Source organism: Dendrobates tinctorius, unplaced genomic scaffold, assembly GCF_039654945.1.
Source record: "Dendrobates tinctorius isolate UK_male_01 unplaced genomic scaffold, ASM3965494v1 ptg000177l, whole genome shotgun sequence".
NCBI lineage: Eukaryota > Metazoa > Chordata > Amphibia > Anura > Dendrobatidae > Dendrobates > Dendrobates tinctorius.
Window position 1 is genome coordinate 3,438,229 of NW_027361844.1, and position 144,179 is coordinate 3,582,407.

Sequence of the window (144,179 nt, forward strand, 5' to 3'; positions counted from 1 at the left end):
CAAGGTGTATATAGGACAAGGGAGACGTCGAATTTCTGAACACACTTGTGGACACTGTTGGATTGTGTGAGGCCCAGTTAATATCACGCCGCTATGTCACAGGCTCAATGTCGCAGGTGTGAAAAATGTCACAATAGGACAGGGGAGATGAAGAATTTCTGAACACACTTGTGGACACTGTTGTGTGAGGCCCAGTTAATATCACACCACTATGTCACAGGATCAATGTCGCAGGTGTGAAAAATGTCACTATAGGACAGGGGAGATGTAGAATTTCTGAACACACTTGTGGACACTGTTGGATTGTGTGAGGCCCAGTTAATATCACACCGCTATGTCACAGGCTCAATGTCGCAGGTGTGAAAAATGTCACTATAGGACAGGGGAGATGTAGAATTTCTGAACACACTTGTGGACACTGTTGTGTGAGGCCCAGTTAATATCACACCGCTATGTCACAGGCAGAAATTGGCTAGTGTATGACAAGCTGCAAGGTGTATATAGAATTGGGCAGAATAGGAATCTCCCTAGAGTGTAGGTCTGTAAGAATGGAACATGTCCTCGACATATTCTTACAGAATGACACACAGATAGCTTCGCTGTGGCCGTGATAACAGCCGTTACGCGGTACTGAGAGAGGAGCGTACACGTACACCGCTGTCCGGTGTCCGTAAAATTGTCAAGCTCCATGTTTTTTAAGTATACGGACTGACACACGCTGTCTCTCTATAGTTTTGAATGTGATCAAACAGCAAATATACTTAACTGTTTGAAAAGCAGACAAAACTAGAAGGTGTAGGTCTGTAAGAACGGAACATGTCCTCGACTTATTCTTACAGAGTGACACACAGATAGCTTCGCTGTGGCCGTGATAACAGCCGTTACACGGTACTGAGAGAGGAGCGTGCACGTACACCGCTGTCCGGTGTCCGTAAAATTGTCAAGCTCCGTGTTTTTTAAGTATACGGACTGACACACGCTGTCTCTCTATAGTTTTGAATGTGATCAAACAGCAAATATACTTAACTGTTTGAAAAGCAGACAAAACTAGAAGGTGGAGGTCTGTAAGAACGGAACATGTCCTCGACTTATTCTTACAGAGTGCAACACAGATAGCTTCACTGTGGCCATGATAACAGCCGTTACACGGTACTGTGTGAGGAGCGTACACCGCTGTATGGTGTGAAAAAATGCACTTTCAGTACCTCACCAGGACAAAAAAAAAATTTGGATTGCTTTTAAAAAAGCAGTTTGCAGAGCAGTGGGAAAACAGCAATGCAGCTATCAGGAAGCCTTATAAGGCAGCCTAGCAACCAACACAGCTGATACAGCACAATATAGCCTCCACTTGCACTGCACACACAGTGACTGGTGTGTTGTACAGGCAGAATCGCTAGCAGCAGAAGCAGTTTTTGGTGTCTTCTTCCCTGCCTAACGCTCTCCCTACAGAATCAGCAGCAGCAGCAGCAGCTCTCCCTATTCTGAGATCAGCATGAGTAACATGGCTGTCGGCGTGCACGCCCTTTTATACCCCCTGTGACGCCCCCCAAAGCAAGCCAATCACTTGCATGCCCTTCTCAAAGATGGTGGTGACCCCTGCCTATGTCATCACGTTGCCCACAGTGTCCGTGGATCCTGATTGGCTGAAAAAGGGCGGAAAACAAACTTTTGAAACGCGACTTTGGCGCTAAAGTCGCCGAGCTCATGGCCGACCTCACCCTAGGGTCGGGTTTCGTTTCATGAAACCCGACTTTACCAAAAGTCGGTGACTTTTGATATTTTTCGACCCGTTTCGCTCAACTCTAATCCCTGCCCAAAAATATAGGCACGTGTATAGTCTTAACGATATGAGTATATTTAGATCATGAAGTCATAGAACCTCTAGGGAACTATCTTTGTGAATTGCTCTTGTTTTGCATTTGGTTACCATTTTTCTTAGCCAAAGCTTTGAATAAAATAGCTAAATGAATATATATGGTATATTTGTACCAAAAAATTCCCAAATTTCATAACAAGAGTATACAGTATATAAACAACAGGCGGGTGTCGGTGCGTGTGCGCAAGCATATTTACTTGTATATTAGCGGGTATAAACCTTCCCCAGGAGCAGAGATTTTTTTTCACATCTTGCCGTGAATAAAAAGTTTACAATGTAGATTCCCCTTTCAATTTTTGGTCACCGGTGGCGGGGGCTACCACACTGGTGTCAGCTGTTCTTATATCTTTCATTACTTTATTTTCCTACGTGCTGTTCACTTTATTTTACTGTAGGAAGCCTTTGGAGATATTGTATCTTGAACTTCTTTAAAGATAGAACTGCTGGTTTCATCCTCAACTGGGGTTGCTGGGACAAATACAGCAAGTGACATCCTAAAATGATCAGGAAGTCAAATTTGTCAGTGAACCACACAGCTCTTCACCTTTGTAGATTTCTTTCCTCCTGCTGATACATTTACTTTTTCAGCTGCCGACTGTGCAGTGATCATAAACAGCACTGAAGAGCTATAGGAAGACTGGTCTGAGGCTAGGTTCACATTTGCAGTTGAGTCCGCAGCGTATAATCCGCAACCGCAAACGCATGCAAAAACGCATGCATGCGTTTGCGGATGATAGGCAAGTGCTATTTTCCCGGCAAATTTTTGAATTTACACAAGCCACGCCCAATGAGCGTGTCTTATGTAAATTCTTGTGTACGCAAACACAAAGCGTGCGCATGTCGTTGCGTACGCTTGTGTTTACATAGCCAGTAATGCAGTTTTTTTACGCACATCATCCACAAGCGGATGACTGTGGAAATTTGACGCCTCAAAAAATGCAACAAGATGCGTTTGGCGCGCCCCGCCGCATACCGCGAAAAGACGCAACCGTAGACAAACGCACCTGAACGCATACAAACGCATGTCCCTGCGTACCCCATGTGAAAGATAGGTATGCAGGACGTATGTGGATGTATGCGCATCAAACACAGTGCACTAAACCACACGAAACGCGTAGGCTTATTAAAGAAGTTTTTTACTATATCTACCACGGAAGGTGTGCTTCTGGTCAGTGCAGTTTTGAAAGCCTGGCTCTTTTTACTCTTTTGGATCTCCTTATTATTAGCAGGATACCAACGGCGACCGGATATTCTTGAGTGATTCCCAGTTTGTTGTGACTCGCACAACTCCAGCAGGTGAGTCTAACAAATTGGGCGTACCACTGCGGTTTTGAAATAGACGATACACCCTATGTGCGCTTGCTATTTTTGTTTTTTTCTAGATTTACGGAGGGCTTTCTACCTGACCCCCGTCTTGGGAAAGCAGCACTTAGGTGTTTATCATGGATTATTTCCAACATAGATTGTCTTCAAGGGAAAGACTTATTATACAGACTATTGGACTGGGCAGTCTATATGAAAATAAGGATGAGGAACGTGAATCAATTTTTTCCAAGGAAGAGACTATGGTTATGAAGAGGAAATTTAACAAGTTTGAGGACTTGTGAAAGGATGAATTACATTATCAACTTGATGCACAGTTTTTATCTATTTATATGGATGAAAAAATTTGCCCGAGGGGTTTGAGGGTTTACTGTAGATCCCCATTCCCTCAAGATGTTAGATTCACTGAAGAGTGGGAGGCTTCATTAAGAGAATGTATGTTTAATTTAATAGGGTGTTTATTCAAGAAGAGAATTGTCCTAGTAGATGCATTTGTTGAGAAAATTATGAATTTATCAAAGGAACTTCTGGTGTATAGTACGCATCCAGAATTCAATAGGTTAAATTCTGATATAGCAGCTCGAATACTCAAATTGGAATAAGATATAATTGTACGCAAGTCTAAGAAATTACAGCGGGATAGGGATTATTTTTAAAAATTAGGAAGGAGTTTAATAAGCCAGTGGGATCTTCTACACTACCGTTGAAAGATTTGGCATTAGCCCCACCTTTGATATTAGAGGGGAGGAATTATATAAAGATACAGGATAGAGTTGTTCCTGATACAATTAGGTCTGGAAGCACTCCAACTGCCACTATTGTTGGTAATAGTAGAATAGGAAAAAGTCTGATAAGCTTGTATCTGATAATTTTACTCGTTCAGTTATTAATATTGAGGATGAGCGGGTTACAAAGGAGTTTTTTTCTCAGGATACTACTCCTGGGAATGGTAAGGGAGATATCGTTTTGTCTCCTCCAGATATAGATAAACAATTGGAGCAAGTGAAACAGCAAATGGATAAAATCAAAAAAGATAGACTTTTAGATTTAAATACTGTTTGTCATTCTAGCCCCCTTGATATACTTATCTCTTTAGCAGCTGAAGAAATGGTGGGAGAGTCTAATATTCTGGATCTCCCCTTATTTGATGAAGGTGAGGTGGACAATATTCCACATTCTACTCTTGTTCCTATCTCAGATAGTAGTTCTGAAATTGTATCAAATACTAAGGTTGTGGATCCTAATAATGGATTTAGTGAAAATAATAAAAAAAGAAGGAGTGTTTGTGATTTGACATAAAAGGGGAATATAATAATAGATAACTCCGCCTCCGGATCAGCATCTGTGTCTTTTTTACCCAAGATCACGGAACAAAAAAACACAATGATAAGATATCTTACATCAAAACCACAAAAAAGAAAAAATGTAGGAGGGGAACTCGAGGAAAAAGTAAAAATAAAAAAAATCGAAAAACATAAAATTAGGACCGCTTTAAGGAAAAACAGGTGTTCTAAGATTACGAACATTGATGTGAGGCGTACTTTCGAACAGGGTGTTGTGAGAATTGGTAATATTTTTAATTCTTCTAAGCATATCCTCACAGAGGGAGAAATTTTGATTCTTAATAAGGGATTATCTTTTTGCCCAGAGAACACTTCTAGAGATATTGATTTATTTATAGATTTACAACATTTTGTGAGAAAATTAACTCTTAAGCATCAGTTCGCAATTAATCCCACTAAGGGAGAACTTATGGGGAGTAAAGGGGATGGGGTAGCTCACTCTCAACTCCGGGGTAAATCTAATATTTACCCTGTTCATAATAAGGGCCACCATTTAAAAACTTTTACTGATCTGGTTTTGAAGGATTTTGAATCCCTTAATTTGAAAAGGAGGAGCATGAGTAACCTTTCACCTGCAGAAGTAAGAGGTTTGATATAATTGAGAAATGATCCCAATATAGTGAATAGATCTGCTGATAAGGGGGATGGTGTTGTCATACAGGATATAAATGTGTATTTAATAGAAGCTAATCGAATCTTGTCGGATGGTAACACATATGCCGTCTCTAGTATAGATGAGTATGACAATGCAGTTAAGAATTATAGGGAACTGATTAGATATGCTGATAAAGCTGGGATTTTAAATAAGAATGAGAAAGATTATCTTGATATAAAGAATCCTTCTATGGCTATATATTACTGATGTAGAAATTTATATGGGTAGATATACCCATGTGCGTGCTGTGGCCTGTCCTAATTAGACAGAGTCTTATTTGAGCGCTCAAGGAAGAAAAGACGCCACACCTGGTTAGCAGCAATCCATTCCAGCAAAACTCTGCTGGTTTTATTGAATATACTTGATTTTATCAGTTCGTACAGAAAGGAATGGTTACTCATTAACATAAAGGCTGAACTTATCTAATTGGTCAGTTTAAATACATGGACATATATGGGTGTCCGGCATGGGGTTACTTGGAAATCAGATGATTTAATTGCAATGTCAGCAAGACTCCTGCATCGGCTTGGACCATCTGGCCTAACTTCCTCTTCTGTATGTCTGGGACAAATGTCACATGACAATGCTATCATAAGATACCATCTGCTTCCCAGACTGGCTTCATGGGGTTAGGTCATCTTTAGCCACTGATTATAAAGTTCAAACTGTGAGTATGTATCTGTGTGCTTATGACTTATATAACAGTACATAAGTATATAGCAGTATATAGCCTATAGCAGGCAAGTGAGATCTATATGAAATACATATACATATATATTTCCATAACATTACCATCTACTAAAATTATATAAGAATTTATTGAACCCCCCTGGGCGCCGCATTATTGCAGGGATTAATGTATTAACTTCTAATTTGGCTGCCTATGTTGATTCATTCATAAATAACTCTGTAAAAAGGTTGGGGAGTTATCTTAGAGATTCTTCCCATCTTATACAGGAAAGATGTATATCTTTGTACCGTGTTAGCCAGTGGATAGAAAAATATTCAGAATTGAGAGTAAAGATGAGCGACTTTGCCTTTTTTCGGGTCGAGTTGGGTTTCGCGAAACCCGACTTTCGCAAAAGTCGGGTCGAACGAAATCGGCCGACTATAGGGAAAAGTCGGGGGTCCGACTGAAACACGAAACCCAATGTAAGTCAATGGGGAAGAAAAGTCGGCAGTGAGAGGAGGACAGGAAACACACTTACAGTGCCCATTTGAATGCCAAAAGCATAAATTCTTATTACTGAAGCTTGTCAACCTTTATTTACTTCAGAATACTAGTTACGCACTGAAAAATGGGGGTTATTTGGCTAAAGTTGTGGGGGGTAGGGCTGGCTCCAGGTTTTCATGTGCCCTGGGCGAAAGAGCGCCCCTTTAACACATACCACAACTCATGATGCTCCGATACGGCAGAGAAATAGTGGTATACTACAAAGAAAAATACTTCACTTTTTACATCTCATGACGAGGCCCATCTATTTCTCCATGCAGAATCATTGGTCCCATATAATGTTTGAAACAGTATATGATGAGCTCCACATAATGCTACAGTATATGTTGGTCCCCATGGATGAAGCTCCACTGTCTTATGGGCCCAAATAATGCTCCATACATAAAGGGCCCCATTTCTAATGCTCTAATGTATAATGGGCCCTGTAAATGCTGCTCCAGTGTCTGATGTCCACCTTTGGAATGTTCCAGTGTATGGTGGGCCCCATCTTTCATTCTCCAGAGTATAGTGCTCCCCAAAAATTGCTGTCCCAACATTGAAAACAATGAAATAAGTCTCCTCGCTAGGGAATCCCTTTACTAGTCTGGACTCCTCGTCGTCCCCATCTTCCATCTCACTGCACAGTATTTCAACCTTGCAAGTGCTGTGATCCTGAGCAAGCAGGGGGGGCCCACTCGTTGGCGACAGCACTGGCACAGGGCCCCTGATAGTACAGTGGTTGGTGGTGTGTCTGACGGCGGATGGGCCGAACCTGCACTTTCATCTGCAGCTTCTTCTTTGTCACCGTGTAAGATGGAACAGTATATGGGAAGGGTAACCTGAGTTTCATCAGGGTCAGATTCAGGCCATGTAGAGTGCGAGGGGAATGTAGTGGTCTGGGTCAATGTACCAGCAGGTTCATCGAGCAGTGGCTGGGCATCAGTGCACTTGTGTCGCCCCCAGGAGTACGGTCGCCACAGTGGCATTACCTTCCTCCTAGGGAGTGTGATGTCATGCTTGGGAGCAACGAAGGATCTCTCTAGCAGGTTAACTGTTTGGGAGGCGTTATTCCCACGAATCACGACCCTCCAAACAGCGTTCATGAAGGCAAAGTGTTTGTTTTACGTGGGCAGTATGGTTGCAAAGCTGAACCTTAAAGGAATGTCCAGAAGGGCATCACCAGGAGTGGAGCCAGTCGCGTAATTTGACTCAACACGGTCAACCTCAACCATCCAGCAACAAAAAAGATGCACACATTGCAAGCTTAATTCCGTTAACGAACGAGACTCCATCATGCCCCGCGGTCCGAGTCCGGCTTACTAGAGGGACACGCGAGGCTCTGGCACATGAGATTGGCCAATAACTGGTGTGTCATGCCCTTACATGTCCGTGGCTGCATGTGCGCTACACTGAAAGGGCCAGCGTTTGTCGCTTACAGGTGCAGATAACCCGCTGAACACCGTTAGTGATGGGGATCTGGGATTACAATTATTACCCGCGAACGATGATTTCCCAGTAAGTGCAGGTCAACCGCAGTTCCGGAATTAGGCCTAACCGTCATTCCTGAAAAAATGAAAAACATACGTGTGCAAACCACAGGTGCTGTAGCTTGCTTAACAGCTCGCCAGCCGTTCTCAGGCCCAGTATGGATTACACGTGATTGCACAAAGGTGAGAAAGGGTACCGTATCACTGGATAACATGTATGGATAGCATAGTGTACACATTCAAAATATATGTCTATAGATCAGGAGGCAGGCTCAGACGGTGTCAGGCCCAGTATGGATTACACGTGATTGCACAAAGGTGAGAAAGGGAACCGTATCACCGGATAACATGTATGGATAGCATAGTGTACACATTCAAAATATATGTCTATAGATCAGGAGGCAGGCTCAGACGGTGTCAGGCCCAGTATGGATTACACGTGATTGCACAAAGGTGAGAAAGGGTACCGTATCACCGGATAACATGTATGGATAGCATAGTTTACACATTCAAAATATATGTCTATAGATCAGGAGGCAGGCTCAGACGCTGTCAGGCCCAGTATGGATTACACGTGATTGCACAAAGGTGAGAAAGGGTACCGTATCAGCGGATAACATGTATGGATAGCATAGTGTACACATTCAAAATATATGTCTATAGATCAGGAGGCAGGCTCAAACGGTGTCAGGCCCAGTATGGATTTGACGGCCCAGACTACACAGTGGAGGAGCAGGGAGAGGTAAAGATTGCAAATGCTGGGGCCCTGCCCAAGCAAGGGCGGCCCACTCATTGGCGTCGGTACTGGCACTGGGCCTCTCATAGTACGGCGGTGTGTTATGAATGAGTCACCGAAGGAGGAAAAAACAAAAATACAAGCTAAGTCCAGAAAACCGGAGAGGTTGGTAGCTATCGGATTGCAGACCCCTGATCCTATTCACACAACTAACAGTAGCCGTGGGGGGTTCCTACGGTGCCCTAGACCCCTCGTTCACAGCCGGAGAACTAAATAAGCCTAAAGAAAGAAAGGGGAAATCTAAACTGCCCCAGAGCAGACCCCAAAGCAATAGACAGCCCCCAACATGTATTGTCGGTGAAAAGCAGATGAAAACACAAACACAGGCAGAAAGACAGGTTGAGCAAACGATGGGGCCCAACTAACTAGATAGGACAGGACAGAAAAGATGCAGGCTGCAATCCGCAAAAAACCCTACAAAAATGTCCCAACCGTCTGATAGGAAAAAAGGCCCTGAAGTCGCTAGACTTCAAAATCACTTTATCAGCACTCAGGTATATTCTGAAGACTGAGCAAAAGATCAACTTGACCAGAGACAAAAATGGAGCTCAGCCTGAACCAACAAGGGCAGGCAGAACACAAACACTAAGCAAACAGACACAATCTCATGGAAAAATAAGAGAGCAAAAACTTAGCTTTCAGAAGACAGGTACTGAACTGGTTTGCAAGAGCTCAGAGCAGAAAGGATCACCAGCACCCCTGCAGGGCATCAGCTGCCTTATATCCACTCAGTGATTCCGGGTGTCCAATCACGCTCCGCCTGTTCAGATGACAGGTTTTTCCCATCCCAATCAATTTCACTTCCTCTCTTCACCAGCAGAGGGAGTTCATCAGACATCAATGGTGAAGGGGAAAATGAACTCACAACAGCGGTGTGTCTGAAAATGGTCTCACAACAGTACCTCCCCCTTGAGGAGGGGTCACCGAACCCTCATCCACGCCACCAGGGCGATCAGGATGGGCCTGATGAAAAGCACGAACCAATCTTTCGGCATGAATATCGGATGCAGGGACCCAAGAATTATCCTCCTGGCCATAACCCTTCCATTTAACCAAATACTGGAGTCTCCGTCTAGCCAGGCGAGAATCCAGTATCTTCTCAACCTCATATTCCACATTACCTTCCACCAATACAGGGTCAGGAGGTGCCACCACAGGAACTACTGGCTCAACAAGCCTCTTTAACAGAGACTTATGAAACACGTTATGGATTTTAAATGTAACAGAAAGAGCCAATCGAAAAGAGACAGGATTAAGAATCTCCAAAATCTTGTAAGGTCCGATAAATCTAGGTTTAAACTTTGGAGAGGCCACCTTCATAGAGATATTCTTTGATGACAACCAAACCATATCACCCACCTTAAACTGGGGACCAATGGTCCTATGACGGTTGGGAAACCGCTGGGCCTTTTCCTGGGAGAGAGACAACCTATCCACCACTTGGTCCCAGATCTGGTGCATTCTCTCCACCACAGTGTCAACACCTGGGCAGGCAGAAGACTCCACCTGCCCTGAAGAGAATCGAGGATGAAACCCAAAGTTACAAAAAAAGGGTGACATAAAAGTGGCAGAACTAGCTCTATTATTTAAAGCAAATTTGGCCAAGGGCAAAAATGAAACCCAATCATCCTGATCAGCAGAAATAAAACATCTCAAATACGACTCCAAAGTCTGGTTTGTTCTCTCCGTCTGCCCATTGGTCTGAGGGTGAAGCGCAGAGGAGAAGGACAACTGAATTCCCAGCTTGGAACAGAAAGTCCTCCAAAATCTAGAAATAAACTGAACTCCTCTGTCAGATACAATGTTCTCAGGAATCCCGTGCAAGCGAACCACTTGTTGCAAAAGCAAGGGCACCAACTCTGAGGAAGATGGCAACTTAGGGAGTGGTACAAGATGGACCATCTTAGAGAATCTATCACAAATCACGCAAATAACAGTCATTCTCTGAGAGACAGGCATATTAGAGATAAAATCCATTGAAATATGGGTCCATGGCCTCCTGGGCACCGGCATCAACAACCCACTAGAGCGAGAACAAGGTTTAGACCGGGAGCAAGTCCCACAGGACTGCACAAAACTCCTGACATCACGAGACAAGGCGGGCCACCAAAAAGACCGACTCACCAAATCTCTAGTACCAAAAATACCTGGATGACCAGCCAATGCAGAGCAATGAACTTCAGACATCACTCTCTTCCTCCACTGGTCAGGAACATACAACAATTTTCCAATGGGACAACGCTCAGGTTTGTCCTCCTGAAACTCTTCAAATCGGGCGAGATGGCAGAAAGAACTACCCCCTCACCTAAGATGGTAGCAGGCTTGGTCACAACAGGAGAATCAGCAAAGAAACTCCTAGAGAGGGCGTCTGCCTTGACATTCTTAGTGCCCGGAAGAAAAGAGACCACAAAATCAAAACGTGTGAAAAACAAGGCCCACCTAGCCTGTCTAGGATGCAAGCGTTTGGCCGACTCCAGGTAAATCAAATTCTTGTGGTCAGTAAGGACCACGACTTGATGTTTAGCTTCCTTCAACCAATGTCTCCACTCCTCAAATGCCCATTTCATGGCTAACAGTTCCCGATTCCCCACATCATAGTTACGTTCAGATGGGGAGAACTTTCGGGAAAAGAAAGCACAGGGATTCATTTTAGATGTTACCGGATCTTTTTGGGACAAAACAGCTCCTGCACCAATCTCAGAAGCGTCCACCTCTACCTGAAACGGGAGTGAGACATCAGGTTGCCGCAAAACCGGAGCAGAAGTGAACCTTCGCTTCAGCTCCTGAAAGGAAGAAACAGCCTCCGGAGACCAATTCAGCACATCAGCACCTTTCTTAGTCAAATCAGTCAATGGTTTGGCAATACCAGAGAATTTAGCTATCAATTTACGATAAAAATTAGCAAAACCAAAAAACTTCTGGAGGGCCTTCAAAGAAGTGGGCTGAACCCAATCATATATGGCCTGTACCTTGGCCGGATCCATTTCAATAGTTGACGGAGACAAAATAAATCCCAAAAATGAAATCCTCTGTACCCCAAAAAGGCATTTTGATCCCTTGACATACAGGGAATTCTCCCTCAAAATCCGGAACACAGTCCGAACATGTTCCACATGAGAGTCCCAATCCTTGGAAAAGATCAAAATATCATCCCGATAGATGATCAAAAATTTATCCACAAAGTCTCGGAAAATATCATTCATGAAGCACTGGAAGACAGAAGGGGCATTAGTGAGCCCAAAAGGCATCACCAGGTACTCAAAATGTCCCTCCGGAGTATTAAACGCCGTCTTCCATTCATCCCAATGCTTAATGCGAATAAGATTATACGCCCCCCTGAGGAAAAGCTTGGTAAACCAGCAAGCACCCTTAACTCTAGAGAATAGATCAATCAATCAATCAAATTTATTATCGCCAAGTACATATTACATATATACAAGGAATTCTTTGTGGCAAAGAGGCAACATAATATATAACAGATACAACAAGTAACATCTATCAAGACAGATACAGTATATAATCTACACATGACGATTTAATTGTTGAACAGAGAGTGGATAGAAGCTGTTCATATGGCAGTTGGTGCTGCATTTGGGGACTCTGAAGCGACGTCCTGAAGGGAGTAGTTGGAATGAGGAGTGTCCCGGGTGAGAGGGATCGGATGAAATTTTCAATGCGTGGGATCGAATACTCTTATCATAAAAATCCTGGATTTTAGGCAGGGGGGAACCTATCATTCTCTCTGCTGTTCTGAAAGTCCTTTGTAAGCGGAGTTTGTCATGCGCAGTGGCTCCCCCATACCAGACTATCAGAGAGGAACAAATCACAGATCTGATGACAGCATTAAAGAATAAGATCAGCAGATTCTTAGACAAACCATATCTTTTCAGCTGACGCAGGAAGAACATCCTCTGTTGTGCTTTTCTTATAACAGCATCCACGTTTTTCCCCCATTTAAGATAATGAGAGATGATAACACCAAGGAATTTGGTCTCTGTGACCCTAAGAACCACTTCGTCATGGATGTAGATTGGAAGTATCTCATGTTGATCTTTCCTAAAATCCACAACCATCTCAGCAGTTTTTTTAGTGTTGAGTACAAAATTATTGGCTTTACACCAGTCACATATTCTTTTCACCTCACTCCGATACAAGTCTTCAGCATTTCCCCTGATGAGACCAATCAGTGTCATATCATCGGCAAATTTCAAGATTTTTACTGAGTCTGCTGAAGAGATGCAATCATTCGTATAGAGAGAAAACAGTAACGGGGACAAAACACACCCCTGAGGTGCCCCGATGTTTGTGACCAAGGTGTCCGAAGTGAATGGTCCAACTTTTACACTCTGTATCCTGGCTGTCAGGAAGTTATAAATCCACAAGCATAAGTTGAGAGGGATTCCAAGAGCTACCATTTTCTTATGAAGTAAATTCGGATCAATGGTATTGAACGCTGAGCTAGAACGCTAGATCAGAAATCAGGGGTAACGGATACTGATATTTAACAGTAATTTTGTTGAGGGAACGATAGTCAATACAAGGCCTTAATGAACCATCCTTCTTGGCCACGAAAAAAAACCCAGCACCTAAGGGTGAAGAGGATGGTCTAATATGACCCTTCTCCAACGACTATTTAATACAGGATCGCATAGCCTCGTGCTCGGGTACAGATAAATTGAAAAGTCGACCCTTGGGAAACTTACACCCAGGACTCAGCTCAATTGCACAGTCATAACTCCTATGAGGAGGCAAAGACGCAGACTCATTCTCACTAAATACATCATAAAAATCAGCCAAATAGTCAGGAACATCATGCGACTGGGGAGAGGTGAGGAAAACAGGAGTGTCACTAAGGGCACACCGACAACCCCAACTCACCACAGACACAGATTTCCAATCCAAAACTGGATTATGGATTTGCAACCAGGGAAACCCCAGAACAATGGTATCATGCAAATTATGCAACACCAAAAATCTGCAATTTTCTTGATGATCTGGGGCGACCCGCATTACCACCTGGGTCCAAAACTGAGGTTTATTCTTCGCCAAAGGAGTAGCATCAATACCCCTCAAAGGGATAGGCGTCCGCAGAGGTGTCATAGGAAATCCACAACGTTTAGCAAAATCCAAGTCCATCAGGTTCAGAGCTGCTCCCGAATCCACGAAAGCCTTAGCAGAAAATGTGGACAGGGAGCTGATCAGAGTAATTGCCAGAAGAAACTTAGGTTGAACACCACCCACAGCAAATGTGTGTGCAAAACGTTTCTCTCGTTTAGGGCAGACAGAAATAATATGCGAGGCATCTCCACAGAAAAAACACAGCTTATTACGCCTTCTGAACTCCTGACCTTGCGCCCTAGACAAAACTCTTTCACATTGCATAGGTTCAGACATTTGTTCAACAGGTGGCAACACCTCTCGTGCAGTTTTGCGTTCGCGCAAACGCCGATCAACCTGAATGGCTAATGACATACAATCGTCAAGACCAGAGGGAACAGGAAATCCCACCATAGTATCTTTTACGGTTTCCGACAAACCCTTCCGAAAGAGAGCTGCCAAGGCACCATCATTCCAAGTAGTAAGGACAGCCCACTTTCGGAATTTTTGACAGTACATCTCTGCAGAATCCTGACCCTGGCTCAATGCCAACAGGGCCTTTTCAGCCTGATCAATAGCATTAGGTTCATCATACAACAGCCCTAAGGCTTGAAAAAATGCGTTCACATTAGCTAGAATAGGATCATCAGGTTTCAAAGAAAACGCCCAATCCTGAGGATCGCCGCGCAGCAAAGAGATGACAATTTTAACCTGCTGCGCGGAGCTCCCTGATGAGTTAGGCTTCAAGGCAAAAAATAATTTACAATTATTCTTAAAGTTCAAAAATTTAGACCGATCCCCAAAAAACACATCAGGAGTAGGGATCTTTGGCTCAGCAACATGTGAATGAGCAAGATAGGCGGAAATTCCCCGCACTTCAGCAGCGAGCTGCTCCACACGATCAAACAATTGCTTCATCTCCATTGAGAAGAAAAAAAAATTCACCCTATGGCCTCAAATACATAGAGGAAAAAATATACACAAAAAAAAAATTCTGACACTTTTTTTTTTTTTTTTACAATTCTTTCCTGCTATTGAGTACCCTAGAATCTGGGATATGGCTGGTGATTCTGTTATGAATGAGTCACCGAAGGAGGAAAAAACAAAAATACAAGCTAAGTCCAGAAAACCGGAGAGGTTGGTAGCTATCGGATTGCAGACCCCGATCCTATTCACACAACTAACAGTAGCCGTGGGGGGTTCCTACGGTGCCCTAGACCCCTCGTTCACAGCCGGAGAACTAAATAAGCCTAAAGAAAGAAAGGGGAAATCTAAACTGCCCCAGAGCAGACCCCAAAGCAATAGACAGCCCCCAACATGTATTGTCGGTGAAAAGCAGATGAAAACACAAACACAGACAGAAAGACAGGTTGAGCAAACGATTGGGCCCAACTAACTAGATAGGACAGGACAGAAAAGATACAGGCTGCAATCCGCAAAAAACCCTACAAAAATGTCCCAACCGTCTGATAGGAAAAAAGGCCCTGAAGTCGCTAGACTTCAAAATCACTATATCAGCACTCAGGTATATTCTGAAGACTGAGCAAAAGATCAACTTGACCAGAGACAAAAATGGAGCTCAGCCTGAACCAACAAGGGCAGGCAGAACACAAACACTAAGCAAACAGACACAATCTCATGGAAAAATAAGAGAGCAAAAACTTAGCTTTCAGAAGACAGGTACTGAACTGGTTTGCAAGAGCTCAGAGCAGAAAGGATCACCAGCACCTCTGCAGGGCATCAGCTGCCTTATATCCACTCAGTGATTCCGGGTGTCCAATCACGCTCCGCCTGTTCAGATGACAGGTTTTTCCCATCCCAATCAATTTCACTACCTCTCTTCACCAGCAGAGGGAGTTCATCAGACATCAACGGTGAAGGGGAAAATGAACTCACAACAGCAGTGTGTCTGACGGTGGGTGTGCACCACCACCATCAGAGACACTTGATTGCACTAGGAGGGACCGTGTGCCAGTGCCCACGCCCAAGAGTCGGCCTTCCCACATGTCCAGGGCAACAGCACTCGCACGGTTTCATGCGCTAGGTGGTGACCCCGGCCATGGGGGAGGCAGCACAGATAGGGAGTATTAGAAAGTGGCATATGTTGATGTTGGACATTCAGCTGATGCAAAAGGCAAAATTGTTCAAGTCCCAGGAAGAGAAGGACCAAAGCAAGCCATTTTTCTGTCAACCTATGTGCCATCAGGGGAAGGTGGGACAAAATCCTTGGAAACCCATGCATGGTTCATTTTAATGAAGGTTAGATCATCCACATTTTGGGTCGACAGACGGGTCCTTTTTTCTGTCAGGATTGATCCAGCAGCACTGAAGACTCTTTCCGAAAGCACACTTGCAGCTGGGCAAGCGAGCTCCTGTAAGGCATATTGTGCCAATTCAGGCCAGGTGTCCAGTTTAGCAGCCCAATAGTCAAAGGGGAATGACCTGTGAGGGAGAGCATCGACATGGGAGGAAAAGTAGTTTGTAACCATAGTTGACAAGTGCTGTCTCCTGTCACTTTCCAGCGATGCAGTACTACCAGTCGTGTGAGCAGGACTTGAAGAATCAGTCCACAACATGGTCATGAAACTCCTGTCTCCAACGCCACTTCTGATGTGTGTATCACGAACACCTCTTCCAAGCTGCCCCTGGCCCCTACGGCTCGTGTGAGAACCATCACCGCTGCTGTGTGCTGGGAATGCCTCAACCAACCGGTTTACCAGAGTAGCTTGTTGGTTAGCCAATATTAGGTCAAGGTTCTCCTGTGGCATGATGTTTTGGAATTTGCCTTTATAGCGTGGATCCAGGATGCTGGCCAACCAGTAGTCGTCATCGTTCATCATTTTGGCAATGCGGGGGTCCCTTTTTAGGATCTGCAAGGCATAATCTGACATATGGGCCAATGTTCCCGGTGTCAATGATGCAGTGCGACTGCTTGGTGGAGGAGCACTTTCTGGCAAATCCACATCCCTCCAGTCGCACACAAACCCTGTACCAGACCTTGCCACACCAACATTTTCCCTGGACACACGAGAAGCATCCTCCTCCCCTAAATAATCATCCCCATCATCACCCTCCTCCTCCTCTTCCTCTTCTTCCTCCACCTCGTCCAGGAGAGGTCCCGGAGCAGACAATGGCTGACTGTCATCAAGGATTTCCTCCTCCTCTTTCTCTTCGTCAACCTCGGCTGCAGACGCCTGCTCCTTAATGTGCGTCAAAGTTTGCATGAGCAGACGCATAAGTGGGATGCTCATGCTTATGATGGCGTCGTCTGCGCTTACCAGCCGTGTGCATTCCTCAAAACACTGAAGGACTTTACAGAGGTCTTTCAGCTTTGACCACTGCACACCTGTCAACTCCATGTCTGCCCTCAAAGTGCCTGTCCGGGTATCCTCCCACAAATGCATTACGGCCTGCCTCTGTTCGCACAGCCGCTCAACCATGTGCAGGGTGGAGTTCCACCTTGTTGCAACGTCGATAATTAGCCGGTGCTTGGGAAGGTGTAGCAATCGCTGCAGCTTCTGCATACGACTGGAGTGTACGGGCAACCGGCGGATGTGCGAGCACAGTTTTCGAACCTTCTGGAGCAGGCCTGTTAACTCTGGATAATTATTGAGGAAGCACTGCACCACCAGATTCAAGGTGTGAGCCAAGCAAGGTATGTGTCTGAGTTTTGAAAGGGCTATGGCAGCCACAAAATTACGGCCGTTATCGCTGACTACCTTGCCTGCCTCAAGATGTAGACTGCCCAGCCATGACTCAGTTTGGTGCTGAAAGTAGTCGGCCAGTACCTCCGCGGTGTGTCTGTCGCCCAAACACATCATCTTCAACACAGCCTGCTGACGCTTTCCACTAGCTGATCGATAGGGGGACACCTCGTGTGCAACACTGGCAGCTGCAGATGGAGTGGTGCTGCGACTGCGCTCTGGGGACGAGCTTTCGCTTCTAGAGGAGTAGGAGGAGGAGGGTCGAACGCCTACAGCCAACTGTTTCCTATACCGTGGGCTAGGCAGCACTGTCCCACCACCGCTGTCCCCTGTGGACCCTGCATCCACCACATTAACCCAGTGCGCAGTGATGGACACGTAACGGCCCTGGCCATGCCTACTGGACCATGCATCAGTTGGGAGGTGCACCTTTTCACTCACTGATTGCTTGAGTGCATGGACAATGCGGTCCTTCACATGAAGGTGGAGGGCTGGGATGGCTTTGCGAGAAAAGAAGTGGCGACTGGGTAGTTCATAGCGTGGTACTGCGTAGGCATGAGTTCGAGGAAAGCTGCGCTTTGCACAAACCGATAGGGCATCATCTCTAACGAGATTAGTTTGGCAATGTGAGCGTTCAAACCCAGTGTATGCGGATGAGAGGATGAGTACTTTCTTGTCCTACTCATAGTCTCTGGCAGGGTGAGCTGGACTTGAGAGATGCCTATGGTGGAACTAGCGGTGGACAGGGCGGACTGAGAGAGGGTTGATGATGGTGATGGAGTTGGTGTTCTTTCTGATGGCCTAGATTCAGTCTTTCGTTGATATAACATTGTGATTCCCTGACAGCTTTGGCCTTGCAACGACACCTCAACATTTGCTGCTGTGCTAACCGGTGGGCTTACAGTGGGGGAAACAATGTAGCATTGCTGACTACCTTCTTTGGGAGCATTTGCACATGTGGTACTTGAGGTTTGGTGTTCCGTCCACGCTTGCAAGTGCATGGTGGTTAAATGTCTAAGCATGCAACTGGTATTCAAATTTTTCATATTTTTCCCTCAGCTAAAGGTCTTTGCGCACTTCTTACAGATAACCTTGGCCTGATCATTAGGATTTTGTTCAAAAAAGTGCCACACTGCAGTCTTCCTACTATGGAAGACATTTTGCGTCTTTGCACGCTGTGCTATTTTGACCGTCTGGCCAAGCAGTCCAGCAACTTTTTGGCTTTTTGTAACCCGTTTTTGGACTGCTCCGTGCCTGTCAGATAACAGCTGTTGCAATGTCGATGCCTGCTGCGGATGCTCCTCCTTCTCTTCGGAGCTATTGGCAGCGGCACCCTCTTCCCCCAATGGATGCCAATCTGGGTCAACAACTGGGTCATCCATCACCTCCTCTTCAATGTCATGTGCACCTTCCTCTGTGTCACCGTGTACGGTGGTATAGTATGCGGGAAGGGGCACCTGAGTTTCATCAGGGTCAGAATCTGGCTGAGTACACTGCGAGAACAATGTCGTGCGCTGAGTGAATGTACCAGCAGAATCATGTATCAGTGGCTGTGCATCAGTGCACTCCATGTCAGATTCATCTTGGCCTGGGTAATTCACCATTTCACTTGTTAACCCAGGCATGGTATGTGAAAACAGCTCCATGGAGTAATCTGTTGTGTGGCCTGCCGCATCCTTCAATTTTGGTTGGGGTGAAGGACACAAAGAAAGGTGTGGTTCGTGACCATGAGCCTCCAAAGATGACTCAGTGCTTTTATTTTTTACAAGTTCAGAAGAGGAGGCGATAGAGCTGGAGGCCGAGTCAGCAATGTAGGCCAAAACTTGTTCCTGAAGCTCTGGCTTTAAAAGTGGTTTACCTACTCCCAGAAAAGGGAGCCTTCGAGGCCTTGTGGAGCCAGACGATGACGCAGGCTTAACACCTCCTGCATTAGGTGTTATTTTGCTTTTGCCACTACCAGCAGATCCAACACCAACATCATCATTAACAGCTGGCAACCCCCGCCCACTAACACGGCCTCTTACACCACACTAACTCATTTTTTTGAAAAATGTACCCACAATTCCACCAACGATATGGAACTGTAAAACAAGGTACAAGGTGTATATAGGACAGGGGAGAATTTAATTCTCCTACCACTTCTGGACACTGATGTATTGTGTCAGGCCAGTGTATATCACACCACTGTGTGACAGGCTGAATTTGGCTGGTGTGTAAAATGTGATATATGACGGGAGAAATGGAATGTCCTTACACACTTCTGGACACTGATGTATTGTGTGAGGCCCAATGTATATCACACCGCTATATGACAGGCTGAATTTGGCAGGTGTGAAAAATGTTATGTAGGACGGGAGAAATGGAATGTCCTTACACACTTCTGGACACTGATGTATTGTGTCAGGCCCAGTGTATATCACACCGCTGTATGACAGGATGAATTTGGCAGGTGTGAAAAATGTTAGATAGGATGGGAGAAATGGAATGTCCTTACACACTTCTGGACACTGATGTATTGTGTCAGGCCCAGTGTATATCACACCGCTGTATGACAGGATGAATTTGGCAGGTGTGAAAAATGTTATATAGGACAGGGCAGGATTGGAATCTCCCTAGAGTGTAGGTCTGTAAGAACGGAACAACTCCTCGACTTATCCTTACAGAGTCACACCCTTAGCTTCACTGTGGCCGTGATAACAGCCGTTACACGGTACTGACAGAGCAGCGTGCATGTACACCGCTGTCCGGTGTATGTTAAATTGTCAAGCTCCGTGTTTTTTTAGTATACGGACTGACAAACGCTGTCGCTCTATAGTTTTGAATGTAATCAAACAGCAAATAGACTAGACTGTTTGAAAAACAGACAAAACTATAAGGTGGAGGTCTGTAAGAACGGAACAACTCCTCGACTTATCCTTACAGAGTCACACCCTTAGCTTCACTGTGGCCGTGATAACTGCCGTTATACGGTACTGAGAGAGCAGCGTGCACGTACACCGCTGTCTGGTTTATGTTAAATTGTCAAGCTCCGTGTTTTTTTAGTATACGGACTGACACACGCTGTCTCTCTATAGTTTTGAATGTAATCAAACAGCAAATAGACTAGACTGTTTGAAAAACAGACAAAACTATAAGGTGGAGGTCTGTAAGAACGGAACAACTCCTCGACTTATCCTTACAGAGTCACACCCATAGCTTCACTGTGGCCGTGATAACAGCCGTAACACGGTACTGAGAGAGCAGCGTGCACGTACACCGCTGTCCGGTTTATGTTAAATTGTCAAGCTCCATGTTTTTTTAGTATACGGACTGACACACGCTGTCTCTCTATAGTTTTGAATGTAATCAAACAGCAAATAGACTACACTGTTTGAAAAACAGACAAAACTATAAAGTGGAGGTCTGTAAGAACGGAACAACTCCTCGACTTATCCTTACAGAGTCCCACCCTTAGCTTCACTGTGGCCTTGATAACAGCCGTTACACGGTACTGAGAGAGCAGCGTACACCGCTGTATGGTGTGAAAAAATGCATGCTCAGTATCTCACCAGGACAAAAAAAAAAAAAAGGATTGCTTTTAAAAAAGCAGTTTGCAAAGCAGTGTGAAACCGGCAATGCAGCTATCAGGTAGCCTTATAAAGCAGCCTAACAACCAACAGAGCTGACCCACCAAAATATAGCCTCCCCTTGCACTGCACAGTGACTGGTGTGTTGTACAGGCAAAATCGCTAGCAGCAGCAGCTGATTTTTTTCTTCTTCCCTGCCTAACGCTCTCCCTACAGAATCTGCAGCAGCAGAATCTCTCCCTATATTGAGATCAGCAGAAGTAAGATGGCGGGCGGCGTGCATGCCCTTTTATACCCCCTGTGATGCCCCCCAAAGCAAGCCAATCACTTGCATGCCCTTCTCAAAGATGGTGGGGACCGCTGCCTATGTCATCACGTTGCCCACAGTGTCCGTTCTTCCTCATTGGCTGAAAAAGGGCGCTGAAGCATGTTTTGAAACGCGACTTTGGCGCTAAAGTCGCCGACATCGTGGTCGACCTCACGCTGAAGTCGGGTTTCGTTTCATGAAACCCGACTTTGGCGAAAGTCGGCGACTTTTGAATTTTTTCGATCCGTTTCGCTCAACTCTAATTGAGAGTCCTCAGTGGTTGATACTTTTAATGGCTAACTGACAAGATGGTAACACATTGCAAGCTTTCGAGACTACTCAGGTCTCTTCATCAGGCTTTGACTAATACAACATCTAAAGAATCACATATATATGCACAAGACAGCACAGAAAAAAGCAATAGATAAGACAAGTGACGTGAAGCAGAATTATCATTATGGGATAGGGAGAAACATTAATATTGGACTAGTTCATAGATAAGGAGTCTGGATGTTTTATTGTCCTCTGATTGGGGTCTCCTAATGTGTTGTGATGCCCCCACAAGGTCCTAGGAGCAAATTCCTTAATTGATGTAAAAAGACATAAATCCATGCGACTCATTCATTCCAGCACTGAAAGTGTCAAAGGTCGTCATCAACTTATACTCACAGACTCTTCTCTCTCTCTGAGACTTGAAGTTACTTTTCAATACCAGTAATTTCATATCCATGGTGTTGTTGTGATCAGGCATACAAAAATGTTTTGCCACAGGTAGATCTATTCTTTTTTCTCTTATTTGCCTTGATAAATTGATGACGACCTTTGACACTCTCAGTGCTGGAATGAATGTGTCGCTTGGATTTATGTCTTTTTACATCAATTAAGGAATTTGCTCCTAGGACCTTGTGGGGGCATCACAACACATTAGGAGACCCCAATCAGAGGACAATAAAACATCCAGACTCCTTATCTATGAACTAGTCCAATATTAATGTTTCTCCCTATCCCATAATGAAAATTCTGCTTCACGTCACTTGTCTTATCTATTGCATTTTTTCTGTGCTGTCTTGTGCATATATATGTGATTCTTTAGATGTTGTAATAGTCAATGCCTGATGAAGAGACCTGAGTAGTCTCGAAAGCTTGCAATGTGTTACCATCTTTTCAGTTAGCCATTAAAAGGTATCAACCACTGAGGACTCTCAATTCTGAATATTTTTCTACCCATCTTATTCAAATTCTTCAAGATATTTAGTGGAAAGATGAATATGTGTTCATTACTATGGATGTTACAGGGCTATATTCTAACATTGAACATAATATTGGTCTGTCTTGCTTTGAAATGTATGTCAATAGGGAGTTGACCTTATCTATGGGGTCGCTGTCACTCGCACAGTGAGGATATGGACTAAGGAGAGTGATGATGCTCTGAGAGACTGCTTTGAAACAACCACTTGGGAAGTGCTGCAAGATTCCTATGGTGATGACATGGATGGTCTCACACACTGTATAACGGACTACATTAATTTCTGTGTAGACAACACAGTACCCACAAAAGTAGTGAGGTGCTTCTCTAACAACAAACCATGGATCAGCCCCGGAATAAAGGCACTTCTCAAAGAGAAGAAGTTGGCCTTCAGATCAGGTGACAAGGGCAGGCTGAGATGTGCAGAAAGATCTGAAGAATCTAATCAGGCAGGGAAAGGCTAATTATAAGAGAAAGATTGAACTGAAATTGTCACAGAAAAGGATCCATGAAGTCTGGGAGGGTCTAAAGTCTATATCTGGGCATAGACAGACTGTCTCCAGGATGGTTGTAGATAAAGAGGAGCTTAATAAACTTAATCTATTCTTTAACAGATTTAATCACACACTGGCTGCTCCTGCCCCTGCATACCATTCACACCTCTCTGCTACAATAACCTCACCCCCTGCTGCAACTTGTCAACTGAGCCAGGGTCTGTTCTTCACAAGTACCCAGGTTGCAAAAGAACTGAATAAGATCAAAGTTTTGAAGGCTGCAGGTCCTGATGGCATCAGTGCAAGGCTAATCAAAACCTGCGGGCACCAGCTGAGTGAGATCATTACATATCTGTTCAATATGAGCCTGAGAATGGGTATAGTACCACAACTGTGGAAATTATCGTGTGTGGTACCAGTTCCGAAGAAACCGTATCCAAAAGACCTTAATGACTATAGACCTGTCGCATTGACATCACACCTGATGAAGGTATTAGAGAGATTGGTTCTCACACGTCTCCATCCTCTAGTGAGCTCGCATATGGACCCTCTCCAGTTTGCCTACAGGCCGGGCATTGGTGTGGATGATGCCATTATCCACCTTCTAGATAGGACTCTCTCTCACCTGGAGAAGCCTGGGAACACTGTGAGAATAATGTTCTTTGATTTCTCTAGTGCTTTTAACACCATACAGCCAGGTCTACTGAGAGACAAGCTGGGCCTTGTTGGTGTGGACCTCCAACTCTCCACCTGGATCCTTAACTACCTCACGAACCGACCTCAGTTTGTAAAGGTTTGGGACAGTGTGTCAGACACGGTGGTGATCTGCAATACAGGGGCACCTCAAGATACAGTTCTTGCCCCTTTTCTCTTCACACTGTACACTTCGGATTTTAGGTGCAACTCATCTAGCTGCTACTTGCAGAAGTATTCTGATGACTCTGCAATAGTAGGCCTCATCACAGGAGGAGATGAAAGAGAGTACAGAGATACTAACCAAGTTTTTGTGGAGTGGTATCAGAGGAACCACCTTAGGATTAATTCTGGGAAGACCAAGGAATTGGTGGTGGACTTTCGCAAGGGCATAAATCCACCAGTAGTGGTGAGCATTCAGGGAAATGACATTGAGATAGTCGACACCTATAAGTACCTTGGTGTGATCCTCAATAATAAGCTTTGACTGGGCCCATCAAATGGATGCAGTGTACAGGAAGGGCCAAAGCAGGCTTTATCTGCTCAGAAGGCTGAGAGCCTTCAGAGTTAGAGGGGCACTCCTTGCATCCTTCCTCAACTCTGTTGTGGCATCAGTCATCTTCTTTGGGGTGGCGTGCTGGGGTAGTGGCATATCAACCAGGGATAGGAATAGGCTGGACAAACTGATTAGAAGGGCCAGCTCTGTCCTGGGATGCCCCCTTGACCCAGTTCAGGAAGTAGGCGACAGGAGGATACTGGCCAAGGTGAGCTACATGGTGCAGAATGATTCCCATCTCATGCATGAGACTGTGACAAAGATGTGCAGTACTGTCAGTGACCGGCTACTTCATCTTAAATGTGAGAGGGAGCGCCATCGAAAGTCCTTCCTTCCTGCTGCAGTTAGGCTGTATAACCAGCACTGTCCAAAACGGAGAACGACCCAAACAGAGAACTGATAGATCCAAAGTGGTGATAGTCCGGTTACATCTTTTTTTTTTTTTTTTTCGTATTTGTACCTACCTACTGTCAATGTAATGCCTTTATGCATCTGTATCTGTACTTGTTCCTGCCTTGCTGCTGTAATGCTCTGAATTTCCCAATGGTGGGACGATTAAAGGATTAACTTATCTTATCTTATCATAACACAAAAAAATTTTTTGGTTAGGAGTATGGCTTTCATATTACAGAATAATTATTTCCGTTTTGGAAATACTATATACCATCAGATGTGGGGGATTGCTATGGGCTCGAGGGCAGCACTTACTTATGCAAATTTGTTTATGGCTGTCTTCGAGTCCTGGCATATTCTCCATAGTGATTTTGGGGCTAAATAGTGTTGTATAAACGTTTTATAGATGACATTATTGTCATTTATAATAATGAAGGAAATGATGTTTATAAATTTTTGGATGGAGTGATCAGTAATTGTGGGGTAAAGAATTAATTCCACAGATTGATAGACAGAGCGTAATTTTTCTGGATTTAATTATTTATTTAGATGATTCTGGTTGGATTCTTACCAGTAATCATTTTAAGAAGGTTGATGTTCATTATGAGAGTGGTCATTATAGACCTTGGCTTAGAAACATTCCTCTGAACCAATATTCCAGGATTAGAAAAAATTGTTCCTCGGCTACAACCTTTCAAGAGGGGAGCAAAGTCTTACAAAATCGATTTAGGGAAAGAAATTATCCGTCTAGACTGATAAAAAGAGCATATAAATCAGTCAAAAATATGACTCAAAAGGACATAATTCATTCTTGTAAGGTACAGAATAATGTGGATGATTATAATAATACATTGCCTTATCTCCTGTATCCACCCTCCGCCTGATCCCTTCTCCCACCCAGGGAAAAGGGGAGCAGCCATGCACCGCAGTACAACAACCAGATGAACATGGTAAAACGAACAGGGGTAACTGAAAATACCAGGCATACAAATATTCACTCACATATAACAAGAATACATCGGGGAAATAACCAAAAGTAGGAGAAAGAAAGGGAATTATCACACTTACTAACCCAAGCAACAATCTTCTAATATATAAAGCTCAATGTGTGTGTGTGTATGTCCGGGATTGGCATCCGCACCGTCACAGCTACAGCCACAAAATTTGGCACAGTCACACGTCTGGACTCCGAGAGCATCATAGGCTATGTTGTGAGGCAAAATTTTAACCCCGCGCGTTCCAATTCACCAAACAATTTTGCCCCTATCTACATAATAGGGAAAAAGTGTATGTAATGGCATCTGCACCATCGTAGCTACAGCCACAAAATTTTGCACAGTCACACGTCTGGACCTCGACAGCGCCATAGGCTATGTTGTGAGGCAAAACTTTAACCCGCGCGTTCCAATTCACCAAACAATTTTGCCCCTATCTACATAATGGGGAAAAAGTGTATGTATGTATTGGCATCTGCACCGTCGTAGCTACAGCCACAACATTTTGTAAAGTCACATGTCTGGACCCCGACAGCGTCATAGGCTATGTTGTGAGGCAAAATTTTAACCCCGCGCATTCCAATTCACCAAATAAATTTGCCCCTATCTACATATTGGGGAAAAGTGTATGTATGTATTGACATCTGCATCGTCGCAGCTACAGCCACAAAATTTTGCACAGTCACACGTCTAGACCCCGAGAGCATCATAGGCTATGTTGTGAGGCAAAATTTTAACCCTGCGTGTTGCAGTTCACCAAACAATTTTGCTCCTATCTACATAATGGGGAAAAAGTGAAAGGAAAAGTGTTGGAGGCAAATTGACAGCTGCCAGATGTGAACAAGGGGGACTTTAAGAATGAGAGCGATGCCGCCAAACAGTATATACCGTACAGTTGCTAAGGTGGGGCCCTGACATGGGATACTCACCACACACAGGGATATGAACACACATACAAAATGCGCCACACACTACCACGTGCTTCAACACATATACCACCCTCAGCACACATTTCACCACACATACACCAGCCTCGCCACATAAAAGTCGAAGCACAAAAGTCGCCACTCAAAACTCACCACGCTGTCCCAGAGCTGTTTAAAAGATGAAAAATGAGCTGTGATTGGTTGCTATCAGCAACAGTTTTCTTTGTAGACAGTTGTGGTAACTGAGGCCTATTATTCTTATCATTTCTATGGTGTTATTGTCCTTCTGTAAAGCTGAAAATAACACAATTTATTACCGTGCCACCACAGACCACCCTCTGACACAGACTGCAGGGGGAGCCCAGTATCACACAGGATAGGATTAGATACACGGCTCAGCAGTCAGTCAGTATCACACAAGATAGGATTAGACACATGGCTCAGCAGTCAGTATCACACAGGATAGGATTAGACACACGGCTCAGCAGTCAGTATCACGCAGGATAGGAATAGATACACGGCTCAGCAGACAGTATCACACAGGATAGGATTAGATACGCAGCTCAGCACACAGTATCACACAGAATAGTATTAGATACACCGCTCAGCAGACAGTATCACACAGAATAGGATTAGATACACGGCTCAGCAGTCAGTGTCACACAGGATAGGATTAGATGCACGGTTTTTATGTGCAATATAATCATTATAATTTGTTATAACTAACCACGGTTGGTTACTATGCCCAGGCAACGCCGGGCTCTTCAGCTAGTCACTGATAAACCTGTAAGAGGAGCGCAGGACGGTAGTCGCAGCCAAGGACACCGGGGCTCTGGTGTCCTGACCTCCTCCCACTGAAATACCTTCAGCAACTACCGGTGTACCTGTTCTAGTTGCTGTTCCATGGTCATGGATTCCACTGCGGTGCGACCCAGCTTCTGCACACTTGCTTTCAGTGCATAAGGATGAAATAACGGACAGATACCGGTTCTGATGCAGAATCAACGCTATTACTTTCTTCTTCAACGGTCCCGGACACTAGTTACATCACAGTCCACTCAGCATTCCTCCTGCACTTTCCCTTTTTTTCTTTGCCTTCACGTACATTACGGGGTAATACCGCCCTTTGGCAGTACCGCAGCTTCACTACTATAGGACCTCAGTACATAGGGGATCCCACTCATCCGTTTCACCCCGGACTTGCCAGCTTCAGCTCTATTAAGGATCTGCCACATCATGAACATTCTGCGCCCTGCATGACTTTTGGACCATGTTTCCTTCTCTGTTCCTGCTGCTGACGTGAACTATAACTTCCCCGGGTGATCCGGTCTTATACAGCACCTGTCTGACTGTGCCCATGCTTCTTCACTTAAACAACGTTGCCTAGCTGCTATGTTGTCCTGGGCTTAGAGCCCTTGTGGACCTGTCGAGCATGCTCACCCTTCTGCCTAATTCCTACAACCTACACTATCTTAACCGATAGCAGCGCCTCCTACAATTTACTCTAAGCAAACTTCCTAACAGGTACGCCTAATAAGGCCCACTAGTATGCCCCCATCTAGTGGCCCATTTCAGAACTACACTTACTCATTCTAGGAACTCTATACTACAAGTGCCCTCCTCTACAGACGGGATAGTACGGGATAGTAATGTTCCCAAAGGAAGCATTATCTTACCCTAATCTGTACAGAAATACAATGCAATACAATAGTCATAATAAAGCATAATATCTTGCAGTATGTACAATATGGTAACACATAATGTGGCAATACCAAGAAGACAGTCGGTAATACACAGCTGTGTAGCAGTACCAAAGCCTAACATAATATTTATATTAAAGCTCTTAAAGGGGAGGTGGCATTAAAAGGGATCTTCTACTCAATCCCATACAAACCCACCAAACTCCTCATATAACCACTAACTCCTATCCTTCCAGCCATGCAGCATAACCTAGCTCTGACAATGTGCGTCAGTCAGGACTCAGATCATATAGGGGATAGGAGTGGCTAACCTAGCTCAACTGAGAGCTCAGACTTCCAGAGCTTTCAACATGGCCGATTAACCACTGTTCTGCCAAAAGAAATTTACAACGTTTAACCCCTTTCTGCCATATGACGTACTATCCCGTCCATATGCCCTGGGACTTAATTCCCAGGGACGGGGTAGTACGTCATAGCGATCAGCGGCGCCCACGTGCTGATCGCGGCAGCGGGGTGTCAGCTGATTATCACAGCTGACACCCGGCACTATGTGTCAGGGGCGGTCATGGACCGCCCCCGACACGTTAACCCCTGGCACACTGCGATCAACACGATCGCAGTGTACCGGGGGCTAAGGGAGGTATCGGGAGGGAGGGGGCTCCCTCCGTGCTTCCCTGAGACCACCACAGCAGCGCAATGTGCAGCGTTGCTGCGGGGGCCTCCTTCCCTGCAGGTCCCCGAATTCAAAATGGTGGCGGGGACCTTCGGGGGCCTGCAGGGAGCTGGCTTCCTCAGTGCCTGCAAAGCGCAGGCATGAGGAAGTCTGCTTCAATGCCTTTGACAGATCGCTGAGCTGTCACAGCGATCTGTGATGTGACAGATCATCGATCTGTCACATGACAGTAATGTCCCCCCTGGGACATTGTAATAAAGTTAAAAAAAAAAAGTGTAAACATAATTTATAAAAAAATCGCTAAATAAATTTAAAAAAAAAATATTCCCTAATAAATTAATTTTTTGGAAATAAAAATAAAAAAAACAATAAAAGCACACATATTTGGTATCGCCGCGTCCGTAACGACCCGCCCTATAAAACTGTCCCATTAGTTATCCCCGTTAGTGAACCCCTTAAAAAATAAAAATCAAACCAAAAAATAAAGCTTTATCATCATACCGCCGAACAAAAAGTGCAATAACGCGCGATCAAAAAGACGAATATAAATAACCATGGAACTGCTGAAAACGTCATCTTGTCCCGCAAAAAAAGAGCCGCCATACAGCATCATCAGTGAAAAAATAAAAAAGTTATAGCTCACAGAATAAAGCGATGCAAAAATAATTATTTTTTATATAAAATTGTTTTCATTGCATAAAAGCGCCAAAACAGAAAAAAGACATAAATGAGGCATTGCTGTAACCGTACTGATGCAAAGAATAAAACCGCTTTATCAATTTTACCGCACACGGAACGGTGTAAACGCACCCCCCAAAAGAAATTCTTGAAATGCTGGTTTTTGTTCATTCTGCGTCCCAAAAATAGAAATAAAAAGCGATCAAAAAATGTCACTTGCCCAAAAATGGTACCAATAAAAACGTCAAATCGTCCCGCAAAAAACAAGACTTCACAAGACTCAGTGGGTCAAAATATGGAAAAATTATAGCACTCAAAATGTGGTGATGGCAAAAACTATTTTTACAATAAAAAGCATCTTTTAGCATGTGACAGCTGCCAAATATAAAAACCCGCCATAAATAGTAAATCAAATCCCCCGTTATCACCCCCTTAGTTAGGGAAAAATAAGAAAATAAAAAAAATGTATTTATTTCCATTTTACCATTAGGGTTAGAGCTAGGGTTAGGGCTAGGGCTGAGATTAGGGTTAGGGGTGTGTTGGGGTTAGAATTGGGGGGTTTCCACTGTTTGGGCACATCAGGTGCTCTCCAAACGCAACATGGCGTCTGATCTCAATCCAGCCAATTCTGCGTTGAAAAAATCAAATGGTGCTCCTTCCCTTCCAAGCTCTACCATGTGCCCAAACAGTGTTTTACCCCCACATATGGGGTATGAGCCTACTCAGGACAAATTGCAAAACAACTTTTGGGGTCCAATTTCTCCTGCTACCCTTAGGAAAATAAAAAATTTGGGGCAAAAATATTATATTTGTGGAAAAAAATGATTTTTTTATTTTCACGCCTGGGCGTTATAAATTTCTGTGAAGCACTTGGGGGTTCAAAGTGATCACCACACATCTAGATAAGTTCCGTGGGGGGTCTAGTTTCCAAAATGGGGTCACTTGTGGGGAGTTTCAACAGTTTAGGCACATCAGAGGCTCTCCAAACACGACATGACACCCGCAGACCATTCCATCATAGTCTGCATTCCAAAACGTCACTACTTCCCTTCCGAGCCCTGACGTGTGCCCATACAGTAGTTTTCTCCCACATATGGGGTATTGTTATGAATGAGTCACCGAGGAGGAAAAACAAAAACAAGCTAAGCCCCAGAAAACCAGAGAGGTTGGTAACTAAGCAGATTGCAGACCCGTGATCCTATCCACACAACTAGCAATAGCCGTGGAGCATACCTACGATGATCCTAGACGCCTCGTCACAGCCGGAGAACTAAATAAGCCTAAAGCAGGAAAGGGGGAAATCTAAACTGCCCCAGAGCAGACCCCAAAGCAATAGACAGCCTCCAAACATGTTGTTGTGAGTTCATTCTCTGGTTCACCAGTTGTGAGTTCCCCTTCTGGACTCCCTCTGGTGGTGACAGGAGGTGGTGCGGCTGGTTTGATCGGTGGAGATCTGCCACCTGAGAATGAGGATGACGATTGAATCTCAGGATTCTCAGATTGGATTTAAGACAGCCGACGCCCTATTCTGTTGCTGGTGATTCCTTCTGGCTTGTCAGCTCTTGGTTTTCAGTTCTGTTCCAGTCATCTAAAGCTAAGTTTTTCTGCTCAGTTTTTTGTGTGGTCTGCCTGCCCCGGCTGGGGGCTGAGCTGAATTTCCACTCTTATTTATCAGTATTTTGCCAATTGGCTATTTGTCCCTTACTAGTTCAGTCTCTTTTTGCTCTGTCTCAGAATATTTCAGAGTGCTGATATAGTGGGAGAAGTCTAGTGACTTCAGGGTTAATTTTGCTATCAGAAGTGTTGGACATTATTTTTGTAGGGTTTTTTGTAGGTTGCAGACAGTGTTTTCCCTGTCTAGTTAGTTTGGACCCCATCATTTGCTTAGCCTATTTTCCTGCCTGTGTTTGTGCCTTCATCTTTTTTCACCGTCAATACATGTGTGGGGGCTATCTATTCATTTGGGGTCTGCTCTGGGGCAGTTAGTTTTCCCTTTTCTTGCTTTAGGCTTATGTAGTCCTCCGGCCGTGACGAGGCGTCTAGGTTCATCGTAGGCACGCTCCACGGCTACTGCTAGTTGTGTGGTAAGATCAGGGATCTGCAATCTGCATAGTTACCAACCACTCTGGTTTTCTGTGGCTTAGCTTGTTTTGCTTTTTTCTCCTCGGTGACCCATTCATAACACATGTATTGTCGGTGAGACAAGATAAAAACACAAACACAGATAGAAAAATAGGCTGAGCAAACGATGGGGCCCACACTAGCTAGAAAGGACAGGAAAGGAAAGATGCTGTCTGCAATCACGCACAAAACCCTGTCAAAAAAATGTCCAACACTTTCTGATAACAAAAACCCTGAAGTCGCTAGACTTCAATTCCCTATATCAGCACTCTGGTATATTCTGAAGACAGAGCAAAAAGAGATCAATCTGATCAGGGACAAAAAGCAAACTGGCATAAACAGAGACATAAGAATGCAAATTCAGCACAGCCCCAGCAGGGGCTGGCTGACCACAAAAACTGAGTAAACCAGACCAAATCTCAAGTGAAAAAATAGCAGAGCACACTTAGCTTGAGAAGGCAGGAACAGAACTGGACACCAGAACCTCAGGGCAGGAAAAAAATCACCAGCACAAAATTAGGGAGTCAGCTGTCTTAAATCCAGTCAGACTCCTGATGTCCAATCACAGTCCTCCTCCTCAGGTGGCAGGTCTCTGCCATTTAGATCAGCTTCATTACCTGCTGTCACCACCAGAGGGAGCTCAGATGGAGAACTCACGATTCCTTTGTCAACACAGCCAGCTCCACCACCCTCACCAGAAGCCAGAGGTAAACCAGAAAATGAGTTCACAACAGTACCCCCCCTTGAGGAGGGGTCACCGAACCCTCATCCACGCCACCAGGCCGATCAGGATGGGCCCGGTGAAAGGCACGAACCAATCTATCGGCATGAATGTCAGAGGGAGAGACCCAAGAATTGTCCTCCTGGCCATAACCCTTCCATTTGACCAAATACTGGAGTCTCTGTCTAGCCAGACGAGAATCCAGTATTTTCTCTACCTCATATTCCACATTTCCTTCAACCAACACCGGGTCAGGAAGTGCCGCCATAGGAACCACTGGCTCAACAAACTTCTTCAACAGAGACTTATGAAACACGTTATGGATCTTAAACATAACTGGAAGAGCCAATCGAAAAGAAACCGGGTTAAGAATCTCCAAAATACTATAAGGCCCAATAAATCTTCGCTTGAACTTTGGAGATGCAACCTTCATAGAGATATTTTTTGACGACAACCAAACCATATCACCCACTTTAAACCGGGGACCAATGGTCCTATGCCGGTTGGAAAACCGCTGGGCCTTTTCTTGAGAGAGGGACAATTTATCCACCACTTGGTCCCAAATCTGCTGCATTCTCTCTACAACAGTGTCAACACCTGGGCAGGCTGAAGATTCCACTTGCCCTGAAGAAAATCGAGGATGAAACCCAAAGTTACAGAAAAAGGGCGACATCAATGTGGCAGAACTAGCTCTATTATTTAGGCCGAATTCGGCCAAGGGCAAAAATGAGACCCAATCATCCTGATCAGCAGATATAAAACATCTCAAATAGGACTCCAAAGTCTGGTTTGTTCTCTCAGTCTGCCCATTGGTCTGTGGGTGAAACACAGAGGAGAAGGATAACTGAATTCCCAGCTTGGAACGAAAGGCTTTCCAAAATCTGGAGACAAACTGGACTCCTCTGTCTGACACATTGTTCTCAGGAATCCCATGCAACCGAACCACCTGTTGTAAAAACAAGGGCACCAACTCTGAGGAAGATGGCAGCTTTGGGAGTGGTACAAGATGGACCATCTTAGAAAATCTATCACAAATCACCCATATAACAGTCATTCTCTGAGAGACAGGAAGATCAGAAATAAAATCCATTGAGATATGGGTCCATAGGCTCTTGGGCACCGGCAAGGGCATCAACAACCCACTAGAACGAGAACAGGGTTTAGACCGGGAAAAAGTCCCACAAGACTGCACAAAATTCCTGACATCACAAGATAAGGCGGGCCACCAAAAGGACCGACTCACCAAATCTCTGGTACCAAAAATACCTAGATGACCAGCCAGCGCGGAGCAATGAACTTCATACATCACTCTCTTCCTCCACTGGTCAGGAACATACAATTTTCCCATAGGACAGTGCTCAGGTTTGTCCTCCTGAAATTCTTCCAGGGCACGTCTCAAATCGGGCGAGATGGCAGAAAGAACTACCCCCTCACCTAGGATGGTAGTAGGTTTGGTCACAATAGATGAATCAGCAAAGAAACTCCTAGAAAGGGCGTCGGCCTTAACATTCTTAGTGCCCGGAAGAAAGGAGAACACAAAATCAAAACGCGTGAAAAACAAGGCCTACCTAGCCTGTCTAGGATTCAAGCATTTGGCCGACTCCAGGTAAATCAAATTCTTGTGGTCAGTGAGGACCACAACTTGATGTCTAGCTCCCTCCAACCAATGTCTCCACTCCTCAAATGCCCACTTCATGGCCATCAATTCCCGATTCCCCACATCATAGTTGTGTTCAGATGGGGAGAACTTTCGGGAAAAGAAGGCACAGGGATTCATTTTAGAAGTCACCGTATCTTTTTGGGACAAAACAGCTCCTGCACCAATCTCCGAAGTATCTACCTCTACCTGAAATGGAAGTGAGACATCAGGTTGCCGTAAAACCGGAGCAGAAGTGAACCTCCGCTTCTGCTCCTGAAATGCCAAAACAGCCTCTGGAGACCAATTCAGCACATCAGCGCCCTTCTTGGTCAGATCAGTCAGTGGTTTGGCAATACCAGAAAAATTAGCTATAAATTTACGATAAAAATTAGCAAAACCCAAAAACGTCTGGAGAGCCTTCAAAGAAGTGGGCTGAACCCAATCATAAATGGCCTGTCCCTTGGCCGGGTCCATTTCCATAGTTGACGGAGACAAAACAAATCCCCAAAATGAAATCCTCTGTACACCAAAAAGGCATTTCGATCCCTTAACATACAGGGAGTTCTCCCTCAAAATTCGGAACACAGTCCGAGCATGTTCCACATGAGAATCCCAATCACTGGAAAAGATCAGAATATCATCCAAATAGATAATAATAATAATCTTTATTTTTATATAGCGCTAACATATTCCGCAGCGCTTTACAGTTTGCACACATTTTCATCACTGTCCCCGATGGGGCTCACATTCTAAATTCCCTATCAGTATGTCTTTGGATAGATGATAAAAACTTATCCACAAAGTCCCGGAAAATATCATTCATGAAGGATTGGAAGACAGAGGGGGCATTAGTGAGCCCAAAAGGCATCACCAGGTACTCAAAATGTCCCTCCGGAGAATTAAACTCCGTCTTCCATTCATCTCCATGCTTGATGCGAATAAGATTATACGCCCCCCTGAGGTCAAGCTTAGTAAACCAGCAGGCACCTTTAACTCTGGAGAATAAATATAAAATCAGGGGTAACGGACACTGATATTTAACCGTAATCTTGTTAAGGGAACAATAGTCAATACTGGGGCCTTAATGAACCATCTTTCTTAGCCACGAAAAGAAAACCCAGCACCTAAGGGTGAAGAAGATGATCTAATATGACCCTTCTCCAACGACTCCTTAATGTAAGATCGCATAGCCTCGTGTTCAGGTACATATAAGCTGAAAAGCCGACCCTTGGGAAATTTACACCCAGGCCTCAACTCAATTGCACAGTCATAACTCCTGTGAGGAGGCAGGGTCGCAGACTTACTCTCACTAAATACATCATAAAAATCAGCCAAATAGTCAGGAACATCATGAGACTGGGGAGAGGTGGAGAAAACAGGAGTGTCACCAAGAGCACACGTACACCCCAACTCACCACAGACACAGATTTCCAATCCAAAACTGGATTATGGATTTGCAACCAGGGGAAACCCAGGACAATAGTATCATGCAAATTATGCAGTACCAAAAATCTACAAATTTCTTGGTGGTCTGGGGCGACCCACATTATCACCTGGGTCCAAAACTGAGGTTTATTCTCCGCCAAAGGAGTAGCATCAATACGTCTCAAAGGAATATGCATCCGCAGAGGTATCATGGGAAAACCACAACGTTTTTGCAAAATCCAAATCCATCAGATTCAACGCTGCTCTTGAATCCACAAAAGCCTTCGTGGAAAATGTGGATAAGGAGCAGATCAGAGTAATTGACAAAAGAAACAAATGTGTGTGCAAATGTGTGTGCAAAACGTTTCTCTCGTTTAGAGCAGACAGAAATAATATGAGAGGCATCTCCACAGAAAAAACACAGCTTATTGCGCCTTCTATACTCCTGACGTTAAACCCTAGACAAAACTCTATCACATTGCATAGGTTCAGACATTTGTTGAAAAGGTGGCAACACCTCTCGTGTAGTTTTACGTTCACGTAAACGCCGATCAACTTGAATGGCTAATGACATAGAATTGTCAAGACCAGAGGGAACAGGAAATCCCACCATAATATCCTTTACGGTTTCTGATAAACCCTTGCGAAAGAGAGCTGCCAAGGCACCATCATTCCATGTAGTAAGGACCGCCCACTTTTGGAATTTTTGACAGTATAACTCTGCAGAATCCTGACCCTGGTTCAATGCCAATAGGTCTTTCTCAGCTTGATCAATAGCATTAGGTTCATCATACAACAAACCCAAGGCTTGAAAAAATGCATCCACATTAGTCAGAATAGGATTTTCAGGTGTCAAAGAAAACGCCCAATCCTGGGGATCACCGCGCAGCAAGGAGATGACAATTTTAACCTGCTGCTCAGAGCTCCCCGATGTGTTAGGCTTCAAGGCAAGAAATAATTTAGAATTATTCTTAAAATTCAAAAATTTAGACCGATCCCCAGAAAACACATCAGGAGTAGGGATTTTTGGTTCAACAGCATGTGATTGAACGACATAGGTGGAAATTCCCCACACTTCAGCAGCGAGCTGCTCCACCCGATCAGACAATTGCTTAATCTCCATTAAGGAAAAAATCCTCCTATGGCCCCAGAGAAAGAGGAAAAAATACATATTAAAAAAAAAAAATTCTGACACTTTTTTTTTTTACAATTTTTTTTTCCTGCTTTTGAGTACCCTAGTATCTGCGGTATGGCTGGTGATTCTGTTATGAATAAGTCACCGAGAAGGAAAAACAAGCTAAGCCCCAGAAAACCAGAGAGGTTGGTAACTAAGCGGATTGCAGACCCCTGATCCCATCCACACAACTAGCAATAGCCGTGGAGCGTACCTATAATGATCCTAGATGACTCGTCACAGCTGGAGAACTAAATAAGCCTAAAGCAAGAAAAGGGGAAATCTAAACTGCCCCAGAGCAGACCCCAAAGCAATAGACAGCCCCCAAACATGTATTGTCGGTGAGACAAGATGAAAACACAAACACAGATAGAAAAATAGGCTGAGCAAATGATGGGGCCCACACTAACTAGAAAGGACAGGAAAGGAAAGGTGCTGTCTGCAATCACGCACAAAACCCTGCCAAAAAATGTCCAACACTTTCTGATAACTTCAATTCCCTATATCAGCACTCTGGTATATTCTGAAGACAGAGCAAAAAGAGACCAATCTGATCAGGGACAAAAAGCAAACTGGCATAAACAGAGACATAAGAATGGAAATTCAGCACAGCCCCAGCAGGGGCTGGCTGACCACAAAAACTGAGTAAACCAGACCAAATCTCAAGTGAAAAAATAGCAGAGCACACTTAGCTTGAGAAGGCAGGAACAGAACTGTAAACCAGAACCTCAGGGCAGGAAAAAATCACCAGCACAAAATTAGAAAGTCGGCTGTCTTAAATCCAGTCAGAGACTCCTGATGTCCAATCACAGTCCTCCTCCTCAGGTGGCAGGTCTCTGCCATTTAGATCAGCTTCATTACCTGCTGTCACCACTAGAGGGAGCCCAGATGGAGAACTCACGACTCCTCAGTCAACACAGCCAGCTCCACCACCCTCACCAGAAGCCAGAGGTAAACCAGAAAATGAGTTCACAACAGGATATCAGCGTACTCAGGACAAATTGGACAACTTTTGGGGTCCAATTTCTCCTGTTACCCTTGGGAAAATAAAAAAATTGAGGACTAAAAGATCATGTTTGTGGAAAAAATATGATTTTTTTATTTTCACACCCGGGCATTATAAACTTCTGTGAAGCCTTTGGGGGTTCAAAGTGCTCACCACACATCTAGATAAGTTCCTTGGGGGGTCTAGTTTTCAAAATGGTGTCATTTGTGGGGGGTTTCCACTGTTTAGGTACATCAGGGGCTTTCCAAATGCGGCATGGCGTCCAATCCCAATTCCAGCCAAAAAAGTCAAATGGCGCTGCTTCCTGTCATGATCCAGGTTGGATGATGACAGTTAAAAGCGCATGTAACCATTTTTTTCCTTAAGCTGTGGGTTTAAGTGTGGTTTTTTGCCCCCGGTGGCCATTGGGATTATTGCACTGTGGTGTCCTTGGTTCTAAGTTTGCCCCCGGTGGTGGTGAGCGTCATTGCACTTTGTTTCTTTAGTTTAGCGCACATGATGATAATGCAGGTGTGATTGCTGGCTCTGCTAAAAAAGAGTCACAGGTGTTGCAATCAGCTTTGGTGAAAGTATTCAATTCCAACCATCCCTGGTGGAGGAAGGAGCTGGAGAGAGCTCCTTGCAGCATGGTCAGAGCCCTGGTGTGGAAGGAGTCAGAGGGGATTTCCTTGCATCTCTGACAGAGCTTGGTGGCAGCGTTTCAGGAGGAGAGCTGCATTCTGGTGGTGGACTCTGTTGCCAGGAGCGAGTGCAACAGAGTAAAGCTACGTGGTGTTTCCCTGTTTGTGCCTTTCCTTTATGTGTGTTTCAGTGCAGTGGTGGGATTAGTCTCTGCACCGGCCATTTCACTAGAAAGGGTTAGGTGCAGGGCGAGCTAGGGTTTAAAGGTATCCTGAGCGGCGCCCGGTGCGGAACCGGCCTAGGGATCGGTAGGAGTGTAGTGACACTGACTCAGGGGAGTGCAGGAGGTCTCCACGTCCCTGTTACCTATCGCAGGGCCCACCATTGTAATTGTTTCCCCTTATTATTTAAATTCGCCCTGCTGGAGGCAGTGTATCCGGTTTAACGTGTATTTCTGAAATTCGCCTGCTGGAGGCGGTGTATCCGGCTGCACGTCTTATTATTTAAATTGGCCTTACAGGAGGCGGTGTATTCAGGGTCGCATGTGTCATATAAATTCGCCCTGCTGGAGGCGGTGTGTCCAGTCACACGTAACCATTACACTTCCCTTCCGAGCTCTACCATGCGCCCAAATAGTGGTTTACCCCCACATATGGGGTATCAGCGTACTCAGGACAAATTGCACAATAACTTTTGGGGTCCTGTTACCCTTGGAAAAATAAAAATTGAGGGTGAAAAGATCATTTTTGTGGAAAAAATATGATTTTTTAATTGTACGGCTGTACGTTATAAACTTCTGTGAAGCCCTTGGGGGTTCAAAGTTCTCACCACACATCTAGATAAGTTCCTTCAGGGGTCTAGTTTCCAAAATGGTGTCATTTGTGGGGGGTTTCCACTGTTTTGGTACACCAGGGGCTTTCCAAGCGCGACGGTGTCCGATCTCAATTCCAGCCAAAAAAGTTAAATGGCGCTGCTTCCCTTCCGAGCTCTGCCATGCGCCCAAATAGTCGTTTACACCCACATATGGGGTATCAGCGTACTCAGGACAAATTGCACAATAACTTTTATGGTCCTGTTCCCCTTGGGAAAACAAAAATTGGGGGTGAAAAGATCGTTTTTGTGGAAAAAATATGATTTTTTAATTGTACGGCTGTACGTTATAAACTTCTGTGAAGACCTTGTGGATTCAAAGTTCTCACCACATATCTAGATATGTTCCTTGGGGGGGTCTAGTTTCCAAAATGGGGTCACTTGTGGGGGGTTTCCACTGTTTAGGTACGTCAGGGGCTCGCTAAACGTGACATGCAGTCCGATCTGAATTCCAGCCAATTTTGCATTGAAAAAGTCAAACGGCGCCCCTACCCTTCTGAGCTCTGCCATGCGCCAAAACAGTGGTTCCCCCCCACATATCAGGCATCAGCGTACTCAGGACAAATTGCACAATAACTTTTGCAGTCCAATTTCTCCTGTTACCCTTGGTAAAATAAAAAAAATTGGACCTAAAGTAATTTTTTTGTGAAAAAAAGTTAAATGTTCATTTTTTTAAACATTCAAAAAATTCCTGTGAAGCACCTGAAGGGTTAATAAACTTCTTGAATATGGTTTTGAGCACCTTGAGGGGTGCAGTTTTTAGAATGGTGTCACTTTTGGGTATTTTCTATCATATAGACCCATCAAAGTGACTTCAAATGTGATGTGGTCCGTAAAAATAAAATGGTGCTGCAAAAATGAGAAATCGCTGGTCAACTTTTAACCCTTATAACTTCCTAACAAAAAAAAATTTTGGTTCCAAAATTGTGCTGATGTAAAGTAAACATAAGTGAAATGTTATTTATTAAGTTTTTTGTGTGCCATATCTATGTGATTTAAGGGCATAAAAATTCAAAATTGCAAAATTGCAAAATTTACTAAATTTTTGCCAAATTTCCATTTTTTTCACAAATAAACGCAAGTTATTTGAATGAAATTTTACCACTAACATGAAGTACAATATGTCACGAGAAAACAATGTTAGAATCACCGGGATCCATGGAAGCGTTTCAGAGTTATTACCTCATAAAGGTACAGTGGTCAGAATTGTAAAAATTGGCCCGGTCATGAACGCGCAAACCACCCTTGGGGGTTAAGGGGTTAAAAAGGTGAAGTGTTTTTTTTAGAGTGGGAACAATCAGACATTGCGGTATTCTGGCTCCTCTATGTCGCGGTAACCCTGTGATAGATACCTAAGCTAATGTAATGGTTTGCAAGTAAGCAACATAGGTTATCTGAAAAATAATACTACATTTCTAATTGGAGGTATTTGCTAACATTATTATTATTATACCTACAACATATTGAAATAGGATCTTGGAGATGGGAATGCCCCCTTTAAATTCAGTTAATTTGAATTATAAAATGTTTTTTTTTTCTTATAAATGAGTCACCAGAAGACAAGTCCAGACTTATCCCCTTTTATCAATACGTTCACTGATGTTCGCTCTCATCTTTGTTATAGTAATGTTCATTCGTAATTTAGATTGTGTAACACCACGCCACCTCTGCAGGTTTCCTGCGACCCACGTGCCCGGCTTCCTGCTTATATATAGTCCTTTCTGCTGTTTTGTTCACACATTATTCCTGCAGAGGGCAAGGTAAGTCTGATTATGTGTTTAGTTTGCTGTGATTTTACTGAACATTTGTGCTTCCCACGAGACATTGATTTTTCTCTATTGATTCTTAACATTTAATTCTCCATTTTTTTATGTGTATGGGACTGTGGATATTACTGACAGAAAGAGCCATGTATGTGTGGCCACTGGCCACCTGTCTGCAACATTCACCAGATGTAAGGGACCCTGATCTAGAGAGAAATGTGGGGCAGCTTCTATCATACCTTTTATAGTATATACTGTAGACATTTACTAAAAACAGTAAAAGAAATTATAAAAAGCCTTCATCTACAGTGGCATGTAAAAGTTTGGGCACCCCTGGTCAAAATTACTGTTATTCTGGACAGCAAAGCAAGTTGAGGATGAAATGATCTCTAAAAGGGCTAAAGTTAAGCCCTTCTCGACATGTGCCGTACATGTACTGCGCCATACACATATCCAGCAATCAGGTGCGGGGTGTCAGCTCTGTGTGAGAGCTGACACCCCGCAGCAACGCCCACGATCAATGGTAGCACCGATCGCAGGCATTTAACCCATCTGATGCCACTGATAGTAGTGACAACAGCATAGATGAGTATCGCAAAGGGAATGAGTTCCCTGTGTGCTTCCGTCAGGACAACGCTATCCGATCGCATTGTCCTGATGGTCTCCATGGAGACCCCCGGCCCCAAGATGGCCACAGGGTCCTTCATGGTCTTGCGGTGAAGTTGGCTTGTGAGCGTCTGCTGAGAGCAAGCGCCGGCATGCCTCCTTCACTGCTTATCAGATGCTGATGTGATACTCTGCAGTGCAGAAGCATTGAAGAGCATCAGATCAGCGATCTGACATTATATAGTGATGTTCCAGGATGGGACAATGCAAAAAAGTTTTTAAAAAAATATTAAGGGTAAAAATATTTTTTTTAAATCCCCAAATAATGAAAAAAAAAAAAGAATCAAATATTTTTCCAATAAATACATTTATGTAAAAAAAAAAAAAAAAAACACAATAAGGCTGAGTACACACGCTGCAGGTTTTTCTGCGGATCCGCAGTGGTTTTGACCCTGCGGATCTGCAGCAGTTTTTCAATGGAAAAAAACCGCAGTGCACACGGTGCGGATTTTTACGCTCGGATTTGCTGCGGTTTCAAAACCGCAGCATGTCACCTCTTTGTGCAGAATCCGCAGCGATTTTACACCTACTCCATTGTAGAGGAGTCAAACTGCAGGGGAAAACCGCAGGATAATCCGCAGATAGACCATGGATTTACCTGCGGATTTTGCAAAATCCGCGCAGAAAATTCCGCAGCAGAATCCGCAACGTGTGCACACACCCTAAGGCTATGTGCACACGCTGCGGATTCACCTGCGGGTTTTTCCGTGCAGAACCACAGGTAAAGTGACCTGCGGTTTTCCCCTGCGGTATCACACCTCTACTATGTTAAAGGTGTGAAACCGCAGCGGAATCCGCAGAAACAATTGACATGCTGCGGTTTATAAACCGCAGCAAAACCGCGCGGGAAAAACCGCAGCGTGAGCACAGTGGTTTTTAAAACCCATAGGGTATCATGGTACTGTATCATGTCTGCGGAACTGCTGCAGTTCCGCAGGGCCAAAAGCGCTGCGGAACCGCAGCAGAATCCGCAGCGTGTGCACATAGCCTAAGAGTGCACATATTTGGTATTGCCACATCAGTAACGACCCGCTCCATAAAACTGTCCCACTAGTTAACCCCTTAAGTGAACATCATAAAAAGGCAAAAAAAAATGCTTTATCATCATACCTCCGAATAAAAAGTGCAGTAAAACACAATAAAAAAGATTAATGTAAATAATAATGGTACCGCTGAATTTGTCATTTTGTCCTGCAAAAACAGCCATCATAAAGCTCCAGAAACAGAAAACTAAAAAAGTTATAGCTCTCAGAATAAAGAGATGCTATAAAATAGTTTTTATTATGTAAAAGCGCCAAAACATAAAAAAAAAATATAAATTGGGTATCGCTGTAATTGTACTGACCCGAAGAATAAAGCTGCCTTACCAATCTTACCATAAGCGGAACAGTATAAAAAAAAGCAATTCCTAAATTGATGGTTTTTGTTCATTCTGTGTTACGGGTTTGAGGAACGCACCAAATAATATAAGATGGTATAAAGGTGAGTATGCAGCCCAGGGTCCACCGTGCAGAGATGTTAACTGCTGCTTGGTAATGGAGGAATACTAGCTAGACACCGGCGGGTTAACCGCTGACCTGGTGTGTACAGGAGCAAACTCAATTACCTCACTGAGCCGCTGGAACAAGTGCGAGAGCCTGTTTATCCTCACAGGACTCGGCAGGAGAGTGCTAGAGCTAAGATACAGGACTCTGCCCCAAGGACACAGGGTTAGAGTCCCTGGGTCGCCCTCCCAGGGCTGTGGGGTACTCGGTACCGGGCCAGTCTCTCAGAGGGGAATGTCACAGCAGCGGTGACCCAGTCCATGGCCCTGCGCGCCCATGTAAAAGGGGTAGAGTGGTGGAATAAAGTTTATGAGTGATTCGTGACGCCACCTGTGGAATTCGGCAATGAAGACGTTAGACCGACGCTGCAGACAGATCCTCTGGGACAGATGGTGTGGTGCAGCAATGATGGTGTAGCCCTCCACAGGCAGGGCTGTAGTCCCAGGGCAGTGTAGATCGGTGTTGGGGAAGAGGGTGCAGTGTCTGGCACAGAGATGTAGCAGTGCTGGAGAAGTTGTAGAAAGAAGGCAAGGACACAGCGGAATGTAGTTTCTTTACCTTTACTTTGTAAGTGCAGTCCAGGGTCCAGATTACAGATGGCACAGGAGCTGATTAGCCTGGAAGCAACTCAGGAATCTCTCTATGCAGATAGGTTGTGTAGTCTCCTTCCTAGCGCTTACTTGAGGTACATCCAGTACTGTGTTACACTGAAGTTCCTCCTTCTTGTTCCCTCGCAGGATCTACCTTGTATGGCAGACAGCTGTAGCCAGCGTCGGACTGGAACACCTTGGGCCCACCAGAGAAAATCATTCTTGGGGCCCACTATGTAGCTGCATAGAGTTAAATACCAGACCACCAATTGTGCGGTAAAACACACTAATATCCGGGTATAATATAAGGTTGTACATGTCTTAATTATGTAGCAGGAGTTGGGGTAGCCCCCTCATAGAATATAAAGCAGCCCCCTCATAGAATATAATGTAGACCCCTCATAGAATATAATGCAGCCATCTCATAGAATATAATGCAGCCATCTCATAGAATATAATACTGCCCCCCTCATAGGGTATAATGATAGGGTATAATGCACCCCCTCATAGGGTATAATGCACCCCCTCATAGGGAATAATGCTGCCCTCCTCATAGGGTATAATGCTGCCTCCTCATAGGGTATAATGCTGCCTCCTCATAGGGTATAATGCTGCCTCCTCATAGGGTATAATGCTGCCCCCTCATAGGGTATAATACTGCCCCCCTGATAGGGAATAATGCACCCCCTCATAGGGTATAATACTGCCCCCCTCATAGGGAATAATGCACCCCCTCATAGGGAATAATGCACCCCCTCATAGGGTATAATGCTGCCCCCTCATAGGGTATAATACTGCCCCCCTCATAGGGTATAATACTGCCCCCCTCATAGGGTATAATGCTGCCCCCCTCATAGGGTATAATACTGCCCCCCTCATAGGGAATAATGCTGCCCTCCTCATAGGGAATAATGCTGCCTCCTCATAGGGAATAATGCTGCCTCCTCATAGGGTATAATGCTGCCTCCTCATAGGGTATAATGCTGCCTCCTCATAGGGTATAATGCTATATAGATATATAGAGTTAGATAGATATAGATAGAAAGATAGATGTAGAAATAGATAGATATAGAGATAGATAGTAGATAATAGATAGAAAGTAGATAATGGATAGATATAGATAGAAAGATTCATAGAGATAGATAGAGATAGATATAAAGATAGATATAGAAAGAAATATAGATAGATCGATAGATAGATATAGAGATAGATAGAAAATAGATAATGGATAGATAGATAGATAGATATATAGATAGCTATAGATAGAAAGATATAGAGATATATAGATAGAGATAGATAATAGATAGAGATAGATAATAGACAGAGATATACAGATATAATAATAATAATAATAATAATAATAATAATAATATAGACATATATAGATATAGAGATAAATATATATAGATAGATGGCTATAAATAAAAATAGATATAGAGATATATATAGCGATAGATAGATATAGAGATAATAGATATAGAGATAGATAGATATAGAAAGATAGATATAGAGATATATATATATATAGAGATAATAGCTAGATATAGAGATATGTATAGAGATAGATAGATATAGAGTTAGAAAGATAGATATAGAGAGATATAGAGATAGATAGAGATAGCTAGATAGATGGATAGATAGATATAGATAATAGAGATAATAGATAGATATAATAGATAGATATAGAGATAGATATAGAGATAGATGGATAGATCAATAGATAGATAGATAAAGAGAGAGAGATAGAGATAGATAGATAATGAGATATAGAGATAGATATAGAGATATGGTGTTAGATAGAAAGATAGATATAGAGATAGATAGATAGATATAGAGATAGATATGGATATAGAGATAACAGATAGATATAGATAGATATAGAGATAGATAGATAGATAGATATAGAGATAATATATAGATAGATAGATATAGAGATAATATATAGATAGCTATAGAGAGAGAGATATAGAGATAGATATAGAGAGAAACAGATATAGAGATAGATATAGAGATAAACAGATATAGAGATAGATATAGAGATAGATAGGTAGATAGATATAGAGATAATAGATAGATATAGAGATAGATAGATATAGATATAAAGATAGATAGAGATAGAGAGAGCGGTAGATATAGAGAGAGATAGATATAGAGAGATAGATACAGAGATCGATAAATAGATAGAGAGATAGATATAGATAATAGATAGAGATAGATAAAGATAGATAATAAATATAGAGATAACAGATAGATATAGAGATAGAGTAAGACAGAAAGATATAGAGATAGGTAGATATAGATAATAGAGATAGCTAGATAGATAGACATAATAGATAGATATAGATATAGAGATAGATAGAAAGACAGATATAGAGATAGATGTAGAGATAGAAAGATAGATATAGAGATAGAGCGATAGATAGAGATAGATATAGATAATAGATAGATAGATAGATAGAGAAAGATAGATAGATAGATATACAGAGAGATAGATATAGAGATAGAGATAAATAGATAGATAGATAGATATAGAGAGAGATATAGAGAGAAATAGATATAGATATAGAGATAATAGATATATATAGAGATAGATAGATATAGATATAGAGAGAGATAGATACAGAGAAAAGATATAGAGATAAATAGATAGAGATAGATATATAGATATAGAGATAGAAAGATAGATATAGAGATAGATAGAGATATATAGATAGATAGCTATAGAGAGAGATATAGAGATAGATATAGAGAGAAATAGATATAGATATAGAGATAGATAGATAGAGATAGATATATAGATATAGATATAAAGATAGATATAGAGATAGATATAGAGATAGAGCGATAGATAGCGAGAGAAATAAATATAGAGATAGATAGATACAGAGAAAAGATATAGAGATAGATAACGGATAGATAAATAGATAGATAGGTATAGAGATAGATAGATATAGATGGTAGCTAGATAGATAATAAATATAGAGATAATAGATATAGAGATAGATAGAGTAAGATAGATAGATATAGAGATAGATAGATAGATAGATAGATAGATATAGAGATAGATGTAGAGATAGAAAGATAGAAATAAAGATAGAGCGATAGATATAGATATAGAAATAGATAGATATAGATAATAGATAGAGATAGATATAGAGATAGATAGATATAGATAATAGATAGAGATAGAAAGATAGATAGATATAAGAGAGATAGAGAGAGAGATATAGAGATATAGAGATAGATAGAGAGAGACAGATAGAGAGAGCGAGAGAGATATAAAAAACAAAACAAAACACAATACTCACCTCTCCTCCTCGCTCCCACGCTGATTCCGGCAGCCGGCTTCAGTGTCAGGAGCTGCCCCCTCTGCCAGACACACAGCGGGTGCGCGATGTAGTGACGTCATCGCGCACTGGCTGTGAGTCAGGAGCAGAGAGGACTGAGGGCGGCGCCGGCCCTGATTTACAGCTGTAGTCTGCAGAGCAGCTTACTGGGCTGGGGGCGGGGCCTCTGGGGGGTGGAGACCTGAAATGATATTCACTGCTTGGCAGTGAATATTCATTTCTCTTTAGCAGCGGGGACAGGGGCTCCTGCCTCCTGACACCGCTGCTGCTCCACTGGCAGGGGCCCCCATAGCAGCTGCATGGTGTGCGACACACCACTGGCTGGGGGCCCCTGGAGCAGCGGGGGCCCTAGGCAACTGCTGGCCCTGTATGCCTGCAGGTGCCAGGGCCCACCAGATGCCAGGGCCCACCGGAGAATCCACCGGTTCTCCGGTGGGCCAGTCCGACGCTGACCCTAAACATACAGTCAGAGCTACAATGGAATGGTTTAGATCAAAGCAGATTCATGTGTGTGAACGGCATAATCACAGTTCAGACTGAAATCCCATCAAGAATCCGTGACAAGTAGAGTTGAGCGAAACGGGTCGAAAAATTTCAAAAGTCGCCGACTTTTGGTAAAGTCGGGTTTCATGAAACGAAACCCGACCCTAGGGTGAGGTCTGCCATGAGCTCGGCGATCCACGGACACTGTGGGCAATGTGATGACATAGGCAGGGGTCACCACCATCTTTGAGAAGGGCATGCAAGTGATTGGCTTGCTTTGGGGGGGCGTCACAGGGGGTATAAAAGGGCGTGTACGCCGACCGCCATGTTACTCATGCTGATCTCAGAATAGGGAGAGCTGCTGCTGCTGCTGCTGATTCTGTAGGGAGAGCGTTAGGCAGGGAAGAAGACACCAAAAACTGCTTCTGCTGCTAGCGATTTTGCCTGTACAACACACCAGTCACTGTGTGTGCAGTGCAAGTGGAGGCTATATTTTGCTGGATCAGCTGTGTTGGTTGTTAGGCTGCCTTATAAGGCTTCCTGATAGCTGATTTGCTGTTTTCCCACTGCTCTGCAAACTGCTTTTTTAAAAGCAATCCAAATTTTTTTTTTTGTCCTGGTGAGGTACTGAGCGTGCATTTTTTCACACCATACAGCGGTGTACGCTCCTCACACAGTACCGTGTAACGGCTGTTATCACGGCCACAGTGAAGCTATCTGTGTGTGACTCTGTAAGGATAAGTCGAGGACATGTTCCGTTCTTACAGACCTCCACCTTCTAGTTTTGTCTGGTTTTCAAACAGTTAAGTATATTTGCTGTTTGATCACATTCAAAACTATAGAGAGACAGCGTGTCAGTCCGTATACTTAAAAAACACGGAGCCTGACAATTTTACGGACACCGGACAGCGGTGTACGTGCACGCTCCTCTCTCAGTACCGTGTAACGGTTGTTATCACGGCCACAGTGAAGCTATCTGTGTGTGACTCTGTAAGGATAAGTCGAGGACTTGTTCCGTTCTTACAGACCTACACTCTAGGGAGATTCCTATTCTGCCCAATTCTATATACACTTTGTAGTTTGTCATACACTAGCCAATTTCTGCCTGTGACATAGCAGTGTGATATTCACTGGGCCTCACACAATCCAACAGTGTCTACAAGTGTGTTCAGAAATTCTACATCTCCCCTGTCCTATAGTGACATTTTTCACACCTGCGACATTGAGCCTGTGACATAGCGGTGTGATATTCACTGAGCCTCACACAATCCAACAGTGTCCACAAGTGTGTTCAGAAATTCTACATCTCCCCTGTCCTATAGTGACATTTCTCACACCTACGACATTGAGCCTGTGACATAGCGGTGTGATATTCACTGGACCTCACACAATCCAACAGTGTCCACAAGTGTGTTCAGAAATTCTACATCTCCCCTGTCCTATAGTGACATTTTTCACACCTGCGACATTGAGACTGTGACATAGCAGTGTGATATTCACTGGGCCTCACACAATCCAACAGTGTCCACAAGTGTGTTCAGAAATTCTACATCTCCCCTGTCCTATATTGACATTTTTCACACCTGCGACATTGAGCCTGTGACATAGCGGTGTGATATTCACTGGGTCTCACACAATCCAACAGTGTCCACAAGTGTGTTCAGAAATTCTACATCTCTCCTGTCCTATAGTGACATTTTTCACACCTGCGACATTGAGACTGTGACATAGCAGTGTGATATTCAGTGGGCCTCACACAATCCAACAGTGTCCACAAGTGTGTTCAGAAATTCTACATCTCCCCTGTCCTATAGTGACATTTTTCACACCTGCGACATTGAGCCTGTGACATAGCGGTGTGATATTCACTGGGCCTCACACAATCCAACAGTGTCCACAAGTGTGTTCAGAAATTCTACATCTCCCCTGTCCTATAGTGACATTTTTCACACCTGCGACATTGAGACTGTGACATAGCGGTGTGATATTCACTGGGCCTCACACAATCCAACAGTGTCCACAAGTGTGTTCAGAAATTCTACATCTCCCCTGTCCTATAGTGACATTTTTCACACCTGCGACATGGAGACTGTGACATAGCGGTGTGATATTCACTGGGCCTCACACAATCCAACAGTGTCCACATGTGTGTTCAGAAATTCTACATCTCCCCTGTCCTATAGTGACATTTTTCACACCTACGACATTGAACCTGTGACATAGCGGTGTGATATTCACTGGGCCTCACACAATCCAACAGTGTCCACAAGTGTGTTCAGAAATTCTACATCTCCCCTGTCCTATAGTGACATTTTTCACACCTGCGACATTGAGACTGTGACATAGCGGTGTGATATTCACTGGGCCTCACACAATCCAACAGTGTCCACAAGTGTGTTCAGAAATTCTACATCTCCCCTGTCCTATAGTGACATTTTTCACACCTGCGACATTAAGCCTGTGACATAGCGGTGTGATATTCACTGGGCCTCACACAATCCAACAGTGTCCACAAGTGTGTTCAGAAATTCTACATCTCCCCTGTCCTATAATGACATTTTTCACACCTGCGACATTGAGACTGTGACATAGCGGTGTGATATTCACTGGGCCTCACACAATCCAACAGTGTCCACAAGTGTGTTCAGAAATTCTACATCTCCCCTGTCCTATAGTGACATTTTTCACACCTGCGACATTGAGACTGTGACATAGCGGTGTGATATTCACTGGGCCTCACACAATCCAACAGTGTCCACAAGTGTGTTCAGAAATTCTACATCTCCCCTGTCCTATATACACCTTGTACCTTGTTTTACATTACTATATAGTTTGTGGGATTTTGTGTACATTTTTACCAAAAATGAGGAAGGCTGGTGGAAGAGGCAGTGGAATTGGGCGGGGGTTGCCAGCTGGTAATGATGGTGTTGGTGGTGGATCTGATGGTAGTGGCAAAAGCAAAATAGGATCGAATGCAGGAGGTGTTGAGCCTGCGTCATCATCTGGCACCACAAGGCCTCGAAGGCTTAGTTTTCTAAGAGTTGGCAAACCGCTTTTAAAGCCAGAGCTTCAGGAAAAAGTTTTGGCTTACATTGCTTACCACACCTTTCCTTGTGTCCTTCACCCCAACCAAGATTGAAGGATGACGCAGGCCATACAACTGATTACTCCATGGAGCTGTTTTCACATACCATGCCTGGGCTATCAAGTGAAATGGTGAATTACCCAGGCCAAGATGAATCTGACATGGAGTGCACTGATGCACAGGCACTGATAGATGATTCTGCTGGTACATTCACTCAGAGCACTACATTGTCCTCACAGTGTAATGAGCCAGATTCTGACCCTGATGAGACTCAGGTGCAACTTCCCGCATACTATACCACCATACACGGTGACACAGAGGAAGGTGCACATGACATTGAAGAGGAGGTGATGGATGACCTAGTTGTTGACCCAGATTGGCATCCATTGGGGGAAGAGGGTGCTGCTTCCAATAGCTCAGATGAGGAGGAGGAGCATCCGCAGCAGACATCGACATCGCAACAGCTATTATCTGGCAGGCCCGGAGCACTCCAAAGACAGGTTCCAAAAATCAAAAGAGTTGCTGGACAGCTTGTCCAGACGGTCAAAATAGCACAGCGTGCTAGGCCGCAAAATGACTTCCAAAGTAGAAAGAGTGCAGTGTGACACTTTTTTGAACAAAATCCTCATGATCAGGCCAAGGTTATCTGTAAGAAGTGCGCAAAGACCTTTAGCCGAGGGAAAAATCTGAAAAATTTGAATACCAGTTGCATGCTTAGACATTTAACCAGCATGCACTTGCAAGCGTGGACACAACACCAAACCTCAAGTACCACATGTGCAACTGATCACAAAGAAGGTAGTCAGCAATGCTACATTGTTTCCCCCACTGTAAGCCCACCGGTTAGCACAGCAGCAAATGTTGAGGTGTCGTTGCAAGGCCAAAGCAGTCAGGGAATCCCACTGTTATATCAACGAAAGACTGAATCTAGGCCATCAGAAAGAACACCAACTCCATCACCATCATCAACCCTCTCTCAGTCCGCCCTGTCCACCGCTAGTTCCACCATATGCAGCTCTCAAGTCCAGCTCACCCTCCCAGAGACTATGAGTAGGTCAAGAAAGTACTCAGTCTCTCATCCGCGTACACTGGGTTTGAACGCCCACATTGCCAAACTAATCTCGTTAGAGATGATGCCCTATCGGTTGGTGGAAAGCGCAGCTTTCCGCTAACTCATGGCCTATGCAGTACCACGCTATGACCTACCCAGTCGCCACTTCTTCTCTCGCAAAGCCATCTCAGCCCTCCACCATCATGTGAAAGATCGCATTGTCCATGCACTCAAGCAGTCAGTGAGTGGAAAGGTGCAACTCACAACAGATGCATGGTCCAGTCGGCATGGCCAGGGCCGTTACGTGTCCATCACTGCACACTGGGTTAATGTGGTGGATGCAGGGTCCACAGGGGACAGCGGTGGTGGGACAGTGCTGCCTAGCCCACGGTATAGGAAACAGTTGGCTGTAGGCGTTCGACCCTCCTCCTCCTCCTCCTCCAGAAGCGAAAGCTCGTCCACAGAGCGCAGTCGTACGAGCACTCCATCTGCAGCTGCCACTGTTGCACACGAGGTGTCCCCCTATCGAGCAGCTAGTGGAAAGCGTCAGCAGGCTGTGTTGCAGATGATGTGTTTGGGCGACATACACACCGCGGAGGTGCTGGCCGAGTACTTTCAGCGACAAACTGAGTCATGGCTGGGCAGTATACATCTTGAGGCAGGCAAGGTAGTTAGTGATAACGGCCGTAATTTTGTGGCAGCCATAGCCCTTTCAAAACTCAGCCACATACCTTGCTTGGCTCACACCTTGAACCTGGTGGTGCAGTGCTTCCTCAACAATTATCCAGAGTTAACAGCCCTGCTCCAGAAGGTGCGAAGACTGTGCGCGCACATCCGCCGGTCGCCTGTACACTCCATTCGTATGCAGAAGCTGCAGAGATTGCTCCACCTTCCCAACCACCGCCTCATTATCGACATTGCAACAAGGTGGAACTCCACCCTGCACATGGTTGAGCGGCTGTGCGAACAGAGGCAGGCCATAATGCATTTGTGGGAGGATACATGGCCAGGCACTTTGAGAGCAGACATGGAGTTGACAGGTATGCAGTGGTCGAAGCTGAAAGACCTCTGTAAAGTCCTTCAGTGTTTTGAGGAATGCACACGGCTGGTAAGCGCAGACGACGCCATCCTAAGCATGAGCATCCCACTTATGCGTCTGCTCGTGCAAACTTTGACGCACCTTAAGGAGCAGGCGTCTGCAGCCAATGTTGACGAGGAGGAAGAGGAGGAGGAAATGCTTGATGACATTCAGCCATTGTCTGCTCAGGGACCTCTCCTGGACGAGGTGGAGGAAGAAGAGGAGGAGGAGGATGATGATGGGGATGATTACTTAGGGGAGGAGGATGCATCTCGTGGGGCAAGTGAAAATGTTGGCGTGGCAAGGTCTGGTACAGGGTTTGTGCGTGACTGGAGGGATGTGGATTTGCCAGAAAGTGTTCCTCCAACCAGCACTCGCAGTGCATCATTGACACCGGGAACATTGGCCCACATGTCAGATTATGCCTTGCAGATCCTAAAAAGGGACCCCCGCATTGCCAATATGATGAACGATGACGACTACTGGTTGGCCAGCATCCTGGATCCACGCTATAAAGGCAAAATACAAAACATCATGCCACAGGAGAACCTTGACCTAATATTGGCTAATAAACAAGCAACTCTGGTAAACCGGTTGGTTGAGGCATTCCCAGCACACAGCAGCGGTGATGGTTCTCACACGAGCCGTACGGGCCGGGGGCAGCTTGGCAGAGGTGTTCGTGGTGCACACAGCAGAAGTGGAGTTGGAGACATGGGTTTCATGACAATGTTGTGGACTGATTTTTCAAGTACCGCTCACACAACTGGTAATACTGTATCGATGGAAAGTGACAGGAGACAGCAGTGGTCAACTATGGTTACAAAATACTTTTCCTCCCATATCAATGTTCTCCCGCACAGGTCATTCCCCTTTGACTATTGGGCCGCTAAACTGGACACCTAGCCTGAATTGGCACAATGTGCCTTACAGGAGCTCGCTTGCCCAGCTGCAAGTGTGCTATCGGAAAGAGTCTTCAGTGCAGCTGGATCAATCCTGACAGAAAAAAGGACCCGTCTGTCAACCCAAAATGTGGATGATCTAACCTTCATTAAAATGAACCATGCATGGGTTTCCAAGGATTTTGTCCCACCTTCCCTTGATGACACATAGATTGCCAGAAAAATGGCTTGCTTTGGTCCTCCTCCTATTCCGCGAATTTGACCTATTTCGCCTTTTGCAGCAGCTGAATGTCCCACATCTACATATGCCACTTTGTAAACCGCCCTAACTGGGCTGCCCCCCCCATGGCCCCCATGGCCGAAACCGTGCGAGTGCCGTTGCCCTGGACAGGTGGGTAGGCCGACTCTTGGGCACGGGCACTGGCACAGGGTCCCTCATAGTGCAATCAAGTGTCTCTGATGGTGGTGGTGCACACCCGCCGTCTGACACACCGCCGTACTATGAGGGGCCCAGTGCCAGTACCGACACCCACGAGTGTGCCCCCCTTGCTTGGGCAGGGCCCCAGCATTTGCAATGTTTACCTCTCCCTGCTCCTCTGCTGTGTAGTCTGGGCTTTCAAATCCTTCACTGGGAGTGCCACTACAAATTGATTGAACTGAAAGATGATGGTTAAGGCGTAGCTATGCCCTGTCCTGCTGGCCGGGCTCTAGCTCCAGATGATCAATGGCTTCCATTTCTTATGGACGTCGACTCACAATGACATGCAGTGGTGGTTTATCATCAGCTTTCACAGTTTTCCTACTCACAAACGTGTGACATTCCGGCGCACATTTTAAAATGTGCCCTCTCATGCCAATCAAATAGAATCGCCTACGGCCTGTAGCTTCTGTCTTTTGCACTCCAAAGTTACGTGACAGATCATGATAGCCAGTGAGCACCATGTTTACATTGCTCCCTGTGATAAAAATTTGATTGAGATGAGTAACAGTGATCGAATCAACGAAAGTGTGATACAGCAAGACTTTATTCACAAAAAAATGTTTTCACTGTCTCAACACACAAATTAATTGAGGGTCAGCATCGTCTATGCGAATTGTGACGGAAGTTTTTCCCGTGAATAGTAATTCCTAGATTTCTGCAATCACTAGCCTTTATGTCAGTAATTGTATGCATCTCATTTCCTATTGCGGAGAGGCTGGACTGTATTACTGAAACAGAAATATATATGAAGATTTAAAAATAACACCAAAAGTATATAGTTGTGTACGCCTCAAATGCATTTCCTTTTTTCCACTTTTTAGATTGCTGTGTAATCCATACTGAGAACACGGAGATTTTACATGTTTAAACTATGCTATATATACCTGCTATCCAGTGATAAAGTACCCTTTCTCAACTTTGTACAATCTGGTCAAATCCATACTGGGCCTGAGAACATCTGAGTCTGCCTCCTGATCTATAGACATATATTTTTAATGTGTAAACTAGGCTACATATATACGTGTTATCCGGTGAAACTGTACCCTTTATCAACTTTCTACAATGTCGTTGAATCCATACTGGGCCTGAGAACGGCTGCCGAGCTGTTAAGCAAGCTACAGCACCTGTGGTTTGGACACGTAATTTTTTCAGGAATGACGGTTAGGCCTAACTCCGGAATTGCGGTTGACCTGAACTTACTGGGAAATCATCGTTCGCGGGGAATAATCTGAATCCCAGATCCCCATCACTAACGGAGTTCAGCAGGTTATCTGCACCTGTAAGCGACAAAAGTTGGTCCTTTCAGTGTAGCGTGCATGCAGCCCTGGACATGTACGGGAATGCTAAGCCTGTTATTGCTCGATCTCACGTGCCAGAGCCTCGCTTATCCCTCTAGTAAGCTTGACGCGTGCTGCGGGGCATGCCGGAGTCTCGGTTGTTAACGGAATAAAGCTGAGAAATCGCTAGCACAACTACAAACACACATACCACACCACACACAGAATCGACAAAGCTTTCAAAGTGTGCATCTTTTCTTTAGGTGGCATGGTTGTGGTTTCCCGGATGGAGTCCAATTAAGCCACAGGCTCCACTCCTGGTGGTGCCCTTTTGGACATTCCTTTAAGGTTCAGCTTTGCAATCATACTGCCCCCGGAAACCAAAAACTTTGCCTTCATGGACGCTGTTTGGAGGTTCGTGGGAATAACGCCGCCCGATCAGCAGTCGGCATATGGGTCGCCCTCCCAGGGCTGTGGGGTACTCGATACCGGGCTGGTGTCATTGGGATGTGTCACAGCAGCGGTGACCCGGACGGTGGCCCTGGGCGCCCATGTAAATGGCGTGGTATAATGGTAAAGAGTTTATATAGATAGTTTGACGCCACCTGTGGTGTTCGGCAACATAGATGTTAGGCCGACGCTGCATGCAGATCCTCTGGGACTGATGGTGTTGTGCAGCAAAGATGGTGAAGCTCCCCACAGGTGGAGCTGGAGTCCCAGGGAAGTGTAGATGTAGTTATGGGGGAAAGGCACAGGCGGTGTAGGTGCTGGTACCCAGATGTAGCGGTGCTGGAACAACTGTAGGACACCAGAGCGTGCAGTTCCAAAGCTTTACTCACAGTCTGCAGGTTACACAGATGCCTGCCTCCGTGCTGTGTCCTCTGGGTCAGGACCTCAGCCAACCTCCAGGACCAAAATGGAAAGCTCCCTTCCAACACTCCGCCAACATGTACCTTCCTGAACGTCTCCTTTCTAGCACTTGTGGAGGAAGCACTCACAGGACCGTGGTTCACTGAAGCGCCTCCTGTCTAACAGATGTTCCTCAGACTTTACTTGTATGGCAGACAGCTGTAGCCTTTTCCTTCTGGCTCCCACATGTCGATGCTGGGGCCTCCGAGCCTTAGTTGGGTACAGAGCATTTATAGCTGCTACTTCCCCCGGTTTCTGCTGCAGGAATGTCAGTGTCCCTACAAACTCGGAGACCGGAATCGGGACCATGCGATCCAGCTAGGAGTGAGCCTTAACTCTGCTCATCCTCCAGCTCCCCTTCTCACGTCCACACACTTCCCCTTCCCTGCACAGAGTGCCCTAACTTACCTCCTCCCGACCACAGAGAGCAGCTCCTCAGCAGTCAGGTTCAGAGGTCTCTCTGCTAGCCTGGAGTGGGAAATATGTTGTGTGTTGGTTTCACTGCTAGAGAGATCCTTCGTTGCTCCCAAGCTTGACAACACACTCCCTAGGAGGAAGGTAATGCCACAGTGGCGACCGTACTCTTGTGGACGCCACTAGTGCACTGAGGCCCAGCCACTGCTGGATGATGCTGCTGGTACATTGACCCAGACCACTACATTCCCCTCGCACTCTACACTGCCAGAATCTGACCCAGAGGAAACTCAGGTTCCCCTTCCCACATACTATACCACCTTACACGGTGACAAAGAAGAAGGTGCAGATGAAAGTGCAGGTTCCTTGAGCAGGTGGGGGGGCATACTCATGGGCAATGGCACTGGCACAGGGCACCGCATAGTACGCAAAAGTGTCTCTGCCGGTGAGAGGGCTAAAACAGCCAAGTGCAGTGAGATGGAAGATGGGGACAACAAGGAGTTCAGGGTAGTGCAGGGATTCCCTAGCAAGGAGACTTATGTATTTGTTTTCAATGTTGGGACAGCAATTTTTGGGGAGCACTATACTCTGGTGAATGATATATGGGGCCCACCATACACTGGAGCATTCCAAAGGTGGACATCAGACACTGGAGCAGCATTTACAGGGCCCATTATACACTAGAGCAGTAGAAATGGGGCCCATTATATATGGAGCATTATTTGGGCCCATAAGACAGTGGAGCTTCATCCATTGGGACCAACATATACTATAGCATTATGTGGAGCTCATCATATACAGTTTGAAACATTATATGGGATTAATGATTCCATATGGAGAAATATATGGGCCTCATTACTCTGTATAGTGCACTAAGCGCTGGCCATAATACTGTATGGAGTTATATACTGTCCGTTTTTGGAGGTAATGGAGAATTTAAAATGGATATCAGTCATGAGATGTAAGAAGTGAAGTATTTTTCATTGTACTATACTGCTATTTCTCTGCCGTATCGGAGCATCATGAGTTGTGGTATGTGTTAAAGGGGCGCTCTTTGGCCCTGGGCACACGAAAACCTGGAGCCAGCCCTACCCCCCCACAACTGTAGCCAAATAACCCCCATTTTTCAGTGCGTAACTAGTATTATGAAGTAAATTAAGGTTGACAAGCTTAAGTAAGAAGAATTGATGCTTTTAGCATTCAAATGGGCACTGTACGTGTGTTTCCTGTCCTCCTCTCACTGCCGACTTTAATTCTCCATTGACTTACATTGGGTTTCGTGTTTCGGTCGGACCCCCGACTTTTCCCTATAGTCGGAAGATTTTGCTCGACCCGACTTTTGGAAAAGTCGGGTTTCATGAAACGAAACTCGACCCTAAAAAACCAAAAGTCGCTCAACTCTAGTGACAAGACTTGAAAACTGCTGTTCACAGAAGTCTCCATCCATCTCTCTGAGCTAGAGCAAGTTTGCAAAAATTTCAGCCTCTAGATGTGCAAAGCTGGTAGAGATATACCCCAAAAGACTTGCAGCAGTAATTTCAGAGAAAGGTGGTCCTACAAGGCATTGACTCATGGGGCTGAAAACAAATGCACATCACAATTTGCTGCTTTGTGTTGGTATATCACATAAAATCTCAATAAAATACATTCACGTTTGAGTGTAACGTGAACAAATGTGGGAACGTTCACAGGGTATGAATACTTCTTTAAAGCACTAGATCTGTCCCAGCCCTTACGTTGCTAGCTTTTTTTCTTACTTGCTCTGTTTCTCCAGCACTAATACTACTGTAGCACTTGAAGTACTTTATTTTCAGTATAAATACTATCTCATAATGTTTTACGGTGTGATACTAGTGTGAACTGGACCGTTAAGATTGTATATGAATAATATGATTGATGTTAAATCTTGTACCAGACCAGAATGGCAGCTCCACTTGGACCCCGAGATACTGGAAGGTTCATCACTGAGAAGAGCATGGATGTGTCTGTGGACATGGCGGGTGTACACTCCCTTGCCGAGAAGCTCTTTGGGAAGATTGATCGCAAGGAGATCACACTGAAGGGATGGAAATTTCTTCATGAACTGAATCCACAGGGCTCCGGGGAAGATGCTGTCAATTGGGTGTTTTTTGCTGATACCTTGAACTTTTCCTTCTGGTCAGAAAATCAAGATAAGAAGTACTTGGTCAAGTACAAAGGAAAGGAGTACAGTGGCTACTGGTCATTCTGTGCTGCCATAAACCGTGCCTTGGATGAAGGTCAGTAAGTTGCCTGTGATACCTATACAGGTTATTTTCTTTTTTTCCTATTTTAAAGTTGGAGTAACATTTATGGAATAAGAAACACCACCACTACTGATGCGCTGCCCAGCCTTGTCTCCTTCCCAGCTCCACCCATTTTGGCATGAAAATGCTAAAAGTCACAACATTTTTGCGCAACTGAGCACTGCACAAAAATTGTTCAACTTTTCAGAGTGTTTTACATCAGTTTTCTGGCATAAATACTGATAAATCAGAGCTTCTACATTTAATACATTGATAAAAAAGTAATTCTAATCCTTTAGAAAAACATTCTAAAATTCAGGAGAGGCCAAATCAGGAGAATATGGGTGATGGTCAACAACTTAAAAGCTGATGTCATTGAGTTTTTGCATGGCAATATGAGACTGGTGGGCTGCGCATTGTCCGACAAAAGCAAGACACTTTTGCAAAGTTTTTTCAGAAGTTCTAATCTTCACCTTATAAAGTTATTTTTTCTTAATCACAATTTCAAATTGACAATCTTTTCTGTTAAAATTTAGCACTTAAGGCTGTGTGCCCACGTTGCGTTTTTTAAGCATTTCCGCAGCGTTTGTGCCCGTTCAGATGCTGCAGAAACACTTAAAAGAAGCTTCACATTAAATTGCATGCGTTTTTTGACTTTTTGTGCCAATGCATGCGTTTTTAAACGCTCAGGAATCGCTTAGCGGCTAAAAATGCAGCATGCTCATTAATTTCCGCATTGCTGAGCGCTTTTAGCTTTTTCCAATGTTCCCAAAAAAGCGCGTAAAAAACAAGTAAAAAACGCACGTCTTTTGGGCTAAAAACTTGCAAGAAACGCGCGGAAATAAAATGCGTGTTTTCTGGGAAGGGGATCAGTTTCCTGAGCGTTTAAAAACGCTAACGTGGGCACATAGCCTTAATTTTTTGTCTGCTAGAAATATTCAAGGCCAAATATTTATCGATGCCTTGTAAATAGTGTTGAGCTTTCCGATACCGCAAGTATCGGGTATCGGCCGATATTTGCCGTATCGGAATTCCGATACCGAGTACCGATACTTTTTTCGTATCGGATACCGGAATCGGAAGTCCAAAATGCAATGAGCCACTTTTGTGGCTCTGATTGGCTGCCGAAATGATGTCATCATGATGCGCTGTCTGTGCGCATCATGATGCGCCGTCAGTTCGGGCCTTCGGGGGGGCTGTGCCGACTGTCCGGGGGTCTGTACCGGCCTGCCGGTGGTCTGTGCAGGCTCCGGTGGTCTGTGCCGGCCTGCCGGTGGTCTGTGCAGGCTCCGGGGGTCTGTGCAGGCATCGTCCGATGGGACTACAAGTCCCATCGGGCGATGCCTGCTACCATGACAGTGATTGACACATTAGCCAATGATGGGACAGTAGTAGTCCCATCATCCGGCTAATGTGTTGAATGTAAAAAAAAAAAGAAAAAAATTACATGCTACATACATGCTACATACATACAACATGCATACTACATGTAACATACATACTACATACATGCTACATACATACTACATACATAATACATATATACTACATGCATGCAACATACATACAACATATATACTACATGCATGCAACATGCATACTACATATATACTATATATACTACATGTAACATACATACTACATATATACTACATGCTACATACATGCAACATACACACTACATGCTACATACATGCAACATACTACATGCATACTACATACATGCTACATACATACATACACTACATGCATGCAACATACATACTACATATATACCACATGCATGCAACATGCATACTACATATATACTGCATATATACTACATGCATGCAACATACATATATACTACATACAATACATACATATAGATATACAGTACATATAACATAGAGTACATACTCACCATCACTTGTCACTTTGATCCCCGAAGCCATTGTCGCCTGAGGAATAAATATCAAAATAAAAAAACACCAATATACTTACCCCGATCCGCAGAAGTCCACGAGGGTCCCACGTCCATCTTGCATGGAGAACAGCAGCATCAGCTGATGCTACCGTTCTCTACCAGCTCCAGGAATACAATGACGGAAGGTAGGTATCCTTCCGCACTGTATTCCTCCACCACTGTAAAAAAAAAGTCCCTAGTCTCACTTTATGCCATTGCTGTGTGGGAATTTCCCATGCAGCAATGGCATAAAGTGAGACTAGGGACTTTTTCTTTTTAAAGTGGTGGAGGAATACAGTGCGGAAGGATACCTACCTTCCGTCATTGTATTCCTGGAGCTGGTAGAGAACGGTAGCATCAGCTGATGCTGCTGTTCTCCACGCAAGATGGACGTGGGACCCTCGTGGACTTCTGCGGATCGGGGTAAGTATATTGGTGTTTTTTTATTTTGATATTTATTCCTCAGGCAACAATGGCTTCGGGGATCAAAGTGACAAGTGACGGTGAGTATGTACTCTATGTTATATGTACTGTATGTCTATATGTATGTATTGTATGTAGTATATATGTATGTTGCATGCATGTAGTATATATGCAGTATATATGTAGTATGCATGTTGCATGCATGTGGTATATATGTAGTATGTATGTTGCATGCATGTAGTATATATGTTGTATGTATGTTGCATGCATGTAGTATATATGTATTATGTATGTAGTATGTATGTAGTATGTAGCATGTATGTAGTATGTATGTTACATGTAGTATATATGTAGTATGCATGTTGTATGTATGTAGCATGTATGTAGCATGTATGTAGCATGTAAAAAATTTTTTTTTATTTTTTTTTTTACATTCAACACATTAGCCGGATGATGGGACTACTACTGTCCCATCATTGGCTAATGTGTCAATCACTGTCATGGTAGCAGGCATCACCCGATGGGACTTGTAGTCCCATCGGACGATGCCTGCACAGACTACCGGAGCCTGCACAGACCCCCCGGCAGGCCGGCACAGCCCCCCGGCAGGCCGGCACAGACCACCGGAGCCTGCACAGACCCCCCAGCAGGCCGGCACAGCCCCCCGGCAGGCCGGCACAGACCACTGGAGCCTGCACAGACCCCCCGGCAGGCCGGCACAGCCCCCCGGCAGGCCGGCACAGACCCCCGGCAGGCCGGAACAGCCCCCCGGCAGGCCGGCACAGACCACCGGAGCCTTCACAGACCCCCCGGCAGGCCGGCACAGCCCCCGAAAGGCCCGTACAGACCCCAGAGAGGCTGTACAAGGCAAAAATAGGGTTTTTCTTATTCCGATACCGGAAGTCCCATAGACTTGAATGGGACTTCCGGTATCGGAATCGGCGATACCCGATATTTTTTTTAGATCGGCCGATACCATCCGATCCGATACTTTTAAGTATCGGACGGTATCGCTCAACACTACTCGTAAAACATCATGAAGATGTCCATTAAATATAACTTTGTGCATTTCTAGGAATTCCCATCACTGCGGCATCATATTATTCCACTGTAACCCTGGACCAGCTAAATCATGTTTTCCGCTCTGACACGGAAATTCCCATCACCTTGATCGAAACCCGTCTTGAGATCCTTCATCAGACTGGAAAGGTACTGATGGAAAAATTTGGAGGGTCTTTTCTGAACTGTGTTAAGAAGAGTGAAAAAAGTGCAGTGAAACTCTTGCAGCTTGTGGTGGAGAATTTTCCTTCATACCGGGATGAGGCAGTCTACCAGGTTAGCATACGGGCAATTTAACAAATAATTCTATACATGTACAGTATATGTGACCCTATGAGTAATATTAATTGTCAATATCACTGAATTATAAATAATCCAAGGTCATCAAAAATCCAGTAGCACCAAAAAAGAACTATTAAAACTTACAATTTTACATAAAACTGTGACAATGACAAACAGGTAAATAAATAAAGTGTCTGTGCTTTCCAAATATCAATATACAAATATATAACCAGGGAAATACTTCTCCCATACAGACTAAAGTCCCAGTGCCTTGTATATGGTAGTAAAAATCGGGGTTTACTTATTCCATAGGTAATGCCTCTGCCTCATGTGTCCCCAAAGGTGGTTCATCAGGAGCCCCGATAAATAGATGTTCACACTAGATAATCTAGTGCTTCTGTCTCAACGCATTTCCCCAAAGGTGGTTCATCAGGAGGCCCGATAAATAGATGCTCATACTAGATAATCTAGAACTTCTGTCTCAACACCTTTCCCCAAAGGTGGTTCATCAGGAGGCTCGATAAATAGATGTTCACACTAGATGATGTAGTGCCTCTGTCTCACTAGATCAGGGGTCCCCAACCTGTAAGTCGAGAGCCACGTGTGGCTCGCGGTCCCAGGAATTGTGGCTCTCAACTGTCTGCTAGCTTGGTGCATTAGCTCCTGGTCTAGCTAACAGGTATGAAGAGAATGTGGTGGGGGGCCGGGATTGGGGGGTGGACCACTGCTTACCCTGTCCGGATGACACAGACACCAGGCGATGCAAGGACGAGGCGGAGACAGATTTCAATAGTAACAGTTCTGGATTTATTTGTCGTCCTCCTGACGACCACAACCACACACCGCAGCCTCTTTACAGTTCTCTGTCTCCAGGCCCGGGTACCTGCACTTTTGCTCCAGTCAAAGTAACGCACCTCACGGATCTTTCGCTGGGGCTGTCCTAGACCAATCTACCGCCAGCGCTTCACCTGCCCGAGGTCGTCGTCCAATCGGTACCCCCTGGGGCCACGTCTGTCCTGCGGTCCGTCGGGTCAGGGCCACCCCTCTGACTGTCTCTTTGCTGCCTGTCCCCTGGTCGAGCTCTTCACCGTCTTCTACCGAGCTCCTCCCTGGACTAGCCTGCCTGGAACCCCACCGAGTCCTATTTATCCCCTCTCTCACCGGGAATTCCCCTCCTGGGTTCCTATCTCCCCGCCCCCATGACTAAGCGTTTCTCAAGCCATATGCTGATGTTAAGTCCTAAGCTACTCCCCTTTGCCATCTTGTGGTCATTTCTAGGTACTGCACTCTCCTATCCACCTTTCCCAGCTGTCACCCTACCATCCTGTCAATCTCCGTCTCTAGTGCACAAACCGTCCCCTCCTACTACCAGTCACGTCTGTCCGTCAAGTCACCTTCCCCACAAGTACATCTCAAAATGGTGAATTTTGTGAGTAGCCCGGCACAGAAGAGCAGACCTGGATGTATATTTACTGGTCTTGGGGGTTTAGAGATGTTTTAGGTATGGTACGCTGGAGGATGATACTACCTGGTAGAGGAGGTTCTTGAAGCTGAATGCAACAGTGTGTTGGGAGTCCTTAATGGAAGAATACTGAATTGGGGCATTGTGGGAACCCCTGGATCTCAGTGTACTTCTTTGGAGTGATTTCTGTGGAAAAGCTTCGGTGTTCATTATACCCATAAAGGGGGCTTTGGTTGACACTACATTGAGGGGGAAAGGAGCAAGATGTTGCTCGTGACCACCTCTCAGAGTTAAATGTGGCTTGCACCCGCTCTCAGTGCTGAATGTGGCTCTCAAGGTCAAAAAGGTTGGGGACTGCTGCACTAGATGATCTAGTGTGAACTTCTATTTATCGGGACTCCTGATGAACCACTTTTGGGGGCACACGAGGCAGAGGAATTACCTATGGGATTAGTAAACCCCTATTTTTACTACCCTATACAAAGGCACAGGCACTTTAATCTCTATGGGAGAAGTATTTCCCTCTTTATATGATTGCATATTGATATTTATCATAAGAGATTAAGCACAGACACTTTATTAATTTATCTGTTTGTCATTGTCATCGTTTTATGTATCGGTTTACATGATGACTCAGAATACTCAGTTTAAGATGTTTGAGGAACATGACCCCTGAATGGTTCCCATGAGCATTCTTATAGCATTAATATGGAATAGACTATTAGGATATGTATAATGTGACATAAGCCACTTGATGTGATGGCATTTATCTTTGGCACTCAGTGGTATAGTTCTAACTAGAATGTTATAAACCACTTTTTTGATCAAATAATTAGTGGGGTGCTTATGTCTAAAAAAGTGTCTATATGCAGAATTTTGCCTCTATCAGTGTTTGATATACCGTATATGGCATGCAATATATGCTGTTATCAATTATATTTGCATGGACTGGATTGTTTATCAAACACCTGGGCCAGTGATGTTGCGGTAATTGTTCCTGTATCTGAGAACAGGGACTAATAGGGTCTCTCCGGGACAGCCGTCGAGGAGCAGGGGCACCAATTGCTGTGTTATATAGGGTGTCAACCTCTGCTGCAATGTAGACCCAGAAATTAGGGCTATCTAGGGCCTGTCAGGGTGTATTTTTTCGGTTTGTCTTTTTTGAGTTTACATTTTTAAAAATATATCTAATTAAAATTGTAAGTTTTAATGGGTCTTTTTTGATACCACTCAATATCACTGAAGCAAAATTAACTGTTTATTTGAAAAAAAAATAATTTCTTATAAAAAATTAAATGAGACGTAAAGGGAACCAGTCAGTGGGTTTTTGCTATGTAATCTGGCAGAGGAATGATGTGGAGACAGTCCAGTGATGTACAGTTGTGGACAAAAGTATTGACACCCCTGCAATTCTGTCAGATAATACTCAGTTTCTTCCTGAAAATGATTGCAATCACAAATTCTTTGGTATTATTATCTTCATTTAATTTGTCTTAAATGAAAAAAACACAAAAGAGAATGAAGCAAAAAGCAAAACATTGATCATTTCACACAAAACTCCAAAAATGGGCCAGACAAAAGTATTGGCACCCTCAGCCTAATACTTGGTTGCACAACCTTTAGCCAAAATAACTGCGACCAACCGCTTCCGGTAACCATCAATGAGTTTCTTACAATGCTCTGCTGGAATTTTAGACCATTCTTCTTTGGCAAACTGCTCCAGGTCCCTGATATTTGAAGGGTGCCTTCTCCAAACTGCCATTTTTAGATCTCTCCACAGGTGTTCTATGGGATTCAGGTCTGGACTCATTGCTGGCCACCTTAGAAGTCTCCAGTGCTTTCTCTCAAACCATTTTCTAGTGCTTTTTGAAGTGTGTTTTGGGTCATTGTCCTGCTGGAAGACCCACAACCTCTGAGGGAGACCCAGCTTTCTCACACTGGGCCCTACATTATGCTGCAAAATTTGTTGGTAGACTTCAGACTTCATAATGCCATGCACACGGTCAAGCAGTCCAGTGCCAGAGGAAGCAAAGCAACCCCAAAACATCAGGGAACCTCCGCCATGTTTGATTGTAGGGACCGTATTTTTTTTCTTTGAATGCCTCTTTTTTTCTCCTGTAAACTCTATGCTGATGCCTTTGCCCAAAAAGCTCTACTTTTGTCTCATCTGACCAGAGAACATTCTTCCAGAACGTTTTAGGCTTTTTCAGGTAAGTTTTGGCAAACTCCAACCTGGCTTTTTTATGTCTCGGGGTAAGAAGTGGGGTCTTCCTGGGTCTCCTACCATACAGTCCCTTTTCATTCAGACGCCGACGGATAGTACGGGTTGACACTGTTGTACCCTCGGACTGCAGGGCAGCTTGAACTTGTTTGGATGTTAGTCGAGGTTCTTTATCCAACATCCGCACAATCTTGCGTTTGAAATCTCTTGTCAATTTTTCTTTTTCGTCCACATCTAGGGAGGTTAGCCACAGTGCCATGGGCTATAAACTTCTTGATGACACTGCACACGGTAGATACAGGAACATTCAGGTCTTTGGAGATGGACTTGTAGCCTTGAGATTGCTCATGCTTCCTCACAATTTGGTTTCTCAAGTCCTCAGACAGTTCTTTGGTCTTCTTTCTTTTCTCCATGCTCAATGTGGTACACACAAGGACACAGGACAGAGGTTGAGTCAACTTTAATCCATGTCAACTGGCTGCAAGTGTGATTTAGTTATTGCCAACACCTGTTAGGTGCCACAGGTAAGTTACAGGTGCTGTTAATTACACAAATTAGAGAAGCATCACATGATTTTTCGAACAGTGCCAATACTTTTGTCCACCCTCTTTTTTATGTTTGGTGTGGAATTATATCCAATTTGGCTTTAGGACTAGAGTTGAGCGAAACGGGTCGAAAAATTTCAAAAGTCGCCGACTTTTGGCAAAGTCGGGTTTCATGAAACAAAACCCGACCCTAGGATGAGGTCGGCCACCAGGTCGGCGACTTACACGCCAAAGTCGCGTTTCAAAAGTTTGTTTTGCGCTCTTTTTCAGCCAATCAGGATCCACGGACACTGTGGGCAATGTGATGACATAGGCACGGGTCACCACCATCTTTCAGAAGGGCATGCAAGTGATTGGCTTGCTTTGGTGGGCGTCACAGGGGGTATAAAAGGGCGTGCACGCCAACCGCCATCTTACTTCTGCCGATCTTAGCATAGGGAGAGGTTGCTGCTGATTCTGTAGGGAGAGCGTTAGGCAGGGAAGAAGAAAAAAAAACTGCTTCTGCTGCTAGCGATTGTGCCTGTACAACACACCAGTCACTGTGTGTGCAGTGCAAGGGGAGGCTATATTGTGGTGTATCAGTGGTGTTGGTTGTTGGGCTGCCTTCTAAGGCTTCCTGACAGCTGCATTGCTGTTTACCCACTGCTCTGCAAACTGCTTTTTTAAAAGCAATCCCAATTTTTTTTTTTGTCCTGCTGAGGTACTGAGCGTGCATTTTTTCACACCATACAGCGGTGTACGCTCCTCACACAGTACCGTGTAACGGCTGTTATCACAGCCACAGTGAAGCTATCTGTGTCACTCTGTGAGAATAAGTCGAGGACATGTTCCGTTCTTACAGACCTGCACTCTAGGGAGATTCCTACTCTGCCCAATTCTACATACACCTTGTAGTTTGTGATACACTAGCCAACTTCTGCCTGTGACATAGCGCTGTGATATTCAGTGGGCCTCACACAATCCAAAAGTGTCCAGTGTCCACAAGTGTCTGCAGAAATTCAAAATCTCCCTTATCCTCTAGTCAGTTTGGTCACAGCTGTGCCATCGAGCCTGTGACATAGCGCTCAGATATTCAGTGGGCCTCACACAATCCAAAAGTGTCCAGTGTTTGCAGAAATTCAAAATCTCACTTATCCTCTAGTCACAGCTGTGCCATCGAGCCTGTGACATAGCGCTCAGATATTCAGTGGGCCTCACACAATCCAAAAGTGTCCAGTGTCCACAAGTGTATGCAGAAATTCAAAATCTCCCTTATCCTCTAGTCACTTTGGTCACAGCTGTGCCATTGAGCCTGTGACATAGCGCTCATATATTCAGTGGGCCTCACACAATCCAAAAGTGTCCAGTGTCTGCAGAAATTCAAAATCTCACTTATCCTCTAGTCACTTTGGTCACAGCTGTGCCATCGAGCCTGTGACATAGCGGTCAGATATTCAGTGGGCCTCACACAATCCAAAAGTGTCCAGTGTCTGCAGAAATTCAATCTCTCACTTATCCTCTAGTCACTTTGGTCACAGCTGTGCCATCGAGACTGTGACATAGCGCTCAGATATTCAGTGGGCCTCACATAATCCAAAAGTGTCCAGTGTCCACAAGTGTCTGCAGAAATTCAAAATCTCCCTTATCCTCTAGTCACTTTGGTCACAGCTGTGCCATCGAGCCTGTGACATAGCGCTCAGATATTCAGTGGGCCTCACACAATCCAAAAGTGTCCAGTGTCTGCAGAAATTCAAAATCTCCCTTATCCGCTAGTCACTTTGGTCACAGCTGTGCCATCGAGCCTGTGACATAGCGCTCAGATATTCAGTGGGCCTCACACAATCCAAAAGTGTCCAGTGTCCACAAGTGTCTGCAGAAATTCAAAATCTCCCTTATCCGCTAGTCACTTTGGTCACAGCTGTGCCATCGAGCCTGTGACATAGCGCTCAGATATTCAGTGGGCCTCACACAATCCAAAAGTGTCCAGTGTCTGCAGAAATTCAAAATCTCCCTTATCCGCTAGTCACTTTGGTCACAGCTGTGCCATCGAGCCTGTGACATAGCGCTCAGATATTCAGTGGGCCTCACACAATCCAAAAGTGTCCAGTGTCCACAAGTGTCTGCAGAAATTCAAAATCTCCCCTGTCCTATAGACACCTTGTACCTTGTTTTACATTACTATATAGTTTGTTGGATTTTGTCTACATTTCTACCAAAAATGAGGAAGGCTGGTGGAAGAGGCCGTGGAATTGGGCGGGGGTTGGCAGCTGGTAATGATGGTGTTGGTGGTGGATCTGATGGTAGTGGCAAGAGCAAAATAGGACCGAATGCAGGAGGTGTTGAGCCTGCGTCATCGTCTGGCTCCATAAGGCTTCGAAGGCTTAGTTTTCTTGGAGTTGGCAAACCGCTTTTAAAGCCAGAGCATCAGGAAAAAGTTTTGTCTTACATTGCTGACTCAGCCTCCAGCTCTATCGCCTCCTCTTCTTCAGTTGTAAAAAGTAAAAGCACTGACTCTTCATTGGAGGCTCATGTTCATGAACCACACCTTTCCTTGTGTCCTTCACCCCAACCAAGATTGAAGGATGACGCAGGCCATACTACTGATTACTCCATGGAGCTGTTTTCACATACCATGCCTGGGTTATCAAGTCAAATGGTGAATTACCCAGGCCAAGATGAATCTGACATGGAGTGCACTGATGCACAGCCGCTGATGGATGATTCTGCTGGTACATTCACTCAGAGCACTACATTGTCCTCGCAGTGTACAGGGCCAGATTCTGACCCTAATGAGACTCAGGTGCCCCTTCCCGCATACTATACCACCATACACGGTGACACAGAGGAAGGTGCACATGACATTGAAGAGGAGGTGATGGATGACCCAGTTTTTGACCCAGAGTGGCATCCATTGGGGGAAGAGGGTGCTGCTTACAATAGCTCAGATGAGGAGGAGGAGCATCCACAGCAGACATCGACATCGCAACAGCTGTTATCTGGCAGGCCCGGAGCACTCCAAAGACAGGTTCCAAAAATCAAAAGAGTTGCTGGACAGCTTGTCCAGAGGGTCAAAAGATCACAGCGTGCTAGGCCGCAAAATGTCTGCCAAAGTAGGAAGAGTGCAGTGTGGCACTTTTTTGAACAAAAATCCTCATGATCAGGCCAAGGTTATCTGTAAGAAGTGCGCAAAGACCTTTAGCCGAGGGAAAAATCTGAAAAATTTGAATACCAGTTGCATGCTTAGACATTTAAACACCATGCACTTGCAAGCGTGGACACAACACCAAACCTCAAGTGCCACATGTGCAACTGATCACAACGAAGGTAGTCAGCAACGCTACATTGTTTCCCCCACTGTAAGCCCACCGGTTAGCACAGCAGCAAATGTTGAGGTGTCGTTGCAAGGCCACAGCAGTCAGGGAATCCCACTGTTATATCAACGAAAGACTGATTCTAGGCCATCAGAAAGAACACCAACTCCATCACCATCATCAACCCTCTCTCAGTCTGCCCTGTCCACCGCTACTTCCACCATATGCAGCTCTCAAGTCCAGCTCACCCTCCCAGACACTATGAGTAGGTCAAGAAAGTACTCAGTCTCTCATCCGCGTACACTGGGTTTGAACGCCCACATTGCCAAAATAATCTCGTTTGAGATGATGCCCTTTCGGTTAGTGGAAAGCGCAGCTTTCCGCGAACTCATGGCCTATGCAGTACCACGCTATGACCTACCCAGTCGCCACTTCTTCTCTCGCAAAGCCATCCCAGCCCTCCACCATCATGTGAAAGACTGCATTTTCCATGCACTCAAGCAGTCAGTGAGCGGAAAGGTGCACCTCACAACTGATGCATGGTCCAGTCGGCATGGCCAGGGCCGTTACGTGTCCATCACTGCGCACTGGGTTAATGTGGTGGATGCAGGGTCCACAGGGGACAGCGGTGGTGGGACAGTGCTGCCTAGCCCACGGTATAGGAAACAGTTGGCTGTAGGCGTTCGACCCTCCTCCTCCTCCAGAAGCGAAAGCTCGTCCACAGAGCGCAGTCGTACGAGCACTCCATCTGCAGCTGCCACTGTTGCACACGAGGTGTCCCCCTATCGAGCAGCTAGTGGAAAGCGTCAGCAGGCTGTGTTGCAGATGATGTGTTTGGGCGACAGACACACCGCCGAGGTGCTGGCCGAGTACTTGAAGCGACAAACTGAGTCATGGCTGGGCAGTGTACATCTTGAGGCAGGCAAGGTAGTTAGTGATAACGGCCGTAATTTTGTGGCAGCCATAGCCCTTTCAAAACTCAGCCACATACCTTGCTTGGCTCACACCTTGAACCTGGTGGTGCAGTGCTTCCTCAAAAATTATCCGGAGTTAACAGCCCTGCTCCAGAAGGTGCGAAGACTGTGCGCGCACATCCGCCGGTCGCCTGTACACTCCGTTCGTATGCAGAAGCTGCAGCGATTGCTCCACCTTCCCAACCACCGCCTCATTATCGACATTGCAACAAGGTGGAACTCCACCCTGCACATGGTGGAGCGGCTGTGCGAGCAGAGGTAGGCCATAATGCATTTGTGGGAGGATACACGGCCAGGCACTTTGAGAGCAGACATGGAGTTGACAGGTGTGCAGTGGTCGAAGCTGAAAGACCTCTGTAAAGTCCTTCAGTGTTTTGAGGAATGCACACGGCTGGTAAGCGCAGACGACGCCATCCTAAGCATGAGCATCCCACTTATGCGTCTGCTCATGCAAACTTTGACGCACCTTAAGGAGCAGGCGTCTGCAGCCAATGTTGATGAGGAGGAAGAGGAGGAGGGAATCCTTGATGACATTCAGCCATTGTCTGCTCAGGGACCTCTCCTGGACGAGGTGGAGGAAGAAGAGGAGGAGGAGGAGGAGGATGATGGGGATGATTACTTAGGGGAGGAGGATGCATCTCGTGGGGCAAGTGAAAATGTTGGCGTGGCAAGGTCTGGTACAGGGTTTGTGCGTGACTGGAGGGATGTGGATTTGCCAGAAAGTGCTCCTCCAACCAGCACTCGAAGTGCATCATTGACACCGGGAACATTGGCCCACATGTCAGATTATGCCTTGCTGATCCTAAAAAGGGACCCCCGCATTGCCAAAATGATGAATGATGACGACTACTGGTTGGCCAGCATCCTGGATCCACGCTATAAAGGCAAATTACAAAACATCATGCCACAGGAGAACCTTGACCTAATATTGGCTAATAAACAAGCAACTCTGGTAAATCGGTTGCTTGAGGCATTCCCAGCACACAGCAGTGGTGATGGTTCTCACACGAGCCGTACGGGCCGGGGGCAGCTTGCCAGAGGTGTTTGTGGTGCACACAGCAGAAGTGGCGTTGGAGACAGGGGTTTCATGACAATGTTGTGGACTGATTTTTCAAGTACCGCTCACACAACTGGTAATACTGCATCGATGGAAAGTGACAGGAGACAGCAGTTGTCAACTATGGTTACAAACTACTTTTCCTCCCATATCGATGTTCTCCCACACAGGTCATTCCCCTTTGACTATTGGGCCGCTAAACTGGACACCTGGCCTGAATTGGCACAATATGCCTTACAGGAGCTCGCTTGCCCAGCTGCAAGTGTGCTATCGGAAAGAGTCTTCAGTGCAGCTGGATCAATCCTGACAGAAAAAAGGACCCGTCTGTCAACCCAAAATGTGGATGATCTAACCTTCATTAAAATGAACCACGCATGGGTTTCCAAGGATTTTGTCCCACCTTCCCCTGACACATAGGGTGACAGAAAAATGGCTTGCTTTGGTCCACCTCTTCCTGGGACTTGACCTATTTCACCTTTTGCATCAGCTGAATGTCCAACATCAACATATGCCTCTTTCTAAAACTCCCTAACTGTGCTGCCTCCCCCCCCCATGGCCGGGGTCACCACCTAGCGCACGACACCGCGCGAGTGCCGTTGCCCTGGACAGGTGCGTAGGCCGACTCTTGGGCGCGGGCACTGGCACAGGGTCCCTCATAGTGCAATCAAGTGTCTCTGACGGTGGTGGTGCACACCCGCCGTCAGACACACCGCTGTACTATGAGGGGCCCAGTGCCAGTACCGACGCCCACGAGTGGGCCCCCCTTGCTTAGGCAGGGCCCCAGCATTTGCAATCTTTACCTCTCCCTGCTCCTCCGCTGTGTAGTCTGGGCCGTTAAATCCATACTGTGCCTGACACCGTCTGAGCCTGCCTCCTGATGTATAGACATATATTTTGAATGTGTACGCTATCCATACATGTTATCTGGGGATACGGTACCCTTTCTAACCTTTGTGCAATCATGTGCAATCCATACTGGGCCTAACACCGTCTGAGCCTGCCTCCTGATGTATAGACATATATTTTGAATGTGTACGCTATCCATACATGTTATCCGGGGATACGGTACCCTTTCTAACCTTTGTGCAATCACGTGCAATCCATACTGGGCCTAACACCGTCTGAGCCTGCCTCCTGATGTATAGACATATATTTTGAATGTGTACACTATGCTATCCATACATGTTATCCGGGGATACGGTACCCTTTCTAACCTTTGTGCAATCACGTGCAATCCATACTGGGCCTAACACCGTCTGAGCCTGCCTCCTGATGTATAGACATATATTTTGAATGTGTACGCTATCCATACATGTTATCTGGGGATACGGTACCCTTTCTAACCTTTGTGCAATCATGTGCAATCCATACTGGGCCTAACACCGTCTGAGCCTGCCTCCTGATGTATAGACATATATTTTGAATGTGTACGCTATCCATACATGTTATCTGGGGATACTGTACCCTTTCTAACCTTTGTGCAATCATGTGCAATCCATACTGGGCCTAACACCGTCTGAGCCTGCCTCCTGATGTATAGACATATATTTTGAATGTGTACGCTATCCATACATGTTATCTGGGGATACGGTACCCTTTCTCACCTTTGTGAAATCACATGTAATCCATACTGGGCGTGAGAACGGCTGGCGAGCTGTTAAGCAAGCTACAGCACCTGTGGTTTGCACACGTAAGTTTTTCATTTTTTCAGGAATGACGGTTAGGCCTAATTCCGGAACTGCGGTTGACCTGCACTTACTGGGAAATCATTGTTCGCGGGTAATAATTGTAATCAGTGATCCCCATCACTAACGTTGTTCAGCGGGTTATCTGCACCTGTAAGCGACAAACGCTGGCCTTTTCAGTGTAGCGCACATGCAGCCACGGACATGTAAGGGCATGACACACCAGTTATTGGCCAATCTCATGTGCCAGAGCCTCACGTGTCCCTCTAGTAAGCCGGACTCGGACCGCGGGGCATGACGGAGTCTCGTTCGTTAACGGAATTAAGCTTGCAATGTGTGCATCTGTTCTGTAGCTGGCATGTTTGAGGTTTCCCAGGTGGAGTCGAATTTAACCGTAGGCTCCACTCCTGGTGGTGCCCTTCTGGACATTCCTTTAAGGTTCAGCTTTGCAACCATACTGCCCACGTAAAACAAACACTTTGCCTTCATGAACGCTGTTTGGAGGGTCATGACTCGTGGGAATAACGCCGCCCAATCAGTTAACCTGCTAGAGAGATCGTTCGTTGCTCCCAAGCATGACATCACACTCCCTAGGAGGAAGGTAATGCCACTGTGGCGACCGTACTCTTGGGGGCGACACAAGTGCACTGATGCCCAGCCACTGCTCGATGAATCTGCTGGTACATTGACCCAGACCACTACATTCCCCTCGCACTCTACACGGCCTGAATCTGACCCTGATGAAACTCAGGTTACCTTTCCCATATACAGTTCCATCTTACACGGTGACAAAGAGGAAGCTGCAGATGAAAGTGCAGGTTCGGCCCACCCGCCATCAGACACACCACCGTACTATCAGGGGCCCTGTGCCAGTGCCGTCGCCAACGAGTGGGCCCCCCCCTGCTTGCTCAGGATCACAGCACTTGCAAAGTTGAAATACTGTGCAGTGAGATGGAAGATGGGGACGACGAGGAGTCCAGACAAGTACAGGGATTCCCTAGCGAGGAGACTTATTTGATTGTTTTCAATGTTGGGACAGCAATTTTTGGGGAGCACTATACTCTGGAGAATGATAGATGGGGCCCACCATACACTGGAACATTCCAAAGGTGGACATCAGACACTGGAGCAGCATTTACAGGGCCCATTATACACTAGAGCATTAGAAATGGGGCCCATTATGTTTGGAGCATTATTTGGGCCCATAAGACAGTGGAGCTTCATCCATGGGGACCAACATATACTGTAGCATTATGTGGAGCTCATCATATACTGTTTCAAACATTATATGGGACCAATGATTCTGTATGGAGAAATAGATGGGCCTCGTCATGAGATGTAAAAAGTGAAGTATTTTTCATTGTACTATACCGCTATTTCTCTGCTGTATTGGAGCATGATGAGTTGTGGTATGTGTTAAAGGGGCGCTCTTTCGCCCAGGGCACATGAAAACCTGGAGCCAGCCCTACCCCCCCACAACTTTAGCCAAATAACCCCCATTTTTCAGTGTGTAACTTGTATTATGAAGTTAATTAAGGTTGACAAGCTTAAGTAAGAAGAATTGATGCTTTTGGCATTCAAATGGGCACTGTAGGTGTGTTTCCTGTCCTCCTCTCACTGCCGACTTTTATTCCCCATTGACTTACATTGGGTTTCGTGTTTCGGGACGACCCCGACTTTTTCCTATAATCGGACGATCTTGCTCGACCCGACTTTTGGAAAAGTCGGGTTTCACGAAACGAAACGCGACCCTAAAAAAACCAAAAGTCGCTCAACTCTATTTAGGACAATTCTTTTTGTGTTTTTTCATTTAAGACAAATTAAATGAAGATAATAATAACAAAGAATTTGTGTTTGCAATCATTTTCAGGAAGAAACTGAGTATTATCTGACAGAATTGCAGGGGTGTCAATACTTTTGGCCACAACTGTATACCTTAGTTTACTGGGTGCAGCAGTTCTGATAGATTCACATTCTTTTCTGCTGCAGATCTAGCAGTTCTCTGAATGCTGAGTATAACCCTGCTCACACCACTGAATGTCAGCTTTTTGGGTACACTGTATATTGACAGAAAGTTGCTAATCAGTGGTGGGGTCATGGTTAGACCAGGGGGTATGAGGCACCTAGTCCTGTAGTGATAATCTCCTGCTGATAAGACACTGATTTTATTGAACCAACAAAACGCAGCTTAGTAAGTGACACATGGATGGAATCAGGATCTCTGCTCCTACATCATGCTGCTCTCAGATTACATAGCAAAACCCTGGTGACTGATTCACTTTAAAATAAACATTGCATATGACATGATAGTGACAGGATTTAATAGCTAAGTCCTCAGGAAACTAATTGTCTCTCTGCAAATTCAAAAACAAAATGTTATGAACACCTCCAATAACGGAATGTACTGCACAATGTAATAGTGTATGTTTGTGACAGATCTTCTAAGCCAGGGTTCCCCAACTCCAGTCCTCAAGGCCCACTAACAGATCATGTTTTCAGGATTTCTTTAGTATTGCTCAGGTGATAATTGCATCACCTGTGCAATACAGAGGAAATCCTGAAAACATGACCTGTTGGTGGGCCTTGAGGACTGGAGTTGGGGAACCCTGTTCTAAGCCATTTATTGGGTTTTACACACAGTATCTTCATTTTTTGATAATGATGGTGTAAGAAGGAGAACCGGGCCATGGGTACCTGTCCTGTGCCATGTCCGGAACTGTCGTGGCTGTCTCCCCTGTTGTCTGGGGGAAGGAGTAGGAGACCAGACAAACCTCTGCACTCGGAAGCAGGGGCGTGGCTAAGCGGCAGCAGCCACAGCTCGCGCAGAAGCAGTCAGTCTTGGCGGGAGCAGGCAGCGCGCAGCACAGAGAGAGGTGTGCTCCGTCCCTTGAGCAACGGGACTGCTCCTGCTCTTGTCCTGGTACTCCCACTGATATCAATGGGGACTACAGAGGGAGAAGAGCAGTATACCCGGTAACTGGCAGAGAACGAGGTGCTGTGCGTGTCGTGACCGTGAGTACAGCGCATGTGCCACAAAGGGAAAACCGGGTGCTGGATAGACGTGGGTGGCCCACCTTACCAGCATTTCCCTGTCCGCCCATGGTGGACCCTGAAAATGCTGAAGCCATGTTCCAGCCGCATATGCTCATGGACTAGTGGATCAGCGGAAGGTGCCGGAAACCGACCGCTGCGGCCAGAAGACTGACCGCCGTTGTCAACAGAATCTGCTTGGACCAACACCGAGCCAGCCATTCTCAGCGCTATTGCAGCGCACCCTAGGGCCGGGGTTACTCGGTATCGGGCTGATGAGTTCTTAAAGGAGATGTCACAGCAGCAGTGACCCGGTCTGTAGCCCTGGGCATGCAATGAAAATAAAGAGGATAATGATTTTAGTGAATAAAGATGGGGATGATTCGTGATGCCACCCATGGTGCTCGGCAAGGATGGTGATAGCCGATGCTGCAAAAGAGACCGCTGGTGCTATTGGTGATGCAGCAGAGTTGTTACAGCTCTCCACGGGTAAAGCTAAACCCCAGGGCAGTTATAGGTGTTAGAGAATGATGATGGTGGTTGTAGTCGTGGTGCAAGGCAGGTGGCACTGTAAATAAGTCAGAGGACACAGTGGAGTGCAGTCTTCGCACTTTTACTCACAGTTTTTCCAGTTACAATCCCCAACCGGCGTGCTGTGTCCTCCGGGTCGGTGGTCCAGCCAGCTCTCAGACAATTTGGAGTACACCGTGTCAGAACCCCCTTCAGATGTTCCTTCTCTGGCCATCTCACTGCGCTGGCTTCCTTTTCTCCTGCCCTGTCCCTTCACACACAGTGTCCCAAGCCAGCAGCCCCGGATCCTGTTGGGCGACGTGCTCTAGGTCCCCTTGATCCTATCCGGCTGCCTTTGTGTATGGATGTGGCTGCAGCACATGCAGATGCTGCCACCTCTAGTTAGCTAGCTGAGTCCTTAGTTTCTCCACTAGTCTGGGGCCGGTCCCCTACTGCAACCTGGTCCCTCCACCCAATTACGGTCGGCGTGGATACGGGCCCCACGGGTGGATTCCTCACTACCCATGCCCCTAGGACCATTTCTTCCTCTCTTCCACTGAACTTTATCTTTCTGTTTCTTCTGTCTTTACTTTCTCTCTACTCTCTTCTGGTCTAGGGATGAGCTCCTCACTACTCAAGTCCACAGCTCCAACTGACTCATTCCTCTTACTGTCACTTCCTTCAGCTTTCCCCCTGCTGCTTTCTCCACCCACACCCTCTACCTAGCTCCTCCCGGGCCCAGAGAGGTACTCCCGGGCACGCTATCAACCCCCAAGTAGAACCTGCAGTCTGAAGGACCCCTGACACGCTAAGTGCACCAAACAACTGCTGTCGTTTTGTTTATTGACTCTTCATATCCTTTATAATTGGACTGCTATTTTCCCATTTAACCCTTCATCTCCCTGCGAGCAGTTCATCCCCTGTTAAATTAAAGCTGTTAAACGGGCTAACCCTTGCTCTGCCTTCTGTCTGTCACTGCATCCCGCAACCAGCTTTCAATGGAAACACTCTATGAGCAATGTTGTTTGATTTCTCTAGTGTGTTCAATACCTTACAGTCACTTTTACCATGCAAAAAGATGACTGATATGAAGGTGAGGGAGGGGATAAAGAATTGGTTAACTGACTACCTATCAATTCAAAGCTCACAGACAGGGAAAAAAGGACTTAAAAATCCTGTACAATTTTTAGCAAAAACACATCATGAAAAATAGCCTCACCAAACCTTGTCCAATGACTAATGCACTAGCAGGACGCAGCAGGCTCCCAAAGATAAAGGCTGGAGCAGCACAGATGCCCTCCACTGAAGAGAACAGCCACCCTATCACTATACCAGTGAAGATGAAGGTGTTAACTGCCTAATGGAAAAAAAATCACACAGATGGAGTTTGCTTAGGACATAAGACACACAGGAAAGTGCAATGCACAGTGTCTGGATGAGCGCCTATTTAAAAATGCCTATAATGTAAAGTGGGCTGTTCAGCACTATATATGCATCACACAGAAAATACAGCCTTCAAAAAGGAGCCCAGTTGCATCCTGCAAAAAATGATAAAAAGTGCAATAAAAAGTTACAAAAAAAATGCATACTGTGTGATAAATACAATGAGGTATTGGTTACTATTTTGGCCAAAACAGATAAGCTCACAACCCAAACGTCAAGGGTCCCCATTTTATTGCGATTACCTAACTAAACATCAATTCAAAGCTCACAGATTGGGAAAAAAAGGACTTAAAATCCTGTACAATTTTTAGCAAAAACACATCATGAAAAATAGCCTCACCAAACCTTGTCCAATGACTAATGCACTAGCAGGACGCAGCAGGCTCCCAAAGATAAAGACTGGAGCAGCACAGGTGTCCTCCACTGATGAGGGCAGCCACCCTATCACTTTACCAGTGATGATGAAGGTGTTAGCTGCCTAATGGAAAAAAAAGCACACAGATGGTGCTTGCTTAGGACATAAGTCACACAGGAAAGTGCACTGCACAGTGTCTGGATGACAGCCTATTTAAAAACGCCTATAATAGAAAGTGGGCTGTTCAGCACTATATATGCATCACACAGAAAACACAGATGTCAAAAAGGAGCCCAGCTGCATCCTGCAAAAATTATAAAAAGTGCAATAAAAAAGATACAAAAAAAATACATATGATAAATGCATTCAATGAGGTATTGGTTACTATTTTGTCCAAAACAGATAAGCTTGCAACCCAAACGTCAAGGGTCCCCATTTTATTGCGAGTACCTAACTAAACATCAATTCAAAGCTCACAGACAGGGACAAAAGGACTTAAAAATCCTGCACAATTTTTAGCAAAAACACATTGTCTTGCCGCCGCTGTATACTCACCCGGCCTCCACTCCCACGTTGCAGCCCCCCGCCGTTTGGCAGCCAAGGCGGCCCCTTCTGACAGGTCTGCGGCCGACGGCATCTCTGCATGCAATGCGCCCTAGGCCACGGCCGTGCCTCCCTCCTGTCACTTGTGCTCCAGCGGTGCCCTGACACGGAAGCACCGTCGGACCAATGGCAGACCAGGCAGGGGTATATCAGGCCATCCTCCTTTGAGGGAGGTGCCTGATCGTTGTGTTTGCTAGCACACTGGGCCCTGCTTCCTTGTGTACTCTCTGCAGTCTCGCAGTCCTGTATTCCGTGAGTCCTGCTATCTATGCTGCAGTCCTGCAGTCCTACTCCAGTTGTGTCTTCTGTGTTCCTGCTCCGTCCTGTTGTCTATGCTCCAGTTCCGCAGTCCTACTCCAGTCCTGCCTCCCGTGTTCCTGCTCCGTCCTGCTGTCTATGCTCCAGTCCTGCAGTCCTACTCTTCTCCTGTCTCCAGTGATCCTGCTCTGTCCTGCAGTCTATGCTCCAGTCCTGTCTCCAGTGATCCTGCTCTGTCCTGCTGTCTATGCCCCAGTCCCACAGTCCTACTCTGGTCCTGTCTCCAGTGATCCTGCTCTGTCCTGCTGTCTATGCTCCAGTCCCGCAGTCCTACTCCAGTCCTTTCTCCAGTGATCCCGCTTTGTCCTGCTATCCCTGGTCTGGCCCTGCAATCCTACTCTTGTCCTACCTCCTACAGTCTTGTGCTCCTACTGAAGTCCGTTCTGAGCCACCCCTCTCGGTACCATCTATCGTGGTACCCGAACCCCTGGGCCTGCTCCTAACGATCCCTGTATAGGGGTCGGCTCCACCTGGAAGCTTGCCCGGGGCCCCTCGGTGCCACGATCCAGAGGTTCCACTCCTGGAGATTTTGCTCACCTGATCAACTTTGGTAACAGTACGATCAGGCCATGGATCCCGCCAGTACTTCTGCTGCTACCCAAAAGGAGTTGCTTTTTTACGGGAGAATCAGGGACGTATCATGTCTGTCATGAAGTCAATGGACACCCGTTTGTCGGCCCTGCAGGTGGCTGATCCTGGAAATGCCACTCAACTAGCCAGTCTTCAACAGGAGCTGGGTCAGCAACGGGACACTCAAGCCCATATTTTGAGTTATATGGTCTCCGTTGATAGCCGTTTGTCGGTCCTTCAGTCTGCCGCCGCGATCCCGCCTCCCGTGTCTACAGCTCTCCCGACGCCCCGCCTCGCCAAGCCGCCTCGGTTTAGTGACGATCCCAAGCTCTTCAGGGGGTTCTTTAAGCAGTGTAGCCTCCATTTTGAATGGTTGCCTCAGCAATATCCCTCTGACCAGACCAAAATGGCCTTCGTTATGTCCCACCTGGATGGAGAGGACCTGTCCTGGCTGAACCCTCTCTGGGAACGGGACGACCCCATTGTCTCAAGTCTTCCGGTCTTCTTGGATACTTTTTGCAGGGTTTTCGATGAGCCGGGTTGGTTAGCCTCTCTTACCGAGTCTCTTTTTAACCTTCATCAGAGTTCTCTCACGGTCGGGGAGTATGCGATCCGCTTTCGCACTCTCTCCTCTGAGCTTGGTTGGAATAACGCAGCATTGGTAGGGGCATTCTGGTGCAGTTTTTCGAGCAGAATAAAGGATGAACTCGCGGATCGGGATACCCCGACTACCCTGGAGGACCTTATCTCGCTGGCCACTCGCATTGACCTGCGCTTCCAGGAGCGCGCCTGGGAGTAAGCTAGAGATAGGAGGTCCACTAAACCTACTTCCCTTTCCAATCGGTCCGCTAGTCCCCGTCCTGCCGGGTCCTCTTCTCCCTCCTCGGTCGAACCCATTCAGGTGGATCGCCTCAAGTTGGCCAAGTTGCATCGGAGGGAGAGACGGGCACAAGGCCTATGCCTCTATTGTGGGGGTTCATCGCATTTTGTCCGTACCTGTCCTGAGAGACCGGGAAACACCTCCTCCTAGGTCAGGTAAGAAAGACCTCCCTATGTGCTAATGATTCCTTTCAACCTCTTACTATATCTGTTCTTGTGGTTTCAGGGCAGAGACGTGGGTCCGAGGTGGCCTACGTGGATTCGGGCTCGGCAGGTAACTTCATACGGCGTGAAGAGGTGGACAAGTGCCAAATTCCCGTGGTTACCCTATGTAATCCTCGCCTGATTGCCGCAGTGGATGGCAAACCGCTACAGGAGACCGTCACCTTGGTCACTGAGGAAATGGAGTTGCAAGTCGGAGCCTTACATCAGAGAAGATAGCCTTTTACGTTTTTCCCAAGCTCTCCCATGTGATTCTACTCGGTCTCCCTTGGTTAAGGACTCATCAGCCTGTCCTTGACTAGTCATCAGGGGAGTTACTACACTGGGGCCACCCGTGCCAAGCTCGCTGCCTGACTCCTGTCCATCTTGCGGCCGCCCCTCGGCCACCTCCTGACCTTGCAGGCCTTCCTTCAGCCTACAGTTCCTACGCTGATGTCTTTGATAAGAAGGAAGCGGAGGTTCTTCCTCCACACCGGCCTTTTGACTGCCCAGTTGAACTAATCCCTGGTTCGACCCCTCCAAGGGCTTTATTCGGAAGTCCTCTTCGCCCGCTGGAGCCGGGTTTTTCTTCGTCAAGAAAAAGGACGGGTCTCTACGGCCGTGCATTGACTATAGGTGCTTGAATGAGATCACCATCAAGAACAGGTATCCTCTTCCACTCATTCCAGAGCTGTTTGATCATCTCAGAGGGGCTTGGGTCTTCTCCAAGTTAGACCTTAGGGGAGCCTATAATCTGATCCGTATCCGCGCAGGTGACGAGTGGAAGACGGCTTTCAACACTTGAGACGGCCATTACGAGTACTTGGTCATGCCCTTTGGTCTCTGCAATGCTGCTGTGGTGTTTCAAGAGTTCGTCAATGAGATCTTCCGGGACTTCTTGTACTCCTGTGTGGTCGTGTACTTGGATGACATCCTCGTCTTCTCTCCGGATCTCTCATCCCACAGAAAGAGCGTTCACCTGGTCTTACAGCGTCTTCGTGAGAATCGCTTGTACGCTAAGATAGAGAACTGTCTCTTCTAACAAACCTCTCTGCCGTTTCTGAGATACATTATCTCCGACACTGGATTAAGGATGGATCCTGAGAAACTGACTGCCATTCTCAAATGGCCTCGCCCCGTTGGAGTAAGAGCGATACAACGGTTTCTCGGATTTGCCAATTATTACAGGCAATTCATTTCTCACTTTTCCGCAATAACCAAACCTATTTTCGCTCTCACCCGAAAGGAGACAGCTCCCAATTCTTGGACAACGGAGGCGGAGGAGGCCTTTCAGACCCTAAAATGGGCTTTCTCCACAGCCCCGGTGTTGCATCGTCCAGAAAGCAACCAACCCTTTGTACTCGAGGTGGACGCTTCTTCAACAGGTGCCCGGGGCGGTACTGTCCCAGAGATCAGCCTCCGGTCGTCTGCATCCCTGTGGCTTCTTTTCGAAGACCTTCTCTCCATCCGAGTGCAACTACTCAATTGGCGACCGTGAACTGTTGGCCATAAAATTGTCCCTGGAAGAATGGTGTCATCTCCGGGAAGGAGCTGTCCATCCCTTTGTAATCTTCTCTGACCACAAGAACTTGGCCTATCTCCAGTCTGCCCAGAGACTCAATCCTTGTCAGGCCAGATGGTCCTTATTTTTCGCCCGATTTGACTTCGAGCTCCACTTTCGCCCCGGCAACAAGAACACCAAAGCCGACGCCCTATCCAGGGTCTTCCAGCCAATCGAAACAGTGGAGGAACCTTCACACATTATTGAGCCCACTAAAATCATCACGGTGGCTCCAGTGAACTGGCTTTCTCCACCTCCCGGCAAGAGCCTTGTGCCTGAAAATCTCTAGCGAAAGGTCCTTCTATGGGGACACTCTTCCAGATAGGCCGGCCATGCTGGAACCAAGAAGACACTTGCCTTTATCACGCGTCACTACTGGTGGCCTACGCTTCGCCAAGATGTGCTTGATTTCGTGGCCTCTTGTCCCTCCTGTGCTAAAAACAATGTGTCGCGATAACTTCCATCCGGCTTATTACTCCCGTTGCCTGTCCCTGCGGTTCCTTGAGAACACATTGCCATAGATTTAATCACCGACCTACCCCGTTCTTCTGGCTGTACAGTCATCCTGGTAGTGGTGGACCGTTTCTCCAAGATGGCCCACTTCATCCCTCTGTCCGGTCTCCCCTCAGCTCCTGAGTGGGCCAAAGTCTTCATCCATCAGATCTTCAGACTCCATGGACTACCACAACATATTGTGTCTGACCGGGGGGTTCAGTTCACCTTCAAGTTCTGGCGGGCACTTTGTAAGCTCATGAACGTTTCCCTCGACTTCTCCTCTGCCTACCATCCACAGTCCAACAGGCAGGTGAGCACACCAACCAGACGTTGACTGGGTACCTACGCCATTTCTCCAGCGTCCACGAGAATGACTGGTTTGACCTACTTCCCTGGGCAGAGTTCGCCTATAACAGCCATACTGGCGAGTCGTCCTCGGCCAAGTATCCGTCTTTCATTGTGTTTGACTGAGATCCTGGTGTTCCCCTTCCGGTAACCCTTGCCTCCGAGGTACTCGCGGCCAATGCCTTGTCCTCAGAATTTTCCAAGATCTTGGCCGAGACCAACAAGTCACTCAAGAGGGCCGCTGACCAGATGAAAAATTATGCCGACAAGAAGAGATTGGATCCCCCACCGTATCGTACCGGGGACAAAGTCTGGGTCTCATCCAAATTTATCCGGTTGAAACTGCCCTCTTACAGGTTGGGTCCGTTTGAAATTCTTGGACATATCCATGAAGTCGCCTACAAATTGAGGTTGCCTGCTTCGCTCCGGGTCCCGAACACCTTCCACGTCTCTCTCCTGAAACCTGTGGTACTGAACCATTTCCACCCCTTATCCGATCCTGTTTCTCATCCGGTTGGTACCGATAATACCTTTGAGGTGGAGGATATCATCGCCATGAAAAAGGTTAGAGGTAGGACCTTTTTTCTTATTGACTGGAAGGGCTTTGGTCCTGAGGAAAGGTCCTGGGAACCCCGGGAGAATATCAATGCTCCCCGCATTCTCAAGAGATTTTTTGGTAATCTCAGGGAAGGGTGGCTTAAGGGAGGGGGTACTGTCATGCCGCCGCTGTATACTCACCCGGCCTCCGCACCCGCCGTGGCCCCTTCTAACAGGGGTATATCAGGCCGTCCTCCTTTGAGAGAGGCGCCTGATCATTGTGTTTGCTAGCACACTGGGCTCTGCTTCCTCGTGTACTCGCTGCAGTCTCGCAGTCCTGTTTTCGGTGGGTCCTGCTATCTGTGCTCCAGTCCTGCAGTCCTAATTCAGTCCTGCCTCCGGTGTTCCTGCTCCGTCCTGCTGTCTATGCTCCAGTCCCGCAGTCCTACTCCGCTCCTGTCTCCATTGATCCTGCTCTGTCTCTGCTGTCTATGCTCCAGTCCCGAAGTCCTACTCCGGTCCTGTCTCCAGTGATCCTGCTCTGTCCTGCTGTCTCTGCCCAAGTCCCGCAGTCCTACTCTGGTCCTGTCTCCAGTGATCCTGCTCTGTCCTGCTGTCTATACCCCAGTCCCGCAGTCCTACTCCGATCCTGTCTCCAGTGATCCCGCTTCACCCTGCTATCCCTGGTCCGGCCCTGCAATCCTACTCTGGTCCTACCTCCTACAGTCTCGTGCTCCTACTCCAGTCCGTTCTGAGCCGCCCCTCTCGGTACCGGCTATCGTGGTACCCGAACCCCTGGGCCTGCTCCTAAGGATCCCTCGGTGCCACAATCCAGAGGGTCCACTCCTGGAGATTTTCCTCACCTGACCAGCCGTGGTAACACACATCGTGAAAAATAGCCTCACCATCTCCCTGCGAGTTCATCCCCTGTTAAATTAAAGCTGTTAAACTGGTTAACCCTTGCTCTACCTTCTGTCTGTCACTGCATCCCACAACCTGCTTTCAATGGAAACACTCTATGAGCAATGTTGTTTGATTTCTCTAGTGTGTTCAATACCTTACAGTCACTTTTACTATGCAAAAAGATGACTGATATGAAGGTGGGGGAGGAGATAAGGAATTGGATAACTGACTACCTATCAGACAGGCCACAGTCTGTACAGATGGGAGCGGTTGTGTCTGGTAGACTAGTAAGCAGCATAGGTGCCCCCCAGGGAACGGTGCTTTCACCTTTTCTATTCACAATGTACACAGCAGATTTTCAGTTATAAGGCCATGTTCACACTGTCAGTTATCTGGTCAGTATTTTACCGCAATATTTGTAAGCCAAAACCAGGAGTGGGTGATAAATACAGAAGTGGTGACGTGTTTGTATTATACAGGTTGGTCCAAAAGTAGGTGAACAGAAAATAACATTTATTTTGATTTATATATAAAATTATATTTACTAGCACAAGCATAACATTGACAATTACATTTTATTCTGAATAATAATACAAAAGCCCTGAAATTTTACCAATGCAGGTGCTCAAACTGTTTTCCATCACAATTTGCACAGCTTTGAAGTCTGCCGCTTACGCTTCCACAAACATTTTTGCACAAGTCTCTTTGGGTATTAATTTCTTGAAATGCAGCTCTTATGTAATTTTTCAAATCACTGACACTTTTTGGTTTTCAACTATAAACTTTGTCCTTGAGTACTCCCCAAAAGAAAAAATCCATTGGGGTCAAGTCTGGTGAACGTGCCGGCCAATCAAGTGCGCCTCTTCGGCCAATCCATTTATTAGGAAATGTTTCATCAAGATACTCGCCGACTACTCTTGAATAATGTGGACTACTCTTGAATAATGTGGAGGGGCCCCATCTAGTTGGAAATTAATGTCATTTGAATTAGGCTGTTGCTTAACTGGGGAACAACTTGATTCATTAAAATTTCGAGATACTTATCTCCTGTGACTGTTCCATAAAAAAAAGGTCCAAAAACACCAAAACTTAAAATACCACCCCAAACATTGACACCAGGCTCATTTAGTTTGCAAACCACGGGTAGGGGCACCACCATCAATGAATAATATAGTGGGATCCAACCCAGCCCATTCAAAGAGAATGTATATACAAGACCAAAGAAACAGGGATGGGCTATATGCGGGGGATCCCCCGCATATAGCCCATCCCTGTTTCTTTGGTCTTGTATATACAGGCTCATTTAGTTGTTGCTCTAATGTTAAATGCATGTTCTCATTATACCAGTAAATACAATTACGTCTGTTAATATGGCCAGATAATTTGAAAGAAGCTTCATCACTCCACATAATGTTATCTAAAATTACTGGATTTTCCTCAATTTCCTTACACATATTCTCACTAACTTGCAGCCGCCTGTCTGGATCATCCTCCAATAAACCATGAACTAGACGTGGACGATAAGCTTTCCACCCAATAGATTTCAGGATTAGCATGATGGAAGCTCGTGAAATTCCCAATTCTAAAGAGACTCCTCTGGTGGACTTTTTTGGACTCTGAATAAATGTTTCAGCAACAAGTTGTTTGTTATTTTCTGTACAGGCTGTTTTGGGTCGACCAGTTTTTGGAGCATTAAGGATTGAGCCAGTGGCATCGAATTTGTCACGAATGCCGTAAATGGTTTGTCTCTTTGGGGCTTGAGCACCAAATGTTTCAACCCAATTTGCTCTAACTGTTTCAGCATGTTGAGATTTCCAATACTCTTTTAAAATCCATTTTTTTTAATCTGTATTTAAATTATTTGCCATTTTGGGGGAGATTTATCTGTGAAAACTGGATCTGTGAAACTGACTCCGTTGCCCTTAGCAACCAATCAGATTCCAACTTTTATTTTCCAAAGAGTCTGTGAAGAATGAAAAGTGGAATCTGATTGGTTTCTAAGGGTAACTGAGTCAGCTTCACTTTACACCATGTTTGATAAATCTCCCCCTTCATTACCCTATTACACATACTGTCCACCTACTTTTGGACCACCCTGTACTTTTCCTCTATTACACATACTGTCCTCCTACTTTTGGCCCACCCTGTACTTTTCCTCTGAATATTCCTCTCCTGGTTTTTGTTTACAATCAGAGGAAAAGTATAATAGAAACCCGCACCACTTCTTTATTTATCACCCACTCCTGGTTTTGGCTTACAAATACTGCAGTAAAATACTGACCAAATACTGAACATGTGAACATGGGCTAAATCTGATCTGATTTTTGTCATCTTCCAAAAGTGTCAGATGACTCCGTGGTAGTCGGATTTATTAAGTGCGTCCGAGGTGATGAGGAAAATACAGGTGCTTCTCACAAAATTAGAATATCATCAAAAAGTTAATTTATTTCCTTTTTGAGTACAAAAAATGAATCTCATATATTATATAGAGTCATTACAAAGTGATCTATTCCAAGTGTTTATTTCTGCTAATGTTGATGATTGTGGCTTACAGCCAATGAAAACCCAAAAGTCATTATCTCATTACATTAGAATACTTTATAACATCAGCTTGAAAAATGATTTTAACCTCTTTACCCTCAAGGGTGGTTTGCATGTTAATGACCGTACCAATTTATGAGGTAATAACTCTGGTGTAAGGTTCGAAACGCATCAGGCGTGGGGGTCTGTTTTCCCCTGTATGGTTTTATCATGAAATTATGTGAATAAAACTTATCGTGGATTTTATCAAGTCTCCAGTGCCGGATCTTCCTTCTCTCTTCATGTTAATAACTCTGGAACGCTTCCATGGATCCCGGTGATTCTGACATTAACTCCAACACACCCCTAACACTAATCCTAACCCTAATCCAAACCCTAACCCTAACTCTAGCCCCAACCCTAAGTTTAGCCCCAACCCTAACCCTCATGGGAAAATTGAAATAAATACTTTTTTTTATTTTATTATTTTCCCTAACTAAGGGGTTGATAAAGGGGGCTTTGATTTACTATTTATAGTGGGTTTTTATGTTTGGCAGCTGTTTTATTATATACAAATTTATGGGATCAAACAAGAATATATGGTAGAAGCTATATAAACACTTGACGTTTCGGCTCTACCAGAGCCTTAATCACTTTATCGCTGCAAATACAAAAGGGGCATATATCAGACAAGAAAAACAAAAACAATCAGAAGAAAACAAAACTAAACAATTCCAATAAACAAAATGATAAGAAACACAATTAACTATATATATATATGTACATATAATGACAGTTTCATATAAGTATGTACAGTGCTCTGGTATCACTCTGAGCCATTCATAAAAGAAAGAGAGATTAAATGCTTAATACAAAGCCAGATCATGGATAAGGTGCAGAGAAAAGAGGGGGAGGGAAGATCTCCCTGTAGATGACTACCTTGGCAATACACATTTAGGCTGGGTTCACACGTGGCTTTTTTTCGCGTTTCCGCTGCATTCCTATGGGATTCCGCAATGCTGTGCTAATGCTGTGGTTTTTACCGCGGCGGAATTGCTTCGCAGTAAAAAACGCAGCATGCTCATTAATTTCGCGGAATCGCGGTGATCCCGCACCCATAGGAATGCATTGTTCTGCTTACTTTCCGCATGTGGCTGTGCACACCATGCGAAAATAGGCAGAACATTTGCGTATGGTACCCACGGTCCGGAGGAGAGGAGACTGTCTTCCGGACTTTGGGTACCATATCCCTGTAAAAAATAGAATTTAAAATAAAAAATATTGTTATTCTCACCTTCCAACATCCCGCGCAGCCTTCCCGCCTCTCTCCACGCTCCCGGTCCCAGTAAGCCTTTGCGAGCGATGACGTCCGTTCTCACGGGATCACGAAGTCTCGCGGTCATTCGCGCGACGTTATCGCGAATGACTGCGAGACGTCGCGATCCCGCGAGAACGGACGTCATCGCAGTAATTGTTGCAAAGGATTACTGGGACCGGGAGCGTGGAGAGAGGCGGGAAGGCTGCGCGGGACATCGGAAGGTGAGAATAACAATATTTTTTTTTTAATTATTATTACTATTATTTACATTCTATCTTTTACTATTGATGCCGCATAGGCGGCCTCAATAGTAAAAAGTTGGTCACACTCGTCAAACACTATGTTTGACGAGTGTGACCAACCTGTCAATCAGTTCTCCAAGCGATGCTACAGATCGCTTGGAAAACGCTAGCAATTCTGCAAGCTAATTACGCTTGCAAAATGCTAGTTTTTCCGCGGGAAAATCGCGGGAATTTAAAATGCGATTTTCCCGTGGAATGGAATTCCGGAATTCTCACGGTAATTTCCGCGAGAGTTCCGCTACGTGTGAACCCAGCCTTACTCTGGGCAGCGTGGTATCAGTAGTACATCACCTCTAATTTTATTAATCATCCCTACATACTTCCAACATCATTAAGTGGTCACTGGTCACCTGTAATTATCATGAGAGCAGTGTTGCAGTACTAGCTACTCTATATTTTTTGTTTCCATTTACTCAAAATATTTGCACATATATGCTAATTGTATTGATGGTCTTTGCAGCCGCTTCTGGGCACTACAAGGAGATCTACGGTCCCCCTCTTTTCTCTGCACCTTATCCATGATCTGGCTTTGGATTAAGATAATCTCTCTTTCTTTTATGAATGGCTCAGAGTGATACCAGAACACTGTACATACTTATATGAAACTGTCATTATATGTACATATGTATATATTTAATTGTGTTTCTTAGAATTTTGTTTATTGGGATTGTTTTGTTTTGTTTTCTTCTGATTGTTTTTGTTTTCCTTGTCTGATATATGCTCCTTTTATATTTGCAGCGATAAAGTGATTAAGGCTCTGGTAGAGCCAAAACGTCAAGTGTTTATATCACTTCTACCATATATTCTTGTTTGCGCCCATAAATTTGTATATAATAAAATTTATACTAATCAGCATTAAATCCATGTGAGTGTGCGGTGAATTTAAACTATATTGCTATTGGGACCAATTGGTCCATTGCACCGGCTCCTCGCAATCCAGACAGAGTGCACGCTAACTTTACTTCTGTCACACACTAAAGACATTTTTTATTGCAAAAAATAGTTTTTGCATCACCACATTTTGAGAGCTATAATTTTTCCATATTATGTCCCACAGAGTCAGTGAGGTCTTGTTTTTTGCGGAACGAGTTGACGTTTTTATTGGTACCATTTTCAGGAACATGACAGTTTTTGATCGTTTTGTATTCTGATTTTTGGGAGACAGAATGAGCAAAAACCAGCAATTCATGAATTTCTTTTTGGGGGGGGGGGGCGTTTACACCGTTCCGCGTGTGGTAAAATTGATAAGGCAGTTTTATTCTTCGGGTCAGTACAATTTTAGTGATACCTGATTTATATCATTTTTTATGTTTTGGCGCTTTTATATAATAAAAACTATATTTTATAGAAAAATAATTGTTTTTGTATCGCTTAATTCTGACAGCTATAACTTTTTTATTTTTCTGTTGATGGAGTTGTATGGTGGCACGCTTTTTGCGGGACAAGATGACGTTTTCAGTGGTGCGATGTTTGTATCAGTCTTTTTGATTGCGTGTTATTCCACTTTTTGTTCGGCGGTATGATGATAAAGCATTGTTTTTTGCCTTGTTTTTCTTATATGGGGTTCACTAAAGGGGTTAACTAGTGGGACTATTTTATAGGTCAAGTCGTTATGGATACCAAATATGTGGTTTTATTGTTTAGATTTTTTTCATTCAAATATTTAGTGATCAAATAAATATTGATTTTTTTTATATTATGTTTTATATTTTTATAATTATTTAAAAAAAATTTTTTATTTCATTCTAAGTTTTACACTTTGTCTCACTATAGGACACTCATTTTGAGCAGGCTGATCGCTCCAATAGCATACAGATCTGCATGCTATAGAAGCTGTCAGCGCTGCAGCTTCTATTACACTGACCTGAGAGACTTCCTGGTCATCATTGCGCATGACAGGAAGTCTCTCGTGTCGACCTGGATGTCGACATGATGACATCGGATCTCCATGGCAGCGATTGGGACCCCGCGTCATGCCACGAGGTCACTGATCCAAAGGCAGAGGGGTTGTCAGCCCCTCTGCCGGCTCCGGAATGCTGCGATCATGGCAATTAGTGCCGGGTGTCAGCTGTCAGAATCAGCTGACGCTCGGGCCGCAATCAGCCGTGCTCCCCCTGTGAGGGTGGCTGATCGCACATGACGTACTATCCAGTCCATGGGCATACGGGCCCAGGGCACATGGACGGGATACTACGTCTAATGTCAGAAAGGGGTTAAAATCTGAAATGTTGGCCTACTGAAATGTATGTTCAGTTAATGCACTCAATACTTGTTCGGGGCTCATTTTGCACCAATTACTGGATCAAAGCGGCATGGCATGGAGGCGATCAGCCTGTGGCACTGCAGAGGGGTTATGGAAGCCCAGGTTGCTTTGATAGCAGCCTTCAGCTCATCTGCATTGTTGGGTCCGGTGTCTCTCATCTTCCTCTTGACAATACCCAATAGATTCTCTATGGGGTGAAGGTCAGGCGAGTTTGCTGGCCAATCAAGCACAGTGATACTGTTGTTTGTAAACCAGGTATTGGTATTTTTGGCAGTGTGGACAGGTGCAAAGTTCTGCTGGAGAATGAAATGTCCATCTCCAAAAAGCTTGTCAGCAGAGGGAAGCATGAAGTGCTCTAAAATTTCCTGGTAGACGGCTGCGCTGAATTTGGTCTTGATAAAACACAGTGGGCCTACACCAGCAGATGACATGGCTCCCCAAACCATCACTGATTGTGGAAACTTCACACTAGACCTCAAGCAGCTTGGATTGTGTGTCTCTCCACTCTTCCTCCAGACTGTGGGACCTTGATTTCCAAATAAAATGCAAAATGTACTTTCATCTGAAAACCACTGAGCAACAGTCCAGTTCTTTTTCTCTTTGGTCCAGGTAAGACACTTTTAGCGTTGCCTATTGGTCATGAGTGGCTTGATACAAGAAATACGACACTTGTAGCCCATGTCCTGGATATGTCTGTGTGTGGTGGCTCTTGAAGCAATAGCTCCAGCAGCAGTCCACTCCTTGTGAATCTCCCCCAAATTTTGGATGTGCTTTTTCTTAATAATCCTTTCAAGGCTGCGGTTATCCCGGTTGCTTGTGCACCTTTTTCTACCACGCTTTTTCCTTCCACTCAACTTTCCATTAATATGCTTGGATGCAGCATTCTGTGAACAGCCAGCTTTTTTATCAAATAACTTTTGTGGCTTACTCTCCTTGTGGAGTGTGTCAATGACAGCTTTCTAGACATCTGTCAAGTCAGCAGTCTTCCCCATGATTGTGGAGCCTACTGAAACAGACTAAGGGACCTTTTTAAATGCATAGGAAGCCTTTGCAGATGTTTTCTGTTAATTATTCTAATTTACTGAGATAATGACTTTTGAAATAGATCACTCTGTAATGACTATATAATATATGGGTTTCACTTTTTGTATTGAAGAACTAAAATAAATTAACTTTCTAATGATATTCTAATTTTGTGAGAAGCACCTGTAGAAGGTTGGTGTCAGATTTTGTGGATTGGTGCCATCCTTACTTTTTACAACTAAACATAAAGAAATCTAAGGAGCTGGTGGTGAACTACAGGAGGAGAAAGATGGAAGGTTTTCCTGTCACTATTGCTGGTCAAGAAGTGGAGCAGGTCGAGAGTTACAAATATTCGGGGATCCACTTGGACAGTAACCTTGACTGGAAGTGCCATACAGAGTTGGGTTTACAAGAAAGGGATGAACAAACTGACCTTCATACAGAAACTAAGGTCATTTAATGTGTGCAGCAAAATGTTAGAAATGTTCTACCAGTCCATAGTGGCAAGTGCTATCTTAATCACAATCATATGCTGGGGAAGTAGTGTGTGGGTCTGATGCTAATAAGCCAAGTACGCTTATCAAGAAGGCAAGCTCTGATGTTGGATGCCATCTTGATCCTTCTGAGGAAGTAGTGGAGAAAAGAACACTGAAGAAATGTTTGGTAATAATGAACAATAACACACACTCATTATATGAGCTGCTCATGAGGCAGAGGAGGCCCTTCAGTAACTGTCTAGTCCTACTAATGTGTAAGAAGGAAAGATACAGGAAATCATTTGTGCTGACTGCTAAGGGAATGTATAACAATCCTCAAAATCCTCAGTGATTACAGTAATAGTTTTATTGGGTATCAAGTGTGTATAATCTGTGGGTAATTGGATATGACCATGTATAACCAGTCAGGAATTATAGTAATGTATGATATTCTGTCAATTCTACTGTTTTTATTATGTAATTTCATGCTCTTGTTGATGTTGTGCTGCTGTGATAATACACTTTCCCTCCTGATCATATCTGTTATAGAGAACTCTGGGTAACAATCAGTCCGGGCAGAACTAGTTCTCCCACAGGGGCTGTTACTCAGTGTTTTCAGGCCGTGCCTCTTCTATAATACCACACTGGTTGGTGGATAATAGCTCCTATAGGAACTGTACAGGCAGCCATATAGGACATCATCCAGCAACGTGGACATGTAAATGTCTCCAGATGTCGGCTGATTCTGATATCATTTCATAAGCATTTCCTTGGTCATCTGCAGGGTAAGAAGGTGGCATTTTACAAGCGTGCCCAGATTCTAGTGGGAGACACCTGGGCCGTACTGGAAGGAAAACATGAGGGCTCCTTCTATGACATCCATGAACTAACCATGTTTGCTGACTATCGGGTTCCTCAAAGTCTGCTTCACTTTGGAGTCATTAGATACTCAGAAGCGCTTGTGAAAAAGCTAAAGAAAGGTCAGTACACCTTAAGGAGAGTTATTACTGATTTATCAATCACCAGAGCTGGATGCCTTATGTAATCATGTGCCCTCTTGGGAATGTAACCTTTGCAGCCATTCTTTGGTCATTATCTACTGACAGAACTGATAACTATTAACTAGATTGAGGCCCAATGCTATCTCATTGGGAGGGCGGTAATGTCACGATGGGGCAGGCTTTGCAGCGTTGAGAATCTCTCCCCCCCATGTGCTCACCCACCCATCCACTCTCTCTCCCCATGTGCTGACTTCTCCCATCTGTGCTCTCTTCTTTGACCTGTCTACCCCATGTGCTATCCCCCTTGTCTGCTGTCTCTCTCTTTCCTGTGCTGTGTTCTCACCTCATGTGCTGTCCCGTTTGAGATGTCAATTCTTTCTGCGGATTCCGCAGCAGTTTACCATCTCCTCCATTGTGGCGATGGTAAAACCGCAGGGCAAAACCGCAGGATAATCCGCAGATAAACTGCAGGTCTTTTGACCTGCGGATTTATCTGCAGATTTTGATCAATCTGCAGCAGATTCCGCAGCGTGTGCACACAGCCTAAAAGAGCATCTAATCCCAGCCACTGCAGGCCCATGGGTCTTAAGACCAGATGGATATACATTTGTTTACATATTTTCTTGTCCTGAGGGAGAAGTAGGTTACTTCAAAACGCATGTACAATAAAAAAAGTATACCCATCCTGTGTGTACCTGGATTTGTCTAACCATCCAGCAGCAGCGCAGAATATCCACATTTTTCCTTCTTCATGGTTGCATCTCAATGGCTTATCAATTCAAACTTTGATTTCTCAGGAACGGAGGAACGGACGGCCATGTAAAGAAATTGCGGGACTGGTTGTTGAAGAGTTACATTAGAATATAAATAATTTGTGGGGGGTGAAATCCTGCTGACAGATTCCATTTAAAGGGTTAAAGGGGTACTATATTTGATTAATTGAAGTATGAGGTCAAAATCCAGAGCCTGAGCTACTGACAAGTCCTAATGATATCATTTCCCCCTTGTGATTTTGTCCAGGAGCAGTGAGAACTTGCATGGATTTTCATCATTAAGTACAACAATACCTCCTCCCTATACTGGTTCAATAGTTGCATACAGTATGTGTTTGCATTTGCTTATTTAAATCCTTCTGTCATCAATATTGCTTAGAAGTATAGTCTTTGGGCCTGTAATTGTGAAGGTGTTGTCTCCTTTCAGAAATTTCCTTTCACCAGGTGCAGTTTGTTATAAAAAAAAAACAATAAAAAAAACAAAGTCTACCGCTGAGTTTGTGCCGCTGCTTCCGCTGTCTGATATCGGCTGCTGTTCTGATATCACATCAACAGTCTACAAAGCAGGAACCAATCAGTGAGCTCAGTGTCTCTGAGCGAGGCATTTATTGGACACTGGCAAAGCTCCTAATGTCAGATCGACATCAATATGCATACAAACACTAGAGATTTATTTAAACTTTTAAAATGCAAGTTACGGTATACTGAATGTTTTCTAACAAACCTTTATATCATTCTGCTCATCTTCTCTATACCATGCTGTCCTCAGAGCAGACTACATGTATAATGTGACAGGTTTAATAACCTTTGACATCTGAAGTAGATGTCTTTTATTTCTCTAGTATAGAATAGCAGTCATCTAAGCTATTTATACCGTACTGTTCAAGATGTCAGCCTCCCCCTGATATGTACTACTGAGCAAAAGTTTTACGCACTCTACAAAAGATCCGCAAAGTAAGATTTCTTTCAAAAATAGAAGTGTTAAGTTTTTTTTCCATTTAACAAAATATAATGTGAACAAAAGAGAAATCTAAATTACTGCATTTTTTGGATTATAAGACGCACTTTTTTCCCCCAAATTTGGAGGGAAAATGGAGGTGCGTTTTATAATGCGGATATACCTTACCGGCCACGGGGGAGCAGGGTCCCAGGGTCGCTGCTGATGCAGGGAATAGTGGAGCGTTGCTGCAGGCCGCAGGCTTGGATGAGGGAGTGTTCGATGTGCGGCGCGCCGCTGCGGTTCTCCGATGCTGCGGGGGCTCTGCCAACATTTTGTGAAATCAGTTCCATGGTTTCCTATGCGGTGGACTTCGGGAAAATCTCTCATCTCCCGAGATCTTGGTGCCGAGATCTCCATCTGCGCATGTGCCCCCCCAGCAGCCATTTTCCCGGAGTCCACCGCATAGGAAACCATGGAACTGCGGGAGCTCTGGCCTTTCACAAAATGTCGGCAGAGCCCTCGCAGCACTGGACACCATGCAGCGGCGCGCCACACATCCGAACACCACCTCATCCCAGCCTACGGCCTCCAGCAACGCTCCACTCTTCCCTCCTCCAGCAGCAACCCTGGGACCCCGCTTCACCGCAGCCATCATCCCCAGTAAGCAATAAGATGCATGGATTATAAGAAGCACCAACATTTTATTAAAACCAAGTTTGTTTTTTCTCCTATTTCTACCCTCAAAATTTGGGGTGCGTCTTCTAATCCGGTGCATCTTATAATCTGTAAAATACGGTAATTCAATATTAAAAACAGCATGAATGCATCAATTCCTCTATATACTTGCACACAGTTTTTGAGAACTTGGCAGGAGGTTGTTCTAAACATCTTGGAGAACTAACCACAGATCTTCTCTGGATGTCGCTTGTGCAAATCCTTCTGTCTCTTCATGTAATCTCAGACAGAGCTGATAATGGTGAGATCAGGACTCTGTGGGGGCCATATCATCACTTCCAGAACTCCTTGTTCTTCTTTACGCTGAAGTTAGTTCTTAATGACTTTGTGTGTTTGACGTCATTTTCCTACTGTATAATAAATTTGGAACCAATCACATGCCTCCCTGATGATATTTATATGATGGATAAGTATCTGCCTGTATTGAGGACACTATTAATACTGACCAAATTTCCAAATTAAATGCAGTTCCAAACTTACAAGTATCCTCCCCCACATTTCACTGTTGCCTGCAGACATTCATTATTGTACTGCTCTCCAGTCCTTCAGCACACAAACTGCCTTCTGTTACAGTCACATTTTACTCATCAGTCCAGAGTATTTGCTGCCATTTTTCTGAACCCCAGTTCCTAAGATTTTGTGCATACCTGAGACGCTTGGCCTTGTTTCCAAGTTGAAGGTATGGCTTTTTGATCGCAATTCTTCCATGAAGATTACTTTTGGCTGAACTACGCCAAATAACTCAAATTTTGATACCAGAGCAGCTGCTGCTGCCATTTTTCGGCAGCCCAGTTCAATGTTTTCCTGTATTGTTGGCTCCCTTGGCTTTGTTTCCATGTTGAAAGTATAGCTCTTTGGCCACAATAAAGTTTTTCATGAAGACCACTTCTGGCCAGACTTCTCCAAACATTAGATGGGTGTAGCTGGGTCTCACTGGTTGATGCCAGTTCTGAGCTGATCGCGTTACTGGACATCATCCAATTTTGATATGAAGTATGATGTACCTCTCATCTGCTGCACTAAGTTTCCCTGGCCAACCCATGTGTCAACATTGCCAAATTCTTGGTGCTCCTTCAAAAGAGCTTGGACAGCACATCTCAAAGCTCCAGTCTGAGAGAGCTCTTGCTAATGCAGTATAACTACCTTGTGACTTGTTGCAGTGCTCCGTCTTGCCATGGTGTGTGACCTGTGACTGGACACCGCCCTCCACAACTTCAACTTTGGAGTAGAGTTTTGCTGTTCATCACCCAGTTTTAAGCCTCTCACGCAGCTGTTTATGCTTCAGTTAACAACTGTGTTTGATCTACCTATGAAAATCATTAGCACCTATCTACTATATAATTGTCTAATTCTGTCTGTCTGTCTTTCTTTCTGTCTGTATGTCTGTTTGTCTGTTACGGAAATCCTGCCTCGCTGACCAGTTGCGGCCGCAACCAATCAGCGACAGGCGCAGTCCAGCCTCCTGCGTCGCTGATTGGTCGCGGCCTAATGTGCGGATGGTAGCCAGGGTCCGGAGGAGAGGAGACTCCTCCGAACCCTGGGTACCATTAATCTGTAAAAAATAGAATTAAAATAAAAAATAGTGAGATACTCCTCTTTGGACGGCCCCTGGGCTTCCATTCTCTAACCACGCGCCCGGCATCGCGGTCCCAGTAATGCTTTGCGCCAAAGACCGCTGATGACGTCGCGCTCTCACGAGAGTGACGTCATCTTCGGTCCTTTGTGCTAAGCCTTACTGGGACCGGAAGATGACGGGGGGTGAGGGTAACCATGCATACCAGGAAAGGGGGGTGAGAAGACCATGCATACCAGGAAAGGGGGGTGAGGGGGACCATGCATACCAGGAAAGGGGGGTGAGGGTGGACCACGCATAACAGGAAAGGGGGGTGAGGGTAACCATGCATACCAGGAAAGGGGGGTGAGGGGACCACGCATACCAGGAAAGGGGGGTGAGGGGGACCACGCATACCAGGAAAGGGGGGTGAGGGGGACCATGCATACCAGGAAAGGGGGGTGAGGGAACCATGCATACCAGGAAAGGGGGGTGAGGAGGACCATGCATACCAGGAAAGGGGGGTGAGGGTGACCATACATACCAGCAAAAGGGGGTGAGGGGACCATGCATACCAGCAAAGGGGGGGTGAGGGGGACCAGCATACCAGGAAAGGGGGGTGAGAGGACCATGCATACCAGGAAAGTGGGGTGAGGGGGACAATGCCTAAGAGGGAAGGGGGGCGAGGGTAACTATGCATAACAGGAAAGGGGGGTGAGGGGGATCACGCATACCAGGAAAGGGGGGTGAGGGGGACCATGCATACCAGTGTTAGGGATGGTGGAATGCACTAATAAATAAATAATAATAAGTGTGTTCGCCGCCCGGGGTCCACCGTGCAGTAGGTGTTACACCGCTGCTAGATAATGGCAGACGCACAATATGGCGGTATATCGCACCCGGTGTGCATTGGGCGTACTCTGTTATCACCACAGAGACGCTTAGAACTTAAATGTAAATGCTGAGCCTGTTGACCTCACAGGTCTCAGCGGTGTGCACACCCGATATACGGTCACAGGACTAGACCCAAGACTCAGGGTCAATGTTCATCTAGACCTACCATGCGTGCGGTGTCGCTACCGCGGACGCCAACAAGTGCTGCTGACTGCAGCGCGGCGACCGACCCAGCCGCCGCACGACAATGCCCAAGAGGAGGCACACTGTTGGACGCTAGTGCTGTAAGATGTGAACTGTGGCCTGTAGCGCGCCACTGACTGGCGCTGTCTCTATGACTGAGTCCCTATCCACACAAGTAATATCAGAGGGAGGGGATCTTAATGAGCTATTCGCAGGCACATGCATTCATCATCATTCACACAGATAGCAATAAGAGTCTATACTAGCACATGGCCGAGCGACCATGCGGGCCTTTTATAGCCGTGCGCTTCCGGGACCTTCTAGATCTCTGAGATGGACTAATCAGATCAGGAGAAGGACCTGAGCACGTGACTCCCAATCTCCACTGGGAGATCGTCTCGTGAGCATGCCCAGTAGCGCGGCGAGAGGACTTAGCCTCTGGAGTGGCTTGCTGCAGAGCAGGCTGCGCTACTATTGCTGGTCCAGAGGTGGCAGCAACAACCAGACCCAGAGAACTGGTCTGAGCAAGGCGTCTGGATCGCCGAGGTTGCTGTTCAGGTCCCTGAGAGGTTGGAGGGGAATGGGAGACCGCTGGCTGCGTGGCTCTGGATTCCTGCTGTGCAGCTGCAGGAACCTGACACCTAACAGAAGGGACCATTCATACCAGGAAAAGGGGGTGAGGGGGACCATGCATGCCAGGAAAGGGGGGTGAGGGTGACCATACATACCATGAAAGGGGGGTGAGGGAACCATGCATACCAGGAAAGGGGGGTGAGGGGCACCATGCATACCAGCAAAGGGGGGGTGTGGGGCACCATGCATACCAGGAAAGGAGGGTGAGGGTGACCATGCATACCAGGAAAGGGAGGTGAGGGTGACCAAGCATACCAGGAAAGGGGGTGATGGGACCATGGATACCAGGAAAAGGTATTGACGGGACCATGCATACCAGGAAAGGGGGATGAGGGGACCATGGATAGCGGGGTGAGGGGACCATGCATACTAGGATAGGGGGGTGAGGGGTACCATGCATATCAGGATTGGGGGGTGAGAGGACCATGCATATCAGGATTGGGGGGCGCATTATTGCATTATTATTAAATCTTCATAAATAAACTACATACATATTCTAGAATACCCGATGCGTTAGAATTGGGCCACCACCTAGTTTGGTATAATTAGCTACTCATACATCTGTCTAGAATGCTAAAAAAAATCCCTGCCTTTATGTAAGTGTACCTAGAGGAATTGATGCTTTTTTGAAGGCAAAGGGCGGTCAAACCAAATGTTGATTTGATTTAGATTTTTATTTTCTTCATTCACTTTGCATTTTGTTAATTGATAAAAATAAACAATTACCGCTTCTATTTTTTAAAACATTCTAACTTTAGAACTTTTTTTACACGCTTGGCTTTTGCACAGTACTGTAGTAATAAGTAACCTTTTTTCCTTTTATATTAGAAGCTTATGGGCAATGTATAGATTTATGTCACGGCATTCCTGTGGAGTGGAATAGCTCAAAAGTATACAAAAATCTCCAATATAAACTCTTAGTGTGGTTTGTTAACTCACAGAAAAAAAGCCTCATCTGTGTGCAGAAGGTCGGCTCCCTCTTCAGAGCATCTTGAACATTTTGAATCCCCTCTCAGTCCTGCCTTCATCATCCACACTTGAGTTCTGTACACTCTATAGACTAAGTACCTTGTGACTCTCTCCTAGCCTCGCTCATAGACAACTTGGGAATATATTGTAATAAGGACTCCCATTGAGACTCCGAAAACGAACCCAAATCTGCCATCCACTTCTCTCTCAACATTAACGGATGTCGAAATAGATATGTGTCCAGCAGACCCCCGTACATCAATATGATGAACCCCCCTTGTGTTCCTCTGAGTTCCTATGAGATTCAACAAACTATCTGGCTGCAAAACCACACGTGACACTTCAGTCTGTTTATTGATAGCATGTCTCAGCTGCAAATACTGAAAAAATAAATTTTGGCTCAAAGGGAACTCCTTCCTGAGCGATTCAAACGTCTTTAGAGTGCCACCATCAAACAACTGAGACACGAGCCAAATGCCAATGCGCGTCCACTGACCAAACACTCTGAATCGCATCAACTCCACCATTTTAGGGACAAACCAGATCGGCGCATAACACATAAATCCGGTAATACCTCTCCACTGCTTAATCTTCTTCCAGACTTTCCCCATCATAACTATGGTTGGAATTTTTTAGGGGTTTATCTAAATCTGCCTGCTTCTAAACTAGCTAACAATGGCACCTTCCCCACCATATATTCAATGATTATCCCAGCTGATGTATGTTGTTTGGGTTCTCCCCAACCCACAATATGTTGACATTGAGATGTTATATAGTAAATCCAAGGGTTAGGGACCGCTAAACCTCCCTCATCTTTCGATCTTTGCAGATGTTCCAATTTAATGCGTGCCCATCCACCCTTCCAATCAGATCCCTAAATATAGAATTGATCCTATAGAATTTATTTTGTGCCAGCCACACCGGAGCATTATGGAGCATATAGAGGAGTTGAGGCATAAGTATCATTTTAATCAAATTAACTCTACCCGCGACCGACAAAAACAACCTCTTACAAGCCCCAATCTTCTGCTGAAATCTTCCCAACAGAGGAGCCAAATTGAGCCACTCATAATCCTCTCCTCTATCTTGGCCAAAATTACAATGCCCAAATATTTGAACTAAGCAACCACCCGTAGTGGAATCACAGGGTCAAGTGTCAGGGGAGCCACCACGTCCAACAGAAGTAGCACGGACTTGTCCCAATTAATGGATAGTCCAGAAAGAGAGCCAAAATTAGTAATGCTATGCATAGCAGCCCTCAAAGACTCCCTTGCATCTCCTAAGAATAATAACACATCATAAAGGGCCACCTTCTCCTCGTGACTTCCATATTTATATCCCTTTATATCCCTGTCCCCCCGCATTGCCACCACCAAAGGCTCTATTGTGATCGTGAACAGCAGAGGAGACAAAGGGCAGCCCAGCCGCGTTCCCCTAAATAGTGAAAATTCCCCAGACAACAGACCATTTGGCACACCCCACAGGGCCATGGAGATACTCAGTACCAGGCCGGTTCTTAAGGGGATGTGTCATGGCAGCAGTGACCTGGTCTGTGGCCCTGGGCATCCAATGAAAAATGATGACTAAAGGGGAAATAACATTTATAAGAGATTATTCGTGACGCCACCCATGGTGTTCGGCAATAAGGGGATGGCTGATGCTGCCTAAGGAGACCGCTGGGTCCGTTGGTGATGCAGCTGAGCTGTTACAGCTCTCCACGGGTAGAGCTATGCCCCAGGGCAGTTATAGCTCTTATAATGGGATAGTGACGTTGGGGTGTATGACTGAGGGAATATTGAATAACTGCAGACACATGAACTGTAGTTTCCTTTACCTTTACTTGATGGTTTGGAATACAGACTGGAGCACTGCTAACAGATGGAAATGGAGTTCTGGACAGCCTGGAAGCAATCTAGGGTCCCCTAAGCCAGATGGAGTTGGAGACCTCCTTGCTGCCCTGTTCTCTGAGGTCCTTGCTGCTTAAAGCTATGCTCAAGCTTCTGTTTCTTATGGTCCCTGTACTTGCCCATACGGCAGGCAACTTGAGCTTATTGCAGGTGTTGCTCCTTTTTGGTGGCTCTGGGATTTAATATGCTGCTGTGCCCCGAGTTTCTGATGGGCCAGGGGACCTGCAGTTCCCTGCCCTCCGGATTTAGCTGCTGGGACTGTTGTACCTGTGCTGCCATGGACTCTGGCGTCCAGTTCTAGCACTCTGTTCTGGGGGGAGCTTGGTCACAGCTCCACTCCCCAGCTTCTCTTTCACTTCCCTCCTTCTTCTCTCACTCTCTCTCACAGACTGCAACTCTCGCCTGGGGACGAGCTCCTCATTCCTCCAGTCCCCATCACTGACTTCCTAACCCCTCCTCCAGGCCAGAACTAATAGGGAAGCTCCCCTAAAACCTAGTTTTGAGCTCCATCTTCTGGGCTGGAATCAGGAAAAGTGTTGAAAGCTGATGTGACCTGACCAGGGAGCTCTTCCTTTCTTCCAGGCATGACATCACCCCCTGTGAGAGAGGCAATGCCACAGTTGCAACCGGACTCCTGGGGTGCCACACATTCACCCATACTTTAGCTTTCGGAGATGCATATAACAGCTACATCCAACCCAACTAATAAACTGCTCCCCAAACCCCATTATCCTCATTACTGCCCACAGATACCTCCACTCCACACTGTCAAACGCCTTAGCGGCATCTAAGGACACCACAACCCTCCGACCCACATTGTCCACACTTGCCTGCACGTTAAGAAACAGCCGCCTAAGATTTTTTGCTGTAGAACTATTGGGCATAAACCCAGATTGATCCCAATGTGTTACCGTTGTTATTACCTTATTAAGGCGGTTAGCCATTATTTTAGCCAGAAGTTTGATGCTTGTCGTCAATAGCGAGATTGGACAATTTGAAGCTGGATCTGCCAGATCCTTTCCCTGTTTTGGCAGCATTACAATTATTGCCTCCCGCGTGGACCGTGGCAACTCCCCCTCCATCAAACCAGCACCATACACCTCCATCAAAGCAGGAAGTAGCGTCCCCTTATATTTTTTGTACACTTCCCCCCAGAATCCCATCCACCCCAGGGGCTTTTTCATTAGGCATAGAGGCCAGAGCGGCTTCAAGTTCCTCCAAGTTAAATGGCTCTTCAAGAAGACTCTGATCTGTCGCCGAGAGCCTGGGGAGCTGTTTCTCCGCCAAAAAGCTGTCAATCTTCTCCATTGTTGGCTGCACCCGTGATTTATAAAGATCCGAATAGTACTCCGTCATCACTTCTAAAATTGCTCTGCTACCGGTATGTTCACACCCATCCCTACCCCTCAATGCAACTATATGAGTAGAGTTCCTCTGCGCTGCCACTATCCTAGAAAAAGATGGCCCGCCTTGTCTCCCTGCTTAAAAAATTTCATAGTATGAAACAATCTCTTACATTCCGCCTTTTTCATAGCCATCTGACATACTCTAGCCTGTTCCTCCCTCAACCTTCCCTGCGCCTCTGGGGACTGATTAGTTATTAATGCCTCCTCTGCTTCCTCCAACTCTTTTATTAACATCTGGTCTCTCCTGCCAGTTTCTGCTTTTACCTGTGATATTTATGCAAATCCCTCTAAAATAAGCCTTCATGGCCTCCCACACTATCAAGACAGAAGCAGTCCCAGTATTTATTTTGAAATATTCTCTAATCTCCCCTTCCATATGACCGTCCAAATCAATTAGTTGTAACCAAAATGGATTCAGCCTCCACATGAGCCCCCTAGAAGGCACAGTACCCACTCCCTCAAGTGTCATACTCATGGGGGAATGATCCGATATCGTTCTAGCCAGATATGTTACCTTCCCAACTATGCCCAACATCAAATCATTGCCTAGGGCCTGGTCATTTCTCGACAATGACACGCCAGGATGACAAAGCCTCCATAGGTCGTGCAGTGCAGTTTCCCTCGGGACCGCTCCAAATGGGGTACAATTACCTCCCGGTCTCAGTGCCTCTCATCTACCCCTGTCCCAGTGTCTGGTATATTATAAAAATCATCCACTATCAGAAACAGCACCCCTGGTGATTCTTCCACTAGTTGCAGAACCCTGTGGAGGGCTTCCAACAATAGGCCGGTGCAATATGTATGGAAACCAGCCACATCAAAGACCCATATAATTAACATAGTAGGCAAATAAATATTCCCATCGGGTCTATAATCACTTCACGATGTTCAAAAGGCACGCCAGAGCAAATGAGAATGCTAACCCCTCTGGAATATGTTGAATAGGTCGCGTGGTACCCCGACTGCACCATCTTTTAGCTAGAAAATGTGTTCTTTCCTTTACCATTTGAGTTTCTTGCAGGCAAATCAACGACAGCTTGGCATCACTCAGAAATTTAAACACAGCTTGCCTTTTCACTCTTCATCCTCCTCCTGCACACTGGCGCGACTCCCGCCATCACTCTCTGCTCCCTCCACCTCCCCCAGCTCCACCGTCTCCTCCACATACCACACAATGTTTTTCTGCTTCCCTCTTGGTCTCGCCGGACTCTGGGTCATGTCTTCCTGCCTGGCAAATCTTCGTGGCTAAGGCTGGTTTCACATTTGTGCCTGTTTGCGCAGCGTTTCATCCGCAGCAATCTGTATGTCGTGTTTCCCTATCTTTAACATGGTGTACGCAGGGGCATGCGTTTGCATCAGTTCGCATGCGCCAGCGTATGCATGCATTGTTTTTCGGTGTGCGGCGGGGTCCGACGATTGCATCATTTTGGATTTTTGGAAGTGGCAAATATGCACATTTATGCACATAAATTAACAAGATATCCCCTACCAAAATGGGAAACGAGTAATAGCACAACTCAGCAAACAGTATATATCATCAAACTTCCCTATCTCAACTATTAAGTAAGAATTAGGGACCAGAAGAGTTTTAGCAAAAATAATAAATTTTATTATACAATAATTAAAAACAGTAACAGAGTATCAATGCTAACGCAGGCAGTGGTAGATATAAATCATAGCATCTACAATAAAAAATAGTGAGGGGTTTTTTAGTTCCTCCCTTTCACAATATTCAGTAACAGGTCACTTCCAATGCATATATAATCAATCTAGCGTGTTACTAAACCATGGAAAGTAATGCATAATACTTATTCCAAATCTAGATAACACTCACCACGTTGAATATAGATAAACTCAGCTAAAATAGGCAGCAAAAGCGTTGCTGCATAATATGCATTGCAACAAGGAGCGGTTTTCACCACATAAATAATCAATTACAAAATGCTGCACTGAAAAAGCTAAGTGAGTACAAGGACTATTAACTGTGCACGTAATAATCAACTAGTACTGCGAATCACCGCCTTCCATAGAGTGGCAAAGATTAAGTGAGCACATACATCAATTGACATTGCATTAAATAAGCGAGGATTAACTCGCTATACATATTACAAAGGCGAGTGCAGACTGTTATATATTAAACATGGTGGAATGCAAATTAATGCATGTTATACTAAACAATGGAGTAACACTTACAGTGTGGAAGCTGACTACTGCCGCTGCCTGTCGTCTCTACGCGCGTTACGCCTTGGCTTCCTCAGGAGACGTAATTGAGATAGGGAAGTTTGATGATATATACATTTATGCACATGCAGATGAGTGCGTCAAATAAACGCATTACTGTCTGTGGGAATGCATGCATACGCAAGTACATGCATACGCATGCGTTTGAAACGCATGCATTTTTCACACAATCATGTCCGGGAAATGAGACACGCCCATTGGGTGTGGCTTGTGTCAATTACATTCTCCGAACGCAAGCATTGAAAAAACGCAAACGCATGAAAAAAAGCATGCAAACACAGCGTTTTTTTGTCGTCATGAGTAAGCTGATGCAGCTAAAAAAAACGCGGTGTAAGCATGTGTTTGCGTTTTGACATGCGTTTGTGCATGCAGATGAAACACTGCGCACACAAACACAAATATGAACCTAGCCTTAGCTGCTGCATCAGATCTCCTGGGGTCTTCCCCTGCCTCCTCCAACCCTGCGGTCAGTGCCTCATCCCTGCCAGTGCCATCTTGGATCCGTCTCACCAGCTCCCCTGCCATCTTCTTTGAGCTCCGTTTACCGGCCATCACTGCGCAGGTACAGGATTGTTGGTACACCGCATCAGCAGTAGATTCTCCTGGTAATCTAGGGTGTTTAACCCCAAATGAGTGGCTGCTGAGGAGGAGCTCCTGCAGCAGGCGTCCGCTCACATGCTCTTCAGGCCATGCCCCTTGGTGAGACGTTTTTATTTTAGCGTAGGGACTTTCAAGTATGAGAACCCTTGATGTGGGTTGCAAGCTTGCGTATTTTGCCAAAAAAATTGACCAATACCTCATGTATTTTATATATCGTTTTTCACCATTTTATTGCACATTTTTCCATTTTTTTACAGGATGCAGCAAGGCACTTTAGTGTTGGTTCGGTGAATTGAGGTGTGTGTTTTGTGGAGTGCACTTATATAGTGCTGCGCAGTGCACTTACTCTAATAGTATGGTGTCATCAGTAGGACGTAAGTCAGACACTGTGTGACTGGCACCCTATGCAAGCCTCTTCTGTGTGCATTTTTAATACTAGGCAACCAGCCCCTCTATGAATTGCTCCATCAGTATTTTGCACCTGAGCTGCCTCTTCTTTATAATGGGGTCTCCTGCACCCTGCTAGTGCATCTGAGCTGGAGTTAGTAAGGCTGTTTTTTTCTGGGATTTTGCTTGAATGTATATCCTGTTTGTTGACTGTTTCTAGTAGCATCCAACTATAATTGTGAGACTCTGGATTAGAAGACATGCTGTACCCATGATTAGTGAAAAACTAAATTTATTTACAAAATTACATTTCCATATAAATTATGTCTATATATAACATCTAAAATAGAATAGTTCAGTAGAGGGTGGAGGGCGTACTAGAAGAGAATATTATGGTGAGATGAATCCACCTGTTTAGGATCTTGCATTATAAGTACACAACCCTAGTGCTGCAAAGATATTATTACTATTTTAAACGTTTGTAAGTGATTTTCTTTATGTACTGTAGATAAGCCGACATAGATTGGGGTTCATAAAATCCAGTAAAATGTTCCAGTCATGCTACAGTTATATTAAATCCTCCATCTCATAAAATCCCACACTTACAGGCAAGAGAAGATGATATGTATTTGTGCCCAATTACGGTAGATTGACCAGAGGCAAAACTTTTATACTTTGATCAAACTTTTTGATTTGAGAATAGTTCCTCTTTCCTCTTGCAGGTTGGTTATTTAAGAATGGAGATCGGGAAGAGATGGAAATCAGAGGCTGCTCTATCCAGGCCGTGGAGCTGATCCATGAGCAAGTACAAGAACTGTTCAAAAAGAAAGCAGAAAAAATAAATAATGAAGTCAATCCAATACTTATTAATAACTTTTTGTGGGATTTTGCTCGTGACAACAGAAAGGCTGTAGATGTCATTCCCTTCCACAGAGTGCGCTGCATCTATTACTAGTATGACTTTTCTGCGAGCTGTGACATGCTGTAATAAACTTGGGGATTCAGAAAACATCTTTTGAATCGAGTATATATGATTATTTTCAGGGTGTTTTATTTGCTAATATATTAGAGTAAACACAATATTATAATCCACACATCTATTTTATTATTTTCCTAGAGCAACTAGAGCAATACCCAACTATAAATATGTGTGCTGTAACAGGTGGTTTTCTAGGAATTTTTTAACTGTAAATGGTTAAAAGACATTTATAAGCCTGAACATGTGCATGAGAACGCTATGAATACCAAAAATAACAGGTGAATACACTATGTAATATGGGGCAGTACTATACATAAGAAGAGATGACACTATGCAATAATGAAACAGCACTATACTTAATAGAAGAGGACAGTGTAATAGAGGACGGTGCTGTACATAACTACAGAGGATGCTACAGAATACAAGATGGTGCATAACACGAGAAGATTATATATACACTCACTGGCCACTTTATTAGGTACACCTGTCCAACTGTGTGTTAAGACTTAATTTCTAATCTGCCAATCACATGGCGGCAACTCAGTGCATTTAGGCATGTAGACATGGTCAAGACAATCTCCTGCAGTTCAAACCGAGCATCAGTATGGGGAAGAAAGGTGATTTGAGTGCCTTTGAACGTGGCATGATTGTTGGTGCCAGAAGGGCTGGTCTGAGTATTTCAGAAACTGCTGATCTACTGGGATTTTCCACGCACAACCATCTCTAGGGTTTACAGAGAATGGTCCGAAAAAGAAAAAAAATCCAGTGAGCGGCAGTTCTGTGGCCGGAAATGCCTTGTTGATGCCAGAGGTCAGAGGAGAATGGGCAGACTGGTTCGAGCTGATAGAAAGGCAACAGTGACTCAAATTGCCACCCGTTACAACCAAGGTAGGCAGAAGAGCATCTCTGAACGCACAGTGAGTCGAACTTTGAGGCAGATGGGCTACAGCAGCAGAAGACCACACCGGGTACCACTCCTCTCAGCTAAGAACAGGAAACTGAGGCTACAATTTGCACAAGCTCATCGAAATTGGACAGTAGAAGATTGGAAAAACGTTGCCTGGTCTGATGAGTCTCGATTTCTGCTGCGACATTCGGATGGTAGGGTCAGAATTTGGCGTAAACAACATGAAAGCATGGATCCATCCTGCCTTGTATCAACGGTTCAGGCTGGTGGTGGTGGTGTCATGGTGTGGGGAATTTTTTCTTGGCACTCTTTGGGCCCCTTGGTACCAATTGAGCATCGTTGCAACGCCACAGCCTACCTGAGTATTGTTGCTGACCATGTCCATCCCTTTATGACCACAATGTACCCAACATCTGATGGCTACTTTCAGCAGGATAATGCGCCATGTCATAAAGCTCGAATCATCTCAGATTGGTTTCTTGAACATGACAATGAGTTCACTGTACTCAAATGGCCTCCTCAGTCACCAGATCTCAATCCAATAGAGCATCTTTGGGATGTGGTGGAACGGGAGATTCGCATCAGGGATGTGCAGCTGACAAATCTGCGCCAACTGTGTGATGCCATCATGTCAATATGGTCCAAAATCTCTGAGGAATGCTTCCAGCACCTTGTTGAATCTCTGCCACGAAGAATTGAGGCAGTTCTGAAGGCAAAAGGGGGTCCAACCCGTTACTAGCATGGTGTACCTAATAAAGTGGCCAGTGAGTGTAATAGGGCTGGTGCTATACATAATAGGAAAGGAAACTATTAAGGGATGGTTCTATGCCTAAGAAAGTGCACTATATCCAACAGGATGGGACTATATATAGCAAGAGAGTACACTATAAAGGATACATAACAAGTGAGTACACAAGATACAACATTGGATCAGAATAGGACATGCTCAGAGTCACTGGGATTTTAATTCTCGGATCCATGATTTTCATGGATGTGTGAATGGATCTATGAAACTCTATGGGTCTATATGCCTCCAATAAAAATATTGGGTATCCCACCGTATTTCACAAATAGCCTAAAGGAGGTGGTTTTAATCCCATTATCTTAGCGCAAGTCATACAGTATAGATAAGGAATAAATATTTTAGTTTCAATAAATTTTTTATTTAGAAACTTATTAAACCAAGTCCAAGTTATGAACTCCCATGCAAGGGAGTGTAAACTAACAATTTAACATACATTCAATAAACTTCAAATAACATAAGGGAAGACAGGACATAGACAGGGGTAGGTAAAGGCACAAAGGATTTAATTACACGATATCCAATAATCTATAATGGTATCATCAATAACCACTCCAGGGCATTTAAAGCAGTTATGCAGGAATAAATATTTTAATCCTGGAACTTGTCAGAGTCGGTTCATCTGGTTAGAGTCCTTTTCTTTTTTTTTTCTTCATCTGCTGTCAGACCTTCATGTTGACATGTTTTGGGCACAACTTGTCTTAAAGCTGTCACAATCCAATTTTAAACTTTTTTCCTTTCAGGCCATCAGGGGTTAATATTAGTTTTTGACCCCGGTGGCCGCTGGTGTTACTACATGTTTGGTTAGTCTGCGTCTGCTGATGGTGACCACTCCCACCTTCCTATAAAAGGTCACCTGAGGTATCAGCTGGTGTTGGTGATACACTTCCTTTTGAATACCAACCGTGGTCAAGACAGGAGCTGGCTGTGAGCAGTGGTGCTTCTGCTGAATGCTGATCTGGTGCCTTATTCTGCTGCTCGGTGCATTGCAGCAGAGAAAGCTAAGTGTTGTTTGTCTTACCTTGTCTGTTATCTTTCCTTGGTATTATATTAGAGCAGTGGTGGGACCAGTGTCCACACTTACCAATTCCCTATTGAGGGATAGGTGCAGGGCAAATGAGGGCTGAGGTATGCTGCTCGGTGAGAGGTTGAAAGAACCTGTATAGGGAACGTCAGGGAGATCAGGGCACATCCTTAGGAGAGTGCAGGAGGTCTCCATTTCCCCGTTCCCTATTGCAAGACCCACCATTGTAATATCGTCCCCTTTTTGTCCAGTTGTTTTTGTGACCGACCAATCGTCTGGTCACGTCACACAGGGCCACTCACATATCATGACATTATCACCAACCGACATTTTTTTTTTCTGGTGAGCCATGGCCCAAATGCAGGCCTTTGCCCAACTGCTTCAGACCCTCACTGAGGAGTGTGGGTTGCTGCGTGGTGTGGTGGTGCAGCAGCTGCAGCAGTTGGTGGTGTTCGGGGCCTCAGCTCAGGTGCAGGCTCAACCAGAACCCAAGTTATCTATCCCTGGCAGGTTTTCTGGAGGGTGAGATAATTTTTTGTTTTTTCAGGAGGCCTGCAAGCTACACTTCAGGCTCTGCCCTCGTTCATCAGGGAGTGAGGAACAGCGGGTGGGATTCATCATATCCCTTCTTAAGGGTGATCTCCTATCCTGGGCCTTCTCGCTGCCGGCCGACTCACCATCTCTACGGTCACGAGATGAGTTTTTTGCGGCTTTGGCGAATATGCCCCCTGTAGTCCTTGCTAGGGAAGAGGACACACTGGTGCAGTCTGATGAGCCCAGTCAGGTGGGAGGAGTTGGTTCCCAAATGGTGTTGCCTGCTGTTCATCGTGGTGTGGGGGCATGTTTTTACTGTGGGCAGACTGGTCATTTCATCGGAGACTGCCCAGCGCATGCCAAATCATCTGTACCAGCTAAGAAGCCGCGTCCCCCTGGCCGTGTGGAGGGAGGCGACCAGGGAGTGTATATTTCCTCCATTTTTTCCCCTCAGTGTACCTTGTCAGTAGAAGTGGTGATTGGCAGTGTAACTGAGGGTATACCGGTGCTTGTGGACGGTGGAGCAGGAGTCAGTCTGGTGGCTGCTCACTTTGTCCAGACCCATGGCCTGAGGTGTAGGACGCTAGCAAAACCCCTAAGTGTCCAGGCCATTGACTCTGTCCCACTGAGCCAGGGGAGGTTGACCCGTCATGGATAATATACATCTGCGTATAGGGACTCATCGTGATGAGTCCCTGTCATGCTACGTCTTGGGGGAATGCCATCACCTATCGTTTTAGGCCTCCCTTGGTTGAAAAGTCACAACCCGGTCATAGATTGGCGGTCTAGGAAAGTAGTCAGCTGGGATGAGTCGTGTGAGAGCTGCTGCCCAGGGGCTACTGTCTCTGCCGTCATTCTACAACCATCCCCTTCTTCTCCAGTGGGGGCAGCAGAGGTGCTGCCAGGGAGTAGGGACAAGTCTCAACCCTCACCATTAGCCAACCCTGAGAGGCAGAGTCCTCATAGGAGGAGGGGTCGGAGGAGGGTGGTGATTCCCTCTCTGAATTGTGGGGGTGTGAGTGTTGTGACAGAGGGGGAAGCCTCTGTTGTAAGTTCCTTAAAGAGTTCACCATCTTGTGGAAAACGTGTTTATGGCAATAAACGTTCAGGTCCGGACCTGTGTGTGAGCAAGTATGTATGGGTGTCCACCAAAAACATCCAGTGGAAGTGTGCTGCTGGGGTCTGGAGTTCTTGGGTGATCGGGCCATATCGGGTGTCGGCCATTCTCGGCCCGGGGACTTACCAGCTGGAGTTACCCCCGGTAATGCCTGTACGCAACTCATTCCCCAGGTCGGCGCTCTGGAGATTTGTGGCGCCTCCGGAGCATACGTTGCCACCTCCATCAGTCCACGTTTTCCATAAACCTGAGAGTCAGGTGATTGCCTACGTAAATTCTGGTGAATCTAGGCATCCTCACCGTAGGTGGTTTTCTAGTGAGGTGCAGTGTTGAGGGTCCAGAGGCCCCTCATTGAAGGAGGGTGTGATGGTGTGATATGTTATGTGGGTATCATTTTGTGTCTATTTATATTTTACGCATTTCCATAGTGTTCTCTTGTTGCCCTGTATCATTCCGTGTATTCCCCATATTGTCTAGAGTCTCAATTACCTTCCAAAAGTCTGATAATTGAATTAGCTCACTTACTGTCTACAGCCTGACTGTATCTATGCCTCTTGATGAACCCCCTGTAGTGCCTTAATCCCCAAGGCACCTTTGTCAGGTCTGGGAGGCCTGAAAACTGCCCCAACCTATCTGACTACCCCTGGACATAAGGAGGGGGCAGGGGAGAACAGGAGCTATACAAGTCAGATCCTGTGTCGTGATGATCGTGTGAAGACAGCATGTCAGAGAGAAGGAGAAGCATATGGACCCATTTTATCGTCTGTCTGCTGGATTATTGGACTCTCATCTCCTTTGACATTCATCCTGTTACTGAACTGCATTTGTGTTCTGGACTATTGTATCCTCAGTGTGGTGGATTGTTTATGGACCTTTTAGTTTTGCTTATAATAAAGGTCTTGGGATTGTTCACACTTCCCTTGCTCTGTTGATTGTGTGGTATCGAAGAAGGACCTCATGACAGAGGAGTACTGTCACGATCCAATTTTGGTTCTGTGTCACATTCTGGATTCTCTTATATAATTTTTTTCCTTTCAGGCCATCAGGGTTTAATATTAGTTTTTGACCCCGGTGGCCACTGGTGTTACTACATGTTTGGTTAGTCTGAGTCTGCTGATGGTGACCACTCCCACCTTCCTATAAAAGGTCACCTGAGGCATCAGTTGGTGTTGGTGATACACTTCCTTTTGATACCAACGGTGGTCAAGACAGGAGCTGGCTGTGAGCAGTGGTTCTTCTGCTGAATGCTTATCTGGTGCCTTATTCTGCTGCTCGGTGCATTGCAGCAGAGAAAGCTAAGTGTTATTTGTCTTACCTTGTCTGTTACCTTTCCTTGGTGTTATATTAGTGCAGTGGTGGTACCAGTATTCACACTTACCAATTCCCTATTGAGAGATAGGTGCAGAACAAGTGAGGGCTGAGGTATCCTGCTCGGCGACAGGTTGAAAGAACCTGTATAGGGAACGTCAGGAAGATCAGGACACATCCTTGGGAGAGTGCAGGCGGTGTCCATTTCGCCGTTCCCTATTGCAGAGCCCACCATTGTAATAGTGTCCCCGGTGTCCCCTTGTTTGTCCAGTTGTTTTTGTGACTGACCAATCGTCTGGGCGCGTCACGCAGGGCCAGTAACATATCGTGACAAAAGCACTGATCACTGCAGCCCTGACAATAACAAGGTTACATATAATGTATATATACATTTTCCTCCTGAATAAAAAATCCCACAAACTGCACCCTTGAATGCAATTATGGACCAACACTATTGATATGCAATTAGCCATGCACCATTCAAAATATAGATTGATAAGCTGCACTGTGCCCCATACTAACTATAATTAGCCACTTTTCCAAGCAGATGTAAGGGTGTGACAGAGACTGTTGTATACCTGACCACAATTGTAGGGTGAATATTGACTTGGGTTTTTGTGCGTTTTATTGTATGATGTGAAATGTGTAAAATGTAATGCTAACTGCATAGAGTGCTATAGGTACTGATGCTGCTGTGTGAGTATGATATTGGTAATGCCCAAAATAACCTGATACACTCCACCCAGGGGTAGGGAAAGTATAGGACATAGTTTAGTGCTTATTTAGTGATCGATAGGAACATTAGGGCAGATAGGCAGTGGTGGGCCTTACTAGTGTGCAGTAATAATAGCACAGGATATAGCTGAATGTTTGGGACCAGCACAGCATGAGAGGCTGATAGGTCAAGCAAAAAAGGAAAGCATTTCCTGGTTTAGTTAGAGAAAATGTGACATTCAAGTTGCAGTGGGCTGGAGGCATGTGGAGTACATATCATTCTGTCAGCATGAGGTCGTACCACATTTCCTGTGAACATTACTGTAACGTCCAGGGCCTGTGGCCCAAACTAGGCACTGAGGAGTGTACCTTAATCCCTTCCACACAGAGGAAGTCAGATAGGTAACTGCGTGTTGAAAGTGTAACAGACATAGGGAGAGCTGTGGTGCCAGACGGGAAATCCCTGGGGCTAATACTGCATACAATAGTAAGAACATTTGATTGTCTTATATAATGTTTGTAATAACTGCTTTAGAGAGTACAAATTAGGCAAATGTAGGACTTTGAATGTACTTTGATATATGAGATTCCGGATATTTTGCTTGTTCAGAGCTACAGATCTGGCATAATATGTCTGCCCAGTTTGAAAAAGGTGAAAAAAGCATTCAAATAAAACACAATGCAACTTGCATTAATTTCAATTCAATCTATCTTTGGAACCCAGTTTAGGGAAGGGGGCGCTGCACCAACTCTGGTGATACTGCAATACCAGGATAATGAGTGGAGTGGACAGAGCAAGCTCCCTGCTCTAAAAATCCAATAAATATATGGTCCCCAGATAAGGAGCATATCAGATATTAAACTGATAAGAACCATTTTTTTTCTTCCGGCAATCCCCTCCTGGAATATTCTCATACAATTCCTTTTCTTTCAGAACTCCATTTTCTCCAAAGTCTCTTCCGTCCACACAATGTCCTGTTGTCCCCACAGTTATGTGTGGCATCAGATGCCCCTCACAAGCAAATGTGATGGCAAGAGTGATTGCCCCTTGTTGCCCAAGGACTAATCTGACTCCCTAAAGCAGCAGGGGTGTGAAGCCCCACTTGTAGGTGAAGCAATCCCCCCAGGCCAATGTGCTCTGTACCCTGAGCATCTTAGGCCAAGACCAAGGCAGCAACCGCTAGATCAGCGATCTGACACTTTATTATATTGTCCCACACTGGGACAGCGTTAGCGAATACGACTTAAGGAGCTGCTTGTACCCACACCGCGCTGCCTGCGGATACTGCAGCGGCCAAAATACAGTCACAAGTTCCGAGAGTGCAGCTCGCCAACATGTGCTTCATCTTTCCCGCCACACGGAAGCCCGCCACGTATAAATTCAGTTTCCTGTCAGTATACTCAGCAATACGCAGCTAAGCGCATAATGTCGCGAAACAGCACATCCTCACTCAAAACAAGGTCACAAGCAAGTTCTGGCAGGTCGTAAATAGCAGAGCTCGCTACTGTCGCTCGTGTGGAGGCTGAAGCAGCCAAAGCAAGATCCTCCTTTGCCGAACGACAGATGCATCTAAAACTGAGACAAGCAGATCGAGAGACAGAAACTGCATGCCGAAACCGCACGTTTTCAGGCAGAGAGAGAGGCGGAAACTGCAAGCTGAAACCGCATGTTTGCATTTAGAACTAGAAAGACTTGCTGCAAAGAGACACAGTAAAGGAAAAAAAAATGGGCATATAGCCCTAGCTAGCTCACCAACTGCCACTGAAGCAAGGATCTTGGTCCAGACTTTGACACAGCATAGCAGAAAAAGGAAAAGCGATCCAGCTTCTAAAACTTATTATTTTATTCTTCACAATATTAAAACGGGATATGTCGGCATATTTTCATGGGTGAAAAAGACCCATACAGGGTCGAAACGTGTTGCTGATTGTGCCTGAAAGCTCATTCACCTTCGCATAAGGAATATGCCGACATATCATGTTTTAATATTGTGAAGAATAAAAGAATAAGTTTTAGAAGCTGGATCGCTTTTCCTTTTTCAGACAAAGAGACTAGCTAAGGCAGAGTGTTTGGAAGCTATGAAGAATCCTGATTCTGAGAGATGCAGCAGCATTCCCGGACCAGATCTAGAGCAGCAAGATCCAGCGCAGCGCGTCGCAGAGTCCGTCCAGCAACATTTCGGTGTGGATGACAGCCCTGACGCATCATATCGATCAGCCCATGCTGATTACCAGTGATCCAAATCCGAACTTCACTACCATAAGCGAGGATATGTCAGCACAGAGATGTCGACCACAGCTACCATTTCACTGAGAAGATACAGCTCCCATCCCACTTTAAAGAGCCACCGTCTTCACCAAGAAGGTACTGCACAGACTATCCGGAGTCAGAAGCGTCTTGCAGGTATGGTGATACACCACACACTAGACATGACTATAACACACCGGCTCGTACCAGCACTGTTGGCGCCACCATGTACTTTGCAAAGTTCTTTCCCGCTGAGAACTGATTACAAAAGGACTTGTAAAGTTCACTGACAAACCCGAGAAATATAGGTCATGGCGAGCCTCATTCCAGAACGCCATTCATGGTCTGGACCTTTCTTGTAGTGAGAAGTTAGAGCTCCTAGTAAAGTGGCTCTGAATTGAGTCGGTCGAACATGCCAAAAGACTGAGAGTCATTAACGTAAAGCATCCCCGCACAGGTCTACCTAAAGTGTGGGAAATCTAGAAAGATGGCGTGCACTCCAGTCTAAGTAACGAGGTGCAGGTGTAATGGACCAATAGGTCCTATTACCAATAATAATATATTCACCGCACACTCAGAGGAATTTTAATGCCAACAAGTGTTCATTTTATTATGTACAAAACATGTGGGAGCCAAAAAAGAATATATAGCACTAGATGGAAGCGATATACATATAACGACGTTTCGGCTCAGCCCGAGCCTTTATCAGTTTATCGCTGCAAATAAAGAAAGATAAATCAAAACATATGCAGAGAAAAAACAAATGCAGAAAAAACAAAAAAGAGAATATACAACACCATATAAACATCACATTATCCAAATATAGTACAGTGATAAAAACACATATATATACATACAACTTATGCTGTTTTCATGGAGAACATGGATGTACGGGACAAGAGCAAAGGCCCAGAAAACTAGTACCATAATAAGTAGAATCAGGGGAAAGAAAAGGATTACCTGAATCCGGTTTCGGATCTTTGAATAAATAGGAAGAGAACTCCCAAGAGAGTAGCCCAAGAAAGACGGCTGAAAGGAATTTGTCAACATCATGGTTAGTAAAATAGATAAAGTTGTAATTGTAGTTACTCTGGTTTTCTAATATGGTTGTCTGTGTATAGTATCAGCATTAAGGGGAAAAGAATACCATCCTTATAATGAGAAGCCTTATGCTAATCTGCTGATCACAATAATAATAGCAGAGATTAACCATGTGGTAATGCCATCAGATAGGGCAGTAAGAGTGCTTGTCCACAGAGTGTCAAAATAGCGCAGCTAATAGGGAAATAAATATACACAAGGTATAACTGGAAACAGCGCTCTTATGGGAATACAGGACGTCACACATCATGTGTGTTGCGTATGATAAGCACAGTGTCATCTAGTAGATCGCTATGTAACAGCGCTCTTATATGAATGTGGATGTTATTAGAGAGGAGGGGGCCTGTGCCGGTTACCTGTAACTGTAGTGCTTTAGAGCGGCGCTCCCGCGCCTGGCTGCAATGGCGTCATGCTATGCCCCTCGGTATGTGGCTGTATTTATATAGGAGCCCGGGTGGCCGCATCCGGCCGGAAGTGAAACCCCTGAACCGGAAGTGACGTTGCGCTCTCTTAGTATAGACACTGCGCATGTCTGTGATGGTTGCCAGGGTGATCAGCAGGTTGGCGTCCTTGTAGTTTATCTAATAGCGCCGAATAGTGTGTGTATATTGCGTAGTATAATTATATAACAAGGAGACAGCGTTACCAAATTGGTAGAGTCAAAATAGCTAATATATAAGCAGGCACATAGAAAATATTGAACCATAAAAAGAAAAAAAGAAAATGAAATCTGTAAGGGGCAAAAACAGAAAATATGAAACAAAATAGATGGTAAAATAAGAAAAATAGATAAAAATTAAAAAGAAGAGAAAATAAAGAATAACAAAAAATAAAAAATAATAACAAAATAAAAATGGAAAAAATGAAAAAAATAAATGTAGAAAAAAATAAAGAAAAAATTGAAACCAAAAATAACAAACAACATTGCTGACCTTGCGCAAATAATTACCTATGCATGCATTATATAGGGGGATGGTTATAAAAATAAAAAATATAAAAAAATAAAAATAAAAATAAGAAAATAAAGATCCAAAATAGGTAGGAGTCCAGTGGGCGGAGCAAAACTCACCTAGGGTAATAGTATATTAGCAAGTCTGTAAAATAACAGAAAAAACAGAGAAAAAAGTTATTAACAGTTATAGGAGCCAGTCTATTTCTCTATTCAGCCCCTTAGGGGCTAAAGTGTCTAACTTATGTATCCAATAAGTTTCTCTCTCTCTTAATAATTTAGCATGGTCGCCCCCTCTCCTTGGGCGTGGTACATGCTCGATTACCTGGAATTTTAATTGTGCCACTGAATGTCGATATTTAGTGAAATGTTCAGGTAAAGGTAACCAGTTTTTTTGACACCTAATTGTTGATTTGTGGCTGGCAATGCGGTCCTTGACATGTTGGGTTGTTTCCCCTACATAGAGGAGGCCACATGGGCATTTTACCAAGTAGACCACGAAGTTCGAATCACATGTATAGTAGCCACGTATAGGGAAGGATTTACCTGTCCTTGGATGGGTAATGTTGTCCGATCTAATCACATTCGAACAGGCTGCGCAACTTAGACAGGGGAATGTACCACACCGGCGAGAGGCAAGTAGCCTCTGCGTAGTGGTAGGAAGTTTACTGCCTATGTCAGCCCTAACCACTTTATCGCGAATATTAGTAGGACGTTTTGTGCAAATTAAAACTGGAGCTTCAAACGAGCCGACGTCAGGATAAGCCTTAAAGAGGAGGGGCCAGTGTTTTTTGATAATAGAGTAAACTTTGGGCATCAGTGGATGGAAAGTATGTACAAATGGAATCCTTTCTTTTGCGCATGTCCTCGGTAGAGGAGATGGAGGGGTTAATACCCGTTGTTTTTCAACCTCAAGTAGTTTAGATGGGTAACATCTGTCCTTAAATTTTTTTGCCATAATATCAAGTTTCTCATTGCGAATATCATGATCAGAGACAATACGTGCCACCCTATTAAATTGTGAGCGTGGAAGACTATTCTTGGTGGCCTTTGGGTGACAACTCGAGTAGTGTAGAAGACTGTTGGTATCCGTTGGTTTACAGTATAAATCTGTGGAGAGATTTCCCTCACTATCTTGTATAACTTTTGTATCTAGGAAGGGGACCGATTCCATATTGAAATGTAGCGTGAACTGTAGTTCTGGACGGATGGAATTAAGGTGTAGGTAGAAATCCTGTAAAGATGATGTCGTTCCTGTCCAAATAAAGAAGATATCATCGATATAACGGTGATATTCTATAGCATATTGTAGAAATAGATCATTACAGAACACATGATTAATCTCAAAATGGTTCATGTAGGCATTAGCATACGCCGGCGCTATGTTCGCGCCCATCGCAGTCCCGCACTTCTGTATATAATAGGTATCCTCGTACAAAAAGTAGTTCTCATGTAATACAAGACTGAGAAGGTCTAGACAAAACTGTATGGAGTCTGTTGACAGTTCTGAGGAATTTAGTAAAAATCTTGCAGCTTCAATCCCTTTGTCATGGGTGATTGAAGTGTAGAGACTATTGACATCGAGGGTGGTGAGAATGCTACCCGGGGGTATTTTGCCTACCTGTTTAATGATACTCAAGAATTGACCCGTATCCAAGAGGAAGGATCTAGTCTGTTTAACTAAGGGTGTGAATATTTTCTCGAGAAAGATGGAAAGTGGGGATAAAACAGAGTCGGTGGATGCGACAATCGGTCTGCCTGGCGGATTTTCTAGAGATTTATGTATCTTTGGAAGTATATAGAACACTGGTGTAATTGGATGAGGGTTCACAAGGAAACTGGCAGTTCTTTGATCAATTATGTGACGGTCCAAGTATGTTTTAGTAAGGTCCCTAATCTTGTGAGTAATGGTGGACACCGGATCCCTAGGAATAATCCCATATGTGCTGGTGTCAGATAATTGTCTATTTACTTCCTTGTTGTAATCAATGTAGTTCATGACAACTAAGGCACCGCCTTTATCAGCCGGTTTAATTATAATATTCTTATTGCTGTGAATGGAGTTAAGAGCCTGTTTCTCAGCAGGTGACAGATTGGAGTGAGTAGGGAAGAAACCGAGTTGTGCCTGGTGGGACAGCATTTTGACCTCATGGTCCACCAATGAAATAAATGTCTCCGTCGCATGGTATGTGCAAGGAGGACAGAATTTACTCGGACTGAGAAGACCAAGTGTCGAGATAGACAATTCCGGAAGCTGAACATCACCCGGTATTGGAAATCCCTCGCCATTGCAGCCAGTCGCGGGAGCGCCGCTCTAAAGCACTACAGCTACAGGTAACCGGCACAGGCCCCCTCCTCTCTAATAACATCCACATTCATATAAGAGCGCTGTTACATAGCGATCTACTAGATGACACTGTGCTTATCATACGCAACACACATGATGTGTGACGTCCTGTATTCCCATAAGAGCGCTGTTTCTAGTTATACCTTGTGTATATTTATTTCCCTATTAGCTGCGCTATTTTGACACTCTGTGGACAAGCACTCTTACTGCCCTATCTGATGGCATTACCACATGGTTAATCTCTGCTATTTTTATTGCGATCAGCAGATTAGCATAAGGCTTCTCATTATAAGGATGGTATTCTTTTCCCCATAATGCTGATACTATACACAGACAACCATATTAGAAAACCAGAGTAACTACAATTACAACTTTATCTATTTTACTAACCATGATGTTGACAAATTCCTTTCAGCCGTCTTTCTTGGGCTACTCTCTTGGGAGTTCTCTTCCTATTTATTCAAAGATCCGAAACCGGATTCAGGTAATCCTTTTCTTTCCCCCTGATTCTACTTATTATGGTACTAGTTTTCTGGGCCTTTGCTCTTGTCCCGTACATCCATGTTCTCCATGAAAACAGCATAAGTTGTATGTATATATATGTGTTTTTATCACTGTACTATATTTGGATAATGTGATGTTTATATGGTGTTGTATATTCTCTTTTTTGTTTTTTCTGCATTTGTTTTTTCTCTGCATATGTTTTGATTTATCTTTCTTTATAGGCAGCGATAAACTGATAAAGGCTCGGGCTGAGCCGAAACGTCGTTATATGTATATCGCTTCCATCTAGTGCTATATATTCTTTTTGGCTCCCACATGTTTTGTACATAATAAAATGAACACTTGTTGGCATTAAAATTCCTCTGAGTGTGCGGTGAATATATTATTAAAGTGTGGGAAAAACTTGATGAATGCTATGGGACAGTAGAAGTCATAGAGAATGCTTTATATAAAAGAATTTATGATTTTCCTAAGATAGGACCTAAAGGTTATCAAAAGCTTAGAGATTTGAGTGATTTATTGATAGAGTTACAGGTTGCCCAGGAGGAAGGAGATTTGCCTGGATTGGCATACTTAGACACCGCTAAGGGTGTCAAACCGATAGTACAGAAACTTCCTTACAACCTTCAAGAAAAGTGGATTACATGTGGTTCACGGTATAAACAAAATCATAATGTATCATTCCCTCCTTTCATTGTATTTGTTGATTTTGTCACCCAGTAATCTAGGATTATAAATGACCCTAGTTTTGACTTTACTCTGTCATGTTCCATTGCCCCTGGTGGCAAACCCAGTAGGACACCCGTGACAGTCCATAAAACTAACATTGTTTCCACAGGCCCTCCTCACAAAGTGATTAAACTTTTTCCAGATGAGAGCAAGCCTCAGGATGTCAGTAAACATTGTCCTCTACACAAGAAACCACATCCTCTACTAAAATGCAGAGCCTTCAGGGAGAAGTCTTTAGAGGTTCGCAAAGGTTTCCTCAAGGAGAACATCTGCTTCAAATGTTGTGACACAACCTCTCAAATCGCCAGGAACTGCAAAGCTAGCGTGAAATATGCAGAATGCAGCAGCACAGATCACAATACAGCCATGCACCCTGGATCACCCCCGCGAGTGTTGTCGCAAGCAGAGGAGCGCGATGGGAAGCAGAAGGACACTGAAGAAGACGCCCCTGAGGTCAGCTCTAAATGTACAGAGATCTGCAAGGGATTCACAGGAGGAAGGTCCTGCTCAAAAATCTGCCTTGTCCGAGTCTATCCTGCAGGCCGCAAGGACAAAGCCCTCAAGATATACGCAATCCTGGATGACCAAAGTAACAGTTCCCTAGCCAGGTCCATCTTCTTTGACAACTTCAGCATTGTAGGCCCTGGTTCTCCCAACACCCTGAGGACGTGTTCAGGTACCGGTGAGATGGCGGGGAGAAAAGTAACCGGATACAAGGTGGAGTCCATAGATGGCCAAACCTGCCTATCGCTACCAACCATCCTGGAGTGCAACCAGATTCCTGACAACAGGTCAGAAATACCTTCACGGAAAATGGCAACACATCACCCCCATCTAAAGCGTATAGCCCACCTGATACCTGAGATGAATCCAGGAACCCCAATAGCTCTACTTCTGGAAAGAGATATACTTCAAGTTCACAAGGCTAGAGAATGTATAAATGGCTCCAGGAATGCTCCGTACGCACAGAGGCTTGACCTTGGATGGGTCATCATAGGAGACGTCTGCCTAGGAGGAGCTCACAAGTCAGCCTTAGTCAACAGCATGATTACCAATACTCTTGAAAATGGACATCCGTCTCTCTTCCAGCCATGTAAAAGTAGCTTCCTGTTAAAGAGTTGCCACGCAATGCTCCTCTACCTTGTCCGTTAGCTGATCCTTCCTGTGAAGACCACACATGTGACGGCGATCAAGATCACATAATGTGCACAGTTTTCTACAGAACAAGAGAAGACAAGGTAGCAATGTACATAGAGGACAGACTGTTTTTGGACATCATGGATTGAGAAATGGTAAGAGAAGAGTCAAAGAGTTGGATGGTCCCTCTACCATTTAAACCCCAGAGGCAACGCTTACCCAACAACAGATAACCTGTTTATGGTCGATTTGTCTCCCTCAAACGCAAATTTCAGAAGGCCCCTGAAATGAGAGAGAACTTCTTTGCCTTCATGGAGGAAATACTTCAGAATGGCCATGCATAAATTGCACCTGTTCTCTAAGATTCCGAGGAATGTTGGTATCTACCCATTTTTGGCATGTATCAGCCTAAGAAACCTGGTCAGATAAGAGTAGTATTTGACTCAAGCGCCAGATATGAAGGTGTCTCACTAAACAATGTCTTTTTGTCTTGCCCAGACCTCAATAACAGACTTCTAGGAGTACTTCTTCGCTTCCGCAAAGATGCAGTGGCATTCACGGCTGACATGCAACAGAAACTATTTGAGGTTTTTCTGTTACCGCGATAATAACCCCTACAAAGACATCGTGGAGTATCGGATGAAAGTACACATCATTGAGAAGGCCCTTCCCCTACTTTTGCCATCTATGGTCTTAAACATTCAGCCAGAGAGGGCGAAGCAAAGTACGAGTCAGATGTTAGATCGCTTGTGGAGAAGGATTTCTACGTGGACGACTGCTTGAAATCCACACCCACAGATGAATCGGCAGTCAGTCTCCTAAAGAGGACACAAGAAATGGTCGCTTTGTCCAATTTGAGGCTCCACAAAATTGCTTCCAACAGCCAAAAAATTATGGCAGCTTTTCCCTCTCAAGATTACTCAACTGAGCTAAAAGACTTGGATTTAGACACGGACTCCCTTCCCATGCAACGGAGCCTTTGTTTGCTCTGGGATTTGAAGAAAGATGCATTTACCTATCAGATCAACGAAGGAGAGAAACCTTTCGCACGCAGAGGAGTCCTGTCCGTGATGAACAGTCTGTACGAGCCTCTAGGATTTGTAACCCTGTAACTATCCAAGGTAAAATGATGTTGAGAGACTTCACCCAAGAGATGTCTGAATGGGATGACCCACTTCCCATGGAGAAGAGAGATTTGTGAGTATGATGGAAGACATCTTTAGAAGCCTTGTCAGATCTTTATGTGTCACGACCATACGCTTCCATGCCATCAACAGAAGTCAAGCCGCAAAGGCTCTGTATCTTCTGCGATGCCTCAACCAAAGCGATTGCAGCACTAGCATATCTAAAAACTACTGACATCAAGGAACAATGCCATGTAAGGCTTGTTGTGAGCCGGACAAAACTAGCGCCAGTCCAGGAACACACAATACCCAGACTAGAACTCTGTGTGGCTGTGCTAGCAGTAGAGTTAGCTGAGCTTATCACGACAGAAATTGACCTGGAAATCAAGGATGTACCGTCTACTCGACAGCAAGGTAGTGCTTGTGTACATTTGCAATGAAACTCGACTGGTAGATCCAGATGCAAATGAAGAAATCTGCCCTCAGGTATCCGTTCTAAGTACGGTGACTTCAGACAATTACATCAAATCTCACCATTTCAGCAGGTTTTCAACCTGGAACTCGCTTGTTCGTGCCATTGCTTGTTTAATTCATGTGGGTCAATCTTGCAAGTCAACATCACCCACCAGTCAGAAGTCTTGTAAAGGTTGGCACCACTGCAAGCACGCCTTTACCGCTTCAAACCTGGAAAATGAAGTGGCATCAGTTGATGCCAAGCAGGGAGTGTTCTGCCCTCTGAATATAGGGCAAATATGTTTGCATTATGTGCTGGTTTAGTTATAGCACCATCTAGTGGCTGCTGAATTTATAGCTGTGTCTTTAATAGCATTTACAGCCTGTGTCTTTAACAGAGTGTTGCATGTGGGATTGAAGCAATGTATTCTGGTATAAGGAAGATGCCATTTTCTTCTGTGTATTTTATGGGATGCATGTGTTTAATTGTCCTCCTGTAACTCCCCTATTTGAGTTTGTTATCCGGGTAAAGCATATCTGGTAAGATTAACATCTTTTTTGCAATGCAGTATTGTTCAGAGAGATTAACTGTATGGCAGCCAGTGCTCAGTAGATGTAATTAGACACCTGTGTATTCCATGTAAAGTTTGCATCACACTGTATACTTTCTGTAATTGTGTTAGCTGTATGATCATCTGCCCAATACTTATCCATATCATTTGTATTTTTTATAGTTCTACCGCATGTTCTATACTCTTCACCAATAAACAAGTTAGACTACAGAGAACAATCTGCTTATTTTGGAAGATAGAAGGTCGATTATGCTGTATGCTTGAGTGCACACCAAGTCAACGTGTATGAAGGCAGAACACCTTCAAAAAAAAAAAAAGGCAAAAAGCAATGCTTTATCATCATACCGCTGAACAAAAAGTACAATAATGCACGATCAAAAAGACGGATATAAATAACCATGGTACCACTGAAAACGTCTTCTTGTCCCACAAAAAAACGACCTGCCATACAGCTTCATCAGCAAAAAAATGTTATAGCTTGCAGAATAAAGTGATGCAAAATTAATTATTTTTTTATATAAAATTGCTTTTATTGTTTAAAAGCTCCAAAACATAAAAAAATGATATAAATGAGGTATCAATGTAATTGTACTGACCCAAAGAATAAAACTTCTTTATTAATTTTACCACACGCGGAATGGTGTAAACGCCCCCACCAAAAGAAATTCATGAAATGCTGGTTTTTGTTCATTCTGCATCCCAAAAATCGGAATAAAAAGTGATAAAAAAATGTGCCCGAAAATGGTACCAATAATAACGTCAACTCGTCCTGCAAAAAATAAGACCTCACATGACTCTGTGGGTCAAAATATGGAAAAATTATAGCTCTCAAAATGTGGTGATGCAAAAACTATTTTTACAATAAAAAGCGTCTTTTAGCGTGTGACAGCTGCCAAACATAAAAACCCGCTATAAATAGTAAATCAAACCCTCCTTTATCAGCCCCTTAGTTTGGGAAAAATAATAGAATAAAAAAAGTATTTCCATTTTACCCATTAGGGTAAGGGCTAGGGTTAGGGCTAGGGTTAAGGTTGAGATTAGGGTTAGGGATGTGTTGGGGTTAGGGTTGGAGTTAGAATTGGGGAGGTTTCCACTGTTTAGGCACATGAGGGGCTCTCCAAATACAACATGGCATCTGATCTCAATTCCAGCCAATTCTGCATTGAAAAAGTTAAACGGTGCTCCTTCCCTTCCAAGCTCTGCCATCCGCCCAAACAGTGGTTTACCCCCACATATGGGGTATCAGCGTACTCAGGACAAATTGCAAAACAAATTTTGGGGTCCAATTTCTCCTGTTACCCTTGGGAAAATAAAAAATTGGGGGCAAAAATATCATTTTTGTGGAAAAAAAATATGAATTTTTTTAATTTTATGGCTCTACGTTATAAACTTCTGTTAAGCACTTGGGTGTTCAAAGTGCTCACCACCCATCTAGATAAGTTGCTTGGGGGGTCTAGTTTTCAAAATGAGGGTCACTTGTGGGGGGTTTCAACAGTTTAGGCATATCAGGGGCTCTCCAAACGCGACATGGCATCTGATCTCAATTCCAGCCAAAAAAGTTAAATGGCGCTGCTTCCTTTCCGAGTTCTGCCATGCGCCCAAATAGTGGTTTAACCCCACATATGTGGTATCAGCATACGCAGGAGAAATTGCACAATAACTTTTGAGGTCCTGTTACCCTTGGGAAAATAAAAATTGGGGGTGAAAGGTAAGTTTTGTGGAAAAAATATGATTTTTTAATTGTAAAGCTGTACGTTATAAACTTCTGTGAAGCCCTTGGGGGTTCAAAGTTCTCACCACATATCTAGATAAGTTACTTGGGGAGTCTAGTTTCCAAAATGGGGTCACTTGTGGGGGATTTCCACTGTTTAGGCACATCAGGGGCTTCTAAACGTGACATGGCGTCCGATCTCAATTCCATCCAATTTTGCGTTGAAAAAGTCAAACGGCGCTCCTACCCTTCTGAGTTCTGCCATGCGCCGAAACAGTGGTTCCCCCCCACATATCATGTATCACCGTACTCAGGACAAATTGCACAATAACTTTTGCAGTCCAATTTCTCCTGTTACCCTTGGTAAAATAAAAAAAAATTGGACCTGAAGGAATTTTTTTGAGAAAAAAGCTAAATATTCTTTTTTTAAAACATTCAAAAATTCCTGTGAAGCACCTGAAGGGTTAATAAACTTCTTGAATGTGTTTTTGAGCACCTTGAGGGGTGTAGTTTTTAGAATGGTGTCACTTTTGGTTATTTTCTATCATATAGACCCCTCAAAGTGACTTCAAATGTAATGTGGTCCCTAAAAAAAATGATGTTGTAAAAATGAGAAATCGCTGGTCATCTTTTAACCCTTATAACTTCCTAAAAAAAGTTAGTTCCAAAATTGTGCTGATGCAAAGTAAACATGTGGGAAATATTACTTATTAAGTTGTTTGTGTGCCATATCTCTGTGATTTAAGGGCATAAATATTCAAAGTTGGAAAATTGCAACATTTTTTAATTTTTTGCCAAATTTCCGTTTTTTTCACAAATAAACACAAGTTATATGAATGAAATTTTACCACTAACATGAAGTACAATATGTCACGAGAAAACAGTGTCAGAATCACCAGGATCCATGGAAGCGTTCCAGAGTTATTACCTCATAAAGGGACAGTGGTCAGAATTGTAAAAAAAATGGCCTGGTCATTAACATGCAAACCACCCTTGGGAGTAAAGGGGTTAATATAAGATTAATAATGGATAGGAGTCTTATTGACGCCTCTCCATTTTTAACCGGGCTTAATGTCACCTTCCAATAGCAAGGTGACAGTAACCCCTTATTACCCTATATGCCACCGCTACACAGCAGTGGGAAGAGAGGGGCTAAGTGCCAGAGTTGGCGCATCTTAGAGATGCACCATTTCTGGAGCGGCTGCGGGCTGGTATTTGTAGCTGGGGGGGCCAATATCCATGGCAGCTGTCTGCGTAGCCTTTCTGGCTATAAAATATAGGGGACCCTATGTCATTTTTTGGGGGGTCCCCCTATTTTAAAAGTCAGTAAAGGCTATGCAGACAGCTGCGGGCTGATATTCAAAGCCTGGGAAGGGGCCATGGGTATTACCCCCTTCCCAGAATACATATATTGGCCCCCGGCCATCGGCTTTTGCCCTCTGGCGCAGAAAATTGCGTTGGAGCCCACGCCATTTTTCTTTCCGCTTTTTTTTTAAATAAAAAATATTGCTCATTAATAAACATCGGCCTTGCTATTATTTATCTATCTATATCTATCCATAGATATATCAAAAGATAGATATATCTATGGATATATCCATAGATATATTGTGAAGGTTTGGAACATGCCTTTGGGAGCTTTGCACCTGGACTCTGCTGTGTGCTTTTTTGTGCTGCTCTATTTTTGAAATTTTATTACATATGGATATAGATAGATATCCATAGTATATCCATAGATCTATATCTATAGATATTTCTATGGATATATCCATAGATGTATCCATCTATAGATATATCTATCTTCTATCTATGGATTTATCTATGGATATATCTATAGACATATCTATGAATATATTCATAGATATCCATAGATAGATATATCTTTTTTTTTAAATATATATGGCTATATATCTCTAGATATAGCTATGGATAAATCTATAGAAATATCTATGGAGATATCCATAGATATATCCATAGATATATATATCCATAGATATATCCATCTATAGATATATCTATCTATAGATATATAGCCATATATATTTTAAAAAAAAAATGGAAAAAAAATGGCACCCCCGGCTACAAATACCAGCCCGTAGCCACCCCATAAATGGCGCATCTATAAGATGTGCCAATTCTGGCACTTAGCCCCTCTCTTCCCACTGCCGTGTAGCGGTGGCATATGGGGTAATAAGGGGTTAATGTCACCTTGCTTTTGGAAGGTGACATTAAGCCCAGTTAATAATGGAGAGGCGTCTCATTGATTAAACATTGTTAAAAAAAATTTTATTACACACCCAGATCCTAGTTAAGCCATCGATCAGCTGCAAAAAAACAAACAAACCAACAATATACTCCTTGTCCAACGTAATCCCATTAATAACGATTGTCCCACGACAATCTCCCCTATAGAGCTGTCAAATTAGCAGATGTGATCGCTCTATAGGCCTCCAATGACACACTGACCAGAGATACCCCTGTGTTATTGGAGATAAGCCTCATGCTGTAGTGCCGCAAAGTTACAGGTGAACTCAGGTGACCTGTCGGCGGTGGAGTGAAGCAATGCGGAGGATTATCTCCGTCATTGTATCGCTGGAGCCCCTGGAGAGCGGTCGCATCAGCTGATATGGCAGCTCTCCACGGGAGATCGACGTGGGACCCTCATTATTAATGGATTATGGCAGAAAGGTGAGTATAGGTTGGTTTATTATTTTAATATTATTTGCAGAAGATCGATGGCTTTGGGGAATTAGGTGTGTGCGGTGAGTATGTACTCTGGTGTTGTATGTTATGTGTATGTATTGTAATTTATATGTATGTTCTATATGTCTTTTATTTACATTCATCACATTAGCCGGATGATGTGAATACTATTTTCCCATCATCCGCTAATGCTGTCACAGTAGCGGTCATAGATGGATGGGACAAGTAGTCCCATCGGATGATGCCTGCACAGCCAGCAGAGTCCCAGCCCGGCAGGGCCCTGCACAGACTCCCGCACAGACCCACATAGACTGCCGCACAGACCCCCGCACAGCCTCCCACGCATACCCCCGCACAGACCCGCAGAGACTCCTGCACAGCCCCGCAAAGACTCTTGCACAGCCCCGCGCAGACTCTTGCACAGCCCCGCATAGACTCCCACACAACCCTGCATACCCCCGCACAGCCCCATGCACAGCCCCGCTCACCCCCAAAAACCTCTGCAGACTCCCGCACAGCCCTGCATACCCTCGCACAGCCCCCTGCACAGACTCCCGCACAGACTCCCTCACAGCCCTGCACTACCCCACATATCCATGCACAGACCCCCGCACAGCCCCGTATACCCACACACAGACTCCCACACAGACCCCCTCACAGCCCCACAGACTCCCACACAGACTCCTGCATACCCCCTCATGGCCCCGCACAGCCCCACACGGACCCCCGCACACTCACACACAGCTCCACATAGCCTGGCACAGACTCCCGCACAGACCCCAGCACAGACCCGCATACCCCCGCAACATCTGTTTTGGTTTCGTTTTGGTATGTTATTTGGTGCACCAGTAAAAAAGGCATGAAACTCTGACAACATTGTTTAAAGCTGTGAACCCCCGCACAGCCCCGCATACCCCCGCACACACCCATACAGCCCCACATACCCCCGCACAGACTCCCGCATAGACTGCCGCACAGTCTCCCGCACAGACCTGCATACCCCCACAGACCCCCGCACAGCCCTGCCTACCACCGCAAAATCTGCTTTGGTTTTGTTTCGGTATGTTTTTTAGTGCACCGGTAAAAAGGGCTTGAAACTCTTACAACATTGTTTAAAGCTATGAACCCATGCACAGCCCCTCATACCCCCCACACAAACTCTCGCACAGCCCTGCAAACCTCCGCACAGCCCCGCACAGACTCCCACACAACCCCCTGGACAGACTTCCGCACAGACTCCCGCACACCCCCGCAAACCTCCGTACAGTCCTGCACAACCCCACACAGCCCCCGCAGACTCCTGCACAGCCCCATATACCCACGCACAGACCCCCTGCACAGACCCTCGCACAGCCCCACGCAGACACCCATACCCCACACAGACCCCCGCATAGCCCCACATACCACGGCACAGACCCCCGCACAGACCCGCTTACACCCGCACAGACCCGCAACATCTGTTTTGGTTTCGTTTTGATATGTTTTTTGGTGCACATGAATCTCTGACAACATTGTTTAAAGATGTGAACTAGGAGTCAGGAATGCTTCCAGGGGCGATCCCCATGATGTTCCTGTGTCATTTGAGCAGTGTTTCCATCATTTTCAGATGTTTTTAAACCTTGAAAGGACCCCCAGGGGGTTCACGGTAAAAATGCTCGGGTCTCCCATAGACTTACATTGGGCTCATTGCTCAGGTCGAGCAACCGAGTATTCCAATGTTCTCAACCTAAATCCTTAAGGATAAAGTTATTCTCGGGCTTTCTGTGCGCTGCTTAACCGGAATAAAATCACCACAATATGAACAATTTGTCCATTTATTTCCCAACGCGTTTCGAAATGTGTACCATTTCTTCTTCAGGGATGACATATATAATCAAACAGAACTGTCACTGATTATATAGAACAGAAATTCAAAAAACGGCGCCAAAGGGTCACATGTCATCTGGTGCAAATGTCAGAGTTCAAAGTGCCACAGATGAACTAATGTGTTAGTTAATCTAAATTCATTAAAAACATATTATTTTTATTATTATTTCATAGATGAAGAAGATGAGAAGAAGAAAAAGAAGATAAAAAGACGAAAAGATGGAATATGTATAAAAAGGAAAATATGTATGAGAGAGAGGGATATATATAAAAACGAACTCTAGACATCTAAGCGTAAAAATAGCACTATACTGAGGTCAGGTCATGCCTGACAAGAACAAAGAAAAAGACTTTTTTTTAAAAATTAAAAATGATTTATATGACAATAAAGGAAACTTTCCCTTTTTATTGATTAAAAAATGTGTGTGAATCATCATTGGTTGGTGAAAACATAATTGTGGCTAATTAAAAGATATTTTATTTGATTTAAAAATTGTGGTTGAAAAATTCAATCAGTAGAATTGATTATAAAGAACTCACACCCAGGAGGGGAGTGTTGATTTCGTTCACATTTCATCAAATTGTTTGCTGGGAGATGCACAGAGACACCGACTGTGGAGAGATCAAGCAGCGCTCAATGAAGAAAACCAGGATCGCTTCCCGCGATGTCCCAGAACAGAGGGAGGGAATGAAAGGGGAGAAAAGGGAGACCGCTCGCCTACAGTACAAAAAAGGACATCTTTTTCTTGAAACACTATATATACAAGTATATAAAAAAGATGGGCACATTAAATAAAAAAATATATATATGTAAAAAGTATAAAAAATTGGTTCAACCACAGATACAGGAATAAAAAGTCGCATGCAAAAAAGGGAGTTAACCATACAAGATGCAACAAAAATCAATATAAGTAACATATGAATACATAATAAAAAATTATTCAAGCAGAAAATTATTAGATTTATCCTCTTTGGAAGAAAAACCTCTATGGTTTCGTTCAACCCATATGGCTTGAGTGCATTTAAATAACTCACTGAGGGATAAATTGTCTTTGGTATAAAATCGTATGTAAAAAAATGGTATATAAAAAAATGGAGAATATATATATAAAGATTTCAATGGGAGAAATGCGGCGAACTAGGAACTAGGTGAACTAGGAGTCAGGAATGCTTCCAGGGGCGATCCCCATGATGTTCCTGTGTCATTTGAGCAGTGTTTCCATCATTTTCAGATGTTTTTAAACCTTGAAAGGACCCCCAGGGGGTTCACGGTAAAAATGCTCGGGTCTCCCATAGACTTACATTGGGCTCATTGCTCAGGTCGAGCAACCGAGTATTCCAATGTTCTCAACCTGAGCAACTGATACCCGAGCATTTTACTGCTCGCTCATCACTAGATATGAGTTATAAGACAAGTAAGGAACATTTTTTAAAGCATATATGATATTCAATTGATTGTGGTAATATATGGTGCATGTAAAGTGCCAATACTGCATCCAATAGTGCTCACAGTGTGCATACAATAGTAAGAACATTTGATTGTCTTATATAATGTTTGTAATAACTGCTTTAGAGAGTACAAATTAGGCAAATGTAGGACTTTGAATGTACTTTGATATATGAGATTCCAGATATTTTGCTTGTTCAGAGCTGCAGATCTGGCATAATATGTCTGCCCAGTTTGAAAAAGGTGAAAAAAGCATTCAAATAAAACACAACACAACTTGCATTGATTTCAATTCAATCTATCTTTGGAACCCAGTTTAGGGAAGGGGGTGCTGCACCAACTCTGGAGATACTGCAATACCAGGTTAATGAGTGGAGAGGACAGAGCAAGCTCTTTTTCCATCTCCCTGTTCTAAAAATCCAATAAATATATGGTCCCCAGATAAGGCGCGTATCAGATATTAAACTGATAAGAACCAATTTTTTTTTCTTCTGGCAATCCCCTCCTGGAATATTCTCATGCAATTTCTTTTCTTCCAGATCTCCATTTTCTCCAAAGTCTCTTCCGTCCACACAATGTCCTGTTGTCCCCACAGCTATGTGTGGCATCAGATGCCCCTCACAAGCAAATGTGATGGCAAGAGTGAGTGCCCCTTGTTGCCCAAGGACTAATCTGATTCCCTATAGCAGCAGGCGGGTGAAGTCCCACTTGTAGGTGAGGCAATCTCCCAGGCCAATGTGCTGGGTACTCTGAGCATCTTAGGCCAAGACCAAGGTAGCAATCGCTAGATCACTACACTTGATCTTAGCCAAAAGGCTGAGAAGCGATAACCAGAATTGGTTTAGCACTTGTAGCGCCCCATGGCCTAAGATAGTTACCTGTTGTGGAGAATGAGCCAAAGAAGAACCTGAGGAAGACATTTTAGCAAACTGTGGATGCATTAAAAACAACAGCTCTGCAGCTTGTCGTAGCTGCAGTCCACGCTTTTTGAATCTGCATAACTCCACCTGTTTTAACACACCCTCACTGGCCCTGTTGTTCCAAAGCAGGTGCCTCAGAGCCAGGAGGAGGAGAGAGAGGAATAGTCAACAAAAAACGAGCAGCTGTCTTCCCTTACGTATCCAGTGTGGCTTCTCAGCACACACCAGCCATATTTTCAGGTGCACAGCTATATATAGGCCTATGGCCTACTGTGAGCCCAGGTCCATTGTGACACATCAGTGTTCCATGACAAACAATCTACCTACTGCAGACAGCGTACCTTGCTGCTGCTACAAAACATTAGAATATTCAGACAGGTGAAGATAGGCAGCACATTCAAAAGCCCACCCCATACCAAATTTAAATTTTTTTTAATACATACACTCAAAATTAAGAAGTCAGTGGTCTACAAGAGGGTGCCAATGTTTTACAAAAGAAATCATAGCTCAGGGATTCATAGGAAATGTATGTTGCTTTATAGTATTGTAATGGATAAATAGGTAAGATGTAGTAATATATATGAGCGAGAAAATAATTTATATATGTATAAATTAATTTACAGATGCCAGTACAATTGATCCCTGGGAGCCGGCGCACGGCAGCTTTTCTGTGCTGGCTGTCAGCTTGACAGTAGACACAGAGAACGGCCAACTCCCAGTCCGGGGGGTGGCAGAATGCAGCTGGCAGGAGAGACACTGCGGACCGCCGCATTAGGCGCCCCGACTGTGGCCCCTGCCGGCTGCTCCCGGGGCACATGCCCCAGCTGTCCCCCTCTAGATACGCCTCTGGCTGCAAAGAGGATCAAGCGTAGGGATAGTCCGAGCTGAACGTAAGCAAGAGCTTGAAATGTACTGTGTTGATGAAACTGGAGGGGTACTATGCCCGATAGATCATATTAAAGACTGATGCTCTAGTCCAGTAAAGTCAAACTTGTTATAACGAACTGGGTGTCCCATGTACTATGTATGGCTGATCCTGGACCTAAGGACGTGGATGAGGTGGAGGCCTCTGACCTGCAAGTGTACACAATACTAATAGACTGGGATGGGGTGGCAGGACATGGAGAAGCAGCAGCTCACCCACGGCTAAAACCCTGGGCACCTTACACTGACATGGGAAGCCCTCCACCTCTGAGCCCCACTTCACGTGTATTGTTTTATGGTGTGTGTGATTCTCGTCCTCTGTCTCAGAAAAGTGGTTATAAACTTACAATACCTCACGACCCTGACCAATGACAAGATCAACAAATCTTATTACGTCTCATCGCTCTGTGAATCTAGCCTAAGAGTTCCACACACATGCAGGTGCTTCTCGCTAAATTAGAATATCATCAAAAAGTTAATTTATTTCCGTTCGACAATAAAAAGTGAATCTCATATTATAGTCATTACAAACAGAGTGATCCATTTCAAGTATTTGTTTCTGTTAAAGTTGATGATTGTGGCTTACAGCCAATGAAAACCCAAAAGTCATTATCTCAGTAAATTAGAATACTTTATAATACCAGCTTGAAAAAAAATATTTTAACCCCTTCCTGACATCCGACGTACTATCCCGTCCATGGGACCCGGGCCCCTATGCCCATGGACGGGATAGTACGTCTACCGCGATCAGCGGCGCCCACGTGGTGAGCGCCGCTGATCGCGGCCGGGTGTCAGCTGATTATCACAGCTGACACCCGGCACTATGTGTCAGGGGTGGTCACGGACCGCCCCCGACACGTTAACCCCTTGCACACCGCGATCAAACATGATCGCGGTGTACCGGGAGTTAAAGGGAAGCATCGGCAGGGAGGGGGCTCCCTCCGTGCTTCCCTGAGCCCCCCACGGCAGCGCAATGTGCAGCGCTGCTGCGGGGGACTCCTTTCCTCCAGGCCCCCGAATCCAAGATGGCGACGGGGGCCTTCGGGGGCCTGGAGGAAGCTGGCTTCCTCAGTGCCTGCAAAGCGCAGGCATGAGGAAGCCTTGTGCACTGCCTGTGACAGATTGCTGATCTGTCACAGTGATCTGTGATGTGACAGATCAGCGATCTGTCAAAGGACAGTGATGTCCCACCTGGGACTATGTAATAAAGTAAAAAAAAATAAAAAAAAAGTGTAAAAATAATTTTAAAAAAATCGCCAAATAAATTAGTAAAAAAAAAAAAAAAATATTCCCCAATAAATTCATTTTTTGAAAATAAAAAAAAAAACAAAACAATAAAAGTACACATATTAGGTATCGCCGCATCCGTAACGACCCGCCCTATAAAACTGTCCCATTAGTTAACCCCTTTAGCGAACCCCTTAAAAAATAAAAATAAAAAACAAAGCAAAAAATAATGATTTATTATCATACTGCCAAACAAAAAGTGTAATAACGCGCGATCAAAAAGACGCATATAAATATCCATGGTACCACTGAAAACATCATCTTGTCCCGCAAAAAACGAGCTGCCACACAGCATCATCAGCGAAAAAATAAAAAAGTTATAGCTCGCAGAATAAAGCGATGCAAAAATAATTATTTTTTATATAAAATAGTTTTCATTGCATAAAACCGACAAAACATAAAAAAACGACCTAAATGAGGTATCGCTGTAACCGTACTGACCCGAAGAATAAAACCGCTTTATCAATTTTACCGCACGCGGAACGGTGTAAACGCACTCCCCCAAAAGAAATTCATGAAACGCTGGTTTTTGTTCATTCTGCGTCCCAAAAATCGGAATAAAAAGCGATCAAAAAATGTCACGTGCCCGAAAATGGTACCAATAAAAATGTCAACTCGTCCCGCAAAAAATAAGACCTCACATGACTCGGTGGGTCAAAATACGGAAAAATCATAGCTCTCAATATGTGGTGATGCAAAAACTATTTTTACAATAAAAAGCATCTTTTAGCGTGCGACAGCTGCCAAAAATAAAAACCGCCATAAATAGTAAATCAAACCCCCCGTTATCACCCCCTTAGTTAGGGAAAAATAATAAAATTAAAAAAATGTATTTATTTCCATTTTTCCATTAGGGCTAGGGTTAGGGCTAGGGCTAGGGTTAGGGCTAGGGTTAGGGCTGAGATTAGGGTTAGGGGTGTGTTGGGGTTCGTGTTGGAGTTAGAATTGGGGGTTTCCACTGTTTGGGCACATCAGGGGCTCTCCAAATGCAACATTGCGCCTGATCTCAATTCCAGCCAATTCTGAGTTGAAAAAGTCATTTGGTGCTCCTTCCCTTCCAAGCTCTGCCATGCGCCCAAACAGTGTTTTACCCCCACATGTAGGGTATCAGCCTACTCAGGACAAATTGCAAAACAATTTTTGGGGTCCAATTTCTCCTGTTACCCTTAGGAAAATAAAAAATTGGGGCCAAAAATTCTTTTTTGTGGAAAAAAATGATTTTTTTATTTTCACGTCCGAGCGTTATAAACTTCTATGAAGCACTTGGGGGTTCAAAGTGCTCACCACACATCTAGATAAGTTCCGTGGGGGGGTCTAGTGTCCAAAATGGGGTCACTTGTTGGGAGTTTCAATAGTTTAGGTACATCAGGGGCTCTCCAAACGCACATGACACCCGCAGACCATTCCATCAAAGTCTGCATTCCAAAATGGCACTGCTTCCCTTCCGAGCCCCGACGTGTGTCCATACAGTAGTTTTCTCCCACATATGGGGTGTCAGCGTACTCATGACAAATTGGACAACAACTTTTGCAGTCCAATTTCTCCTGTTACCCTTGGGAAAATGAAAAAATTGGGGACTAATTGATCATGTTTGTGGAAAAAATACGATTTTTTTATTTTCATGCCCGGGCATTATAAACTTCTGTGAAGCCCTTTGGGGTTCAAAGTGCTCACCTCACATCTAGATAAGTTCCTTAGGGGTCTAGTTTTCAAAATGGGGTCATTTGTGGGGGGTTTCCACTGTTTAGGTACATTAGGGGCTCTCCAAAGGCAACATTACACCAGCAGACCATTCCATCAATGTCTGCATTCCAAAACGTCACTACTTCCCTTCCGAGCCCTGACGTGTGTCCATACAGTAGTTTTCTCCCACATATGGGGTGTCAGCTTACTCAGGACAAATTGGACAACAACTTTTGGGGTTCAATTTCTCCTGTTACCCTTGGGAAAATAAAAAAATTGGGGAATAATTGATCATGTTTGAGGAAAAAATACGATTTTTTTATTTTCATGCCCTGGCATTATAAACTTCTGTGAAGCCCTTTGGGGTTCAAAGTGCTCACCACACATCTAGTTAAGTTCCTTGGAGGGTCTAGTTTACAAAATGGTGTCATTTGTGGGGGGTTTCCACTGTTTAGGTACATCAGGGGTTTTCCAATCGCGACATGGTGTCCGATCTCAATTCCAGCCAAAAACGTCAAATGGCGCTGCTTCCCTTCCGAGCTCTGCCATGCGCCCAAATAGTGGTTTACCCCCACATGTGGGGTATCAGCGTACTCAGGACAAATTGCACAATAACTTTTAGGGTGCTGTTACCCTTGGAAAAATAAGAATTGAGGGTGAAAAGATCATTTTTGTGGAAAAAATATGATTTTTTAATTGTACTGTTTTATGTTATAAACTTCTGTGAAGCACTTGGGGGTTCAAAGTTCTCACCACACATCTAGATAAGTTCCTTAGGGGGTCTAGTTTCCAAAATGGTGTCATTTGTGGGGGGTTTCCACTGTTTTGGTACATCAGGGGTTTTCCAATCGCGACATGATATCCGATCTCAATTCCAGCCAAAAACGTCAAATGGTGCTGCTTCCCTTCCGAGCTCTGCCATGCGCCCAAATAGTGGTTTACCCTCACATGTAGGGTATCAGCATACTCAGGACAAATTGCACAATAACTTTTAGGGTCCTGTTACCCTTGGGAAAATAAAAATTGGGGTGAAAAGATCATTTTTGTGGAAAAAATATGATTTTTTAATTGTACCGCTGTACGTTATAAACTTCTGTAAAGCCCTTGTGGGTTCAAAGTTCTCACCACATATCTAGATAAGTTCCTTGGGGGGTCTAGTTTCCAAAATGGGGTCACTTGTAGGGGGTTTCCACTGTTTAGGTACATCAGGGACTCTCCAAACGTGACATGGCGTCCGATCTGAATTCCAGCCAATTTTGCATTGAAAAAGTCAAACGGCGCTCCTTCCATTCTGAGCTCTGCCATGCGCCGAAACAGTCATTCCCCCCCACAAATCAGGTATCAGCGTACTCAGGACAAATTGCACAATAACGTTTGGAGTCCAATTTCTCCTGTTACCCTTGGTAAAATAAAAAAAATTGAACCTGAAGTATTTTTTTTGTGAAAAAAAGTTAGATGTTCATTTTTTTTTAAATATTCCAAAAAATTCCTGTGATGCACCTAAAGGGTTAATAAACTTCTTGAATGTGGTTTTGAGCACCTTAAGGGGTGCAGTTTTTAGAATGGTGTCACTTTTGGGTATTTTCTATCATATAGACCCCTCAAAGTGGCTTCAAATGTGATGTGGTCCTAAAAATAAAATGGTGCTGTAAAAATGAGAAATCGCTGGTCAACTTTTAACCCTTATAACTTCCTAACAAAAAAAAATGTTGGTTCCAAAATTGTGCTGATGTAAAGTAAACATGTGGGAAATGTTAGTTATCAAGTTTTTTGTGTGCCGTATCTCTGTGATTTAAGGGCATAAAAATTCAAAGTTGGAAAATTGCGAAATTTTCAAAATTTTTGCCAAATTTCCGTTTTTTTCACAAATAAACGCAAGTTATTTGAATGAAATTTTACCACTAACATGAAGTACAATATGTCACGAGAAAACAATGCCAGAATCACCGGGATCCATAGAAGCGTTCCAGAGTTATGACCTCATAAGGGTATAGTGGTCAGAATTGTAAAAATTGGCCCGGTCATGAACATGCAAACCACCCTTGGGGGTGAAGGGGTTAAAATCTGAAATGTTGGCCTACTGAAATGTATGTTCAGTAAATGCACTTGATACTTGGTCGGGGCTCCTTTTGCATCAATTACTGCATCAATGCGGTGTGGAATGGAGGCGATCAGCCTGTGGAACTGCTGAGATGATTTGGAAGCCCAGGTTGCTTTGATAGCAGCCTTCAGCTCATCTGCATTGTTGGGTCTGGTGTCGCTCATCTTCCTCTTGACAATACCCTGTAGATTCTCTATGGAGTTAAGGTCAGGCGAGTTTGCTGGTAAATCAAGCACAGTGATACTGTTGTTCTTAAACCAGGTATTGGTACTTTTGGTAGTGTGGACAGGTGCCAAGTCCTGCTGGAGAATGAAATGTCCATCTCCAAAAAGCTTGTCGGCAGAGGGAAGCATGAAGTGCACTAAAATCTAAAAATTCCTGGTATACGGCCACACTGACTTTGGTCTTGATAAAACACAGTGGACATATGCCAGCAGATGACATGGCACCCCAAACAATCACTGATTGTGGAAACTTCACACTAGACTTCAAGCAGTTTGGATTGTGTTCCTCTACACTCTTCCTTTAGACTCTGGGACCTTGATTTCCAAATGAAATGCAAAATTTACTTTAATCTGAAAACAACACCTTGGACAACTGAGCAACAGACCTGTTCTTTTTCTCTTTGGTCCAGGTAAGATGCTTCTGGCATTGTCTATTGGTCATGAGTGGCTTGACCCAAGGAATGCGACACTTGTCGCCCATGTCCTAGATACCTCTGTGTGTGGTGGCACTTGAAGCAATGATTCTTGCAGCAGTCCACTCCTTGTAAATCTCCCCCCAAATTTTTGAATGGCCTTTTCTTAATCCTTTCAAGGCTACGGTCATCCCGATTGCTTGTGCAACTTTTTCTACCACACTTTTTCCTTCCACTCAATTTTCCATTAACCCCTTTACCCTCAAAGGTGGTTTGCATGTTAATGACCAAGCCATTTTTTACATTTCTGACCACTGTCCCTTTATGAGGTAATAACTCTGGAACGCTTCCATGGATCCCGGTGATTCTGACATTGTTTTCTTGTGATATATTGTACTTCATGTTAGTTGTAAAATTTCTTTGATGTGACTTGAGTTTATTTGTGAAAAAAACAAACAGAAATTTAGCAAAAATTTTGAACATTTTGCAATTTTAAAACTTTGAATTTTCATGCCCTTAAATCACCAAGACATAAAATACCTATTAAGGCTATGGCCACACTATCAGTATTTATTCAGTATTTCACATCAGTATTTGTAAGCCAAAACCCGGAATGGGTCAAACATGCAAAATTGGTGCACTTGTTTCTAGTATATCTTGTCCTCTGATTGTTCCTCACCTGGTTTTGGCTTACAAATGCTCAGAAAAAATACTGAACAAATGCTGATAGTGTGGCTGTAGCCTAAGTAACATTTCCCACATGTTTTCTTTACATCAACACAATTTTGGAACCAACATTTTTTTTGTTAGGAAGTTAAGGGTTAAAAGTTAAACAGCGATTTCTCATTTTTACAACACCATTTTATTTTTAGAGACCACATCACATTTGAAGTCACTTTGAGGGGTCTATATGATAGAAAATACCCAAAAGTGACACCATTCTAAAAATTGCACCCCTGAAGATGCTCAAAACCACATTCAAGAAGTTTATTAACCCTTCAGGTGCTTCACAGGAATTTCTGGAATGTTTAAAAAAAAATGAACATTTAACTTTTTAGGCGCATGGCAGAGCTCGGAAGGGAAGGAGCGCTGTTTTACTTTTTCAACGCAAAATTGGCTAAAATTAAGATCAGACGCCTTGTCGCATTTGGAGAGCCCCTGATCTGCCTAAACAGTGGAAACCCCCATAAGGGACATCATTTTGGAAACTAGACCCCCCAAGGAACTTATCTAGATGTGTGGTGAGCACTTTGAACCCCCAACTGCTTCACAGAAGTTTAGAACATAGAGCCATAAACATTTCTTTCACAAAAATTATTTTTTCGCCCCCAATTTTTTATTTTCCTAAGGATAACAGGAGAATTTGGATGCCAAAAGTTGCTGTGCAATTGGTCCTGAGTACGCCGATACCCCCCCCATATGTGGGTGTAAACCACTGTTTGGGCGCATGGCAGAGCTCATAGAATCATAGAATCATAGAATCGTAGAGTTGGAAGGGACCTCCTGGGCCATCTGGTCCAACCCCCTGCTCAAAGCAGGATTCGCTAAATCATCCCAGTTAGATGTCTGTCCAGCCTCTGTTTGAAGACTTCCATTGAAGGAGAACTCACCACTTCTCGTGGCAGCCTGTTCCACTCATTGATCACTCTAACTGTCAAAAAGTTTTTTCTAATATCTAATCTGTGTCTCCTCCCATTCAGCTTCATCCCATTGCTTCTAGTCTTTCCTTGTGCAAATGAGAATAAAGTTGATCCTTCTACAATGTGACAGCCCTTTAGATATTTGTAGACAGCTATTAAGTCTCCTCTCAGTCTTCTCTTTTGCAAACTAAACATTCCCAAATCCTCCTTCATAAGGGAAGGAGCACCAGATTTTACTGTTACGGTTTGCAGGTGTCATGACCCACTGGGAAAGCACATGAGGTGCCAAAACAGCAGAACCCCCCATAAGTGACCCCATTTTACAAACTACACCTCTCAATGAATTCATCTAGGGGTGCAGTGATCACATTGACACCATGGGTGTGTCACAGAATTTTATACCATTGGGCAGTGAGGACAAAATAACTACATTTTTACCACCAAAATTTTGTTTTAGCCAAAGATTTTACATTTTCACACAAGAAGTGGGTAAAAATGGCCACAAAATTTGTCCCACAATTTCTACTGCACGTGGCAATACTCCATATGTGGTTGTACAGTACTATTTAGCCATGAGGAGAGACTCGGGAGGAACGGAGCTCTATGTCATGCCACTCTCACCTGGGGCCGGGACTCCGCGCCCGAATTCACCACTTCTGGTGCAGTGGCCGCTCTGGGGTCCCGTCGGGCGCACACGCGCACCTCTCACACCTAGTCCCATGGCTGCACGATGTTACTAGTGCGCA

General features: G+C 44.7%; 1 protein-coding gene, 1 non-coding gene and 1 pseudogene across 3 annotated transcripts; 1 reads left to right on the plus strand and 2 right to left on the minus strand.

The window, feature by feature from the left end:
• The first annotated feature begins 40,904 nt into the window (after positions 1–40,904).
• LOC141054231 (queuosine 5'-phosphate N-glycosylase/hydrolase-like) lies at positions 40,905–108,976 on the plus strand. Of its 2 annotated transcripts, XM_073551469.1 has the most exons (6): positions 40,920–41,058; positions 44,009–44,137; positions 58,801–59,143; positions 62,593–62,852; positions 94,529–94,724; positions 108,688–108,976. In XM_073551469.1, exons 3-6 carry the CDS (start codon positions 58,807–58,809, stop codon positions 108,918–108,920), a joined length of 1,026 nt encoding a protein of 341 aa, XP_073407570.1. In that variant the 5' UTR covers positions 40,920–41,058; positions 44,009–44,137; positions 58,801–58,806; the 3' UTR covers positions 108,921–108,976. The 2 variants fall into 2 exon arrangements, with proteins under 2 accessions (XP_073407569.1, XP_073407570.1); XM_073551468.1 differs by lacking the exon at positions 44,009–44,137 and having other exon boundaries at positions 40,905–41,058.
• A 7,109-nt stretch (positions 108,977–116,085) lies between these two features.
• Positions 116,086–116,259, minus strand: LOC141054312 (U2 spliceosomal RNA; annotated as a pseudogene).
• Positions 116,260–134,567: 18,308 nt separating this feature from the next.
• On the minus strand, positions 134,568–134,755 carry LOC141054310 (U2 spliceosomal RNA). The gene has a single exon (XR_012221404.1). It is a non-coding gene; the product is annotated as a U2 spliceosomal RNA (small nuclear RNA).
• Between the last annotated feature and the right edge of the window lie 9,424 nt (positions 134,756–144,179).

Coding starts and splice junctions, on each gene's coding strand:
- LOC141054231 (XM_073551468.1), top strand. CDS start 58,807: ATGGCAGCTCCACTTGGACCCCGAGATACTGGAAGGTTCATCACTGAG. Junction 62,853..94,528: donor GGGATGAGGCAGTCTACCAG/GTTAGCATACGG, acceptor GGTCATCTGCAG/GGTAAGAAGGTGGCATTTTA. Junction 94,725..108,687: donor TGTGAAAAAGCTAAAGAAAG/GTCAGTACACCT, acceptor TTCCTCTTGCAG/GTTGGTTATTTAAGAATGGA.